Raw genomic sequence first — 105684 nt, forward strand, 5'->3', positions numbered from 1 at the left:
ACACCAACAGCTCTTTCCAAAGAGATTCATTTCAAGATTCTATCTTAAGCTTCACTTTCTTTGTTTGTTTTGTTTTTATTTTTATTCAAGTATACTTAATTTACAATGCTGTGTCAGTTGCAAGTGTACAGCAAAGTGACCCAGCCATATACACACATACATATATTCCCTTTCAGGTCCCCCTTGCTGCATAGGAGGTCCCTGCTTTCTGCCTATTTTGTATATAGTAGTGTGTATATGTTAACCCCAAACTCCTAATTTATCTCTCCCCCCACCCCGTTATCCCCTTTGGTAACTATAAGTTTGTTTTGTATGTCTGTAAGTCTATTTCTGTTTTGTAAATAAGTTCATTTGTATCACTTTTTCAGATTCCACATATAAGTGATACCATACGATATTTGTCTTTCTCTGTTTGACTTCCTTCATTTAGTATGATAAACTCTAGGTCCATCCATGTGACTGCAAGTGGCATTATTTCATTCTTATTTAAGGCTCAGTAGTATCCCATTTTTTGTGTATATGTGTGTGTGTGTGTGTGTGTGTGTGTGTGTATATATATATATATATATATATACCACATCTTCTTTATCCATTCATGAGTTGTATATATATATATATATATATATACACCACATCTTCTTTATCCATTCATGAGTTGATGGACATTTAGGCTGCTTCCATGTCCTGGTTATTGTAAATAGTGCTGCTATGAACACTTGGGTGCATGTATCTCTTCAAATTAGAGTTTTTCTCCAGATATATGCCCAGGAGGGGGACTGCAGGATCATATGTTAACTCTATTTTTACTTTTTTAAAGAAACCTCCATACTGTTCTCCATAGAGCCTACACCAATTTACATCCCCACCAACAGTGTAGGAGGGTTCGCTTTTCTCCACACCCTCTCCATCAAGCTCCGCTTTCTTGATGCTCTTATACTTTCAGTTGCATCAGCTGAAACTTCCAATTTAACTTGGCTCTCAGCAGCCAAATTAAATCAACTTTTGGACATCAGGGGCACATAGGTTAAGGAAGATCCTCTTAAGCAGTTTAAATATATTTGTGTTGTCTTTAGCTTATATTTTCTATCTTTGAAAAGGTTTAGTAGGATTTATTCACAGATAAATTAAGAGATTCACAGAATGTCAGAAGGACTTTAGTAATAGTTCAATTTGCTCATTTTACAGAGAGGAGATCTGAAGTCTTGCAAGAATTATCACAAAATATACAACCAAAGGGGTTAATCACTAAGCATTTACTATATTGATATTAGAGAAGACTATGAATATGTTTAGGTGTTCTAGGAACACAGGACTGGCTTCCATTTCATACCACATAACCCACTGTGCTAGACACTGCTTAGTGACAGTTGGCATATTGACCTTCCCCCAAGGGGCTCCCTCCTGCATCCCAAGGACTGGAAGGCTCAAAACTACATTTCTAAGACTTCCTTGGAGTTAGACCTTGGATACAATTTAGGTTTTTCCATCAAGATAGACATCTGTGAGCTTCCCTGGTGGAGCAGTGGTTGAGAGTCCACCTGCTGATGCAGGGGACACAGGTTCGTGCCCCGGTCCAGGAAGATCCCACATGCCGCGGAGCGGCTGGGCCCGTGAGCCGTGGCCACTGAGCCTGCACGTCCAGAGCCTGTGCTCCGCAATGGGAGAGGCCACAACAGTGAGAGGCCCGCGTACCGCAAAAAAAAAAAAAAAAAAAAAAAAAAAAAAAAAAAAAAAAAAAAAGATAGACATCTGTGCTTGGAAGGCAAATGGAAGCAGAGGCTAAATTTATGTGATGTATTTATGGGCAAACATGTTCCAACAGATGTGTTTATATCAGCCAAACTCCATACCTCACCCTGTGGAGGCATCTGTGGTGGCAGCAGGAGTTTCCTGCCCTTTGGGTGGTTGCTCTAGTGGTCTGACCTTATAAGGCCCATGGCAGCCTCCTGGTTTCTGTTCCTCCAGCCATTCCATCTATTGCAAGCACCTAATTCCCTGTGCTATATCCCTTTCATTGTGAAATAGAATGTTTTCTGCTTCCTGTACTAAATCATGAGTGATATGCATGTAAGCCATAAACATAAAACCTTAAAGATGGAAGGACCTTCTCTGAGGCACCAACTCTATAATCAGTCAGCAAATCCCCAAACATCTACTTCCTAAATATTTTGTATGTCCAGTCTCTATGCTCCTTTCCCCTGACATTGGTCTAATTTAGGTCCTCCATATCTCTGCCTAGACTATTGAAATAACCTCCTGACTACTTGATTGTAGTCATTGTTCATTCTAGTTTCCATGTGAATCAGATCTTTTCTGATCTTATCACTTCCTTGTTCAAAATTCTTGAATGGATCACCATAACCTAAAGAATGGTAGGTATCCAGACGCTTGAGTGTGGCACTTCAATACCCTTCATAATCTGGGCCCTGCCTGTTCAATTCATCTGCTATTCCTGACACCTTATGGTTCAGCAACACTGAGCTAATTGCAGCTCACTCTATCATGTTCTCTTACTTTGTTGTTTATTTGCATATATTTTTCTCTGTGGCTGTTGTATGTTCCTTGCCCATAGTCTACCCAGCAAGCATCTATTCTTCCTTCAAGACTCAGCTCTCTTCTTACTTCCTCTTGAAGTCTCTCTCATTCTTCTCCTGGGTGGACCTAGATGTTCTGGCCTGAGTGCCAGCACTCCAGTGAATTACACTTACATTGTGATTTTGATCATCTCTCTCCATTAGACTGCATGTTTCTAGATGGAAATACTGTGCTTTTTCATCTCTGAACCCCCAACAGACTGCTATAAGGCATAACTTATGGTAGGTACTCAGAGAAGTGGAAGGAAGGGAGGGAGGGAAAAACAGGAAGAAGTTCTACAGAAGCAGAAAAGGTGGGTACAGAAATGAGAGCCAGAGACAAGATTATGTAACTTTGCAATTCTGTCCTTTGAGTTCACTACTTTTACAAACGTATGATCTCCAAGAGTTAGCTCACCTTCTCAAATCAGTCCCTCCTAAATTTCCAGAAAATTGCGCTGTTTTTTTTTTCACTGTTGGCACAACAAAACCTTTCATTATAGTCCAGGTGCATAGCCTTTGTTTATATAGTCTATACTTCCAAAGCAAAAAGAAATAGAAGAACCATTGTTCCTCTGATCTCCCAGGGGCTTCACTTTACAGCTTTACTGACCATATCAGTTATTGTTTTAATTTTTGGAACCAGGACCAGTGATCTCATTGTTTCCCTTACCCCGTTCCTTTCTTCCTCTGTTTCCCACTCCCCCTCCCTATTCTCCTATCCCTACCACACTTAGCCCTTCTCTTCCAGGTTGTACCAGGGCTCAACATCATGAAAAATACAAGGAAAAAAGACATTTTACTTTAAGAAAAATAACTTCTCTCCCTTTCCCAATGTTTACATCAAAAGACGTTGTTAAAAGCCATTCTCTTCTACATTCTGAGAACTGCAAGTTCTCTGGGGAAAGAAGGTGGTTGTTTAAGAGTAAGTCCCCTTAAAGCCAAACATTCAAAATAAGTAGGGGTGATTTGGTACAGTGGTTTTTATGTAAGGCTTGAGTTCTTGTCCCAACTCTTTTACTTGTTAGCTCTGAGACCCTGAAGAAGTAATTTCTAAACTTCTTGGAGTGACAATTGTTTCATTTGCAATTAAGAGGATTAGATTGTTGATTTCTAAGGTCCTTCCTGCTCTGGGGTTCACTGGCTCTGCTATTTTTGGCACTTTAAATAATCAGAAGAAACCAGATTTAGTGTCTTACTAGAGCAAAAGTGGTAAACATAATGAGCATAAACTCTTAACATGCATCTATGTCTTCTTGTGTTAAGGTGAGGATCCTGACATATATGCCTAGCCTGGTTATTTCTACTCAAAAATTTTAAGCATCCAGGGAAACTCTTCTGAAAAAGCTCCTCTAGATCCTCCTGCAGATGACCATGGTGAAGAGAGTGGCCATCATCGCAGCTGGTGTCAGTGGCTTGGCCTCCATATGGTGTTGTCTGGAAGAGAAGCTGGAGCCCACCTGCTTTCAAAGGAGCAATGATGTTGGAGGCCTGTGGCAATTCTTGGTGAGTAGGACAATAGAAGGTAGATGGGACCTACTGTACAGCATAGGGAACTCTGCTCAATATTCTGTATTGACCTAACTGGGAAAAGAATTTGAAAAAGAAGAGATACTTGTATATGTATAACTGAATCACTTTGCTGTACACCTGAAACTAACACAACATTGCTAATCAACTGTACTCCAGTATAAAATAAAAAATTTTTTAAAAGAGAAGAAAAAAATAGAAGGTAGATGGGTTACACTGCAAATCAATCTTGATCAGTTCCAATTCAGACTTGGGAGGTAGGTCACAAATGACCTACCTCATTTTCAGATCTGGAAAATAAAATCTTATCTCTCCCATCCTACTAAAGTCCTATCACTTAAAACTATTTCACACCAGCAAGGCTTATCCCGGAGAGGACTTCTCCAACTCATTAAACATTGTCACCTATGTGGCACAGCCCAAATCTCTAGGCAGTAAAGAGGGTGAAGGGGTCAGTAATTAACAGAAAAACCATACCACTGCCTCCCATGTAACTGAAAGATTCTATTCCTATTGCTCTTAAATCCTGAGAACCTGGGCGTGCTGGTGGGGGGCGGGGGGATGTAAAAAAGAAAAACCTAGACTGCGGTCAGAAGTCTCAACTCAGAATTTTTAAGAAAATAGATTTCAGGAAAGTCACTTTTTCCTTTCTGGACTTCAAATGCTCATTAGTCAAATGCAGAAGATGGAAATTAAGTTACCTCTAATCTGCCTCCCAATTCCAATAGGATATGATTTTATAATTAACTCATGCCTATTGGGTACACATTATGTTATTATAAATGATGATTGTACGTGTGGTGTGTGTGGTTAGTAAATACTCTGTCAGGCCAAATCCAGAGAGAAAAATGATTATCTCTGCCATTCAGGCTCATTGCTGGAGAAATAATATAATCAGGAAATATTCATTATAAACACAATTTTTACATTTCAAAAGCCAGGTTTGGGGAAACTTCCAGCTTTTCTGTCCTGAAGTTCCCAGCAGTTAGGATTGGATGTAGATGATACCTATTTGGCTTGAAGACATTATATCTGCATGATTTATATTGTAACCATAGTCTGTCCTCATATCTGTCACTGCCCAACCTGCAACAACAGGTTGCTCTGGGGGTCATAAAACTCTGAAAATATTACATGAGATATAGATCATTAATTTGTATTTTCCATTACAATAATCAGGAGTTATTTTTTATTAATTCAATTTTTTAATTCACAATTGCTCAGGGAGATACGACCTAAATCAAGAAATGGTTCTTCATTATCTTATTAGCAACAATTAAATGCTGCCTGAGCGTCTATTTTGACAGAGTTTTGTACTAAGTCCTGGGATGACAAATATGTGACATAATCACTATACATAAATGATTTCTACTTCATTTGGTGTAGCAAGTCTTAATGTAGGCCCACAATCCTTGACAGAAAATGATCAAAAACTCATTTAGTAGCAAAACCTGTCCTGAAGTCATATGGTCAAGAAACATGATTGAATTGCACCAGATCTCACTAGGACTATTATGGAGAAAAAACCCAAAATCTACAAATTCTAAAACATATCTGGTCCTAACAGTTCAAACAAAAGAAGTCAAACATTAAAAAGGAGATATTTTAAGATTTCACCTCTAACAAAGTACAAAATTGAAGTTAATCTATGCTCTTAGTAGCCATAATGGTTGTTATCCTTGAAAGGGAATGGCACAGAAATAGGGGCAGGAGACCTAGTAATGCTTTGTTCATTGATTTCGGTGCTGATTACATAGACATGTTTCATTTGTGAAAAATTTATCAACCTATAAACTTATGCACCATATTTAAGAATGCTGTATTTCAAAAAATGTTCAAGTAAGAATATATTCATCTAAAATACAGAAACCACAACGAAAAAAAACTAAAAAAATAAAAATTTAATTTCATGACCGCCCCCCCCCAAAAAAAAAGATTATAGAACTTTACAACAAGACAGCCCTTGGTGACTGTGAACTAAATAAACAAGTGCCTTGAGATTTAGAGGAGGCTGGACTACTAGAATATTAGCAAGTCAAAAGAAACTTCCTACAGGGATAGCACTTAGCTGAGACTTGAAAGATGTTCTCAGACAAGTAGAGAACCATTATGTGACACAACTCCAGAGAGTGGCATTCTCAACAGTGCAGAACACAACAGTGTGCCAGTATCAGGTGGGAAAAAGGGGTTGCTGGTCACCCTTCTAGATAGGGGTGACCAGCAATCCACAGAAGAAGGCAATGAACATGGTGTATCCAGGAATCTGTGAGTCAACCAGTGCAGCCAGATCAGAACATTTATTTGAAGAAGCATTAGATGATAGATCAATAAGATGCAAAGTCAGACTCTGGGTTATCCACAAGAGGGGAATGTCTCTTTTCCATAAGCAGAATTATACTCAAAAGCCCTGTGGGGATGTAAACATATACAAATATTCTAAACGTTAGCCCTCTCCATGCACCCCACCCCTTCCTTATTTTCTAAGCAAAGTTGCTTGGTACGCTGCATGATCAGAGAGGAATTTTTGAAAAATGTGTTACGTAAGTTTTCATCTTGCAAGTCCTGTTAGGCAGAAGGTAATCCAGAAGAGAGAAACCTGATAATTCTGAACTCTTCACAGTGTGCTTTTTCTGTAAAATGAAAACCAAGTGGAGTTTAAATATTAGCACGCTGAATGTGAGCATGTCTTAGGTTTAATGTACTCCAATATAGGACCTCATGACCTCTAAAGATTTTATCGTTGCTGTAACAAGAGGTTGCTCAACCAGCCATGTACAATAGGTCAGTATCACTTTGATGGCAAAGGGGAAAATAATAGAACCAGAACTATCTGAACTTTTGTTTCACTCATTCATTCATTTATTCATTCAGAAAATATTTGAGTTCATTATGCATAGGGTACTATGTTAGGCATAGCTGCATATAAGAAGTACAGCAGGCAGACAGTATTCTAAAAGCAGAGAGAAAAGAAGTATTAGAATGATCATAATATAAATGAATAGGACAGAGTATGATTAGGGCAGTAAAGACAATTAGAGCTTGGTGGAATGACTTCCAATTGGTGGGAGGGAAGACAAGCAAAGACATGAGAAGGGAGACAGCTTTTAAGCTGGACATTGAGGGTATATCTAGACAAGCAAAAATAGGACTTGATAAGCAGAGATGGAATATCAAAGACCACCGAGGCAGACTGCTAAAATGCATGCACAATAGTCTTGAATTAGCCTCTGACCTTGCCCTCAAGTGCCTTATGTTCTAGTGGGGGTGATGGGAGATGGACACAGTTATAACCCAAGACAGACAGTGATAATGTGCCCCAGAGCTGCTTGGCATCTAGGTCTAGGACAAGCTCTCTCATCCAGAGGTAGAGTCTGAGCTTAATTTCCTCCTTACTGGCTCAAACGGCCCACATATTGAAATAATGAAAATGTGAGCTCTCTGGAGCAACTGTCTGTTGTTATATAATACTTCTGTTTTCCTTTGTTTGGAGAACATCCTTTTAGGGAAAATTCCAAGGAGCTGTAGGGCACGTACTCTTCTCTCCTCATGTTACAATTGGCTGGAGTCCAGGAACGAAAGAGCAGGGATTCATCAACATGGAAATAATGTGAGGTCTTATCACCTTTGTTTCCCGGAGCAGAATCTTACATGTTTTTTAACCAGTCCGCAACCCGCAGCTCAGCCCTCCTTTCAGTGGGCACCTGAGAAAGCTCCTTCTCACAACCATCAACAAAAGTTACCAGCTACACGTGAACGGTACAGACTCAAACATGAGAACCTTCCAAGCGTGAGCCTTCACCCTTTTTCTGACCTTAGCAGAAATTTCCAAGTGAGGTTTTAAAAAAATTTTAAATCTCTGAGCTTCGCCATTATGAGAAATACAGCAACCATGAGTAGAGGACGCTTTTGTCATGTAAGAGGAAACAGTGAGGCCTGAGGCAGCCCATCAGAGACACAATCCTTTCATTTGGGGTTGTTGGGCTGGAGGGAAATAGATGTCTTGAATCCAGGAGCAATATAACATTCCGTACTTTTCCTTCATTTCATGAAAGTTCCTTCAGAATATGGGGAAAGAGAGGCTGCCAGCTTTCAGATGTACTTTCAAGGCAGCACATTGTGTGAATTTTTATCCTGTTCTTGAAACAGAGAGGAAATGTTTATTTTGAAGTTAGCCTTCAACTGCTCCTCAAAAGAAACCACTTTTCAGTTACACAGAGGTTTTTGGGTTCTTTTTAGCATCTTTATTGGAGTATAATTGCTTTACAGTGGTGTGTTAGTTTCTGCTGTATCACAAAGTGAATCAGCTATACGTATACATATATCCCCATATCCCCTCTGTCCCACCCTCCCTATCCTACCCCTCTAGGTGGTCACAAAGCACCAAGCTGATCTCCCTGTGCTATGCAGCTGCTTCCCACTAGCTATCTATTGTACATTTGTCCATGCCACTCTTTCACTTCATCCCAGCTTACCCTTCTCCCTCCCTGTGTCCTCAAGTCTATTCTCTACATCTGCGACTGTATTCCTGTCCTGCCCCTAGGTTCTTAAGAACCTTTTTTTTTTTTTTTTTTAGATTCCATATATGTGCATTAGCATACCGTATTTGTTCTCCTCTTTCTGACTTACTTCGCTCTCTATGACAGACTCTAGGTCCATCCACCTCACTACAAATAACTCAATTTCGTTTCTTTTTATGGCTAATATTCCATTGTATATACATACCAAACCTTCTTTATCCATTCATCTGTCGATGGACATTTAGACTGTGTCCATGTCTTGGCTATTGTAAATAGCACTACAATGAACATTGGGGTGCATGTATCCTTTCAAATCATGGTTTTCTCCAGATACGCGTCCAGGAGTGGGATTGCTGGATCATATGGTAACTCTGTTTTTAGTTTTTTAAGGAAACTCCATACTGTTTTCCAGAGTGGCTGTACCAATTTATACTCCCAGCAACAGTATAGAAGGATTCCCTTTTCTCCACACCCTCTCCAGCATTTATTATTTATAGAATTTTTTACTGAAGTATAGTTGATTTACAATGTTTCAGGTATACAGCAAAGTGATTCAGTTAAATATATACATATTCTTTTTCAGATTCTTTTACATTATAGGTTATTACAAAATACTGAATATAGTTCCCTGTGCTACACAGTAGGCCTTTATTGTTTATCTGTTTTATATATAGTAATGTGTATCTGTTAGTCCCAAATTATTATTTGTAGACTTTTTGATGATGGCCATTCTGACTGGTATGAGGGGGTACCTCATTGTAGTTTTGATTTGCATTTCTCTAATAATTAGCAATGCTGAACATCTTTTCATGTGCTTGTTCGCCATCTGGATGTCAGACGGATATTCCTAAGGATTGTTACTAGCAACAGGAAAGGACTTTCCCAAAAGAAGAAAGTTTAGTTGTCTTCATGCTGACGATTAACTGCTTACCCTGAAATTTGTTCAGTGCTATGGACTGTTGCAAATACTTTTTGGAAATGAGGTGCTTTAGAGCAAGGGACTTTTTCTCTTGTTTCTCCATAGCACCCTGAGGAAAGAGCCTGTGTTCAATGACGAACCACCATCCCACATGCTATGTGGCACTGTGTCCATCAAGCCCAGTGTGAAGGAGTTCACAGAGACCTCAGCCATGTTTGAGGATGGGACAATGTTTGAGGCCATTGATGTTGTCATCTTTGCAACAGGTTATGGGTATGCCTACCCCTTCTCCTTGATGACTCCATCATCAAAAGCAGAAACAATGAGGTCACCCTGTTTAAAGGTATCTTCCCCTTGCTGATGGAGAAGCCAACCTTGGCTATGATTGACCTTGTCCGGTCCCTTGGGGCTGCCATCCCCACAGCTGACCTGCAGACCTACTGGACAGTTAAAGTGTTTGCAAGTAAGTGGGCCATTCTGCCTTTCATTCATTTAGTCAACAAATATTTACTGAGCACATACTATACACCAAGCACTGTGCTAGGTGCTAGGGATATAAAGGGAATAAGATAGACATGATGCTTGACCTCACAGAGCTTAAAATAAGGTGGGGGGAATGCTGCAATAGGGAAAGTTCTACAGTGTTCTGGTGAGGGGAGTTGAGTAGTAAATTATTCCACAAAAATGGAACAGCATGAGGAAAGATATAAAGGTAAAGTACAGCATGGAGTGTGTGAGGAACCAGAAACATTTTGGTGTAAGGAAATATAAAGCAGAGGCAGGCAGCAGCAAGAAATAGAGGAAGGAACCAGAGCATGGAGGGCCTTATAACCTGTGTTAAAGAGCTTAGACTTCTCATAGGGGAATTGGTAGGACTTTGCAAGGCTATAAAGGCAAGAGAAGGACAGCAGTGGATCACTGCAATGTCAAGGTACATTGGAAAGGTTGAAAGGACCCTGGTGGGTGTCAGGACATGCTGGAGGCATTACTGGTGTCAACTGTGTCAGAATAACAGTGTTGGGCCACTCCTACTCTGTTGATAATCTTCTCCCCCTTCCTCCCCCTGGACCCCATGGGCTTCAGGGACTACAAGTACGTTTGTGTGGGCAAATCAAGGATATGAGAGAAAGGCAATATCTCAAATATCAATTTAATTTACTTCAATCATATTGATCACCACTATTATTGAAAGTGTCCTTTTACTCAACGGTTTGAGAATCTTGGCCAATATAGGTGTACCTTACCTAACATACCGTCCATAAAAACTTAGACTACAAGTAATGAAGAAAAAGTTAAAATCATAGAGTATATGTGTATGTTTTCTTAAAATGTTGTGGATAAGTAAGCTTCTATTTCAAATGTACCATGAAAGATTGTTATTTTTAAAACCCATTATGCTTTGTTGTAGAGCAGAAACTCACACACCATTGTAAAGCAATTATACCCCAATAAAGATGTTAAAAAATAAATAAATAAATAACCCATTATGAAATCTTTTGTAAGCGTGCTCACTTATAAAATGATTCTATTGTCTTTTTCTCTTGAAAAGCGAAACAGTGCCAAGCATCTGAGGTTTTATGGAAAAATCAGACATAGTTCATAAACCCAAGAAATTTACATAAAACAATGGGCATCATTTATTCATCCAGCAAATATTTACTGAGCACCTGCTATGTGCCAGGCTCCGTCTTGGCACTTAAGATACAACATCAAACAAAATGACCAAAATTCTGGTCCCTTACTTTCCAGCAGGGGCACAGCAAGTATCTGACCACAGGGTACCAGCAGGCTGAGGTGAGATGCTAATAATGACTGGGAAGTATTCATGGGAATGCCATAACTTCTCCTGCCATTATTACAAAGGCAAATGAGCTACAGTTAGCAATTAAAAGAGGCCTCCACTAATATAGTGAAATTTATTAAAAAAATAAAAATTTTCTGCTGCTCCTTAAAACATCTTCCTTGGCTGCAGGCTGATGCTGGAAAACCCAGGTTTCCTTCCATTGTCCCATTTTAATTGCCATAGATCTTAGATTGAATTATTTTACCAGGCTATTTCTTGAGAGAATTCTTAGTAAGAGGATGCAGAAAGAAATGATGAAACTGGTAAGGTATTATATGCATGAGGCATGTTGAGGATTGACCCTCCATAATGTCATCAGAAATGTAAGATAGGGTGACTTGAAGCTAAAAACTTTTCCACTGTCACTATTTCATTGTAGGCCAGCTTTGCCATTCCCAGAGCAGGTTCATTGGCTTCTCAGATCTTTGTTTCTGTGAATTGTTATTCTGCTAAACATACTAAAGATAGCTCCTCTTGATACAAAATCTTTTAGGGACATAGTTCATAAACACTGAATGAAATTAACTATGTATAATTACATATTTCTTAATTTTTTTTGTCTTTCTCAATATTTGTCTTCATTTCTTTTTTAGACTCATGCACCCTGCCAACTACAAATGAAATGATGGATGATATTGATGAGAAAATGGGGAGGAAACTCAAATGGTAAGAGATGGTACTTGCTAATAAACAAATCCTAAAATTTGCCTATATGTGTAGGAAAACATTAATAGATTCTATAATCTTGTCACTAGTCAAAGTTCACATTTTTTACACACTTGCTATAATCAAGCAGTATTCGATGGGCAAATAATTGTCATTACACTTCTCCTGTGTAACTCTAGAGCACAGGTTCTCAGATGGGTGATTCTGTCCCCCAGGGGATATTTGGCAAAATCTGGAAACATTTTTGGTCATTGCAAGTGAAGAGGGCATGCTACTAGCAACTACTGGGTCGAAACCAGGGATGCTGCTAAATATCCTACAGTGCAGAGAACAGTCCACCTAAACAAAGAATTATCCATCTCAAAATGCCAACAGTGCTGAGGATGAGAAATGACTCTGACTCTTTCCCCAACAGCTCCTTTCCCACCAGCCATGGTTCTGTCAGCAAACTAGCTAGCTGGAAACTGAGCAGTGGCAGTGATGTAACAAGAAAACCAAATGAAGAATTAAATTGAGTTCACCTGCCCTTGTATTTTCTACTTATTACCCTTTACGTTACAGGCCAATAGGAATAATGAGGAGGAAAAAGAGCAGCCTCAATGTCAATCTTATTGCTTAAATAAGGGTTTCTAAAAGCAAATGAGATCACACTCCAACTAAACGTATGAAACAATTTATATTAGTAAATTGCAACAATACTAAAACTATACATAAACCCAATTTTAAACACACTGATATAAAAATCTAACATTAGGGGAGATCCTAAGCAATGTCATATAAAAAATAATCATGTATCAAAGAGTAAACTAAGTTAATCAGTCACCTTGAGACCCTAGGGTCAGTTCATTCCAGGTTTCATGGCTAGAGACAAAAGCCCAAAATGATATCACACTTGAATAGAGGTTAGGAAGGAGAGGAAAAAAAACAGCTCACAGTCAAAGAACAAATGATAAATTCTATGCTGTGGAAAAAGGGAGGCATGGGGGTATTACTGGAGGTGCTGACTAAAATGTTACTTTTCTGAGAGTAAAAAGTAAGAAATTTGTGCTTCTGTTTACAACTGTGGCACTCATTCCAATGTGTTCTTTTCTCTCCCCAGGTTTGGCCAGAGCCAGACTTTGCAGTCAGATTACATCACATACATGGATGAGTTGGGCTCCTTCATAAGGGCCAAGCCTAACATACCATGGCTCTTCCTGACTGATCCCCAGCTGGCCCTGGAGGTGCACTTTCATCCTTGTAGCCCATACCAGCTTCGACTGATGGGACCAGAAAAGTGGGATGGAGCCAGAAATGCCATCCTGACCCAATGAGACAGGACAGTAAAGCCAACCAGAACAAGAACTGTCAGTGAATCTAAGAGACCCCAACCGTTTTACAATTTGCTTAAAACACTTTTATTCCCAGTGCTTCTTCTGGCTGTTTTACTTGCATTTTATTAATGGGAAAGTTCTTTGGGTTTCAGAGTTCAGCCCAGAAGTTTGATTGCAAATATGCATATACAGATATTAAATTTCATAGCTGCTCTTTCCCTTCCTGCAGACTTAAAATGAATCCTAGCCCATTTGACTAAAGTCTAAATAAAATGGATAACAGCATCTCTCTTTAGATAAGAATCTAAATTGGCAAGTTTGGAGATACTCAAGATAAGGGTAAAGATGGGGCAATAAATGGGAGTGAGCACAGATTTGCTGGCTGAACAAAGTTTAATCAACTTTTTAACGTGTGTTTTGTCATGGGGAGAATTTACATCACAACAATGTTGAGTCTTCTAACCCATGACACAGTATAGTTCTCCATTTGATTAGATCTCCTTTCTCTCAGCAGTGTTTTGTAGTTTTTAGTGTCTTACCCAGGTTATGTCAGATTTGTCCTAAGTATTACATATTTTTGAATATTATAAATAGTAGTTTAATTTTGTTTAATTTCTTATTGTTTCTTGCTAACAAGTGCACTTATTTGTTCTAGGAACTTTATGTAGATTCCATAATTTCTATATAGACAATCATGTTGTCTGAAAATACAGTTTACTTCTCCCATTAAATTTGAATGTATTATGTTTCTTTTTCTTGCCTTATTGCACTGGCTAGAAACTCCAGTATTTTGGATAGAAATGGGGAGATCAGATATCCCTTCCTGATCTTAGGATTAAGGCATTCAGTCTTTTACCATTAAGTATGATATTAGCTCTAGATTTTTCATAAATTCCCTTCATTAAGTTGAATAACATTCCTTCTATTCCTAGTTTGCTGACAATTTTCATCAGAATGGATGTTGTCTTTTTTCAGCTGCTTTCTTCTGCATCTATTGATATGATCTTATGTTTAATTTTTACTTTATAAATATGGTGAATTCCACTGACTATTAAACCAATCTTGCTTTCCTGAAATAAAACCCACTTTATCATGATATATTATCCATTTTTTATGCAGTAGAATTATATTTGGTAACATTTGTGAGGGATATTAATCTGTCTTTAATTTTTATAATATTTTTGTCTGGTTTTGGTAACAGGGTAAGGATGGCCTCATAGAATGGGTTGGGGAGTATTCTGTCCTCTTTAATTTTCTGGCAGAGTTGTATATAATTGGAATTACTGCTTTCTTAAATATTTGATAGAATTCACCAATGAAGCCATCTTTAACCTGAAGTTCTTTGCAGGAAAAATTTTAAACTACAAATTTGTGTTCTTTAATAGATGTAGTGTTACTCAGGTTATGTGTTTCTTCTTGAGACAGCTTTGGCAGTATATGTATTTCAAGCAATTTGTTCACTTTATCTAAGGTAATTCAATAGCTACAAGACAGTCTTTTCAACAAATGGTACTGGAACAATTGGATATTTACACGATATGAAAAAACAGTGATGTGGAAACTTATACAGACACTTGAGGAGAACAAGAAAAGTGATATTTTGAGTGGAGGTGTCTATGTTTCAGGAACATGTTTCAGGGTGTGAGAGTCTCCTCCCCATCCAGACCCAGTACTGGAGGGTTGTTTTCCCCAACCAAGATTCTGGTGGAAGTGTGGCTAACTATAGTGTTGACTCTTCAGACTTAGAATATTTAAGCCAACTGGAAATTTAGTTGGGAAATTGGAGTCGTTGGTATCTTATTCAATCAAAAGGACAAGATTAATTTTCATCAACCTAAATTTGATGGAATGCTACTTACAACCTCTATGTACTTTGTCCTGTGTAGTAAATAGACATAAGCATGTATCTTCCCAACAGCTTTACCAATTATGCAAAATAAGGTGAGAACAAAGGAACACTGAGAAGCAACAGAGGTCTAGAGAACAAGGTAACTCAAGGGCATTTTATTCTTCTGATTGGGTACTTAGCTGGATTGTCAGTGAAATTTGTGTTTGTGTGTATGTAAATGTGTATATGTAGGCACGTGGATATGTTTGTGACTGAATCCAGTGTAAGGACTATAGCAGGCAAGCTCATTAACAAATTGAATAAACAAAACCATTTTTATCAGTTCATTAGCAATGATAATCACTGATTTTTTACAACAGGGAGAAAGGCTAACAGTTAAGAGACTGCTTGGTTTCGTGTCATCAGATACAAAACAAACTATTTTTTAATGTTCTCCTTACCCCTAAAATTCTAGCATAAAGTAATAAACTAAATTGAGATAATATATTTAGTGCTTCAATCACAGGAACTTTTTAATGTTGATTCTCTTTCATGTTTGAGAGTAGTTCATAATCTTATGGCATTGCCTCTAACTATTATCATCACCTTGCCCTATTTTACAATGAGGATGTAGAAACTTTGAGGTAACATGGGGATTGAGGGCAGAACTAAGGAGTTAAGCCTCTTGCTCCCTATTTCAGAGTTCATTCCAAGAGCTATTTGACTAGTTCCTATCATTTTGTCTAAATAGTACATGAGGGCATTGAGAACAAAAAGGACATATTTATATCACCACCCATGTAATATTCTTCATATATGGTAGTACTCTTCAGGAACATGATTAAATGCATTGTGTACATTTTATATATATACATGTATATACATATGTGTGTGTGTTTGTTTATATAATACATGTGTACATGTATCTATAAATACATATGTATACATATATACATGTGTGTATATGTGTATGTATAAATATGGCATAATGCATTTAATCAGATTTCTGAAGAATATATGAATATTATGAGAATATATTATACGTGTGTTTACATATATATTACATAGTAAAAATGTGATCAAGATTAAAAAGGCAATGTGAAGGAAGTAGTGTAGGAAACAGAAATATTTCCTGGGCATCTCTAGAAAAGCTTCCCAAAGGAGGTGTCATTTGATCTGGACTGTGAATAATATGCAGGAGAAGATGGAAAAGAGTATTCTAATAAGAAGGAATGGAATCATTGAAGCCATGAATAAAACAAATTCAAGTTAAGTGATAGGAGTAAAGGGTATAAAAAGGCAAGTGATAGAAAATAAGGATGAACAGGAAGGTAGGGCCAAATTAGATACAGTCTTACATTTTGTGCTAAGGAGTTTAGAATTTATGACACTGAAGAGTAGCACATTATGCCACCACAAAATATGCCACGATGGCATAAGGATTATCTTGAGAAGAAGCCAATTGAGAATCAGACACAAGAAAAGCTCTCTACCTTCCTCCTATTTGCCTAAAAGCAGGACATAAATTCACAAAGCCCTCATCCTCTCTCTACCAGGAAGAACAAATGTTAATACCTGGAGACAACTTTAGACCCTATCAGCCTGGAAAAGGCACCAGAAGAATCTACATAACAAACTTTACTAAATAGTGTTTACCTTCACCCTTGGAAGCATAAATCTGCTTTATTTTGTCCTGTCCTTTCTCCACAAATTTATTATTCTTTGTCGAAAATGCTATATAAACTGGAATTCCACCCCACCTTGGGGAGTTACTCATTTTTCTCTGGGCATTTCCCATGTACACATGAGGTATACATGTTAACAAACTTCTGTTTTTTTCTCTTGTTAATCTGTGTTTTATTACAAGGGTCTTAGCCAGGAACTCAGAAGGATAGAGGGAAAATTAATTTTCCTCCCCTATAATGTCTACTGCAGAGAGCCAATAGAGGAAAAGGCAGATGATACGATCTGAATTTTTTGAGATATTAGGAGGTCAAAATTAACCTCAATTTATTTATTTTTTCACGTGTACATTATATCTCTACTTCTGTATACTCTACAGCGTGCCCACCACCAAAAATTTCGTTTCCATGCATCACCATACAGTTGATCCCTTTTACCCATTTTGTCCTCCCCCCGCATTCCTCCCCCTCTGACAACCACTGCTCTGTTCTCTGTATCTACATGGTTGGGGCTTTTTTGTTTGGTTTGTTCATTTATTTTGCTATATTTCACATATGAGTGAAATCCTATGGTATTTGCCTTTCTCTGTCTGACTTATTTCACTTAGCATAACACCTTCAAGGTCAATCTGTATTATCACAAATGGCAAGATTTCATCTTTTTATGGCTGAGTAGTATTACATTATATATATATACCACATCTTCTTTATCCATCCATCCACTGATGGCCACTTAAGTTGTTTCCATATCTTGGCTATTGCAAATAATGCTGCAATGAATATAGGGGTGGATATATCTTTTCAATTAGTGCTTTTTTATAGTCTTTGGATAAATACCCAAAAGTGGGATACTTGGATCATATGATAGTTCTGTTCTTAATATTTTGTGGAATCTACATACTGTCTTTCAGAGTGGCTGCACCAATTTCCATTCCCACCAACAGTGTATGATTGTTCCCTTTTCTCTAACCCTCGTTATTTCTTGTCTTTTTGATAATAGCCAATCTAACAAGCATGAATATCTCATTGTGCTTTTGACTTGCATTTCCCTAATAATTAGTAATCTTGAACATCTTTTCACATGCCTGTTGACCATCTGTATGTCTTATTTGGAAAAATGCCTCTTCAGCTCCTCTGCCCATTTTTTCTTTTTTTAGGTCTACCATTTAATTAATTAATTATTTATTTATTTATTTAATTTTAAACATCGTTATTGGAGTATAATTGCTTTACAATGGTGTGTCAGTTTCTGCTTTACAACAAAGTGAATCAGCTATACATATACATATATCCCCATATCTCTTCCCTCTTGCATCTCCCTCCCTCCCACTTTTCCTATCCCACCCCTCTAGGTGGTCACAAAGCACCGAGCTGATCTCCCTGTGCTGTGCAGCTGCTTCCCACTAGCTATCGGTTCTACATTTGTTAGTGTATATATGTCCATGCCACTCTCTCACTTTGTCCCAGCTTACCCTTCCCCCTCCCCATGTCCTCAAGTCCATTCTCTAGTAGGTCTGTGTCTTTATTCCCATCCTCCCTCTAGGTTCCTAATGACCTTTTTTTTTTTTTAGATTCCATATATATGTGTCAGCATACGGTATTTGTTTTTCTCTTTCTGACTTAATTCACTCTGTATGACAGACTCTGAAACTTAAATGCTTTTGCACAGCAAAGGAAACCATAAATAAGACGAAAAGACAACCCTCAGAATGGGAGAAAATATTTGCAAATGAAGCAACTGACAAAGGATTAATCTCCAAAATTTACCAGCAGCTCATACAGCTCAATATCAAAAAAACAAACAACCCAATCCAAAAGTGGGCAGAAGACCTAAATAGACATTTCTCCAAAGAAGATATACAGATTGCCAACAAACACATGAAAGAATGCTCAACATCATTAATCATTAGAGAAATGCAAATCAAAACTACAATGAGACATCATCTCACACCGGTCAGAATGGCCATCAGCAAAAAATCTACAAACAATAAGTGCTGGAGAGAGTGTGGAGAAAAGGGAACCCTCTTGCACTGTTGGTGGGAATGTAAATTGATACAGCCACTATAATAATATGGAGGTTCCTTAAAAAACTAAAAATAGAACTACCATACACCCAGCAATCCCATGACTGGGCATATACCCTGAGAAAACTATAATTCAAAAAGAGTCATGTACCACAGTGTTCATTGCAGCTCTATTTACAATAGCCAGAACACAGAAGTGACCTAAGTGTCCACTGACAGATGAATGGATACAGAAGATGTGGCACATATATACAATGGAATATTACTCTGCCCATTTTTTAATTGCATTCTTTGTTTGTTGTTGAATTGTATTGGTTCTTTATATATTATATATATGACAAAGATATAACTCCTTATCAGATATGTTATTTACAAATATATTCTCCCATTCAGTATGTTGTCTTTTCACTTTATTAATGGTTTCCTTTGCTGTGCAGAAGCTTTTTAGCTTGATATAATCCCATTTGTTTGTTTTTGCTTTTGTTTCCCTTGCCTGAAGAGACATATCTAGAAAGATATTGCTAAGACCAATGTCAAAGAGTACTGCCTATGTTTTCTTCTAAGAGTTTTATGGTTTCAATGACCTGAATTTTTTAGGAAAAGAACATTGGCAGTAGTATGGAGGATGTCCTCACCAAAGAAAATATTGGTAGGAAGGCTCATAGTTAGGAGTCTGTTCAGTTGTCCAAACCAAAGATGGTAATCCCCTAACCTAAACTGATGCAGTGGTGGTGATATTGGAGATGAGAGGCTAAATTCAAAGTGGAACTGTTGGAATTAGTGTCTACCTATATGTGTTGAGTAAATGGAAAGCTACAGTCAGAGATGACATTACAATTTCCACTGGGAACCTAAGGGATATTAACTCTTCCACTTGAACTAAATTAATCCCAAAGGACCAGATCTGGATTAGAAAACAGTGATGATAAGCTAGGGTGAGCTAAATTTGAAATGCTTGGAAAATGTCCCAAAGGCAATTGGAAGTATGGATCTACAAGGCAAAAGTAAGAGGCTTAAGATTAGCATGGATATGTATACATATAGCTGATTTACTTTGCTGTACAGTAGAAACTAATGCAACATTGTAAAGCAACTATACTCCAATCAAAAAAAAAAAAAAAGATTAGCATGGGTAAAAATAGTTGTTGAAGCCAAAGACATGAGTGAAATCAGCCAGGGAAAAGATGTAGAATCAAAAGAAAATAAGAAGACAGCCCTAGTTGGCAAAGTAAAAGAAGGAAACTAAAAAGAAATAATTAGAAAGACAGGAGTGGAAACCAGGAACAAGTAACATGCTGAAATACAAAGAAAGGAGTTTTGAGACGTTTGTAAACCCAACAAATTGCTCATTAATGTGACAATTCCAAAATCAATCTGAAATAATTCATAAAAAAGAACAGTCTAGAAAATTTTGATGAAGACAAATCTGGGAGGGAAATTGCTCCGGCAGGTGTTTAAATATAGTATAAAGATACAATATTATAAGTATATATTATTTCAAATGAATACACAGATTAATGGATCAGAAAAAATGGACCAGGAATACATGAATTCTCAGGAGAAAATTTTTGTTGGCTACAACAAGTCTACCTCAAAGTGCCAAGTCCAGATGGTTTTCAGGGTTATTTTCCTGAATCCCTCAGGGAATAAGATTTATTTTCCAAGGTTTATTAAAGCTCAGGTTGTCACCTCTCCTCCCATGTCTAATTGGCTCTGTAGCTACAAAATGGCAGACCAAGGGACTGAGATCTTAATCACAAGACTCAGATCCAAGACATGGAATTCATGAATATTTCCAACTCCTTGGTGTCCATTCCACAAATTGAGGCAGAACTGCATCCTGTTTCAGCAGGATGTAGCCAGAACAGTCAGCACCCCGTTCCCTCAAAGACTGAGTGAAGGTTGAAACAGGAGTGGGGACTGAAACCAACTCCCCCTAAAACCTAGCTCCTCTGCTGAGTTTATGATTAACCTCCCTATTCAAAACTTTATCCCCTCCTTGTCCTGTTACCCAAAAACTGGATTTGCCTCTGGGTGGGTGCCAAGCCAAAAGACACAACCATGCCAAAGGTCAGGAGAAGGAATGACTTGTTATTACTTACAGCAAGTAAGGAAAACACCAGGGATCTTTCCCAAAGCAGTGTCTCCTCAAACAGCAATACCGGGGAAGTTTTAAGCTAAGGGTACATGCATATTCATGAAGGGGTTTGAGTAGGGGAGAATTCAGCATAGAATTGGGGAAAAGGCAGACAGAGTCCAAGCTTTAGTTGACTGAAGTCAGGAGGGTCAACATCATGATTCCATCCTCCACCTGAGTGGGAGCCTTAGTTCCTACAGTACTGAAAGACTGATCAGATTGTCATGAATATCCTTTGAGGAGGAACTAGGACTCAGTTTTATTGCTGAACTATTGTTTCTTGCCTGCTTTTCCTTTGTTCTGCATTCCCTTACTTCCCTTAAGATCATTAAATACTGAGATCTGTTCAAGGGTAAGCATTGTAGCCAGGCTTAGATCACAAAATGTCTTAGGCCAAAATGGCTTCTCTATGTCAAGAAAGCCATTCCTGGTTTTCTTTCTCTGGGGACCCCCTAACCTATCTGCTTACAGTCCCACACCTGTTAACCCTCAAGATTGAGGAGTATCAAAGAAAAGGGGGGATTGAAAGAGCAGGACCCTGTGGGGCCCTCATGGTTACAAAATCCTTTGTTTTCCCCATTTCCTGTTTATAGGAAAAAGGTTTCAGCCTCCTAAACCATCTCTGAGTTCCAAAAGGCAGATTCAAACTGTCCAATTAGGGAAGTGAGGTGGAGGATGGTAACTTCAGGCTAAACACAAGATTCCAGGAACACCACCCTGTTACCTCACCACCAATCAATCAGAAGAAAGCCATACATCATGCAGCCATCACCCCAAATACTGCCTTTAAAAACTCCCCCCCAAAAACCATCTGGAAATACAAGTCTTTTGAGCATGAACCACCTGTTCTCCTTGCTTGACCCTTGCAATAAAACTTCCTCTGCTTCAAACCCCACTTCTGTTTGTTTGGCCCCACTCTGCATTGGGCACATAAGCTTGGGTTTGACAACAAGTCCAACAAGAAGATATAATAATTGTAAATATATATGCACCCAAGATAAGAGCACATAACACATAAAGCATATATTAACAAACATAAAGGGAAAAATTGACAGCAACACAATAACAGTTGTGGACTTTAACACCTCACTTACATCAACGGGCAGATCATCCAGAAAGAAAATCAGTAAGGAATCACTGGCCTGAAATGACGCATTAAACCATACAGAGTTTATACATATATGTAGAACACTGATCCAAAAGCAGTAGAATACACATTCTTTTGAAGCACACATGAAACATTCTCTGGGATAGATCACTTGTTAAGCCACAAAACAAGTCTCAAGAAATTTAAGAAGACTGAAACAATATCAAGCATGTTTTCCAACTACGCCAGTATGAAATTAGTAATCAACTACAAGAAAAAAACTGCAAAAACCACAGAGGTTAAACAATATGCTACTACACAATCAATGAGTCACTGAGGAAATCAAAGAGGAGATCAAAAAATACCTGAAGACAAATGAAAAAGAAAATACAACAATCCAAAATCTATGTGATGCAGCAAAAACAGTTCTAAGAGGAAAGTTTATAGTGATACAAGTCTGCCTCAGGAAACAAGAAACATCTCAAATAAACACTCTAACCTTACACCTAAAGGAAATAGAAAAAGAAGAACAAACAAAACGCAAAGTTTGTATAATAGAAGGAAAGAAATGATAAAGAGCAGATCAGAAATAAATGAAATAGAGACTAAAAGGACAATTTAAAAGATCAGTGAAACTAAGAGTTGGTTCTTTGAAAAGATAAACAAAATTGATAAAACTTAGGCAGATTCATCAAGAAAAAAAGAGAGAGGGCTCAAATTAAAAAAAAGAAAGAGGAGGAGTCACAACTGACACCACAGAAATACAAAAGATCCTTAAGAGAGTACTACAAACAATTTACGCCAATAAAATGGACAACTTAGAAGAAATGAATAAATTCCTAGAAATGTTCAATCTCCCAAGACTAAATCAGGAAGAAATAGAAGATATAAACAGACCAGTTGCCAGTCTTGAAATTGAATCAGTAATTTAAAAATTCCCAACAAACAACAGTCCAGGACCAGGTGGCTTCAGCTGAATTCTACCAAACATTTCAATAAGAGTTAACAACCGAATTCCCTGGTGGTCCAGTGGTTAGGATGGTTAGGACTCGGTACTTTCACTGCCATGGCCCGGGTTCAATCCCTGATTGGGGAACTGAGATTTCACAAGCTGTATGGCATGGCAAATAAATAAATAAATATAATGAGTTAACACTGATCCTTCTCAATAATTCCAAATTCCAATAAACTGAAGAGGAAAAAATGCAGGCCCAGCACAACCAGATTTTCTAAAACTTTTAGAAAGCTTTGTATTGATATCTATATCTGTTATTTTCTGGATTTTTAATGTTTAGCAACTTTTTTATTAAGATTTTTAAGCCTTGGACAGGTCAGATAAAACTTGAGTGAGCACAGTTTTCAGGGACTTCCAGTTTAAGATCTCTTTCTTGCCTTCCTTGAAACAATGGATATTGTCTTCATATAATCACCATTTTAAAGTTCAAAAGGATTTTATAGATCTCCTAATTCAACCCTCGATAGATGTTTGTGTTTTCTCCACAATACCCAGTCTCCTCTTTCACACCTATTTAGACATATAGTTCATTTGTTACCCTCTGGAGCAGACTTCAGATCACTGACTGCCTCTGGCATATATCCAGTGTGACCACTATTCAATCACAGTGGTGGATACTAGCCCTGTGATAAGTCTGTAAGTGCCAGATTCAAATGCAGGAGTCATGTTCTACTTGCTCAACAACCAAAAATGAAGCACTGAATTCATTCCAAACTATGGTTTTAATAACTTAATTGAATATTGAAAAAGGCAGGACTTCCCATAATCTGTCCTATACAAACGTTTGTATAAATGCCCAAAGATGGATGAACAAGGACATTCAATGCAGCTTTGTCTATAATCATGAAAAACTAGAAACCACTCAAATACCCACCACAGTGTAAAATAATGTACTGTAAAACATATGAAATCAACTGACATGGAACTCTCTGCAAAACATACTGCTTAATGAAAAAAGCTAGTAACAAAATAATACATGCAATATTTTCTCATCTATGTAAATGTATGTAAATGTATGTGTTTTCAATGAGAATATGTTCGTATATGGCTTTTATAAAATTTTTAAGAGGTATCATTTAGCCTAGAAAGCACCTACAAGATGTCTGGTTAACCTCATGAAGACAAGAGGAAATGAAAGATTTTGTATATATGAATTCCAGCCTCAACTGCAAATTAATCTTCCTGCTTTCTCAGTGACACTGCTTTCTCTTGTGTGTCATATTACCATTCCCTGTGTTCAGATGACTGAGTTTTATCCATTATATAACAATGTTTATTGTAATTCTACCTGAGAGGGCTGTAATTAGTGAATTTTGTACTCACTATTGGAATGCACTTCATTGAAGTAAACAGTCATAGATGGGTTAACAAAAGGTTAGGCAAGACTGGGGACAAACTCACAATGCCCAGCCTATGGATAAATACTCTGGGGTCAGAGGATCCCAGGCCAATAGCAATATACTTTGCCCTGTAAATAAGAGAGAGATAAGAAAAATGACATTGTTAAAGTCTCCAGGTAACTGATATAAACGATGCTTCATAATAAATCATCCAGACAAATGGTGAGAGCTGAAAAACAATAGGTGTTGATAAGGCCCTGGTACTCCAATCCATCCTCCACACTGCAACAAGTATGGCATGGCAAGCCCATCCTCAAAACCCTTCCAAAGTTTCCCATCACATTTTGGATAATATCCAAGGTTGATAACATACAAGATCCATTATCTGGCCCTAGTCTACCTTGTTCTTACTTCTCCCTGCTTCCCTTGTTATACTCTGGTGATATTGGACTGGTCATATTTCCTAAACTCATGCCATAATAACTCGCACGCCTTTGCCTCAGTTCATGCTGTTCCCCTTGCTACCCTCCATGACCCCACACTCATCTCCACCACTGCCCCCTTGGATAGCTTCTGCTCTTTTGTTATTTATTCTTTCTCCATAGTGGCTGTTCCTACAGGCCATTGTCCTGACCCTTCCTTTGCCCCCAGTTGGTTCTTAGACTTACCTCTCCTCATAAAAAGTCTTTCAGTTAAAAAAAAGAAATCTGACAAATTAACTTACACTCAGTTTTCAATGACTGACCATCTGCTAACATTGTTGAGCCCTTCCAGAGAAGGTTGCCAGATTTAGCAAATAAAAATACAGAACACCCAGTTAATTTTAAATTTCAGGTAAACAACAAATAATGTTTTACTGTAAGGGCAGCCTATGCACTATTTGTATTTCACCTAGAAACACTAACCCCAGGGTATCTGAATTTTATCAATTTAGCAACTACTTGGTAAGTTATGCTTATGCTGCGGGAAGCAAACAGAAGTATCAAAGGCTTCCTCTGAATGAAATGGATAAAGACCCAAGAGTGGGACTTCAAGCATCAATCAGCAGATAGAGAGGCACTTAGCTGACCAGAGCCTTCCCACCACTCCTGAATCAAGTCCTGAGAGGGCTGTCTCCTAACTCCAACCTTAGAGTGTTCACATGCTCGTTCTTCTGTGAGTTTTCTCCCAACTCTGGTCTTATACCTCCAAGTCTATCTTTAACCCTCACTCTAGCTATTGCTCAGGCCCAGATATTCTGCTACCTCTTAGACATCCTAGCACCACTTCTAAAACTGATTCCAAATAGGCTACACCAGGAAGGCTCTTGTTCCTAATATATGATGGTCTACAAGGCTCAAAATCTTACAAATAATCTTTATTGTCTCTCTCTCCTTTGCTATTTATAGCTAGTAAGCCATCAGGTCCTGAAAATAGAGCCATCCCTGGGAACAGAAAAGGTAAAACCCAACACATCCACATTCTTCCTGCACTCCTCCCTCTACACACACACAAATTGGATTGTGGAGTACATTGTCCTTAAAGTAAATAAATTAATCCTGTTGGCAACCTCTGTTCTTGTTTTCACTATTCCCTTAAATAAATCAAATTCTATGAAATGTTAGAAAACAATTCATACATTTCTGTGGGAAGACAAAGGATACATCTGACACCATAAGGCAAAACTTAATTGAAAAACTCCTTATCAGATGTCTCTGATTTCTCTCAAAGTTTCTCTTTGATATCATGTCATCCCCACAATCTTCTCAAACCTTTCTCCCTACTGCTGCTCCAACCTCCAGTTCCAAATGAACTGCCTCCTCTACCTTCTCCTCACTAATCTTCCACTCCTTTCTTATTACAACAATTCCATTCTCTCTGGCTTCTCCAATCACCTCAGTCAACAAAGGATGCTCCTTTGAAAATGCTGAGAATTATCCATATCAACTACATTTCTGCTTTTTCCCATGTGTCATAATTGTTTGTCCAGTCACAGAAAAATCAAGGCCAGCCTTGAAAGCTTAAAGAAGACACAAAGAAGCATCCTACAACTAGAGGAATAGTATAGAAAGAAGAAAAATGGTAGTGACTTTGCTTTGTCGGGAGTTTAGAGCCAAGACGATGATTATGGATTTTGTTCTAAAATTGGGGGATTTTCTCCACATCTCTTTCTGACTAACAGGTTTGTGCATTTTTTAAAATACTGGCTGTGACAGAGTTCGGTGTTGATTACATTCATCATTTCATTCATATATATTGCAATTTTTTGTTTTGTACATTTGTTACACACAACAAAATGTAACTGGTCTAAAATATCTATAACATACACTAAGACTCAAAAACTTTTTAAATGGGAAACCAAATGAGGTTTTAAGCAGAGAAGTAGCATAAATTAAATTAACAATATAAGAAATTTATCTGGCTTCAGGGTAGAGAATGTATTGTAAGTGGGCAAGGGTAGAAACAAGAAGACTGGTTAGAAGCCCACTGTAACAATCCAGGATTTATTTCAATAATTCAGAAGATGTGATAATTTCAATAATGATGTGGCTAAAGTACCCCTTTATTTAATCTATGAAAGGGAAGTTTCATGAACAGTTAATACTATAAACAAAATTGTAAGAGAAAACTTAAACTATTACAGAGTACAAAATATCTTAAATACATTGGAAGCTATCATGTCCTCATGACTAATGTTCTAGTTTTAAATGATTATTTATTTTTGAAAGTATGTTCCTGAAAGACTTTGACTGGGCAACAATTTGTGCAGTAGTTCAAGTATGTGCAATATTTGGCAAATACTATGTACTCAATAAATATTTACTACATAAATACACATATCCATTATCTCTTTAAAAATACCCCCTTGAACTGCTGAACAATCATCAATAGGAAGACACTGGAACTAACCAAAAAAATACCTCACATCCACAGACAAAGGTGAAGCCACAATGAGATGGTAGGAGGGGCACAGTCACAATAAAATCAAATCCCATAACTGCTGGGTGGGTGACTCAAAAACGGGAGAACACTTCTACCACAGAAGTCCACCCACTGGAGTGAAGGTTCTGAGCCCCACGTCAGGCTTCCCAACCTGGGGGTCCAGCAACGGAAAGAGGTATTCCCAGAGAATCAGACTTTGAAGGCTAGTGAGACTTGATTGCAGGAGTTTGACAGGACTACGGGAAACAGAGACTCCACTCTTGGAAGGAACACGCACAAACTAGTGTGTGCACCAGGACCCAGGGGGAAGGAGCAGTGACCCCACAGGAGACTGAACCAGACCTACCTGCTAGTGTTGGAGGGTTTCCTGCAGAGGTGGAGGGTGGCTGTGGCTCATAGTGGGGACAAGGACACTGGCAGCAGAAGTTCTGGGAAGTTCTCCTTGGCGAGAGCCTTCCTAGAGTCTGCCATTAGTCCCACCAAAGAACCTGTAGGCTCCAATGCTGGGTCTCCTCAGGCAAACAACCAACAAGTAGGGAACTCAGCCCCAACCATCAGCAGACAACTGGATTAAAGTTTTACTGAGCTCTGCCCACCAGAGCAACACCCAGGTCAATCCACCACCAGTCCCTCCCATCAGGAAGGTTGCACAAGCCTCTTAGACAGCTTAACAGAGGGCAGATAGCAGAAACAAGAACTACCATCCTGCAGCCAGTGAAATGAAAACCACATTCACAGAAAGACAGACAAAATGAAAAGGCAGAAGACTGTGTACCAGATAATGGAACAAGATAAAACTCCCAAAAGACAAATAAATGAAGTGGAGATTGGCAACCTTCCAGAAAATGAACTCAGAATAATGATAGTGAAGATGATCCAGGACCTCAGGAAAAGAATGGATGCAAAGATTGAGAAGATGCAAGAGATGTTTAACAAAGACCTAGAAGAATTAAAGAACCTAGAAGACTTAAAGAACAAACTAACAGAGATGAACAATACAATAACTGAAATGAAAACTACACTAGGAGGAATCAATAGCAGAATAACTGAGGCAGAAGAACAGATCAGTGACCTGGAAGACAGAATGGTGGAATTCACCGCTGCAGAACAGAATAAAGAGAAAAGAATGAAAAGAAAAGAAGACAGCCTAAGAGACCTTTGGGACAACATTAAACGCACCAACATACGCATTATACCGGTCCCAGAAAGAGAAGAGAGAAAGGAATGACCAGAGAAAATATTTGAAGAGATTATAGTCAAAAACTTCCCTAACATGGGAAAGGAAATAACCACCCAAGTCCAGGAAGTGCAGAGAGTCCCAGGCAGGATAAACCCAAGGAGAAACACGCCGAGACACATAGTAATCAAATTGACAAAAATTAAAGACAAAGAAAAATTACTAAAAGCAACAAGGGAAAAACAACAAATAACATACAATGGAACTCCCATAAGGTTAACAGCTGATTTCTCAGCAGAAATTCTACAAGCCAGAAGGGAATGGCACAATATATTAAAAGTGATGAAAGAGACGAACCTACAACAAAGATTATTCTACCTGGCAAGGATCTCATTCAGACTTCACAGAGAAATCAAAGTTTTACAGACAAGCAAAAGCTAAGTGAATTCAGCACCACCAAACCAGCTCTACCAAAGATAGTAAAGGAATTTCTCTAAGTGGGAAACACAAGAGAAGAAAACAACCTACAAAAACAAATCCAAAACAATTAAGAAAATGGTAATAGGAAATACATATGGATAATTCCCTTAAAGGTGACTGGATTAAATGCTCCAACCAAAAGACACAGGCTTGTTAAATGAATACAAAAACAAGACCCATATATATGCTGTCTACAACAGACCCACTTCAGACCTAGAGACACTTACAGACTGAAAGGGAGGAGACAGATAAAAGATATTCCATGTAAATGGAAATCAAAAGAAAGCTGGAGTAGCAATTCTCATATCAGACAAAATAGACTTTAAAGACTATTACAAGAGACAAAGAAGGACACTACATAATGATCAAGGGATCAATCCAAGAAGAAGATATAACAATTGTAAATATTTATGCACCCAACACAGGAGCACCTCAATACATAAGGTAAATGCTAACAGCCTTAAAAGGGGAAAACGACAGTAACACAATCATAGTAGGGGACTTTAACACCCAATATTCACCAATGGACAGATCATCCAAAATGAAAATAAATAAGGAAACAAAAGCTTTAAATGATACATTAAACAAAATGGACTTAATTGATATTTATAGGATATTCCATCCAAAAACAACAGAATACACTTCCTTCTCAAGTGTTCATGGAATATTCTCCAAGGCAGATCATATCTTGGGTCATAAATCAAGCCTTGGTAAATCTGAAATTTGAAATCATATCAACTATCTTTTCTGACCACAACGCTATGAGACTAGATATCAATTACAGGAAAAATCTGTAAAAAATACAAACACATGGAGGCTAAACAATACACTGTTAAATTACCAAAGGATCACTGAAGAAATCAAAGATGAAATTAAAAAAAATACCTACAAACAAATGACAATGAAAACATGATTATCCAAAACCCATGGGAGGCAGCAAAAGCAGTTCTAGGAGAGAAGTTTATAGCAGTACAATCCAACCTCAAGAAACAAGAACTGTCTCCAATAAACAACCTAACCTTACACCTAAAGCAAGTTAGCAGAAGGAAAGAAATCATAAAGATCAGATCAAAAATACACAAAAAAGAAATGAAGGAAACGATGGCAAAGATCAATAAAACTAAAAGCTAGTTCTTTGAGAAGATAAACAAAATTGATAAACCATTACCCAGACTCATCAGGAAAAAAAGGGAGAAGATTCAAATCAATACAATTAGAAATGAAAAAGAACTAACAACTGATACTGCAGAAATACAAAGGATCATGAGAGATTACTACAAGCAACTATATGCCAATAAAACGGACAACCTGGAAGAAATGGACAATTTCTTAGAAATGCACAACCTTCGCAGACTGAATGAGGAAGAAATAGAAAGTATAAACAGACCAATCACAAGCACTGAAATTCAGACTGAGATTAAAAATCTTCCAACAAACAAAAGCCCAGGACCAGAAGGTTTCACAGGCAAATTCAATGAAACATTTAGAGAAGAGCTAACACCTATTCTTTTCAAACTCTTCCAAATATAGCAGAGGGAGGAACATTTCCAAACTCATTCTACAAGGCCACCATCACCCTGATACCAAAACCAGACAAAGATGTCACAAAAAAAGAAAACTACAGGCCAATATCACTGATGAACATACATACAAAAATCCTTAACAAAATACTAGCAAACAGAATCCAACAACGCATTAAAAGGATCATAAACGATGATCAACTGGGAAACGTTTATCCCAGGAATGCAAGGATTCTTCAACACACAAAAATCAATCAATGTGATAAACCATATTAACAAACTGAAGGAGAAAAACCATATGATCATCTCAATAGATACAGCTTTCAACAAAATTCAACACCCATTTATGATAAAAACCCTCCAGAAAGTATGCATAGAGAGATGTTTCCTCAACATAATAAAGGCCATATATGACAAGCCCACAGCCAACATCGGTCTCAATGGTGAAAAACTGAAACCATTTCCACTAAGATCAGGAAGAAGACAAGGTTGCCCACTCTTACCTCTCTTATTCAGCATAGTTTTGGAAGTTTTCGGCACAGCAATCAGAGAAGAAAAAGAAGTAAAAAGAATCTAAATTAGAAAAGAAGAAGTAAAAGTGTCACTGTTTTCAGATGACATGATACTATACATAGAGAAACCTAAAGATGCTACCAGAAAACTACAAGACCTAATCAATGAATTTGGTAAAGTAGCAGCATACAAAATTAATGCACAGGAATCTCTTACATTCCTATACTCTAATGATGAAAAATCTGCAAGAGAAATTAAGGAAACACTCCCATTTACCATTGCAACAAAAAGAATAAAATACCTAGGAATATACCTACCTAGGGAGACAAAAAGACCTGTATGCAGAAAACTGTAAGACACTGATGAAAGAAATTAAAGATGATACAAACAGATGGAGAGATATACCATGTTCTTGGGTTGGAAGAAGCAGCATTGTGAAAATGACTATAGTACCCAAAACAATCTACAGATTCAATGCAATCCCTATCAAACTACTAATGGTATTTTTCACAGAACTAGAATAAAAAATTTCAAAATTTGTATGGAAACGCCAAAGATCCTGAATAGCCAAAGAAGTCTTGAGAAAGAAAAACGGAGCTGGAGGCATGAGGCTCCCTGACTTCAGACTATGCTACAAAGCTACAGTAGTCAAGGCAGTATGGTACTGGCACAAAAACAGAAAGATAGATCAATGGAACAAGTTATAAAACCCAGAGATAAGCCCACACACATATGGTCACCTTACCTTTCATAAAGGAGGCAAGAATATACAATGAAGAAAAGACAGCCTCTTCAATAAGTGGTGCTGGGAAAACTGGACAGCTACACATAAAAGAATGAAATTAGAACACTCCCTAACACCGTACACAAAAATAAGCTCAAAATGGATTAAAGACCTAAATGAAAATCCAGACACTATAAAACTGTTAGAGGAAAACATAGGCAGAACACTCCATGACATAAATCACAGCAAGATCCTTTTTGACCCACCTCCTAGAGAAATGGAAATAAAAACAAAAATAAACAAATGGGACCTAATGAAACTTCAAAGCTTTTGCACAGCAAAGGAAACCATAAACAAGATGAAAAGACAACCCTCAGAATGGGAGAAACTATTTGCAAATGAAGCAACTGACAAAGGATTAATCTCCAAAATATACAAGCAGCTCATGCAGCTCAATATCAAAAAAATAAACAACCCAATCCAAAAATGCACAGAAGACCTAAACAGACATTTCTCCAAAGAAGATATACAGATGGCAACAAACACAGGAAAGGATGCTCAACATCACTAATTATTAGAGAAATGCAAATCAAAACTACAATGAGTTATCACCTCACACCAGTCAGAATGGCCATTATCAAAAAATCTACAAACAATACATGCTGGAGAGGGTGAGTAGAAAAGGGAACCCTCTTGCACTGTTGGTGGAAATGTAAATTGATTCAGCCGCTATGGAGAACAGTATGGAGGTTCCTTAAAAAACTAAAAATAGAACTACCATATGACCCAGCAATCCCACTACTGGGCATATTCCCTGAGAAAACCATAATTCAAAAAGCGTCATGTAGCACAATGTTCACTGCAGCTCTATTTACAATAGCCAGGACACTGAAGCAACCTAAGTGTCCATCGACAGATGAATGCATAAAGAAGATGTGGCACATATATTCAATGGAATATTACTCAGCCATAAAAAGAAATGAAATTGAGTTATTTTTAGTGAGGGGGATGGACCTAGAGACTGTCATACAGAGTGAAGTAAGTCAGAAAGAGAAAAACAAATACCATATGCTAACACATATATATGGAATCTAAGAAAAAAAAAGAAAAAATTCTTCTGAAGAACCTAGGGGCAGGAGACAGGAATAAAGACCCAGATGCAGAGAATGGACTTGAGGACAGGGGGAGGAGGAACGGTAAGCTGGGATGAAGTGAGAGAGTGGCATGGACATATATACACTACCAAATATAAAATAGATAGCTAGTGGGAAGCAGCCACATAGCACAGGGAGATTAGTTAGGTGCTTTGTGTCCACCTAGAGGGGTGGGATAAGGAGGGTAGGGGAGAGATGCAAGAGGGAAGAGATAAGGGGATACATGTACATGTATAGCTGTTTCACTTTGTTATAAAGCAGAAACTAACACGCCATTGTAAAGCAATTATACTCCAATAAAGATGTTTTAAAAATCTAATATTAAAAAATAATAATATAAATAAGAAATAATGGCTATAAACTACCCTAACCTGGGGAAGGATACAGACATCTGTCAGAATGTTTATCATTAAACACACACAGACACAGACACACACGCACAAATAACAAATGTTAGCGAGGATGTGGAGAAAAGGGAACCCTCGTACACTGTTAGTGGGAATGTAAATTGGTGCAGCCACTATGAAAAACAGTAGGAATGTTTCTCAAGAAACTAAAACTAGAACTACCATATAATCCAGCAATTCCATTCCCAGGTATTTATCTGAAAAAAATCAAAAACACTAATTCATTAAAGATACATGCACCCCAATGTTCATAGCAGCATTATTTACAATTGCCAAGATATGGAAGCAACCTAAGTATCCACCAACAGATGAATGGATAAAAAAGAAGTGGTATATGTATACAATGGAATACTATTCAGCCATAAAAATAGAATGAAATTTTGCCATTTGCAAAAATATGGATGGACTTGGCGAGTATTGTGCTAAGTGAAATTAGTCAGAGAGAGAAAAACAAATACTGTATTATATCACTTATACATGGAATCTAAAAAACAAAACAAACTAGTGGATATAACAAAAAAGAAATAAGACTCACAGATTTAGAGAACAAACTAGTGGTTACCAGTTCTCTGGCACCCCCTAGTGGCCGCTTTGGAACATGGGAAGGGTGGGTAATTAACATATATTTTAGCACTTTCTCCAGCAATGGGAAGCATTTGCCATGCTTCATCTCAGTTTTCTTCACAATACTCCTAGGACGTAGGTGTTATGATTATCCTCACTTACATATGAAGACAAAACTAACGTTTGGGATAAACAACTTGCACAAGGGAACATAGGTAGTGGAAAAAAGAATAAAAGTGAAGGTCTGTAGGATTTCTGAGCCCTCACAATTAATAACCTTACTGAGGTATTGAGAGAGGAAAGCATGTTCTTCCTTCAGCCTCTAACCTGCTCTGCCTCCTTTACTGTTCCTGGTACCTATGCTCATACAGAACTTACCGATATACATTGTTTTTTCTTTCCTTTTTACATTTGGATATAAATATGTCTTTATCCCAGCTACATATATTCAATTATTTTAATTACTCCTTGTGTAATAGTCTCTAAACGTCTCTTCATCTTGGTTTCCTTCCTCTAGATTCAATCTAAAATATCACTTTCTGTCTTAAAATGTTACTCCCCCAAGATCCAATGTTCCAAGCCAGTTTATCTCCACAACATATACTTTTTTCAGAACCAAAGAGTGTTTAGCAGTGCTTTAGACAATGCAGAGTGAATCAGACATAATCACTGCTCTCAAAAACTTTATAATCAATTCGTTTGACACATTCCCACTATAGTTTATGCTTCCCTTGGTTTGAATGCTACACCTCTACTAAAACAGTTTACTGTTGCACCAGCTTTTTCAGAATCCACAAAATTAAAGCTATCATTTATATAATTATTTTCATATGAATTATCTCATTCTATACTCACAATACTCTCCTACATTAGTTATTATTAATTCCAACTGAAAACTGAGAAAGCCAAAGGTAAGTGGTTTGCCTATAGTGACTAATAAGTGGTAGATGGTAGGTCTTAGAACCAGCCAAAATAGTGAGATTAAACTTATGTTGGTTTACCGTCACGCTTTGTCTCACATAATTCTAATGATTTATACAAAGCTTGGGATCATTTAAAACCCCTTGGTGTTTTTCATTTGAATCACTGATGACTTGGGTCACTATCTTTGTGAAACTAATTCTTTAATCCTATTTGTAGGAATTCACATTTGTGCACGTTAAACATTATTTAGTTGGTTTTATCTTTAGTCAAAGAGTGTTTATTTGAAGTTTCAATCTTCTGTCAAGTTTGCTATGTAAAAGAATTATTAGAACTTCCCTACACCATATTCAAAAATAAACTCAAAATGGATGTAAGACCTGAAACCATAAAAGTCCTAGAAAAAGAACATAAGGCAGAACACTCTTTGACATGAATCACAGCAATATTTTTTTTAGATCTGCCCCCTAAAGCAAAACAAACAAAAGCAAAAATAAACAAATGGGACCTAATAAAATGTAAAAGCTTTTGCACAGCAAAGGAAACCATCAACAAAACAAAAAGACACCTACTGAATGGGAGAAAATACTTGCAAATGATATGACTGATAAGGGGTTAATATCCAAAATATATAAACAGCTCATACAACTCAATAAAACCCAATTAAAAAATGGGCAGAAGACGTGAATAAATATTTTTCCAAAGGAGACACACAGATGGTCAACAGGCACATGAAAAGATGCTTAACATTGCTCATCTACAGAGAAGTGCAAATTAAAACCACAGTGAGATATTACCTCACACCAGTCAGAATGGCTATTATCAAAAAGAACACAAATAACAAATGTTGGCAAGGATGCGGAAAAAAGGGAACCCTTGTATTGAGCTGGTGGGAATGTATACTAGTACAGCCACTGTGGAAAACAGTATGGAGGTTCCTCAAAAAATTAAAAATAAAACTACCATATGATTGAGCAATTACACTCCTGGGTATATATTCAAAAAAACCAAAACCACTAATTCAAATAGATACATGCACCCCAATGTCTATAGCAGCATTATTTACAATAGCCAAAATATGGAAGCAACCAAAGTGCCCATCAAGAGGTGAATGGTTAAAGATGCGGTATATATATATAATGGAATACTATTTGGCCATTAAAAAGAATGAAATTCTGGCATTTGCAACAACCTGGATGGACGTGGGTAGTATTATGCTTAGTGAAATAAATCAGAGAAAGACAAATACTCTGTTATCACTTATATGTGGATTCTGAAAAATAAAACAGACAAATGTATATAACAAAACAGAAACAGACTCACAGATGTAGAGAACAAACTAGTTGTTACCAGTGGGGAGAGGAAGCATGGAAGGACAGGATACGGGTATGGGACTAAGAGACACAAACTACCATGTATAAAATAAATAAGCAACAGGATATACTGTACAGCACAGGGAAACATAGCCATTATTTTGTAATAACTTTAAATGGAGTATAATCTATAAAAATATTCAATCACTATGTTGTACACCAGAAAGTAATATAATATTGCAAATCAACTATACTTCATTTTAAGAGTTTATTTGAAGTTTCAATCCTGTGTCAAGTTTCTATGCCTCCATGCTTTGGGTATATACAAATTTGATCACCTGTATTTGTCTCCATCAAAGTCATTGATTTAAATGTTGATAATAGAAAGATAAGACTGTGAAGCAGGCACATGGGATATCACCAAATAGAATTTCCCATATGGTGCCATTTCCACACTGACTTAACATATAGTTCATCTATTTTTTTCTATGCCTCACAGCCTTTCTTCTGTTTCAACTGGCATGTTCAGTTTAACATCATATAGAACTAGCTTAGAACAAAGAGCCATTTCCTTCCCGGAAAAGATAACTACCTTACCCTTGTTTTACTTTCAGAAGTTCCCTTAGATAAATTTATCCAAAGAATCTATCACAGCATAATTCAATAAGTTTCTGTACACTGCTACCCATTTAATAGAACTAAATTTAACATGTTAGATATTTGTAACTCTCCAGACAATCAAGTATAAAATACCATGGTTCTTAAGCCTCTTCTCCAGCTGTTTAAGATATACTTTGGTTAGTTTTCCCTAGTATTTTTAAAGATGTAATGTTTGCATGAACACAATAAAGTTTATAGCATAATATTAGCAAAATCATAACATTTTCATGCATAAAACAAAACAAAGTTTATAGCATACTATCAGCAAAACCATTTACTTATTCCCATTACACTATTAAACATCCATTTTAGTATCATTAAGTCCTGTTTGCAATGAGGGAAAAAAGCTTCCAGTTAACATTACTTCTTTCACTCATTCAACAAACATATTACCTGATTGCATACTACGCACCAGGCATGTACTAGGTACTAAAAAGACCCAAATGCACCATCCCTGCCATCAATGGGCTCATTTTTCAGTGGGGTGTCGGTGGGGGGCTGGTGGGGTAGAACTAAAGCAAATTTACAGAGTGCAAATGTATAAGGGCTGATACACTAAATGTTATGGAAAGCACGGAATCTCACTCAGCAGAGAATAGGGCAAGCTTCCTAAAGGATGTGATGCTTTTACTTGTCTTGACAATGTTCAGAGATCAGGTACATGAATATGGAGAAAGTGTTCTAGGCAGAGCAAATGGTATGTGCAAAGGTATGGAAGCTTGTGAAACCTGATACACTTACAGAATAGAAAGTCGTGTGATGTGGCTGGAAAGAAGGATGAAAGTGGCTGAGTGATAACTGATGAGGCTGGAGAGAATAGCCAGGGTCTCATTGTGAGGACCTTGTGTCCCATGCCAACGAGTGTACTGTTTACCCTGAAGTCAGTGAAGAAAGTGGGCAATATCTGAGTCAGGGAGTTTAATTAGGGGGCTCTGTCAGTGATCAAGGCCAGAGATCAGGGAAGTACCAGCCTAATGGAGAGATGGCAGAATGCAGTGACACTCTAATAAAGATGGTGTTTCCCAATGTTCATTGTGCGTAAGAATCAGCTGGGCAGCACTTGTAAAATACAGATGCCTGGGCCCAAACCAGACCTACTCACACTTTACATTTTTCAAATCTCCCCTGAATTCTTCTAATGCAACTAGTCCATGGACTAGCATGTGGGAATGACAATTTTGCCTCTAACTGTAGGACAAGGAAGTAAAAAGAGTTTCAGTTACACTTATGACAAACAATGGAGCAGAGAGCTATAAAGTCCACCTGAAAGAGTGAAAATATGGAATGACAGAATATTTTCAAAGAAATAAATTTTATTTCCAAACTGGTTAGAGTAACTAGCCATGAGAACAAACTACTGATTGGTAGAGGTCAATATAATTATGTTTCATAATGAAAAAGACTAGTTTATAAGATTTTGTATTTACATTTATAATAAGTGAATATATTTTTGCTTTGTAAGTTGCTCCCTCTAGTAGATTAAATATTAGCCTTATAGTCTTTCTTAAACTTAATTTAGTTTTTACAGCTTTTTATTTTTATACAGTCAAAGATAAACTTCAGTCCAGCCTATAATCAAAAGATCATAAATTCCAAATCAGTACTGTCTGAACTAACTTGGTTTTGCTATATAGTCTTCTGACCTTCAGAAAAGTTTATATTAAGAAAATGCTTATCATATGACCATTTATCTCAAACAAGCAAATTGTAGCAAATTCTATTTGCTAGGAAATTCAGGCTATTTATCTGTATTTGTGCTTAACTAACATTTTTAGGCAGTGCTTGTAGTTTAAGTAAATATGTGAGTTAAATTTGTTTTGAAAACTGTCTCCTGTCCTTGACTTGGTTGAGCAAAGCCTCTCATCTTATTCTGTCTCCACTTTCCATCTTCAAAGTCCAAATTGATTTTAATTCAATATAACAGTAAGCTCCATAAAGATAGAAGCTGTGTGTCCTGGTTACATCTTATCCCTAACTCCAAGCTCAGGGCCTGAACAGGAGGTATAGTTGATATACATTTGTTTATTAATAAGAATCATCTTCCCTTTATAACCCTGGGCAAACTCAATTTTAGCCAGATTTGTCTAAACATATAGACATCTCCTTCAGCCAACACAGGAAGAAGCACACAGGAGCACAAAGCTTTTTTTTTTCACAGCTGTATACCAATCAACCCAATGATAAAGATTATTACTTGATCTTCAGAAGAATAATTGTGATGTCATCATCAATTGTGTCAAATTACACAAGTAAAATCCCCAAAGGAAAGCCTTGCCCTGGCTCTGAAATTACCGTAGGGGCTGAGACATCAAACCAGTTCTCTTCACTCCCCTTAAGATTGACCTGATAGAGGAGCCAACCACATTTTAAAGCCAATTTAAAGCACTTGAAAAAACTAACATGTTGGCTCTAGTGTAACAGTCGATCTTAGTTTAGCTGTTTTAAAACTATGACGGGTTTAGTAAGACTAACTCTAGTGAGCGGTAATAATGGCAATAGAGGCAAACATGGATGGAGCAGTTATTTAGAGTCAGGCATTGTGCTAAGCACTTTAATCTCATCAAAGCCTCATAATGATTGTTTAATGTTGGAACAACTGAAGAACCCCATTTTACAGGAGAAAATGAGGATTCTGCCTTACATAACTTGCATAGGTGCAAGTACTGCACCATTTTATATAATGGACTTGAGCATCCATGGATGTGGGTATCCACAAGGGGTCCTGGAACTAATCCCCTGTGAATATTAAGGGACAACTGTATTATGCAATTTGAAGCTAGTGTTTGAAAATAAAAATACCATGATTTATTCATCCAGAGTTCAGATCACTGTATCCTTGTATATGAGACAGAAAGCACTTCAGATTCGAATACAAACTCCCTTTGCCTTCGAATATGTACATACAGTTAATAATAACACCACACCAAATTAATCACCCAGAAAGCTGGCGTACCCTAATCTAATTTTTACCAAGCCACTTAAAACTGTAACAAAGTTATCATCTAAGCCCTGATTCTGGACTAGGAAGGTTAAACACCTTGCTCATGGAAAAAAGGCATCTGACTCCTGGCCTACGGTAGACACGAGGGAATGAATGGATGAATGAATGAGGAAGAAAGAGAGAGTGTGAAATGTATGAGGAAGGATCTTTACAAACTTGGACTTTTTATTGCTCTTAAATGGCATGATCTGAGGAGTAAGCATCATCTTAGCTGTGGTAACTCATGTTAGTACGGATAATCTCTGAAATTTGGACACAGTGAAGCCCAATACATATAAAGAGCTTTGCTGATAACAGAAGCAAGATTCCACAGTTTAATCTTTTTTAACTCTTTGAAACTGAGTACAGCCTCTGGCAAAGGAAATATCAGAAAACTCAGATTTGATAGTGAGTGTACTTGTATCACTTCCTTTGGTGTCAGAGCAGCTGCCTGGTTGCCTTTCTTCTACTGTAGTGAACCGTGAGGTATAACTGACAGCTCTGCTGAAGCGTACCGCTTCCTCAGTAACAATAAACAATACTCTTGAGCACCTAGCACCTCCCTAGTTTACAGATGAGAGGACTGAAGCTCAGGGGTACTGACGGGTCCAGGCTCACACAGTTTGAAAGAGATGAACTCAAACCTGTGTCTAACTTCAAAGACCAGGCTCCTTCTGCTAGTCCAGGTTGCCTCTTTCAAGTGTTGCAAAAATGTAAGGAGTCTTGATCTAAAGATTTGGCAGGAAAGTAATGATTTTCTGTGAATAAGGATGAGAGAGCAACATATACAGCTGATTTATTGCAGTGGTGGGATTAGAGTTGAATATTTACTTTCCTTTACTTACTATTCTGTGAAAGAGGCCATAATGCCATTTATATAAGATTAAGGAACTTATTTCAATTAATTTATGAGTTCCTACAGCCTTTCCATTTCTTTATATCCTACCCCAGTACTGAGTCATAACAGCAACTACTGTGTGCCTGGATTATGCTTAGTCCCTGCAATGCAGAAGCATCTGTTGAGGAGTTCTTGGGCGACATTATGTAGATTTCTTATAAAACTTTCTTTGATAACATGCTGATTTCACAGACACTGAATCACCGTACTTGGCTCTTGTACCATTTAACATTAAATCATTACGCAGAGCACTTTTGCAGAGGGAATTATAAACTCAACCATGGCATGTGCTGCCTCCTGATTTACCAAAGCATACTCGATAACATTTAGAATCAAGTTTAAGATTTGATTGGCATTAATACTACTTACCTGTGTCACTTGAGGAAGGTTGATTCACATAAAGCATAAAATAAAGGCGGGGGAGGATTCAAATTAAGATGCAAAAACTTCCTGCCCCCAAAAGTACTCATTTTAATTGAAATTCTCCATTGTAGTCTCTGACCAGTGTCCCAGGGTGTATTGGTTCCTAACGAGGTGGAAGAAATTCCTCCCCAGGGGGAATTTCAGAAGAGGGCTGGTTGTCACAATGATTGACATTAAACAGGTAGAGTTCTGGGATGCTAAATATCCTGCAATGTGTCAGAAGGAGGACTGCCCCCACTCCCGATCCCACCAATGGCAACAGCCCCTCCAGTGAGCAACACTGGAAGGCCCCAGCCAGGTCATATCACATAGGATGATGAAGCACATATGCTGCACCTCATCAGGCAGACATTTCAATCACGCTACAGCAATGAAAGAGGTTCATGTCACGCAGGGGTTAGATTTGGAAGAAGAGTAGGAAACCAAGGGATTTTTTTTTTAATACAGGATTATCGCTCTTTTATTTCACTAGGAAAATACTGAAGATGGCCTAGCGAGTATCTATCAATCTGTCATCACCAACACCAGCAAAGAAATGTCCTGTTCAGTGACCTTCCAATGCCTGAAGATTTTCCAAACTTCCTGCACAATTCTAAGCTCCTGGAATACTTCAGGATTTTTGTCAAAAAGTTTGATCTACTAAAATATATTCAGTTCCAGGTATTGTATTTTGGGGAAAGAATGGTTTTCTCTACATTAGCTCACATTTAAATAGAGAAGTTACTCTGATAATGAAAGAAATTGGGAATAAAACAAAACATTCTAATTCAATTATTTTCTGAAAAACAACAGCACAGTAGAAAACCCAAAAAGTAGTGTCATTACCCCTGATATTATAGATTATATACATTAACAGAAGAAAAAAATGTTAAAATTAATGACTTGAATGATTATATTGACGGTGAAACTGCATTTAATACCTATAACCACTGAGGACTCCTAGCCTCATTTCCTTTGAAAGGATATATGAAAAAAAATACCACATTGTTATTTCATTTTCTTACCGTCTCCATAAAAATGAAATTTCTTAGAAAAATGTACTAAATAAACTCACAGCTCTCCATTCATCTCAGAAGCCTGTAGAAACCATTTTGGCTATTTTTTTGATGCATTCTTTAGCAACAAAAGAATAACCAGACCATTTTGAAATACAATTGTAACTACCTTTCCTGTGTTTCCTTGAGAACAAATAATCAATGAGATAAAAAAACAATATTCTCATTAAACATCCTGAATTTTTATCAGTAACCTACACTTTGAAAACTAGTAACTGTGCCTAGGAAATAAAATTTAAATTATAGCCTTGAATAAATAACTGTTAGTGGAACTTAGTTTTTTTAACACAGCTCATTTTCTCAGTAACTTTAGTTTTGTTCCAGATTTGTAGTATATTAATTTGTAATCGTTGATTTGATAGACATCAATATATGTAAATACCATTAAAATATCACATTCTATCTAATGTAGTTTTTCCCCAGTTTCCATTTCTCTTGTTTATGATTTTACTGAGGTTGTTTTCTGGAGGTTGGAGAGGGCTTAGGAAAACTCACTTCTGTTTATTGGCCTCTGAGTTACTACAGCCATAAGATGATGGAACTAACTCAAACTATAAAAGGAGGTGTCCTCACTGAGTTCTGTATTAATATGGTGACCTCCCAGGAGGGGAAAACCACCAGGTTGCCTGAGGAGGGGTGAACTGGCTCAGGTCAGTCACATTTCTAGTAACTTCCTCAGTGATACTGAAGGTTGGTCCTCAAACCACATTTTAAATAGCAAGAATCCACAGTACTTTAGAGAGTATACTACCCGGAACTTCAAATCTGAATCTTTCAACTGAAAATGCCCAGACATTTTATAGCCTTTTCATAAGCTTTATACTAATATTCCACATACATTTTTTAATTGGAACAGCTTCAAACATTGCCAACCCAGCATTTTGAAAAATATATGAAAATTTGAAATGCATGTATAAGGGACTCAAACACTTGCCAACAAGAGGGGAAGCATGCCATTCCTCTAGAAGTGAGAAAAGCTTTGTTTCCTTTGACACTGCTTCTTAAATACAGCAGACACACATTTATGTACACTTTTAGAAATTCATAAACCTCCAGAGAGCAAAATGGCATTCTAAAAAATCATGAACTGATAAATTATTTCATCCAAATGAGATCATGAAGTAAGTGTATTGCTAGCATGATGTTTTAAAAATAATAAATATGAACTTACCATTCATGGAGTGATGTCACTGTGCCAGGCGCTATGCAAACTGCTTCACATGGAATATCTTCTCTAATAGACAGTCTACACGGAGGTCAACACTTTTAAAGCTTCTTGATAAATACTGATTGTGTAATCACCTGAATGATGAACATGTATTTTGTATCTTGCCCAGACATTGTCTTGCTTTTTCTGGGTCTCTCTCAAGTCCTTATTCAGTTCTTAACACTGGTAACCACTGCTGAGTCAGGCTTCTCACACAAAGCACATCCTTGGTTGCACCTGCCAAGGAAGAAGCAGCAGGGCGCACTTAGCAGTCTTTGCCTTAAGTGGCTTGAAATGGATTCAGACGGGACCTAAATGGAATCAGACATTGCACTCTACCCATCTCCACTCCCAGGGCACTGGACAAGGCCCCTGTTATGCCAGAGTAATTCTCAATGATGCCTTCTCTGTGTTCCGTTCAAGACAACCGTCCTCAGTGTGAAAAAACACCCGGATTTCTCAACCACTAGCCAATGGGTGGTTGTTACCGAGAGCGACAGCAAGGAGCAAAGTGCTGTCTTTGACGCAGTCATGGTCTACAGTGGTCATCACACACTCCCTTACCTCCCACTGGAGTCATTTCCAGGTGAGGCCTGTGGAGATCCCCAGCTTTTCGGAGTAGGTGTCCAGGTACTTTATATTCGGGTTGGATTGTCAGGCAAAATTACCTAGCTACTGCAACTCCGCATAATATTAAGATCAGGATAAAACTAGAAAGATGAGAGACTCCAAACACCATCTCTGATTCTGTTAAGCTCTTTGGGTCTTCATTATCAGCCAGCCTCCCTTAAAGTCACTAAATATTACTCAGTATTTCAGAGAATTCTCACCCAAATTGGTTCTCTGTTGGAGAGGTCCTTTCAGCCATGTGCTTACCTTGTCCTTTTTCTATCCTGCCAAACACCTGTGACTTTGCTACATCTTTGGAGACTTCTGCAGAGCCATGCCCACAGCCAGGGTTACTGGGGAGAGTTTCTGGAAATAAGTGCTGCTACAGGACAGTGATGTTTCAGGGAGCACAGGGGAAGATGGTACCTCCCAGGCCCTTCCCTCAGAGAGCGTATCTCCTTCCCACTGCCTTCACGAAAACATCGGATACGGTGATTCAGTCCAAACCCCACATTATTCAAACCATCTGAGGAGCTTTTAAAGTTCTAAAGACCTTCAAAGATTCAATTGGTCTAGGGTAGGCCTCAGTCAATTAAGGGCTACTCAGGTGATTTCAATATTCAGCTGGGATTGAGGCTTACTGACCTAACGCAGTGGAAATCTCAAACAGAATCACCTGGAGGGCTTTTAAAACCACAACTTGCTAGTTTCCACCCCTAGCATTTCCAACTCTTTAGGTCTAGTATGAGGCTGAGAATTTGCCTCTCTAACAAGTTCCCAGGTGATGCTGAAACTGCTGGCCAAGGGACCACACTTTGAGAACTAATGATCTAAAGGCTCTTTCAAGCAACACACCATCAAACACAAATAGTTTAACAAAGTCATGTTTCCTGGGAAAAGACAAAGAGATGCTGATCTTCAAAAGGGCTTGTCCAGTAAGTTGCTGATTTACTGCAAGGTGGAAACTATCCTTCACCTTATAATGTGCCTTGTTTTTAGCTTATTTTGGTTTTTGTTTGCTTTTGCAAAATAAGAATGATGAATGTTATGCTAATTATTACACAACTGCGATAATAGTACTTCATAATATGCTTAAGAAACATTTAAAAGAATATATGCTAGGGCTTCCCTGGTGGGGCAGTGGTTGAGAGTCCGCCTGCCGATGCAGGGGACACAGGTTCGTGCCCCGGTCTGGGAAGATTCCACATGCCGCGGAGCAGCTGGGCCCGTGAGCCATGGCCGCTGAGCCTGCGCGTCCGGAGCCTGTGCTCCGCAACGGGAGAGGCCACAACAGTGAGAGGCCCGCATACCGCAAAAAAAATAAAAAGAATATATGCTATGTGATAATAAAATATCATTGTACAGTCCAAAATAGGATAATGGGTAGCTGGAAACCAACACCTGACTCTGCTCTATTCATCAAAACCAACTGTTTTCGGATGAGGGGAAGATGGTGGAGGAGTAAGCCGCGGAGATCACCTTCCTCTCCACAGATACACCAGAAATACATCTACACATGGAACAACTCCTACAGAACACCTACTGAACGCTGGCAAAAGACCTCAGACCTCCCAAAAGGCAAGAAACCCCCCACGTACCTGGGTAGGGCAAAAGAGAAAAGAATAAACAGAGACAAAAGAATAGGGACGGGACCTGCACCAGTGGGAGGGAGCTGTGAAGGAGGAAAGGTTTCCACACACTAGGAAGCCCCTTCACGGGCGGAGAATGCGGGTGGCGGAGGGGGGAAGCTTCGGAGCCGCGGAGGAGAGCACAGCAACAGGGGTGCGGAGGGAAAAGCGGGGAAATTCCCGCACAGAGGATCGGTGCTGAGCGGCACTCACTAGACCGACAGGCTTGTCTGCTCACTCACCGGGGCGGGCGGGGCTGGGAGCTGAGGCTCGGGCTTCGGTCGGAGCGCCGGGAGAGGACTGGGGTTGGCGGCGTGAACACAGCCTGCAGAGGGCTAGTGCGCCACGGATAGCCGGGAGAGAGTCCGGGGAAAAGTCTGGATCTGCCGAAGAGGCAAGAGACTTTTTCTTCCCTCTTTGTTTCCTGGTGCACGAGGAGAGGGGACTAAGAGCGCTGCTTAAAGGAGCTCCAGAGACGGGCGCGAGCCACGGCTAAAAGCGCGGACCCCAGAGACGGGCATCAGACGCTAAGGCTGCTGCTGCCGCCACCAGGAAGCCTGTGTGCAAGCACAGGTCACTATCCACAGCCCCCTTCCGGGGGAGCCTCTGCAGCCCGCCACTGCCCGCTTCCCGGGATCCACGGACAACTTACCCGGAAGAACGCACGGCGCGCCTCAGGCTGCTGCAACGTCACGTCGGCCTCTGCCGCCGCAGGCCCGCCCCGCACTCCGTGCCCCGCCCCCCCCCCCCCCCCCCCCCACCGGCCTGAGTGAGCCAGAGTCCCCGAAGCAGCTGCTCCTTTAACCCAGTCCTGTCTGAGCGAAGAACAGACGCCCTCTGGCGACTTAAACGCAGAGGCGGGGCCAAATCCAAAGCTGAACCTGGGGAGCTGTGCGAACAAACAAGAGAAAGGGAAATCTCTCCCAGCAGCCTCAGAAGCAGCGGATTAAAGCTCCAAAATCAACTTGATGTACCCTGCATCTGTGGAATACATGAATAGACAACGAATCATCCCAAATTGAGGAGGTGGACTTTGAGAGCAAGATTTATGATTTTTTCCCCTTTTTCTCTTTTTGTGAGTGTGTATGTGTATGCTTCTGTGTGAGATTTTGTCTGTATAGCTTTGCTTCCACCATTGGTCCTAGGGTTCTATCCGTTTTTGGTTTTTTTTTTGTAATAATTATTTTTTATTCTACTAACTTTATTATATTTTATCTTTATTTTATTTACTTTATCTTCTTTCTTTTCTTACTTCCTTCCCTCCTTACTTCCTTCTTTCCTCCCTCCCTCCCTCCCTTCCTTCTTCCTTTCTTTCTTTCTTTTTCTTTCTTTCTTTCTTTCTACTTCTACTAATTCTTTCTTTCTACTTTTTTTTCTGCCTTTTATTCTGAGCCGTGTGGATGAAAGGCTCTTGGTGCTGCAGCCAAGAGTCAGTGCTGTGCCTCCGAGGGGGGAGAGCCAACTTCAGGACACTGGTCCACAAGAGACCTCCCAGTTTCACATAATATCAAATGGCGAAAATCTCCCAGAGATCTCCATCTCAACACCAACACCCAGCTTCACTCAACGACCAGCAAGCTACAGTGCTGGACACCCTGTGCCAAACAACTAGCAAGACAGGAACACAACCCCACCCATTAGCAGAGAGGCTGCCTAAAATCATGATAAGTCCACAGACACCCCAAAACACACCACCAGACGTGGACCTGCCCACCAGAAAGACAAGATCCAGCCTCATCCACCAGAACACAGGCACTAGTCCCCTCCACCAGGAAGCCTACACAACCCACTGAACCAACCTTAGCAACTGGGGACACACACCAAAAACAACGGGAACTACGAACCTGTAGCCTGCAAAAAGCAGACCCCAAACACAGTAAGATAAGCAAAATGAGAAGACAGAAAAACACACAGCAGATGAAGGAGCAAGATAAAAACCCACCAGACCTAACAAATGAAGAGGAAATAGGCAGTCTACCTGAAAAAGAAATCAGAATAATGATAGTAAAGATGATCCAAAATCCTGGAAATAGAATACACAAAATGCAAGAAACATTTAACAAGGACCTAGAAGAACTAAAGAGGAAACAAACAATGATGAACAACACAATAAATGAAATTAAAAATACTCTAGATGGGATCCATAGCAGAATAACTGAGGCAGAAGAACGGATAAGTGACCTGGATTTAAAATAGTGGAAATAACTACTGCAGAGCAGAATAAAGAAAAAAGAATGAAAAGAACTGAGGACAGTCTCAGAGACCTCTGGGGCAACATTAAACGCACCAACATTCAAATTATAGGGGTTCCAGAAGAAGAAGAGAAAAAGAAAGGGATGGAGAAAATATTTGAAAAGATTATAGTTGAAAACTTCCCTAATATGGGAAAGGAAATAGTTAATCAAGTCCAGGAAGCACAGAGAGTCCCATACAGGATAAATCCAAGGAGAAATACGCCAAGACACATATTAATCAAACAGTCAAAAATTAAATACAAAGAAAACATATTAAAAGCAGCAAGGAAAAAACAACAAATAACACACAAGGGAATCCCCGTAAGGTTAACAGCTGATCTTTCAGCAGAAACCCTGCAAGACAGAAAGGACTGACAGGACATATTTAAAGTGATGAAGGAGAAAAACCTGCCACAAAGTTTACCCTACCCAGCAAGGACTTCATTCAGATTTGATGGAGAAATTAAAACCTTTACAGACAAGCAAAAGCTCAGAGAGTTCAGCACCACCAAATCAGCTTTACAACAAATGCTAAAGGAACTTCTCTAGGCAAGAAACACAAGAGAAGGAAAAGACCTACAATAACAAACACAAAACAATTGAGAAAATGGGAATAGGAACATACATATCGATAATTACGTTAAATGCAAATGGACTAAATGCTCCCACCAAAAGACACAGATTGGCTGAATGGATACAAAAACAAGACCCATATATATGCTGTCTACAAGAGACCCACTTCAGACCTAGAGACACATACAGACTGAAAGTGAGGGGATGGAAAAAGATATTCCATGCAAATGGAAATCAAAAGAAAGCTGAAATAGCAATTCTCATATCAGACAAAAAATAAACTTTAAAATAAAGACTATTAGAAGAGACAAAGAAGGACACTACATAATGATCAAGGGATCGACCCAAGAAGAAGACATAACAATTGTAAATATTTATGCACCCAACATAGGAGCACCTCAATACATAAAGCAAATACTAACAGCCATAAAAGGGGAAATTGACAGTAACACATTCATAGTAGGGGACTTTAACACCCCACGTTCACCAATGGACAGATCATCCAAAATGAAAATAAATAAGGAAACACAAGCTTTAAATGATACATTAAACAAGATGGACTTAATTGATATTTATACGACATTCCATCCAAAAACAACAGAATACACATTTTTCTCAAGTGCTCATGGAACATTCTCCAGGATAGATCATATCTTGGGTCACAAATCAAGCCTTGGTAAATTTAAGAAAATTGAAATTGTATCAAGTATCTTTTCCGACCACAATGCTATGAGACTAGATATCAATTACAGGAAAAAAATCTGTAAAAAATACAAACACATGGAGGCTAAACAATACACTACTTAATAACGAAGTGATCACTGAAGAAAGCAAAGAGGAAATCAAAAAATACCTACAAACAAATGACAATGAAATCACGATGACCTAAAACCTATGGGATGCAGCAAAAGCAGTTCTAAGAGGGAAGTTTATAGCAATACAATCCTACCTTAAGAAACAGGAAACATCTCCAATAAACAACCTAACCTTCCACCTCAAGCAATTAGAGAAAGAAGAACTAAAAAAACCCAAAGTTAGCAGAAGGAAAGAAATCATAAAAATCAGATCACAAATAAATGAAAAAGAAATGAAGAAAACGATAGCAAAGATCAATAAAACTAAAAGCTGGTTCTTTGAGAAGATAAAAAAATTGATAAACCATTAGCCAGACTCATCAAGAAAAAAAGGGAGAAGACTCAAATCAATCGAATTAGAAATGAAAAAGGGGAAGTAACAACTGACACTGCAGAAATACAAAAGATCATGAGAGATTACTACAAGCAACTCTATGCCAATAAAATGGACAACCTGGAAGAAATGGACAAATTCTTAGAAATGCACAACCTGCCAAGACTGAATCAGGAAGAAATAGAAAATATGAACAGACCAATCACAAGCACTGAAATTGAAACTCTGATTAAAAATCTTCCAACAAACAAAAGCCCAGGACCAGATGGCTTCACAGGTGAATTCTATCAAACACTTAGAGAAGAGGTAACACCTATCTTTCTCAAACTCTTCCAAAATATAGCAGAGGGAGGAACACTCCCAAACTCATTCTACGAGGCCACCATCACCTTGATACCAAAACCAGACAAGAATGTCACAAAGAAAGAAAACTACAGGCCAATATCACTGATGAACATAGCTGCAAAAATCCTCAACAAAATACTAGCAAACAGAATCCAACAGCACATTGATCAAGTGGGGTTTATTTCAGGAATGCAAGGATTCTTCAATATACGCAAATCAATCAATATGATACACCATATTAACAAACTGAAGGAGAAAAACCAAATGATCATTTCAATAGATGCAGAGAAAGCATTCAAAAAAATTCAACACCCATTTATGATAAAAACCTTGCAGAAGGTAAGCATAGAGGGAACTTTCCTCAACATAATAAAGGCCATATATGACAAACCCACAGCCAACATCGTCCTCAATGGTGAAAAACTGAAAGCATTTCCAGTAAGATCAGGAACAAGACAAGGTTGCCCACTCTCACCACTCTTATTCAACATAGTTTTGGAAGTTTTAGCCACAGCAATCAGAGAAGAAAAGGAAATAAACGGAATCCAAATCGGAAAAGAAGAAGTAAAGCTGTCACTGTTTGCAGATGACATGACACTATACATAGAGAATCCTAAAGATGCCACCAGAAAACTACTAGAGCTAATCAATGAATTTGGTAAAGTAGCAGGATACAAAATTAATGCACAGAAATCTCTGGCATTCCTATACACTAATGATGAAAAATCTGAAAGTGAATTCAAGAAAACACTCCCATTTACCACTGCAACAAAAAGAATAAAATATCTAGGAATAAACCTACCTAAGGAGACAAAAGACCTGTATGCAGAAAATTATAAGACACTGATGAAAGAAATTAAAGATGATACAAATAGATGGAGAGATATACCATGTTCTTGGATTGGAAGAATCAACATTGTGAAAATGACTCTACTACCCAAAGCCATCTACAGATTCAATGCAATCCCTATCAAACTACCACTGGCATTTTTCACAGAACTAGAACAAAAAATTTCACAATTTGTATGGAAACACAAAAGACCCCGAATAGCCAAAGCAATCTTGAGAACGAAAAATGGAGCTGGAGGAATCAGGCTCCCTGACTTCAGACTATACTACAAGGCTACAGTAATCAAGACAAATTGGTACTGGCACAAAAACAGAAAGGTACATCAATGGAACAGGATAGAAAGCCCAGAGATAAACCCACGCACATATGGTCACCTTATCTTTGATAAAGGAGGCAGGAATGTACAGTGGAGAAAGGACAGCCTCTTCAATAAGTCGTGCTGGGAAAACTGGACAGGTACATGTAAAAGTATGAGATTAGATCACTCCCTAACACCATACACAAAAATAAGCTCAAAATGGATTAAAGACCTAAATGTAAGGCCAGAAATTATCAAACTCTTAGAGGAAAACATAGGCAGAATACTCTATGACATAAATCACAGCAAGATCCTTTTTGACCCACCTCCTACAGAAATGGAAATAAAAACAAAAATCAACAAATGGGACCTAATGAAACTTCAAAGCTTTTGCACAGCAAAGGAAACCATAAACAAGACCAAAAGACAACCCTCAGAATGGGAGAAAATATTTGCAAATGAAGCAACTGACAAAGGATTAATCTCCAAAATTTATAAGCAGCTCATGCAGCTCAATAACAAAAAAACAAACAACCCAATCCAAAAATGGGCAGAAGACCTAAATAGACATTTCTTCAAAGAAGATATACACACTGCCAACAAACACATGAAAGAATGCTCAACATCATTAATCATTAGAGAAATGCAAATCAAAACTACAACGAGATATCATCCCACACCAGTCAGAATGGCCATCATCAAAAAATCTGGAAACAATAATTGCTGGAGAGGATGTGGAGAAAAGGGAACACTCTTGCACTGCTGGTGGGAATGTAAATTGGTACAGCCACTATGGAGAAGAGTATGGAGGTTCGTTAAAAAACTACAAATAGAACTACCATATGACCCAGCAATCCCACTACTTGGCATATACCCTGAGAAAACCATAATTCAAAAACAGTCATGTACCAAAATGTTCATTGCAGCTCTATTTACAATAGCCTGGAGATGGAAACAACCTAAGTGTCCATCATCAGATGACTGGATAAAGAAGATGTGGCACGTATATACAATGGAATATTACTCAGCCATAAAAAGAAATGAAATTGAGCTATTTGTAATGAGGTGGATACACCTAGAGTCTGTCATACAGAGTGAAGTAAGTCAGAAAGAGTAAGACAAATACTGTATGCTAACACATATATATGGAATTTAAGGGAAAAAAAGTCATGATGAACCTAGGGGTAAGATGGGAATAAAGACACAGACCTACTAGAGAATGGACTTGAGGCTATGGGGAGGTGGAAGGGTAAGCTGTGACAAAGTGAGAGAGAGGCATGGACATATATACACTACCAAATGTAAGGTAGATAGCAAGTGGGAAGCAGCCGCATAGCACAGGGAGATCAGCTCGGTGCTTTGTGACCACCTGGAGGGGTGGGATAGGGAGGGTGGGAGGGAGGGAGACGCAAGAGGGAAGAAATATGGGAACATATGTATATGTATAACTGATTCACTTTGTTATAAAGCAGAAACTAAGACACCATTGTAAAGCAATTATACTCTAATAAAGATAAAAAGAAACAAACTATAAAGATGTCTTTGCTGCTAAAATAAAAAAAATTGTTCTCTAATAAATATCTAAGCTGCAGCCTCTGAAATCAACTCTTTTGGTCCTGTACCATATGCTTAACCTAACATTTCTTACGTGGTTCATACTTTGAGTTTGCCAATTGGCCTTGATACTGTAACATACCTAAGAGGGAAAGAGACAAAACAAATGATTTTCCCCAGAAAGGAAAAGCTGATGGTGCAGTTTTATTGAACTTAACTTGACATAGTTCATGGATTTCTCTTTTCTTCCCCCTAAAGGTATTCAGAAGTTCAAAGGCCAGTATTTCCATAGCCACCAATACAAGCACCCAGAGGGATTTGAAAGAAAACGCATTTTGGTGATTGGAATAGGAAACTCAGCCTCAGATATTGCAGTTGAGTTGAGTAAGAAGGCTGCTCAGGTAAGATGTTCCCTGATTACCTTGTACGGTGGAGGAGAGGAAAATCCCAGCCATGTAACTAAGGCTCCATTACTCATTAACTGATTTGTTGTTTGGTTGCCCAGTGTGGTATCATAGAAAATCTGGAAATCAAGAAGCCAGAGTTTATCTCCCACCTTTGCCACTAATCAGCCTTGTAACCTAGAGGCAGTCATTTTACTTCTGTGGGCTATGGTTCCCTCACTTAAGTTTGGATCAGATGACTTTCAGCACAGGAGGCCTTCTTTCTACCCAGGGGGCTTTATGAGTTGACCTGTTCATCTTTGGAGGAGTGCCTTTTAGAAATTTAGTGCATATTTGAATTCTATTTGAAATGTAAATAATCCTTAGCTTCCAAGAATCATTAAAGGAAAGATTAAACAGACAGACTCCCAACCATAATCACAGATATTTAGGTGCTCCCTGAGGCCTTCCAACCACTGTTATCTTTGCACCTGCTCAGGAATGACACAGCTTAGCTTCCAGAGTCAAACATTACAAGGTACAGATAATGCTGACAGAGGTGGTTGGGAATAGCAGAAAATAAAACCCTTTTACAAGGACAGAGCTAGGCAAAGATGGGAAAATAGCTAAGGTTCCTCTCCCCAAAGCATCCCCTCTCAACAGGGCCCTATCACTCTGATGTAGCCCAGCAACTTCTGGCTACACAGGAGTTGCAGTAGCCATGTCTACAACCAGCAAAAATGTCCAGTCCTGAGACTCACACTGTCAGGGCTCAAGATGCCCAGTAGCAAATGTGATAAAAGAACATAGTGCCTCCCCAGCAGGTTGATGAAAGGGGGTTCCACTGGGACCTGTCAGAATTACCACCCTGGGGATGAGCAGGTCACTAACACCAGAAAGAGATTTACTAGACCCAGGAGGTCCTCACCTTTTTTGTGAAAAGAAACCACTTTTCACTTTTCAAAGCTTTTAAGACCTCAGTGTGAGGTGGCTGGACCTAGAGTTGTCATACAGAGTGAAGTAAGTCAGAAAGAGAAAAACAAATACCGTATGCTAACACATATATATAGAATCTAAAAAAAAAAAAAAAACGTGGTTCTGAAGAACCTAGGGGCAGGAGACAGGAATAAAGATGCAGACGTAGAGAATGGACTTGAGGACACGGGGAGTGGGAAGGGTAAGCTGGGACAAAGTGAGAGAGTGGCATGGACATATATACACTACCAAATATGAAACAGATAGCTAGTGGGAAGCAGCTGCATAGCACAGGGAGATCAGCTCAGTGCTTTGTGACCACCTAGAGGGGTGGGTTAGGGAGGGTGAGAGGGAGACACAAGAGGGAGAAGATACAGGGATATATGTATATGTATAGCTGATTCACTTTGTTATACAGCAGAAACTAACGCAACACTGTAAAGCAATTATACTCCAGTAAAGATGTTAAAAAAAAAAAAAAAAAAGACCTCAGTGTGAAGAACAAGTGAGGAGGCAGTAACTGTAAAGTCTTGGAGAAGAGCCAACTCAGGTAGGGAGGCAAAAGGTCCAGTCTCTTTCCTGTTGGGAATGCCTGCCAAGCTTGAGGAAGAGAGTATGATAAAAGGAGCTGACTTAGCTGTCAACCAAGGAAAGCTCTGTACTAGACCACTACATGTTACAGGTCAGTGATTTGGACTTAGAACAGATGATCCAAAGATATCAAATCTTAGATTGCAAGAGTCTATTTCCTTATATGGGCCTTGCCATGTAAAAGCCTGTCAGTCATGCCAGATTCAATATTAAGAAACCACCTTTGCTATATTTGTGTGCCTTTCACCTCATTAATCTTTAAATAGGATGTCTTTTCAATATTTATTGGATTAATAACATAATTGATAATTATGATGAAATGTCTTACACAGAGTAATGCACTCTCAACCCTTCTGTGAGAAGAGATACATAGGAGCTATGTATGTAAGGGATAGAACCAGGTGCATCTGCAAAGCTTAAAATTATAGGCTAAACTCACCTTAGTCCTGAGTGTGCCCTGCTTCTGTTAAAGGAGGTTCATGTTCACAAGTATATGGCATGCTCTACCACAGTCCAAAAGCACCACTCAAAATACTATGGGATGGTGCTGAGCCATCCACACACTTTCTCACCAAAAACCAGATCTCTGACCCTTGGCCTGAAGTATGCATCTCAGGGAAAGAAGCCTGATCCTAAATCCTGAGACATATCACACTGTTGCAGCTAGTACAGCTAGCCAGATTAGACTCCCCGCTGTAAAGATGGTGACAGCAGAAAGAGAATAAATAAAATAGGCAGAGCTTTCAGTATGAAACATGGATTGACCCTAAGGAAGAAGGGCAGACAATAAGTAATGGAAAGAGACATTCATGGAAATATTTGAAGTATATTATCTAATACCTAACCAAAGTAGTGCCAAGTCAACAAAAGGGAAACAGCAGGAGAAAATCAGGATATAAGGGTATTACCACTCACAGACCAACAATTCAACACCATTATACCATTTTATGTAAGTGCTACTTCACAAGCTAAGGAGTTGAGGCCCCAGCAGAACTTGTCTCCAAATTCTGGCTCACTCCAGATATGTGGCACTATATGAAACTCCTCTCCTCCAGGCTACCTTTACAAAATAATAATACCTATCAGTACTTATCACTTGCCAGGCAATATTTTCAGTACTTGACATATATTATCTCATTTAATCTGCACAATAATTCTATGAAGCAGGTACTATTTTAAAGAGAGAGAGAAATGGAGGCACAGAGAGGTTGAAGTAACTCACCCAAGGCAACACAGTTTGTAAGTAGTGGGGCTGAGAGTCAAACCCAGGCAGTCTGGATCCAGAGTCCTAGATCTAGAATCCATGATCTTAAACTCCTAAGTGAATCAGTTTCCTTGTAAGTGAATCTTATGTGTTTATCAAGGACAGCCTTGTACAGCAGAACTCATAGAGTTCTGGCATGTAAAAGTACTGTCATATAAAATTTTAAGACGCAAGTCAAATATGCATTTGGTCAATGGCGGAGTAACAGTAAACAAAGTAAAATATATATTTGAAAAGAGATATAAATGCACACCTTGAAAACTAGGGAAATATAAGTATACAAGGTAAAGAATACATCTGACATATACACACTAGTATATATAAAATAGGTAATCAACAAGGAACTACTGTATAGCACAGGGAACTAACTCCACTCAATACTCTGTAATAACCTATATGGAAAAAGAATCTGAAAAAGAATATATATATATATATATATATGTATAACTGATTACCTCCTATATTAACTTCCATGTAAAGTAATATCTATGAATAGTAAATGTTAGATTTTTAAACTCTGAATTTTTAAAATAAATTCAAAGTTAAAAATCTGGTAACTCAATCAAGATCTAGAAACTGATGGAAGGAATCATAACATATATGCTTTTAGAATTTATGCAGTAGTTAATAAAATAATGCTACATTTTTTTTTAAAAAAAAGAGTACATATGAGAGGGGATTCAGAAGTGCACTTGAAGAGAACGGAAATCACAGTATAAGTTCAGAATTTTTAACTTTTAAAATATATAACAATGTTCTTTCAAGTATGGGAAGAAGCTGATTTCCCTTGTTATTCCCTCTCTGGGGATATACAGATCCATATATTTGTGCCTATCTAGACATTAGGCTGTAATCATACATTTCCTAGGATTATAATTGTATACCTTCCCTATAAAAACAACTTGTGGTGGATGGAAAAGGGAAGAGGAGGGAAGGAGCATTGAACCACAACTTCAAACATGGCAAAAATTTGTGGGTTTTATGATTGGTTTAGCCCAAAGATTTTCTCATATTTCCATGAAGTTCTCAAGACTATGGTAGTCTTCCTCTATCAGCATAAGTACTACTCGTTCCCACATGTATGATAAAGCTGCCCCAGAGCAGTGAAAACTGGAAGGTACTTCACTTTGAGGTCAATCATCTTTAAAACAAAGCATTTCAGCAAATTCTGGGGCCATACATGTCATGTATTATCTACACAGTGGGTTCCTCCCAAAAGAGATGATGCCCTAGTTTGAACTGCATCCTATTTTGCTCACCAGGTGTTTATCAGCACCAGACACGGTTCCTGGGTCATGTGCCGTATCTCTGAAGATGGCTATCCCTGGGACATGGTGTTCCACACCCGTTTTAGCTCCATGCTCCGAAATGTCCTGCCACGAAGAGTTGTAAAATGGGTGATGGAACAACAGATGAATCGGTGATTCAACCATGAAAATTATGGACTTATGCCTCAAAACAAGTAGAGTTACTTTGCTTTTTTATGGTATACTCATTGGTAATCAAGGATGTCAGAGGGGTTTCTTTTTGCAAAGAGCTAAATTGCTAACATGGTAGTTCAAACTACAACCTAACAATATGGGTATCATGTAGCTCCTGGATTTTGAATTCCAAATTTGTTCTGTATGCCTTTTAAAAAGTAAATATTTAAGAAGATGAAGTATAAATATTATGAGCTGCTCCAGAAAGTAGAACTAGGATCATGGGAAGGACTTCCTAATACCCAGAGCTGTCCAACATTGGAAAAGGCTGTTTTAAGAGATTGTGACCTTCCTTTCAGAGGGTGGGTGGGAAAACTGATCCAAATTCTACATCTGTTAATTCATACTTTGCTAACTCTGTACACCACAAGGGTTCTTCCTGTGGGTAGCTTTCGAGAACATACTCACTGCCTGTTAATCTGTTATACATCACTGATCATAAACACAAGCAAAAAATATGGATGTTTATTTTTCTTTATTTGATAACAGGCTCCTTCCCTTAAAAAAAAAAACAGAAGAGGTTTGCAATCTTTCAACAAATGCAACGTGGCTGCTATCTTCTGAGATCTGATACATGTACCATGTATCCTTATTTTTTTAACAAAATGGTTCTCAAATCTACAAAAAAGGAAATTCCAGAAATACAGCCAGACTTTGCTCCACTATTCATGCTATCACATACATACAGAGACTCCACGTATATTTGGGATCAAGAAATATCCCCAAACTTGATTCTATGCATTAATTTTCACACTAATCCCTTAATAAGTTTCAAAACTAATGGGAATTTAACTAAGTTTTCCTTACTTACTTATGATCAGATAGAAATTAAATGGAACATCAAGATAATTAAAGGTAGATAACATAAAACAACAGAAATTACCAATGGGATAATAACAACTGGAATGCTCAGGAACTGACCACAGGCACTGGCATTTTGTCTAAGGCCTTAGGAATGCCTCCTTTTTTGAAATGTGTTTTGCCCACATCATCTACATGTTTTTGCTTATTTGTTGACGGAAGAGATATGTGACATGATAATAAAGTCAGAGAGTAAGGCTTGGGGTAGCCCAACTAGTCAAGTTAGAAAGTTTTATGGATATTTGAAAAACCTCTTTATTCCCAGAGCCAAGCCCATAAAATATCAAGAGAGTTCAAAACCCCTCATTAAATACTCTTTCTGGGGCTTCCCTGGTGGCACAGTGGTTAAGAATCCGCCTGCCAATGCAAGGGACACGGATTCAAGCCCTGGCCCGGGAAGATCCCACATGCCGCGGAGCAACTCAGCCCATGCGCCACAACTACTGAGCCTGAGCTCTAGAGCCCGCAAGCCACAACTACTGAGCCCACGTGCCACAACTACTGAAGCCTGCGCGCCTAGAGCCCGTGCTCTGCAACAAGAGAAGCCACAACAATGAGAAGCCCGTACACTGCAACGAAGAGAAGCCCCGGCTCACCGCAACTAGAGAAGGCCCGCGCACAGCAACGGAGACCCAACACAGCCAAAAATTAAAATTAAAATAAAATAAATAAAAAATTAAGAAAAAAGAAAAGAAATACTCTTTCTGAGTGTTTTCTTCTGCATGTTTCAGATACCTTATGAAATAGCCAATACTAAGTGATGATCTTCCAAGTCATATACTCTATGGAGCCATCAAGGTGAAATCAAGAGTGAAAGAGCTCACAGAAACTTCTGCCATCTTTGAGGATGGAACAATGGAGGAGGACATTGACATCATTGTCTTTGCCATAGGATATACTTTCTCTTTTCCCTTCCTTGAAGATCCACTTGTTAAAGTAGACAATAATATGGTCTTGCTGTACAAATACATGTTCCCTCCTCACCTGGAGAAGTCAACCCTTGCATGCATTGGTCTTATCCAGCCTCTAGGTTCAATTTTCCCAACTGTTGAACTTCAAGCTCGTTGGGTAATAAGAGTTTTCAAAGGTAAGTGAGTGGGCAAGTGAATGGCTGAGTGTTTCACACCTGGTGGATTTTGCTAAATAACAAGTTTAGAAAAGGAGGTTGCCAACAAGAAGGTTGCCAACCTTGGCTGCTCTCACAAAACTGACATCCTAAAAAGTTAGAAAATTCACAAAATAACCAATACTGGGATACGATAATAATAAATATCTGCAATCATTCCTTTAAAATATTAGAAAATTCAGAGAATTTCAGTTGGCATAATGTTAAGTAAATATTATTTTTTCTTGGACTAATGAGAGAACAGAAGGAAGGAAGACATCTATGACTCCTAGTTTTACCTATGTTTATAAATTTCTCAGAATATGTGCAAATCAAGAGACCTAGGGCCTACTCCATACTTAACTCCAAATTAACTCTTAATACCTAAGCAGCTCAACCTCACAGATCCCTACAAAGCTATAAAATTATTAAAATATTTCTCTCTGAGCATTGTGTAGCACTTTGTACTTCTCAGAAGGCTGTTACTATCTCCCTGATCCAGGGCTCAATTCAGCTCAACAAAATCTTATTGAATACTTAGCCCTGTGCTGGAACTTGGTAGGATACAGAGAAATTTAAATGGGTCATTTTAAGATAATAAGACATGTGCTTTGTCAGAGGACTGCATGGAGTGTCTGGAAAAAGAGAAAGGGTGCTTAGCGACAGCAGAGTTTGGATAAAGGAAGGGCATGTGGTCAAGGAAAACTCCCTAGATAACTGGGTTTCCCAGGTGCAGAAAAGGGAATCAGAGCACAGAGGTGTGATGCAGATGAGGAATTATTACAAGATACTTGAAATTCCTAGAACATGAGGTGTGAGGCAGAGAGGGGTGAGAGATTATTCTTAGGGAGGAAGGGACCAAGACACAGGAACCTTTTAAGACATGCTAAGGAGCTTGAATATAAAATGTATATCAGCTCTTCCCAAATTTAGCTACACATAAAAACCATCTGAGGGACTCTTAGGGACCCTGGCCTGAGGACCTAGTGTCTCCATTTAAGAAAGCTCTTCTGCCAGAAGACCCAATGAAAGGTTAAGCAAGGACCAGACATTATCAGATTTTCACTTTTGATAGATTATTTCAACATTAGTGTGAAAGACAGATTTGAAAGGCGAAAGGAATAGAGTCTCAAAGACCAGTGAGAAGGCTACTGTAATCGTCTATACTAAAATGTGATACAACCTCAGCCAGGCAAAGAGACAAAGTGGAGAAGATAGCTAGTTAAGAATCAAACCAGCGGGACGTAATGCTTGGCTCCATGTAGAAAAATTCTAGGAAAAGAGCAGAATCAAGGGTGACTTGATCAAGGTGGACCTCAGGTGGTGGAAACTGGGTGAGGAGCAGTGCTGGGGCTAGAGGGAGCGTGTGGTAGAGGATGCAAGTCTGAGCAGTAGGACTTCAGTGATGAGCTCAGTTTTGGACTCATTGAATCTGAGATGTCTGATGACTAGCCATATCCAGGGAAGCTCACCATTCTTCAGCATGTCTGAAGTTCCAGGGACACCTGTGACAGGGGACGGAATCACAAGCACACAGTGATAACTGACATCAATCTTTCTCTCTCCCCACTGCCCTACCTCAGTTTGTGCCACCCCTTCCCTCACCTGGTTTTCTTCAACAGCCTCTTGTCTTGCTGCCTTTAAACTGACCTGCCGGGAGCCCATTTCCCAGAATTCAGCACCTCAAAGAATCTTTCCAAAAGGCGAATCTCATCTTGTCCCCCATGGCTTCCCACCACTTTCAGAATGGAGCTCAAGCCATCTGGCACGGCTTCCCAACTTCTCAGGCTCACCTTCCCTCTCCACCTTCTTCTCTAACCCCCCACTCCCACCCCAGAGTCCACGCTGTAGCCTGGTGATCCCTGGGCAACATTACATAGAACTCAATGTGTGTGGCGCACCCTGGAGTTCAACAACATAGCAGCGCTGACCGATATCTCATGGGTAAATGGCCAAAATTTAATTGTAGGAATCAATTGATTGTAGGAATCATCAATCATCTAGATAAAGCAATGAAATTGAATCAAACCCACTACTCAACCAACCTTTTATTCTCTAGGCTTGTGTACTTTGCCCTCGGAGAGAACTATGATGGCAGACATTATCAAGAGGAATAAAAAAAGAGTTGACTTGTAAGAATTTTTTAAAATTCTTTACATAGAACAGTGTTTCTCCAAGTATAGGGATCTAACTACTCACAAGAACCACCTAGCTGCTTCTAAAAAAGCAAATTCTTATACATACTACTTTAAGATCCAACTACTTAAAAATAGTAATTTCACCAAACAAGAACATTTATCCTTGACCTAAATTTATTTGTTTTATATATTGCCCATGTTAGATTCTGTATCCTCTCACACTCTGTGGTAAAGAGGAAGTGGGATGGGGGCAGTGGTGGTGACAGTAGCCTAAGTATCTCTGGAAAGTTAGCTGGAGGAACTCCCATCAAAGCAAATTAAAAGGAGTTGGTGTGAAGTGAAGGTCAAGGATTTACATTTTGTGATGAAGTGGAATGGAGTTCAATAGAGATCAAGTACATTGGAAAGTAGACTTGGGGGCCTTATAGTGTAGAGGTTATCTCACATTCAAATTCTAATTCATCTACTATATGCTAGTCAGAGTGCAAGGTACTTTAATAATTTAACAAGCAAATATTGTGTCTCTTCTGGGCAAAACACTGAGCTATGCTTTCATCTGTGTTATCTTGTGAATCTTTGCAGCAATCCTGACTAGTTTTACTTGCCAGGAGACTTGGAGAGTTATTCAAAACTCATTTATTCATTCATTCATTACTTCATTCTTTCAATAGCTAATGAATATCTAATGTTCTTATATAACTTAGAACATTTTGTGAATCTGTCCTTTATTCTTTCTTCATTAAGGTTTGGAGAGAGCAACAACCAGATACTGCAGACCAGTTACATCGACTACTTGGACGAGCTCGCCTTAGAGATAGGTGCAAAGCCAGACCTCCTCTCTCTCTTGCTAAAAGAGCCTAACCTGGCTGTGAAACTTTATTTTGGGACCTGCAACTCCTAAGTATCGCCTGGTTGGACCTGGGCAATGGAATGGAACCAGGAGTGCCATCTTCACCCAGAAACAAAGGATATTGAAGCCTTTAAAGACACGGGCTCTAAAAACTTCATCTAATTTCCCAGTTTCCTTCCTGTTGAAAATCCTGGGGCTTCTTGCTGTTGTGGTGGCCTTTTTTTTTCCAACTTCAGTGGTTCTAATATGTCAGCATAATGCTTTTGGCTTTCATGTCAGTCAGTACCTCTTAAAGAGATAAAAAAAAAAAGACTAAGAAAAAATATTAAATCTAAGGTCTAAATTTTAGAGTTGAGGAAAACAGTGAGAGAGGTAACTGTGGAGAGTTAGCAGACTTAGGTCTATGTGTAAAACTGAAATTGTGTCATGAAATTTCTTTGCCATTTCTACCCTTCCCTCAAGTTCACTAGCCTCTCAAAAAAAGACAATAAAATAACACTGGCTAAACAGTGCTGCCAAGCCCTGGTAAAGAAGAGTCATGTGGAAAAATAGTAGAATTACACAGAACGAAAAGCACCCATGGTTTAAATCACTGGAAAATTTTAAGTGTGGGAAAATATTAAAATTCCTGTGTGTTGTTTTTGATAGTCTTCTTAGCCAGACTCTATATGGTAACAAAGTTCTCAGATGTTAGGTCATGTGCCATTTGCTTCATGGAGAATCACTCAAAAATACTGGAGAAAAAAATGAGAGGATAGACTTAGAACATGGCAATGCTCAGACAGACTTTTAGGGACTCACATCGAAAGCTGAGCAAGTAGCCACATTTCTTATATTTGTCTTATATTTTGACAGAAACACTGCTGTGAAAATAAAAAAAAAATGCCATAAGAGATAGATATATGTGTTTATAATATATAAAGTACTTATCATAGACCAGACAATTTGCACATTACATGTATTATTTCATTTAATTCTCATGACAATTCTGTGAGATGGGTGCAGCTCTTATACCCATTTTACAGATGATGAAACTGAAACTCAGAGAGTTAGGTAACATGCCCTGGACCAGAGAGCTTATCTTGAAATGGAGCTGGAATTGGAGCTCAGGTTTGCTTGACTTTAGAAATGAAGACTTGCCCCATAATATACATTTTTACAAAAACCTCCATTATTAATCAAGTACTTAATAAGAGTTTATTTATGATCACATATATGTTACTTTTGGAGGACCTTTACATAGAATACGGCACTCTTCTTACAAATAAGATCTGATTAGTTTTATTTATAATATTTGGGTTACATTTCAGCTAGATCTAAAATTCGTTTGAAGGAATTTACAATAAAAACACCTATATAATAGCATTTAAGATAATCATTGACATTTTCAAAAAACAAGTGTCGAGGAAGAAAAGTATATCTCCCAAGTAGATGAAAAGTATTGTAATGACTGGACCTTGTATTTAGCTCTAACCATACAAATAACCAAGGCAAAAAGCAAAACAATATTTAATCTTGGTCATCTGATAAAAGAAAGCATGCTGGCTTGTTAGGAGAGACAAACATTTGCTTAAAACTGAACTTTAAAAATGTCACAAGCAATTCAATGTCAATAGACATTGAGCAACATAATAAACACCTGGTTATAAAGCAATCGCTACAGCCATTCTTTGCACAAATTATGCTTTGGGAGATTAAACTGTGCCATAAGCCCAGAACAAGACCTTCAAAGAGAGGGAAAATCTCAGAGACTCAAGATTTAGACAAATTTCTCCTCTTATTCCTCCAAAGCCTTTTGTGGTCATCACTCTTCACATTGGCCTGGATTTCTCTCTCAAGTGCCTAGAACAATGTGATGGCAATCCCTATCAGTGGAAACTCTTTAAAGGCCATTGAAATGACACCAGCATTTAAATACAAGATTTTTTTTTCATTGCTCCTATAAGCAGATTCCTTTGAAAAAAATTGCAGAGGGTATGTATACTTAGTTATTGGTTAAAAACTGATTACTTTTCTAATTATTAAAGATTACTTGCAAGCCATTATATTATTAATAATAATAATAGAATTTATCAAGACTTTATAGCAAAAGTAGGCAAACTACTGCCTATAGGTCAAAACCAGCCCACTACCTATATCTGTAAATAAAGTTTTACTGGAACACATCCACACCTATTCTTTCATTGTCTGTGGCTGCTTTCAAGCTACAATGGCAGCACTGAGTAGTTGCAAAAGAAACAGTATGGCTCAACAAAGCCTAAAATTTTTACTATCTGGCCCTTTACGGAAAGTTTGCCAATCCCTGCTTTCTAATGTACAAAGCATTGTCCTAGTTGTTTTTTCATAACTCATTCATCATTACCACTACCTGGTGAAATAACTATGGTTGCTATCCTATTTCTACAGTGGAAGATTGAAAATCAATTGTCAGGTTGAGGCTGAATCAGTGGGGAAAAAACTAGCACCATTAGGACAAAATGGTTACTAAATTTATATCCTTGAAAAGTTTTAGAAAGGAGATGATCCCTTGAAATCATTCCAAGTATTCTGATATCTTTTTAAAACATAAACAGTTCATTTCCAGAGCCTGAGATTGACTAAGGAAGACTCATTCAAGTCTATTCCTTTGCCTCCATACATCCTGAAACAAGAAATTATCCTAGACTAACCATCTAGGATAGCTTGTTCCAAACTGTGATCCACAGAGATATTCTCTGCATCAGAATATCTCAGGGAGTTCAGAGAAGTGCAGATTCCCGAATAAGATGTAATGATAATTCAGACCTGCTGAATCAGAACCTCTGCTGGAATCTATAGTCTTGATAATTTCCCTGGAGGATTCTTGTGCACATTAAATTTAGGAACCATTGGTTTGAGGCTTCTGGGAAAAAAAAAAAAAAAACCTGCTGCTTTCAGAGATTAGTCCATCACTTTTTCCACATCTCAGGGCCAAATTCCTCCTTAGGTTCAGCCTTAGTGTTTCTTGCTGTACAATGTTTGTTCTTCTCCTGTCAAGGCTCTTAGCTAGCTACCATCTTCTTGCAAAATTTCTCCCTGTGATGGTTCCCTTTCACTAAATTTTATTTTAACTATCCTTTTCTAGATGATAGCTCCTTGATTTTCTATTCCCAAAGCCAAATGTTTCACATTTGTTCTTTGCAGAGAGATAAAGATTTTTTTAAATAAAACTCTTGGACCATGATGTGTAACAAAATTTCAAGTAATAAAGATTTTAAAAGCTTAACTGAGGTAGAATCCAGCATTCACATTATAATGAGGATGGCAAAGGAAGATTCTTCCTTATAAGTAGTCTTTCATCCTGGAAGATGGGGCTACTGACCTGCAACCCCCAGTAAAGAGCGTTTGGCTATTTCCTGGGAGGGAGAATGTGTTTACATAGAACATACCTCACTTTCTTGTCCAATCTGCCTTATGACCAGATCATGGATCAAAGAAGCTAAAACAAAGGCTCCTGAGATTAGATTCTACTTAATTCAGGTTGGATGCCAGAATGAGATTAAACATGCAAGGGTTTTATTAAGGAAAATAACTGTATGAGGGAAAAGAGGGAGAGTGCAGGAAAAGGCTGAAACAGCTATCAAACTACAGTGCAAGTCTGACCCTGAGTGAAGGAGAGAGGGAAGAAGGGTGGATAGAAACATAGAAACATTATAGACTGTTGTGCAGTCTAAAGAAGATTCGGCAGAGCCACTGGGGAGTCCTCAAGCCATCAGAGAAGCCCTAACTCTCCTGTGAATGATCTGCTTCAGTCTCTCTGCCGTGTCATCACTGACTGAAAGCAGCTCATGGGAAAAGGGGCCCGAGCACAAGCATAGCAATGCATCTCAAGTACAGCAGCTAAGACCCTTGGTTAATTATACCCCCTATAGTTAGAGATCCATAAAGCACATTCTCAAGGTTACCAGAGGCTCATAACATCATTTTTATATTCTTTAATTAATTGAATCATAGTTTTTAAATTAGTTTACCTAGTTCGTCATCAGTTGCTTCCATAGCCATCTCTTCCACGCGCCCTCACCTTGCTCCAAAACTTCCAGTCCCTAGAAGCCAGACTTGAAGGCGTTTATGAGAGCACCAACAGAGAGGAGCTACGGAATCCTTTCCTGCTGACACTTGACTCCTTTTCTCAAGAACCTTCAGTGGCTTCCCATCCTTCCTTTGTCATTCAAGATCCTCCATACTGGCTGTAACCTACCTTCCCAGCCTTCCTCCCACTGTGATGCCCTCACACCTGCTCTCCAGCACACTCCACACTGCCTCACTAGCTGCCCTTACTTCATGCTATCTGCTCTTGCTTCCCCAGCCTCTCGTAGTTAAGATCCCATCCTTCCTGCAATGCTAGGTCAAATACTACTCTCCATCAAGCTTTCCTCAGTCCCTCCAGCCCAAATACATCTCCTTCACCTCTGTATTACCAAACCACTTTGTTTTAATCCTGCAATAGTGTTTACACTCTTGCCTTCTATTAGGTTACTTTTGTAGTCCCTAAAGAAGTCACTTCTGCTTTCTGGGATTTAGTTTTCTCATCTGAGCATAAAAGAGGGGGTCAGAAAATCACTAATGCCCATCAGATATAATATTCTATGACTTTATCATAATTCCTTAACTGTCAATTTCTTAATAATGGTTAAATAGGATGTCTTTTGTATCATGTTCACTGGCACTAATGGCAAAGGTGACAGTTTTGTGCCTAGGAGCCACAAAATCCAGCTCCCAGAAAATACAGAGATTAGGATAATTTGGCACTCTTCAGAGTGAAGCAATAACAGGAATTTTACTTTGGAACCAAAAGATCACTGCAAGTCACTGGGTCATTTTAGGGGTGGGAGAGACTAAAGAGAATGCTCTCAGATAAGAAAACAGAGGTTCAAAGAAGTCGGGTTACCATCCAGGGCCACATGGCTAGTCATCTCTCCTGAATACCAGCTGGTATTGCTTCCACTATCAGTTCAAACAACCTGCAGTAAGGATTGGCTGCTTTACCTGGTAGATGAGAAGTATCTAAAACTTGTATTTTTACACCTAGATGTCCATCTACATCTGCTACATATTCTGGGAGAGGAATTTCAATTATAACCATTAAACAGAGTTTTATTGTTAGACATTCCTATACTTTGTGCTACTGGCCAGTAGAAAGTAACTGATTCTCTAAGATCATCAATATCTCTTAATGTTGAACTATTTCAAGTCTAGCAACCTAAGGAAACTGGATAAAATAGTAAAAAGTCATCATTTACTGATCATTATGTTCTAGATATTATAAAGAATTTGACTTTATTTCACCATATTTAATCCTCATAACCCATTTTATGCATCAGGAAATTGAGACAGTGGTAAAATGGCTTTCCCAAGTTATGTGGCTTATAAGTAAGCCCAGCTGGGTTTTACTGCCAGAACTGTCTGACTCTGCAGCCTGTGCTAGATGATGGTGTGCAGGATGATGAATCAATTTTTTAAAAAATAATTTATTATTTCTTCACTTTCCAATGTCTGTCTTATATCCAAAGTAAAATATGTTAATCAATTTTATTCCCTCTCTACACACCAAAAATGGAGCTAATCACCAGGAGAACTAAGAAGGTGATGAAATACAAGTTGTCAAAGAAGGTTCAAAAATGGTTTTAATATGTTTGTGTCTAATACAATAATAAAAAATTGTATGAATGACTACATTACTAAATACATTAATTTAGGTATTAAGGTATCTAAATAAGAATGGGAAACACATTTGTTTGAAAAAAAATATTCTCACAAGTGCCGGGGGGGAAAAGAGAAGAGACTTGAGTTTTGGGCAGAATAGGGTTCTTCAGGAGAAAAGAAAGGTTCAAGTTATTTAAAAGAGGATGGAAGGAAAGAAAATAAGAACAAAAACAAAGAATAGAGCCAGCAGAATCGCAGAATGCTGGGTAGGGTGCAATGCAAACTCTCCTTGTGATTCCTCAGTAAAGTTACTAAACACAAAAAATACTGAGTTGAAGGTGGACATTTTGTGGAATAGAGAAGGAGCCAAGCCCTGCACTTATATTGCTTTGAGACAAAACAACAGCACAGAGGCCAATGCAGATACAGAGAAGACCAGGCTATTCCTAGGAATACCAAGATGAGCAAGAAAAAACAGATGCAAACTTTTAAGATTTAGGTTGAGCTCTGTAGTATTTACAAAGCACTTCCACAATTATTATCTCACCTAATCCTCACCACAACCTCGTGTTTTAGGCAAAACAAGGATGATTATCCTACTCTGCAGAGACAAATACTAAGGAAACCTGACTTCTTGCTAGTGTTCTCTTCCTGCTTCACCCCACCACTGCTATTCTAGATATGTCACCATGTAAGTATTGCCCATTAATTACAAACTCCTTAGGCGGTTACAAAATAGCACCTTAGGGCTTCCCTGGTGGTGCAGTGGTTGAGCGTCCGCCTGCCGATGCAGGGGACGCGGGTTTGTGCCCCAGTCCGGGAGGATCCCACATGCCGCGGAGTGGCTGGGCCCGTGAGCCATGGCCGCTGAGCCTGCGCACCCGGAGCCTGTGCTCCGCAACGGGAAAGGCCACAACAGTGAGAGGCCCGCGTACCGAAAAAAAAAAAAAGCACCTTAAGTAATATGTCAGTTTCTAACTCACTGTTGCAGATTTTCCCACAAAATTCTCATCAAGCTACAAAGACATTTAAGGGAACTTAAAGTCGCTGCTATTTGCTCTAGTCCTTAGATGGTAGAGGTTTGAGTCACTGATTCACCACTGTTGACAGAGAAAAGACCCATTTCAAGCAAAATAATTGGCCTTAAGTAGGTATGGTACTATTTCTACCTCTCCTTTCAGTGCTACTATTCTGCAGGCGTATTCTCACAAAAAGAAAAAGAACAACCTCAACATGCAAGAGACTTAGGGAATTAACCCACTTTAGAAGATGTATATATTTTTTTAAATCTATTGAGAATGGCATAGGGAGCTTCTTGATGCTCTGGGTGGGGGGGGCATGTTTAAGGGTAAGGAGTTGTGGTTGTTTTAACTTTCTTTAGAGGGAGAAAGAAAAAAATTGCACTGGGTAGGTCCAGTTTACAACTGTGACTAAAACGAAGTAAATTCTATGCTCTCTTTCAACTTTAAGATTCTATGGCTCTAAATATGAATCAGAGCAGGGGAAGAAAGGAAGGGAGGTAAGACTTCAGAAGATGATTTAAAGGGACTTCCCTGGTGGCACAGTGGTTACGAATCCACCTGCCAATGCATGGGACACAGGTTCGAGCCCTGGTCAGGGAAGATCCCACACGCCATGGAGCAACTAAGCCCATGTGCCACAACTACTGAGCCTGCACTCTAGACCCTGAAAGCCAAAGCTACTGAAGTCCATATGCCTAGAGCCCGTGCTCCGCAACAAGAGAAGCCACTGCAATGAGAAGCCTGCACACTACAACAGAGTAGCCCCTGCTCACCGCAGCTAGAGAAAGCCCGTGTGCAACAACGAAGACCCAATGCAGCCAAAAATAAATAATAAATAAATTTATTTTTTTAAAAAGGAACTCAACCCAGTAAAATTTTAAAAATAAATAAAAATAAACAATTTCATTAAAAAAAAAAAGATGACTTAGAAATACAATGAAGGAACAAGAAACACCCCTCTAGTGCAACAGTCTTTACAAGATAGGTATGATGCATTAACAACTAATTCTCAAATCTCAAGACATTGAAATAAAACAAAAATTATTTCCCTTTCATGCTATGCATCCATCGGCAGGTAGGCTCTGCTCATCATAGTTACTCAGGCATCCAGGCTAATGGAACAGGCATGCTGAAAGTTGCTGGTTAACACATTGAAGGAAAAGAAAGTGCTATGGGATCTCACACTGACAATTAACTCCTCTGAGCCCAGAAAAGACACTTGTTACTTTGGCTCACAGTTCACTGACCAGAACTAGTCACGTGTTCCCAACAAACCACTAAGGGACCAAGAAGGGACCCTGTGCTCAAAGGACAGAAAGTCCAAATTACTCCCTAAAGGGCATCATTGTCTATCAATTTTATTTCTCAGGGTCTAGGTTCACTTCAAAAAGGGGCCTGGAGAGCTTTCCCCATTCCAGGGCCGCAAGTACAATTGACAATAAACCCTAAAAATAGCAGAAAGTGAAGGTGCCACTGAAGGCCAGTCTTCTCATTTTTAATTACTATAAGTTTCTTGCTAATTATAGAAAATGAGATGCTATGATACATGATCATGTTTATGCTCAGCAAACACTATACAGTTTTTGTTTCCACTTATGTTAGCAGCATGCCTGGCAAGGCCCTGGGACCTCCTTTGTGTGCTCCGAGGGTGCATGTACAAATCAGTGTAAGTGCCTAAGTACTGCAGTTTGGGACACTAATTGTGGCCCTGGCCATCAAGGTATCCATGACTCAATGTCAAACATATTTTGATTTTTAAAAACACTCTTGAACTAATAGTAGTCTTGAAGGCTTAATTTCTGGGTAAAAATTAAGCTTTGAAATCATCCAAATACTATCATCTTCATAGCTACAGGAAGGCAGCTGAGCTCAACAGAACAAACAATGCTGTCTCTGTGCCAAGTCCTTAATAAACGGGAAAGAAGGCAAAGGGTGAGCCTAACGAGCAACCAACAGACACAGTGATACAGAAGGCCCTCTGTATGTAGGGCCAAAGGGTGTAGTGATACGATGTCCAAATTCAGGAAGAAAAAAAAAGATTTATCCTTCTAGAACCTTTCCCCTGCTTGGATCTTACCAATCTGTCTTGGAGTTTACTCTCTGCACCTGTGGGAGTCATTTCAGTATTATGACTCAATAATCAAGACAGCTTATCTGTTCTGGCAATGGCATCACCATCATCATCCTCATCACCGTCATCACCATCACCATCATCGCCATCGCAGCCACTTGCAGAGTGTGTACTATGTACAAGACGCTCTACATAGATTATCTCATCTAGTCCCTACCACAATCATCTGAGGCAAGTATTCTTATGCTTATCTTAAATTGAGGAACTTAAAGCTTTAAAAAGTTACATAATTTTCCCAAGATTAAAAGTAACTGGCGAAAACATTACTTAAACTCAGGTCTTGTGACTCCAAAGGCTATGCTCCTCCCATATATTTGTCATATTTCCCAAGTGCCTGGGCAATCATCTGTGCTCAGGAAGGCTTTAAAAATTGGGAAATTGGGATTGATATGTACATGCTACTATATGCAAAATAGATAACTAATGGGGATCTACTGTATAGCACAAGGAACTCTACTGAATACTCTGTAATGACCTATATGGGAAAAGAATCTTAAAAGGAGTTGATATATGTATATGTATAACTGATTCACTTTGCTGTACAGCAGAAACTAACACAACGTTGTAAATCAACTATACTCCAATAAAAATTAATTTTAAAAAACAATAAGAATAAAAATAAACAGAAAAAATTGAATTTAATAATGTAGGTGATGTATGATTTTAAAATAATAATGATTGTCTCTAAATGAGAAATGGATCAAAACACTTAAAAGTGAATCTTTGGTGTAGCAGTTGTCATGATTGCTTTATTTTATTTATTCCCTCCCCTTTGAAGAATGAAATCTATGAATAATGAAGATGCTGCTGTGACTCCTTAAAATAATTTCTGTTTTGCAGTGAGAAGAGTAAGTCTAAAGTACATATCACCAGTGTTTCTCTTAGCATGTCACTGTTGCAATTAATCAAGTTAAAATATAAACAATGGCTAACCTTAGGTTCCAAATTCTGCATAACATTCCTTATCTCCTAGACAGGGTTCATCCGGTATACTGGGGACTCCTAGGCCAACGCTGGTTCAGGATTATCCATTTAGATTTCTGCAAGCTCGAGTCCTAACTGTGGCCAGGACTTGGCACCAAGAATTTCAAGTACATAAAGTAAATAACAAGATATAATCTCTGATTCCTTTGGATTAGGGAGGTGGGGGCCAGATTTTTCCTGTTTTGTTATTATGTTTCAGGACAGAATCACCTCACCAGAGTGCTACTCTCTCAGTCTGTGGAGGAGCTATAAAGCCACTCCCTGCCCCAAGGTACAAACAGAGTGGTAAATGCTTGAGTACTTGTAACGGGACAGTAAAGTCAGATATTATCAAGTCTTCTGTGTACACTGGTAAGTACATTGCTGGTCAGACTACTAAGTGGTTAATCAAAAGGGAAACTTGGATTCCTAATGCAAAGGGAAATCAGTCATTTTTCTTAAGTGCTTCCACTAATAGCTTCTGACATAGTGTCTGACAATGCTTTGGGGGTTTGTCTACCAAATGATGGCATTTGACACAAACTGGGAGAGAGAGGCAATCCACACTTTCAGATCTGACTACTTTGTGTTGGCATGTTGTCTTCTTTCCTGTTGTTAAAAGTGCTCCATTCTACGCATTATGACAAAATTTCTTGATTCTCGTACTGTTGTCAGTTCTTTTTGCTAATTCTGCTCACAGCTGAATTCACAAGATTATAAACTTTAAGGGTTTCAAAAATCTCTTGTAGATATCCAGTTGAATGCCATCTGATTTACAGATGAAGAAACTAAGTCTGTCCTTTGTTATTTCCTAGTTTCCCCTCCAGCCTAGGGAATATCTATGGCCTTGTAACTGGTATGGTGAATTCAGAGCCGGGCAGAATTTTTCTTATCAGGTGGTGTGTTTAGGAATAGGCTTGAGGAGGTGGGGAACGGCTGCTGGAGGATTGAAATCCCAGAGCATGGCCCTGCTCTAACCTGAGTTTCTTACCAGTTTGTGCTCGTTTGTTCCCAAGGGCTAAGTGGGCACCCTCATTCACCCCTAACTGCATTCAACTAAATCTACTATCTCTGATCACTCCTGAAATGCACAGCCCACTTCAGGATATTGTATCATTGTGCAGTCCGTGCCAGTATCCGTGTGCTAAGAAAGTGGGGGCGGGGGGGAGAGACAGAGAAAGGGAGACACAGAGAACATAGGACAGAGAGACAGAGAGAGAAAGAAAAAGGAAGAGAGAGGGGTGGGTAATGTACAAATAAAGGACTGGATACAAGCCTGACAGCACATCAGTGAAGATGGTTTCCTTTGAAATACATAGATGAGTCACACTAGAAACAGTCAGGAAGCACTGGTTAATCGATACACTGCTGGACTAGATATAGGATAATTTGCATTTCCTGACACCAATAGATAAGGTGTCCTGATCAATTAAAATATACTCAGAAGGAAAGGCTATAACCCAGAGGTTCCCAAACTTCCCAGGTTCAAGGGAATCTTTAGAGTGTGAGTAATTTTTTCTCGGGGCCTCCAAGCTGTAGTTCCTTTTATTAAGTAGTCAGGTCCAAACAACTTACGTGTTTCTGTTCTCTGTATTTGTATTTTTGCTCTTTTTCAAATAACCTTGTAGTTGTTTGAAAAAATAATACACAAATTGAAATGAAAATAGTATTTTTATTTCATTCTTGAATGACCACAATTACTTGATAATGAGGTGTATATGCCTGCTATGCACTGCACTGCTCAACTCTTAGAATCAGATCGCACATCGTCACTTCATTTCCTGTTCTACCGCAACCAATTTTTGTGCACTACTCACTTTTTAACATTGAAATGGTCAAAAACCCAGCTTTGCAAACATGTAGCATCATCAAATAGAACACAGCCTTATCTGATATAAAAATTGTGAACTACGTCCAGCGAATGCTTTGTTTGGTATTCAACAGACATGGAGTATTACTGTGCTTTCCTCAAATTTTTTAAATAACTCAGTTCCTCTACACACAATTTTGGGAATGACAGCCCTAGCCTCATTTTCTAACCCCCTGTATTATCCTAATAAACCAAAGTGGGCACTCAATCTGACTTCAGTACAGTATATATTTGCATCTTACTTCTTTGAAGTAGAGGCAGCAATATAAAATGCCCAGGAAAAGAACAGTAGTTTGTAACCCCATGGTTAAAAATCGGTAACTTTGATGCAACTGACAGTGATTTCTCAACTCATTTAGTAATTTTGTGTTGCTGAAGTTATTTTGCTTGATGTTTTTTATAAACTCACTTTCATCCAGTGACACTTTACCAATTTAGTCATATTTTTTATTTTTATTACTTATTTCTTTCATATTTAGTCAGCTTTGAGGAGGCTTTCTTCATTGAAATAATGATGATGGTGATGATGATGATGTTACACTGCTTTTAAAACCTCCAACAAAGGAATGGCCAAATTTTTTTTGAATATTCACATAAGGAGCAATAGCATTTTTAATATTAGTTTTGCATTAGCATGTGAAATAGCACTCTAATAATCAGTGGCATTAGTGTACTTTTCACCCTAATAAAAGTTCCTACTATGTTTTCAATCACTCTGTCTGAAGTACAGCAGTCACTGACTGGAAATGATTTTTAGTTAAAGGAAATAATAAAAGCAGACAATACTTTTTCTAAAAAGCACTTATCAATTTTTTAATCATTTTGGTTTCATATAATTACCAATACTTGAATGAGTGATTGGAAGCATTAATTTTTATCAGCATTGAAGGCAGTATTTGAGTGTATATGTGCTCATGTATTCTAATGTTTGCTTTTCCAAACATGGGAACAATTCAAATGAGACTATGGTGACACACCAAATAGATCTGAAGCAAAAACTTAAAGAAATAAAGAAAAAGTCCTTAAGCATGACTTTGAAACATATTTTTCTCCTTTTTTCTTTTTCTCTCTTTCCCTTTCACCATCATTCTTACATTTCCCTACTCATTTCCTTCACTTGCTAGAAGACAACCTTTAGCTATACATGTCTAGTTGCCCCGATGACTCTGAGTCCAAGTAAATAAAAAGAAAATTGTCAGGGCAGATAGCCACAAAAATATCAGATTAAAGAAAAATCTCATGAAGATGTAAAAATAACATAGCAACATCTTTTTGGAGATGAGAATGTCCCAAGCACTGTGTTAAATGCTTTTTATACATTAGTTGATTCTTACAACAGGTTCTACTTCTAGCTTCATTTTAGAGAGAAGGAAACTGAGACACAGAAACAAATTACTTGTGTAACATCATACTTCTGGCAATTAGCCAACACTGAACTTCAAACTCAGGTCTCTGACTCGCAGCCACCCCACTGTCCCATGAAAAGCCTCAGGGATGTTTACTTCTCAGAGAAGGCTGGCTGCATCCGGCCCACACTGAGTAACAGTGGTGACCTGGGGAGAGAATTTCTATTTGTTGTACGTTTGATAGAAAGTCATTTTGAGGAAGGACTCTCTGACCCAGGATATTAGCTCCCAGAAGATATTTGCTCAATTATTTTTTTTTAATTAAAAAGACATAAGGTGATTAATTAATTCATTTTACCTAACAGGAAATCAATCCTCTGCCAGATATTTATGCAATTGCTAGTACAGTCCAAGCATGAAGCTAGGAGCTATGAGAAAATGAGAGACAAGTCAAAGAAAATGACCTATTGTGGGGAAACATGTCAGTCATACGATCCAGTGAATCAACACTGTAATGCAGTCCCCTCATGTGGGGAACATGCTATTCTCTGTAGGAGGCAAAAGAATAGCAAGCCCTCTGTGGAGTCAAGCTGTCATGATGCCTCTATGGACCATCTCTGGCCCTTATAAGGGCCCTCTCAGTTTCCTCCTTTTCCAGTGCACTTCCACCACTCCTCTGCCCACTGGAGTTCTTTTCATCCTTCAAACCCTGGAGCAAAGACTTCCCTGGTGGTGCAGTGGTTAAGAATCTGCCTGGCCAGAACACTCTATGACATAAATCACAGCAGGATCCTTTTTGACCCACCTCCTAGAGAAATGGAAATAAAAACAAAAACAAACAAATGGAACCTAATGAAACTTAAAAGCTTTCGCACAGCAAAGGAAACCATAAACAAGATGAAAGACAACCTCAGAATGGGAGAAAATATTTGCAAATGAAGCAACTGACAAAGGATTAATCTCTAAAATTTACAAGCAGCTCATGCAGCTCAATATCAAAAAAACAAACAACCCAATCCAAAAATGGGCAGAAGACCTAAATAGACATTTCTCCAAAGAAGATATACAGATTGCCAACAAACACATGAAAAAATGCTCAACATCATTAATCATTAGAGAAATGCAAATCAAAACTACAATGAGATATGATCTAACACTGGTCAGAATGGCCATCAGCAAAAAATCTACAAACAATAAATGCTGTAGAGGGTGTGGAGAAAAGGGAACCCTCTTGCACTGTTGGTGGGAATGTAAATTGATACAGCCACTACGGAGAACAGTATGGAGGTTCCTTAAAAAACTAAAAATAGAACTACCATACGACCCAGCAATCCCACTACGGGGCGTATACCCTGAGAAAACCATAATTCAAAAAGAGTCATGTACCACAATGTTCATTGCAGCTCTGTTTACAATAACCAGGACATGGAAACAACCTAAGTGTCCCTCGACAGATGAATGGATAAAGAAGATGTGGCACATATATACAATGGAATATTACTCAACCATAAAAAGAAACAAAATTGAGTTATCTGCAGTGAGGTGGATGGACCTAGAGTCTGTCATACAGAGTGATGTAAGTCAGAAAGAGAAAAACAAATACCGTATACTAACACATATATATGGAATCTATAAAAAAAAAAAGTGGTCATGAAGAAACTAGGGGCAGGACGGATATAAAGACGCAGACGTATTACAGAATGGACTTGAGGATATGGGGAGGGGGAAGGGTAAGCTGGGACAAAGTGAGACACTGGCATGGACATATATACACTACCAAACGTAAAATAGATAGCTAGTGGGAAGCAGCCGCACAGCACAGGGAGATCAGCTCGGTGCTTTGTGACCACCTAGAGGGGTGGGATAGGGAGGGTGGGAGGGAGGGAGATGCAAGAGAGAAGAGATATGGGGATATGTGTATATGTATAACTGATTCACTTTGTTATACAGCAGAAACTAACACACCATTGTAAGCAATTATACTCCAATAAAGATGTTTTAAAAAAAAAAAAGAGCAGCCACCTCTCGCCGCAACTAGAGAAAGCCCACACGCAGCAACAAAGACCCAATGCAGCCAAAAATAAAATAATTAATTAATTTAAAATAAATAAATAAATAAAATGAGTGATTTAAAAAAAAAAAAAAACCTGGAGCAAATAGTATACCTCTGTGTTGCCTTCCTACCATCCCAATGTCAGAATTAGCACCTCTTTCTTCATGCTCTTACTGCAAAGTGTACATGAGACATATCTCTGTGTTAGCACTTGACACAGAATATTGTTATCTATTTTCAAATCTTACTTCCCCACTCAAATGATAGCTACCATAAAGAAGGCATCATGCCTAATTCATCTTTTGTTCCCTTGTTACCTTGCCTAGGGCTTAGCAACATAGAAGCCCTTCATTAGGTGTTTGAAGGCTAATTAACCAGAAGATGAATCACAGAATATGGTTTGATAAGACCCTATAGGGCATTTGATTCCCCTTTCTATATAATCTGTTAATTTCCTACTTACAAAATCTCCAAAAAAAATCATCATACAGACTCTGCCTGTAAATATCACAGCTTGAAATGCTGGAAAGTGCTTAAATTGACCTAAAATTTGCCTGAATATAACATCTTCGATTCCATGATTGGCCATAATTCTAATCTTTCTGTCCATGATGATTCTTCAAATGTTTAAAGGCAAATATATACGGTACTGCATCAGGCCTTTGGAGTAAGAGTCAGTACAGATATCCTCTTTTACAAAGGAGCCCAAGGCAATTCTACCAGGATCCAGAGCATAACTTCTCACAAAGGGAGGCTACTAGCTTTTCCCTAGTAAGTAAGATCCAGTTGCCACAGGGAAGCACATGACTCTATAATACCTTTACATGACACCTGAAAAAAACGAACCTTTTCATTTCATTCAAGAAATATTTATGGGTGTTGAGCATCAGTTACATTATGTTCCAAGTGCAGCCCTAGACACTGGGGCCACAGCAGAGAACAAAGCAGATGAAGTCTCTATAGTCAAACTACTTCTCTGTTTCCCAATCCTGAAAATCAAAAGATGTATATTCAGTTTTGTGGAGACAGCTCATCTGTGAAACAAGAAAATGCAAATGTTCAGGGAAAAAATGTCTTTGGGGTAGCTTTTGCATCTACTCTGTGACCCATGTGGTTTAAAAACTTACTAACTTGGGGAGAGAAAATTTTTCACAAAAAAAATATTTGAGAACAACACCTAAAATCACATGGTATAGTGTTAAAGGTGTACATATTGACCTAAGTGCTACAGGAATTAAAAGATCAGAGGCTCAATGATGGGAAAGGCAGAAGAGGAAGCCAATTTGGGGAAATGTTTTTATAGTTAACAATAGCTTCTATTTATTGAGCATTTTCTAAGTGCCAGGAGCACTGCTAAGCCAACTGTCATGTGTTGATTCACTTGATTCTCACAAAACACTGCAAGGAAACTCCTACTATTTTCTCCATTTTTATAATGCACAGAGGAGTTAAATAACTTGCCCAAGATCACAGAGAGGTAACTGACAGAACTGAGCTTTAACCTAGGGAATCTGGTCCAGAGTCTGGTCGCTTAACCAATACACTCTATTGCCTCTCAGCATTCTCACAAATTCATGTTAACTCATGGCCAGGAGCAGACAATCCTCCCTCAATGATGACACAATGGCTTCCTAGAAGTGAATCAGGATCCGATGGAGAGAGGAGGGATGATTCTCCATGCCTACGTTTCCACCACACACCCTCTCTCTTCCACTGGTGACCAGGCATTGGCAGCAGGTAGAAGGATGGACAGCACAGCCGGAGCCCTGGCAGGATGCTAGGGGCTGGGACTGGCCTGGGCAGTGCTGCAGCAGCACCTGTGGTGGTCGTGGTGTCTTCGTTCCTCATCCCAACTCCGCTCCACCAGCTGCTGTGAGGCCTTGTGTCACGACACTACACCGATCTGAGCTTCAGCTTCACATGTTTATGAAACACCATGTTTGACAAGGTGATCATTTCCTGGTCTGCTGCTCTGTTCCACTCTACGGGGAGTGGAGGGAGGCTAGAGGTAGCAGCACAGTCCCGAATGCAAAACTCCATCCACTAAAGGATCCGATTTCAGCCACTCTGCCAAAAGCTATAGTCTTGACAACAGTCGTACTATAATTTAGAACCAGCTCCGAGTGAGGGGGTGGGAACATACCAAGCACAGGGTTAAACCAGTGACCTGGACACTTCTCTTCTCACATTCACAACACCAGAAACCAGCTACAGAGGATTCGAATGGAGCAAATCCCTTAATCTTTCAAATTCTTTTTCCTGATTTGCTAGAGCAGCCAAGGATGGGGTGGGGCTTTCACTTGTGAATAAAAGGTTCTGCTTCATTGTCCCCACGCGGGAGAGCATGGCCAAGCGAGTTGCAACTGTAGGAGCTGGGGTCAGTGGCCTGGCCTCCATCAAGCGCTGTCGGGAAGAAGGACTAGAGCCCACCTGCTTCGAGAGGAGCGACGACCTTGGGGGGCTGTGGAGATTCACCGTAAGTGGGGCTTCGACAGCTTTGTTGTGTGTCCGTTGGAAAAGGGCTGGACTGGCGCAAAAAGAGATTGAATTTCTTCCACAAGGGCTGGCGCCCATAGGCGCCAGAACATCTGCTGAACAGGAGGACAGAAAGGGCCATTGAAAATGATTTAAAAAAATAAGCAGGGAATAGCCTGAATTTGGGTGGGAGGTGCATCAGCCACCTTGCAAACTTCATCCGGGGCCAAGAGGAATAAAGATGCCTATGAAGGGTAGAAGAGGATGGAGTGGCTGGGACAAGCCAGGAAAACTCAGGACAAGCAGGGCAGGAGCAGAACCTGGGGGTCAGAAGCAAGAGACTCGAGTGTTGGGGGCAATGGTATAAACACAGCACAGGAATTTCTGCCTCTGCCTGAAAGTCTGAGCTGCTTATACATGCTTCTTTTTCCAGCTCTGCTCTATCTGAAGTAAAGCGACACAAGACTCAGTGTAGGATGAGTCCTGTACTCAAGGTCTTGTTGTCCAGGCAATTCCAATCCATGTCAAGAACAATCAGAAGTGAAGGATGTGAGGAGTCTGGAGACTTTTTTGTTGCCTGAGCAAAAAAAATAATAATATTCTCAGGACTACAGTATGCATTGGAGAGGGAAAAGGGGTGAGGTAGGAGGAAAGGCAACTATAAAGACCACCCTTGACTGGCCTGGGGTCCAGGGAAACCACAGGGGCCCTGCTGGAGGCCACTGAAACCCTGTGAGCTCCACGGCTCAGCCAGGGGGTCATTTGCATCAGATCTCCCCAAACCTCCTATTTTCCCTTCTTCTCAGGAGAGCAGGAACATATCCCGTGAGCTTTAAATGTGCTAAGGAGAAAGCAGTCAGGAAGAATGAAAAGGAGCAAGGTGTCAGATATCCTGGCCTCAGAGTCCTAAGAGACTGAGAGAAAGCAACACTTAGCATTCCCTTATTATAGAAGGGTAGAACTTGGAACAGGAATAAAGTAATTATTTTCTAAGTCAGTGAGCAAAGCTCCAGAGAGGCCAAGGTTCCTAGTTCAGTCCCAGCATAGACCAGCTTAGCTCACATAAAGAAGAACTGCATATCTTGAAATGTGTCCAACCACCAAATGTGACCGTCAATGCACAGAGTCCTCCCCAAGGGGCCTAGGGAAAAGAGAACATCTGTTCCCATGATTCAAACCACATACATTCCGAAAGGGGAGCAGAAACCTGACACAAATGCCATAACTCTAGCCTCTCATGCCCATTGAAAACATTGCTAATCAAACACTATACCCTTCCCCTAATGAGCCTCAGAATCCTTCTTAACACAGTATTCCAGATAAGTACTACTACTCCATTGGGGTTGAGGGTTAGCTTCCAGGATAAAACTGCCAGAGTAGAGTTACTTGGTTAAAGTAATCTCAATCAAAGCAAAAAGTAAGCCCAGAGACCTTGGCATACCAGACAAAAATGCTCCTAATATAAATCACAGATACCCAATTATTAACACACACACACACACAAAAACTATTAATGTAAGAATCAAGAGAAATGAGTTCTAGATACAGCTGTGCCCAACTGGCTGTGTGATTGGGCAGGTCAAACACCTATGCACAAAGAGCTGTGACGGACACAAAAATGAGAAACAGTCATCCTGCCTCAGGGAGCTGTCAGTCTGATGGGAAAAGGGCAGGATCTTGTAAGTCAGAAACGATGCTATGGGTATTTAAATGAGGTCAGGATTACATTCACTTGAGGGAAGCCAAGAAAGGCTTCATGGAGGAGATGGTGTGTGGTGGACTTTGAAGGATTTCAACAGGCAAATGAGATTGAGTGGCAGATGCCAGGGAAGAAACCGTAAAGAAAAAGTAGTGGGCATGCTTGGAAAATAAAAAGAGCTTATTGGTGTGTGTGGTGCTTGTAAGAGAAATAATGAAAGGGGAGGACAGTGGCTGAATGTTTGGGCAAGGGATTCGTACTCAATTTAGAAAGCAATGGATGATGAGCAGAGTTAAGATGTCTTTCTGTTGTTGTGTTTGTTTTGTTTGCATGATAGGAAGACCCATATATGTTTACAGGTAAAGAGAAAATATCTGGATGATAGGAAATGATTGAATATGTAAGCCCAAATTGAGACAAGATCCTGGCAAAAAAAGGAAGAAGTGGAATTGCAGGCCCAAGTGGAAGGATTTGCCTCAGAAAAGTGGAGAGACACACTTTTCTCAGAGACAGAAGGGGAAGGAAAAAGAAAAATAGAGGCCCTTGTGAGGCACGTGATAGGACATCAAAAGGATGAGAAAGAGGGTGACCCAGCAGTAGCCTAAGTAAAATGGTACCCAGTTAACAACTTGTTTCAGTCCCCATTACCTCATCTGTAAAGTAAGAACGCAGAGTTAGTTTAAAAAATAGATAAGAGCTAAATTACTAGGTCCTGGGAGGTAGGGAAAACCATCGCCACCTTCATTCAGCAGCCCTCTCTTGACACAGCAGCCTCTTTAAGGCACCTCTGTACTACCTTGAGATTCCTCTAAAGCCTGACTGAAAATCTCTAAACTAAGTGACCTTAAAGGGGACTTCCAGATCTAAAATGCTATGACTCTCCTGGGTCTTTCTAGAGACATCCCTTCCCCCTTCTACCCCTGCAGATACACACACACAAACACACACACATGCACGCATGCACACACACACCACGAAAGACTGTTAGAGGTGTCTTTGCAATCAAAGCAAGTGGCCCATTCAAAACCTGCAGAATTACAGAGTCTGCTCGGGCAAGGGCTGTGCTTACCAGAAAATGTACAAGGGGGATCCTTAGTGCCTGTCCTGGGTGAAAGGGGCCATCATGCAAAAATAGACAGGCAAACTGCAGAAACCCAATAAAACACATACAGAGAAGGTTTCCATTTACAAATAGAGAGATTCCCCCAACATTACAGAGATTATAAACTACTGCACTTAATTCGATACTCACACGGGCATAACTCTGGCCTCTTCCAGACCACAGTCTTAAAATGAGAGGAAGCAGACAAAGGTTGCAATGGAAAAGAAAGTCCATCCTTCATTGGGGCGGGGGAGGGGTTGGCATCGTTTAAAAAGAAAAGAGATACATTGATAAAGAACCCACCTGTGACCACCAACTCAAGTGGCAGCAGGAGGTTAAGTGTGGAACATCTGTTCCACAACCAGCTCTCTCAGGCTCTTGAGAGGAAAGGGAGGCTTAGAACAAACAGTAATGATATTGGCTGATTATCTCGATTGTAGAGGAATACTTGAAGAAATAAAATGTCAGGAATTGTTCTGTCACTCATAACTAATATTACTCTTAGAGAATTTTAGTATAGGAAGGAGGCTTGAGAAATAGCCTTAATGTAGAACCACACTGACATCCTCTAGAAGTAATTATACTACGCTGATAGAAACACATTCTGCTTCACCCATCACATCTCTGTAACAATAACCCTCCCTGGAATGACGTGCTTCCTTACGCGCATCGAGGTCTTTTCTTCTGCACATGTAACCTTTCACTTATTCCACATTTATTGAGCACCTACTATGTGCCTCATGCACCACATATTTTTAGATTCAGTGAGGGCAATGATGAAGTGTAATACTTCACCCCCTTAAATCACTAAGGAATTCTTCAGCTATTTCTTCTTTAGGCACGTTAAGCCTGATTCTTACAGGGGCTGAAATGATTTGTTAATTGGGTACCATTTTACTTCTTCTTAAAAGTCTTATTTCTAAAAGTTCAGTAATCTTAGTAGGTTTCCTTTTATTCATATATTAAACAAACATTTATTGAATTCATATTATCTTGGAGGGGATACACCTGACAGGCCCCTAACCTCTTGGGGGTTCCTCAAATCTCCTCTGAGGTTTCCACAGTTCCCCTGTGCTGTAGATCTGAAAACAGATCTACAGACTCTGGACAGATTGTAGACAGTCTGACTCTCCATAGGGAGAGGAAGTGACAAAGTAAAATGTGTTCCGGCTGTTCAAAGGAGAAGAAAAGAAGGAAGTAATTGTTCTTAAGAACAAGAGCTGAACTTCCCTGGTGGCACAGTGGCTAAGAATCCACCTGCCAATGCAGGGGACATGGGTTCGAGCCCTGGTCCAGGAAGATCCCACATGCCACGGAGCAACAAAGCCCGTGCGCCACAACTACTAAGCCCTGCGTGCTGCAACTACTGAAGCCCACGTGCCTAGAGCCCGGGCTCCACAACAAGGGAAGCCACCACAATGAGAAGCCCGTGCACCGCGATGAAAAGTAGTCCCCACTCGCCACAACTAGAGAAAGCCTGCACACAGCAACGAAGACCCAACGCAGCCAAAAAAAAAAGAACAAGAGCTGTGAATGTAGTGCATTGAGAGAATGTCTCTATGTATCTATATAGGAGTGACTTTTATTATCATTTTATATCTATTTTTTAAATGAGAAAGGAGAAACCTCTGACCTGACAAAGGTTTCTTCCCGTTGCCTATAATCCTCTCTGGAGGACACAAAGCTTGAGAAAGTAAATTTCCACGGTAATTTTAGAAGAAGAATATTACAAATAACAGTTAACATTTTTTGAGAGCTTACCAGGCACTATTCTAAATGCATTAGAACTATCATTTCATTTTATCCTAGGGGTTATGTAGTATTGTTATTCCTATTTATAGAAGAGGGAACTGAGACACAGAGAGGTTAAGAAAATTCCCAAGGTCACCCAGCTAAAAATGTAGAGCTTGAATATGAACCCAGGCTGTCTGACTCCGTGGTCTGTGCTGACAAGAACTATACTCCATGCATTTCCAGAGTCTATGCCACAGCTCAGGAATAAAGGCAGGCAAATCCTGGACTGTCCATGGAATCCCATGAAGTATTCTAGTGAATATGACGTCTTTCCCATTGTATTGCAGGACCAAGTGGACCAGGAAGGCAGAAACCCCTCCATTCTTGCCTTTATTATTTTTCCCCTCTGTACAATCCATCTCCCTTCCCCTCTCATTCAGTTTTACCTTCAAGACAAAAACCTTTCCCCTAAGTGCCCCCATCAATTCTCAGGAAAAATGTGCTTCCACATGCAGACTGCCACAGAGAGGGTAATTGGCACACACACAGAGACAATGACAAGAGTGCCTGCAGCCGGGGGTCCCAGCAGGGCCTGAGAATCACTGGGGCAGTTTGTTCACTGAGGCAAACACTGGAGGGGAGGGCTTAGGACCTGCAAACCCCATTCAGGAGTGGCATGGACTCGTACTCTCTGTATATATCTGAAACACTCCAGACCTTGTATTTTACCAGGAGAAACAATCAGTGGGAGGAAAGAGAGACAGAGCAAAGTGCTGTTGGATTCCATCCTAAAGGCCAGGTTTCCATACTAAGCTACAGTTTCTCCTCAGCTGGCATCTGTGATACATTACTTCACATTAGGCTTCAGTGTTTCCTGGAAGGTTTTCTTCTTCCTGCCTTTACAATTATTTTCCAAAATTTTGCACAGCAGAGTTGTTGTTTTCTTTCTTTTCTATTTTTGTTTGTGGGTTCATTTGTTTTAAGGTCCCCATGGTTCCCTGACTTATCCAATTCCAATGAGTCTCTACTACTCTTTGATTTTTAAACATGCCATTATAAAATGTTTTAAATTTTTTTGAACTACTTTTATGGAAATCTTTACAACATGATATTATGCACATCTCTACCCCCCTTCTAACAGTATGTATTCCAAATTTAGCCTTTTATTGTTGTTAACTAGAAATTGGTGCTTTTAACAAAGTATTATTTACAATGTGATGCTCTCAGATGCCAGAGAAAAGTGAGGGAGCTTTGGTCATACACAAACTGACCGGAGAATGTTTGTAACTGATGTTTTTCTCCTTTTACTATAGTTTCTTCCCCTTCTGTTTGCTCTCAACTTCTCAATATTACAGCTCTTTAGAGCTATTCCCATTCTCTTTTTCCTATAACCCAGAGGAAACTTGATCACTTTTAACTACACCAAACCAGCACTAAATTTAGTTCTAATACCTGGCTTCAAGTTTAAGGATGTTCTAAATCTGTGTTGTCCAATAAGGTAGCCACCAGCCACATGTAACTGTGGAATGCAGTTGATATGACTAAGGAACTGAATTTTTTATTTAATTTAGTTTTAATTCATTTTAATTTTAAAACCAATACTTAATTCAGTTATTGGAGAATTTTTAAGTGTATTTGTTAATAATTTGGGTATGTAAATCCACTTTTTCAAGTGAAAATTTAGCATTTGGATTCAGATGTGTAAAATATATACTAGATTTAGAAGACTTAATATAAGAAAAATGTTTTAATACGTCATTAATAATTTTTATATTGATTACACGTTGAAACTATAAAATTTTGGATATATTGAGTAAAATAAAATACACCATTAAAATTAATTTCATCTGTTCCTTTTTACCTTTTTTTTTTTTTTTTTTTTTTTTTTTTTTTTTTGCGGTATGCGGGCGTCTCACTGTTGTGGCCTCTCCCGTTGGCGGAGCACAGGCTCCGGACGCACAGGCTCAGCGGCCATGGCTCACGGGCCCAGCTGCTCCGCGGCATGTGGGATCCTCCCAGACCGGGGCACGAACCTGTGTCCCCTGCATCGGCAGGCGGACTCTCAACCACTGCGCCAGCAGGGAAGCCCCTTTTTACCTTTTTTAATGTGGCTATTGGAAATTTTTAAAGTGCACGTGTGGCCTGCATCACATTCCTATCGGCAAGACAGCTCTAAAGTCTTGTTATTCAAAGCGTGGTCCGTGACCCAGCAGCATCTGCATGGGAGCTTGTGAGAAATACAGAATCTCAGGCTCACCCAGACCTACTAAGTCAGCATCTACATGTTAATAAGATTCTCCGAGCAATTCTTAACAAGATTTAGAAGGACAAATCTAGAGAGCTGTGCTTCTCAAACTGTGGAGAAGAATCAGGTTTGTTTTAATTTCCAAGAAATTACAGACAATCATATTTGTAAAATATAATAAAATGAACTATTAGAAAGGTGAAAATGAAACAAAGAAAAATTTCAAAACATAAATTTAAACTTCTTTGAAAGTGTGCACAAGGCAATTACTATAGAGAATCACTATTACACTCGTAGCTTTTTGCTAAACAAAACCATATGTGTGAAATATCAGTTCTCCATATTAAACACCTGTAGGCACACTTTCACTACACATTGTACATATTAATACGTAAGGTTTATAATGTGATAATTAAGCTTGCTTCTTGTTTGTCATTTTATCTAATCCGGGCTGGCTGGATAAGAGCACTCCTCCCAAGAGATAACATATATCTAAACTGTTTCTAAATTTTGCTTAACAACACACATAGTAGAGAAATGAGGCTCACAGAATATGAGAATGGAATGGAAGAAAAGATTTTAAAGAAACCTCAGCAAGCTCAGGGTATTCATTTTTTTAACTGCTATCCAAAATGAAGCAAGTAATGCTGTATTTTTAAAATTTAACTTCAGTCCTTTAACAGTAGTCAGTTCTGATCATTTATTCTGTAAAATTATAAGCGAATATCAATTATCTTTCAATGAAAGAAAATAATTATAGCTTTTATGAACTTTTGGAAAACAGTTTTCAAACTAACCTTAAAATGTTACACGTTGGGGACTTCCCTGGTGGTGCAGTGGTTAAGAATCCGCCTGCCAATGCAGGGGACATGGGTTTGAGCCCTGGTCCGTAAGATCCCACGTGCCACGGAGCAACTAAGCCCATGTATCACAACTGCTGACCCTGTGCTCTAGAGCCCACGAGCCACAACTACTGAGCCCATGTGCCACAACTACTGAAGCCCATGCACCTAGAGCCCGTGTTCTACAACAAGAGAAACCACCACAATGAGAAGCCCACTCACCGCAACTAGAGAAAGGCCACATGCAGCAACGAAGACCCACACAGCCATAAATAAATAATTTTTTTAAATTAATTTTTTAAAAAAGTCGTACGCTGTAATGTAGTCTTACCCGCATTACTAGTACTCAGTTCAAATCCCACACAACTCATCACATGACTTAGACAAAACCAAGACTGATCTATGTCCCGTTTATCATGAAGGAGTCCACATGCCTGGATAATGAGCGATGTCAAATTATAGCTATAAAAGTTTCTAGATGCTTACTCTCACCTTCTGTACTTATATTGTCATAGACTGGTTCTATAAAAAGTTCATATTTGTCTGGCTCTGCTGACTACATCTTTGCTTTTTTTCTTTTTTTTTAATTTGGTTGTGCTGGGTCTTAGTTGAGACATGTGAACTCTTAGTTGTAGTTGTGGCATGTATGTGGGATCTAGTTCCCTGACCAGGGATCAAACAGAGGCCCCCTGCATGGGGAGCTCAGAGTCTTAACCACTGCGCCACCAGGGAAGTCCCTACATCTTTGAGTAACACTGCTTTAGATCTTCCTACAGAATGAAAGATCAGGATTTAAACAGTCATCTTTCTCAGAAGCCATTTAGATTCCAGTTTTCTAGATTTATTCTGGATAAATGGGACTGTCAGATGTGGAGTCACAAATAAGAAAGATAAGGTGAACTCATCAGTTGATGAGATCGGTATCAATTCAAACTACAAAGGTATGTTTATAATATTATTTTGTTATCACTACATATTTCATGCAGATCTAGACTCAAACCTTTTGAGGGAACAAAGTCCTCTCCATATGTGAGGTTTAAGTTCACGTTTCTACTTGTTCACACAAATAAAATAATTTTTGTTTCACAGGAAAAAAGAACTATACATATACAAGATGGTAAACAATATTAAAATACTAAGGACTTTCCCAATGAAATTAGAACAATTCTTTATAATACATCTAAAAGACAGAGGCAATGTACATACCTAAATGAATAACTAAAACTGCCCACTATTCAACCTTGTAGTAGTTGTCTGAGATGTTGCTATTTGCTAGTTACCCAAGTCAAAACTGGAGTGGGAAATTGTTTAGTGTTTTGCCATGCTCACAGTTGTCCAATCTGGAAACCTTTGACCTGCTTCCTCTCCCAAACCTTAAATCCAAACAATTTCACAATCCTATGCATTCTACCTTTCTGCTACCTAACAAATCCCATCTCTCTCAGTTTCAACTGCCACTGCCTTTGCTCAGGCTCTCATTGGCAATCGCACGGATTTGTGTTTCAGGTTCTTAACTAGCCTCATTTCCTTCCTTTCCAGATCCCTCTAAGTTATCGTTTGTAGAACCAGAATTATCTTTTCAAAATTAAATATGAATCACTTCCATGAATTTCTATGAAATTCAAATTCCTTGACTTCAGATACAAAATCCTTCATAATCTGAACCCCCTTTCTCCATAATCCTTTCAACAATACCTCATGAAACCAAAGCAATCGTTCATCATCTAGATACTACTTCCTGGCTCTGGTGTATTTCCATATTCTCCTGTATTTTGCAGTGATGCTGTGTGAATCCGGACAGGTGAGTTTATCCCAGGTTTGTTAGCATGTAATAAATGAAATTGTAATTCTGATTATGATATTCATAGTGGGGTCCAATATTCATCATCTTTCAAGTAAGGATAGCAAATTCCATTAGAAAGCAGGTAGCATATGTAAATTGTATGGTTCAACGTCTAAAAATTAACATCCATTTCATGTGTGTGCATGCACATGCACACATGCATACACACTCATGTGCATGCACTGTTTGTACAGGAACATGTTGAAGAAGGCAGAGCCAGCCTCTACAAGTCTGTGGTTTCCAACAGCTGCAAGGAGATGTCTTGTTACCCAGACTTTCCATTCCCAGAAAATTATCCAAACTATGTGCCAAATTCTGTATTCCTGGAATATCTCAAAATGTATGCAAACCAGTTCAACCTTCTGAAATGCATTCAATTCAAGGTTAAGAAAGGCACAAAACATCAGTTAGTAGTCAGGAAGTGTTTCCTACCTATTTTCTATTATCTCTCTCTACCCTAGGTTCTGTAGATCAGATAATGAACTGGCAAGATTGCTGACACCAGGCTGGATTCCTTTTCCCCTTTTACTTACAATCACCCTAAGTAAATCTGGAGATGCTTTGTCTAAGGATTCGTATGTATAAACTTTTAGTTTGCAATGCTTACAACCAAGTATCCAAATGGACCTTAAAATTGTCAAACCAGATTTTCAGTTTGGGCCAAATGCCTATACACAGGGACATTGAGAACTTCCTGTCAGCTCCTGGGTACTCTCTTTTTACTATCCCTTTATATGAATGGATGGGTGCACTGGCCTATACACAAAAGAATGTCACTATTTGAAGGAAATCTTTTCTAGGTATCTTAGGGAATAGAAAAATCTTTGATATTTTCTCATTGGCCATACCCACCTCCCTTCCCATTTCAGAGGACAGAGACAGGAGGTAGATAGAAGGACAAAGGCAAAAAAATATATCCTCTTTCTCCTCTTTCTTTCTTCCTTTTTTCCTTCCTCTGCAAGAAACACATGAAAATCCATGTGTTTCCCTTCTATTACCCTCCCTATCAGAGATGGGGATAGTAAGGAATTCTTGGAGAATTACACAGAGAAAGTAACATGAATGGAAAGATTGACCAAAACAAGTACCATATAAGATTCACATTCACAACCTTAAAAGTACTCCTGATCAAAATGAAGTCACTATCTCGAAGAGATATCTGCACCTCCATGTTTATTACAGCATTATTTACAATGGCCAAGCCATGGAAACAACTGATGGATAAATGGATAAAGAAAATGTGATAGATGATGGATAGATAGATAGATAGGACAATGGAATATTATTCAGCCATGGTAAATAAAGAAGAAAATCCTGTCTCTTGCAAACACATGGATGAACCTTGAGGGCATTATGCTAAGTGGAATAAGTCAGACAGAGAAAGGCAAATTCTGTATGATCTCACTTATATGTAGAATCAAAAAAAAAAAACCAAACAAACTCATAGAAACAGAGAACAGATTGATGGCTGCCTGAAGTAGATGGAGGATGGCGAAGGGAAATGGGTGAAGGTAGTCAAAAGTAATAGACTTCCAGTTATAAGATAAATGAATTCTGGGGATGTAATATACACTATAGTAACTATAGTTAACAGTACTGTATTGTATATTTGAAAGTTGCTAAGAGAGTAGATCTTAAACGCTCTTATCACAAAAAATAAAATGATAACTATGTGGAGTGATGAATGTTAACTAAACTTATTGTGGTAATCATTTTACAATATACACATATGTCAAATCATTAGGTTGTACACTTTAAACTTATATGGTGTTATATGTCAGTTATATCTCAATAAAACTGGAGAAAAATAAAAGTACTCCAGTTGTCCAAAGAATATTTCACCCCACTTCCTTATTTTCCAAGGGACAGAATAAAAATAAAACACTACCATAATCAATGGATATAGTCCACAAAAAATATATTTAATGCATCAGAATTTCTGAATCTGAAGCATTTCCTTTACTACCTGTTTCCCAAGCCTGTTTTAAAATAACTTTAAAAAACTAGATGTTCACCAGTCTTAAGAAAGTACACACAAGCAGCTGTCTGTAAGAGGTTTTGTTTTTCCTTCCTCTCTATACATTCCAAATTTTCAATGATGAACACATTATTTTCAAGATAAAAATAAATTTATTTTGAAAGATTTTTTATTTAACTGAAAGTTTATATTTTAAAAAGACAATTGCTAATACAAATGTAGAACCCAAGAAGCACTTCAAATATTATAAACGAGACAGTGAACCATTAGGAGGGACTTGAGAAGTCTGTCTTCTTTGAAAACTGAAGAGGAAAGCAAGGCAGCAAAGTCTCTTGGTCAGTGGCTCATTTATGCTTTTAAACTTGACTTGTAAATTTCTTTTATATATTTTCTGAATCAGAATCTAGTACCCATGGATATACACGTACTCCATGAGAACAAAAATAGACCACAGTTGACCCTGGAGCAACACGGGGGTTTAGAGGCGCCAACTCTGTACAGTGGAAAATTCCCATTTCCTCCATTTCCCAGGTGCCTCTGTATCCACAGTTCCGCATCCACAGATTCAACCAATTACAAATCCTGTTGTATTGTAATATTTACTATTTTTTAAAATCTACATATAAGTGGACCTCCGCAGTTCAAACCCATATTGTTCAAGAATCAACTGTATTTGAAATTTAGACAACTCCCAACAAATTCAGCCATAAAGTTAGCACTTTTCAGTAGTTCTCTAGATCTGGGAAAACTTCAACATCATAGTCTATAAGACCTTTCATAAACTAAGATACTTGGGACCAAATTTATATTTTCAATTATATATTCAATATTATCCATGTTTCTATTAAAGGAGCTGTTGTAAAGGAACTGTTGTATATGAGAACTATACATAACAGAAAAATAATTTTTAAAACATAGAAAGACCTAAGTCATAATCTTGGTTCTATCACTCACTGTGAGAATTTGAGGAAATCACTTAAAAATTCTGGACCACACCACCTCTTAAATACCCCTCTACAACTCAAAGCTTAGAATACTTCCATCCGGGAAATTATGATCAATCTGATAGTCCAATTTGATTTCTAGGGTTATGCTTACTAATTATGTTTCATCTGTTCTCTAGAACACTTGAAATGTCAATTGGCACGTCAGCCAGCGGCCCTTACTGGAACCTTGAAAACTATTAACCATGTCTATGATTCTTTTTTCAGACTAAAGTCTCCAGTGTAACAAAACGCCCAGATTTTTCTGTTACCGGCCAATGGGAGGTAGTCACTCTGCATGAAGGGAAGCAAGAGTCAGCCATCTTTGACGCTGTCATGGTCTGCACTAGTTTTCTTACTAACCCATATTTGCCACTGGACTCCTTTCCAGGTATACGCTTTTCTGCAACTGACCTTAGTTTGTCTCATGAGAGCCATCCTTACACTGGATTGGTCTGGAAATAAATTCCTATTGATTCCTCCATTAAACAGTTAAGTTGTGAGGTAAGAGGGTTTTTTCCCTAACCAGCACTATCTGGCCAGTTTTTGGCTTTCATCTGTTTCAAACAACTTATGAGTACCAAAGAGCAGAATGAATAACTACTAAGCAGTTTTATGCTTCACTAAAGTTCAATGTCCCTCCCTAAGTGACTGGCAGCACTCAGAAAGTCTTCTAAGACTTGGGAGGCCTAGACAAGTTGTGAGCCTCAGCAGTGGTGCATTGACAAAGATGAGTATAGAGGCCGCAGAGATCAATCAGTGAATAAAGGAAAAAGTAACTTAATTTTTGTTTGTTTCTATGAGTCATAGCAATTACCTAGATCAGAGGTTTATGGCACTGGATTAATAGTCAGTAGGGGCATGAGCCTCAGAAGGCAAGTTAAGACATCTTTATGTCTCAGTTTCTTTATCTGGCTTTTGTAACATGATTCATGGTAATCTATGTCAAATTTCTATTGGATTACAACTCAGAGGGAATAGAAAATTCAATGGTTTGGTTTATTTCATCTGCAGTAAAGGATTCAAAAAGTTAAAACTTTAGGAAATTTTTCTCTGAATCATCTAAATATGACTTGTGGTGACCCCAAGGCTTGGTTCACAGTTAACCCACGTACCTCTGATGATCCTTTGTCTGCACCCAGAGGTTACTCAAGTCAGGTCAAGTTAAAATAAAGCATGTCCTGAAAACTGCCATAGACTATAATCATTGAATTGGAATGCAGTTCAGTCTTCTTCCTGGTGCAGAAAACTCTTCACCGTCCCTGAGAAAGACTCAACAGCCTCTTTTTGAACACATTCAACAATGAACTCTTACCACCTGACCCTTTTCTTGCCTACAGAGAAAAATCCCTGAGCAGGCAAGGTACTCCAGACTCCCAGGAAGGAGTACCTGGTACAGGATCACGCCAAGAATCCGGAAACTTTCATGACATAGAGAGTACACCGCATTCATTCGGCACCTACAGTATATTGCACAAGATGCTAAGAATACAGAGGCGGATAAGACAACACATAGCCTGCATGAAAAGAATGAAAAGGGTTTTATAGGAGTCCAGTGAAGGAATCACAGCTACATATGACCTGGAGTGATAGCAATACTCATTTTACAACAAACTCATGTACCTCCAATGATCCTGGATCTGTCCCCCAGATGTTACTCAAGTCAGGTCAGATTAGGATAAAACATACCTTGAAAGCAATGGAGTCAATGTACTCAGTTTAAATAGGATGAGCTTGGGACCCTGGAGGTATACATTCTAGGCTATACAATTAACAAGCTATATAATCTTGGGCTTTCCACTTAACCTTTCTAAGCCTCGGTTTTCTTTCCTAGAAACTGAGGGGTTTGGACCACATTACCCAATAGCATACATCACAAATCAAGCAAAAAGAACTCTACAGTACTTGCCGTCCTTCTCGATATCCATCTTACCAGCCACTAGCAATTGCTCACTTAAAATCCGTGGCTAAATTATTGTTAAGGAGCCTCTGAGCACTAAAATTTCATGACTTTAGACTTGAAATGGAGTCCTCCAAATCTCACCATCTCCCTCTCTGCCCCACAGCAGACTTGCTTGGTCTGTACATACTCCCTAGGGTAGTTGTTAACCATTACAAAAATTAAATTCATTGAAGTTATTCGAAAGTACATGTCATGAGTTCTGGAGGCAATTCCATAAAAGGTGTTCCAAAATGTCTTAGTAAAAATAATAGGTATTACAGCTGGAATAAATATATAACTTCCCAAGGTAACTAATTTTATTAATTCAGATACCATATACATTCAGCTGTGTTTACTAACACAACCACTTCACCTAATAAAAGTTCTTGCTCTGTTCTCCTGTACTATAAGTGGGGAAAGTATTAGCCTGGTAGAAGACTCAGCTACAGAGTCTCATTTTTGTCCATTTGTGGTCCAAAACAGCCTGATCCAGTGAGAATCTAAGATAATCTAACATTCAGGGATAATTCTATTATTCTCATTAAACTTGTCCGGCTCTCCCTTCCTGGCAGTTCTTGGATCCAGATTGGGTCCCTGTGCTGAGTTAATATTTAAACTTGGTTGCGTCATTTATAAATTCTAAATGATCTAGATTGTGGTTGGGTTCTAACTGAGATTCATGTTAGATTTCTAATGATTTAAGATGAAGTAAAGAGCTACTAGGCCTTGGTAAGGCTATGTGCCACAGCATCCATACTCACCCCCTGAGAATCTAGATGTCTTATCACATTTTCTTAAAAAAAAAAAAAAAGTTTCTTTGTACAAGACATATTACTTTTGATTGTGTTACACAACCTTGAGTATTTTCCAAAACTCTCCAAACATCTGATGTTTCAATGAGATTTGGCATCAACTGTTTGAGATATCTAGCTGGAACAGCAGCTCTAATCCCAGTGTAACTAACAGAATCCCTTTTTCTCTGAGCCAACTCTGGCTGACTCAGCAAACCCAGCTTGAGTTACTGTCAGTCACCAAGATGAACCCACAAGGATCTTTTCGAATAGGGACCATATTTTTATTTATTTCCCAGGTCATCTAGCACAGTGACAGGAACATAACAGGTATCCAAGAAAGCTTGCTGAATAGAGTGGAAGCACTGACTCATAGTTCCCTTTAACTTCTCTGCTCTTGCTCCTTGCTTGTGAAAAGTTCTATATAGATCAAATATTAGTAAATAGAATATTTCTGTCCCATTTATTTCTGTCAAACTTTGAAAGGTAATGACTTCTTACACTTTAGCTTAATAAGTCTTTATGCCATGATTTTTTTTTTTTAATTAGAGAAAGGTTTATTGCAGGGCAAAGCAAGGATAATGGGCGGCTTATGCTCCAAAACCTTGAACTCCACAATGGTTTGGGGGGAAAATTTTTTTATAGTGCCATGATATTTTAACTTAGTAATCATCTAGTAAGTAAAACTAGAGGCCTATCTAGTGAGATGAAGTACTTCCTTTAAATAAATAATCACCCATTAATTTCTGTACCTTGTATAATTATGTATTCATGTTTCAGATTTTCTTAAAATTGAGTATGCTATGAAAACAACCTAAATCATCTGTCAAAAGGATGTTATTAACTGAATAACATGTATGTTTCATTCACTAGTCTTATAAATTTTCTATTTGACTTCTTTTTTTTTCTATAGGTATAAATACTGTTAAAGGCCAGTATTTTCTTAGCTGTATAAACATCCAGATATATTTAGAGACAAGAGAGTTCTTGTGATTGGAATGGGGAATTCTGGCACAGACATTGCTATGGAGGCCAGCCACGTGGCAAAGAAGGTATCATTCTTGATGTTACCTAATGAGGAGCTTTATCTTAAGACACATGCCTCAGGCAAACAGTATTTGACACCATGATAACTGATGAAAGGAAAAAAATTCCTAAAACACACACACACATACACTAAACATATTTTTTTAGGTATTTTTTTCTTGAATGTTCATAAATGTTACTGTGAATTCCAGGTGTCATTTTTCTTCCAAATCCAACTTCTCTGACTTCCTATTTTTGTCATTTTCCCAGTCAAAAAGAGCTACAGGGGACATCTGTTTCTTACTCAGTCCCATAGGTCAGAAAATTCTGGCAATTTTTCTTGCTAAGATCTCCCATTTGCTCCTTCCTTTCCTTATTGATTGCCACCACCCTCATCAGGTCCATACCACCTCCCACTGAGTCTATTGCGTTGTCCTCCTAATAATAATTATGGAAATAGTCAATATTTATTGGGCTTGCTTACTCTGTGCCAAAAATGGCACTAAATACTTCACTGCATTACCTCAACCAATTATCAAAACAAGCCACAAAGTAGGTACTAGTATCCTTGACTACAGATGAAGAAACTGAGACTTAGAGAAGTTAAATAACCCGCCTAAAGGCATACTACCAGCAGGTGGCAGAGCCAGTCCTCAAATCCTAGTCTCTTCCATTCAAAGCCCCAGCTCCTAATTCTACCGAGTCCCTGCACTCCTACCCCAGTCCATCCCCCTACACATGACAATCCATCCAGACCCCCCAACCAACACCAAGCAAATCCTCTGAAAAGACTGCTCTCATTATGACACTCATGTTAAAAAAAACTAACTCCCTCTTACCTAAAAAAATAAAAATTACAATTTGCAGATGTATCAGCCCTGCATTATAGGGGTCTCCATAATCTGGTCCAAATCTTCCATTTTAACTTTATCCCACACTATTTTCCCACATGATCATCAACTGCACGCTGACAGGTCTACTCTGTGCCCTTTCCAGTTCCCAAGTCTCTAATTTCCTCCTTGTTCACACCATACCCCTCCCTTCTGCAGTGCCCTTTTCTCTTTTATTACAATTTAATTTACATTCCCAGATACCTCAACCCAAGACAAAATGATCTCTCGCTAGTATGAATTTATGTAATAATTGTAATTTACACTCCTCGGTCAGCACTTTTAATTCTTAGTATTGCTAATTACCTTTTATGGTATGTATTTTCTTTCCAGCTATGCTATAAACTCATTGAGAGCCACTCAGCCAACAAATCAATATTAGTTGTTGAATTCCACTATACCGAATGTTATGCCAGGCATGGGGGATACACTGGAAAACAGAACAATCAAAAAAGATTCCCTCTATCACAGAGCATATACTCATGGGGAAAACAGATATCAAATAAATAAATATAAATCATTAGATCAATAATTGCAAGAGTAGAAATAGCTCTGAAGAAAAAGAATTGGGAGTGTGTTCCCTTCTGGAATTTTCAAAAAGGAACTCGATTGATTGATTGATTGACTAATTGATTGACTTGAAAAGACAGCAATTTGGTGGAGTTATCCTAAAGGAAGTGAAAGGAAGTTCTGAAGCAAAAATTAACACAGGCCTATCCATGATGACCACCACATGTGGGTAACATATTACTATTTCTATTTCTCTAACCACTGGAAATTTCTTCAATCTGAAAACATGCTTCGGCACACATCATTTCTATATCGACAAAGAAACTCCCCTTGCTTCAGGATATAATTCATATCTACCGAAATGCCATATCCGATTCTGCATCATGACAAAGAGAGGAAGGTGCAGATATGTCTAATGTCAGAATCACTGATGTGCTCATAGTTCTTGCCACCATACTGCTCCATCATGTTATAAGGTCAAACAGATGTATAATAAAAACACTAACACTGGGGCTTTGCTGGTGTCGCAGTGGTTGAGAATCCGCCTGCTGATGCAGGGGACACGGGTTCGTGCCCCAGTCCGGGAAGATCCCACATGCCACAGAGCGGCTGGGCCCGTGAGCCATGGCCGCTGAGCCTGTGCGTCCGGAGCCTGTGCTCCGCAATGGGGGAGAGGCCACAACAGTGAGAGGCCCGTGTACCGCAAAAAAACAAACAACAACAACAAAAAAAAAAACACTAACACTGCAGCTGTGGTCACCCCACAGCTGTGGATGCCCCAGTTTGTTGGGAGAAAAACCACATATTAAATCAGTTGTTTTGTATCTGCAAAGCAACAGATTTTTGACTAATTTTTTTTTTATTTTTGAACAGTTATACAGACAACTCCTTATTGTATAGGTACCAGAACTATTAGCTTAGTGAACTCGGTCAGCAGGTAAACTCAAGTAGCCAGATAATCTGTCAAAAGAACAAAAACAAACAAAAAAAAACCACCAAAACTAGTTGTATTACTGAATTTTACTGTCAGTTCTAACAATGGTTTGTGTCAAAACCCTTTGCAGGCAACTTTCAATTCCATCCATGCCCTGTTCTCGTTTACAATTATTAGCATACAAAGTTGTTATCACCTGTTCACTGTCTTCTCACATGAGATTCTAAACTCACTACTGCCAACGTCAATACATAATTCACCATGGTGTCTAGCACTGAGCCTGACAGATAAAAAGTGCTCAATAATATGTTCTAAGGCATTTTAATACCTTAGATATTCAAACCATTATCTCAAAAGAATAACTTTAAAGTGGGGGTTAGAGGAGCAAAAAATGTCTTGTCAGGGATGTATTTTGAGGGTGGCCGACTTTTCGGTGCCTGTCAATTCACAAAACTTCTCGAATCTCTGACAGAGCCAGCCCTGTTCACTGTGTCAAACTGGGTGACCTGTTTGATTGCTTCCAGGTGTTCCTCAGCACCAGGGACCAGTCAGCCAGCCCTCCCTCCTCCTTCCCTTCTTTTCATTCTGGGACTCTCCCCTCCATTAGGGAGGAGGTGCCAGTCTTGGGAGAAGTTACTTCTGTGGGATCATGAATGACCAAGAAGGATGATGGGATATGCTTACCATTTACTAGAGTTACTGAACACCCCTGGGCGTGGGTGATCAGCCAGGTCTTTGACTCAGGCTACCCATGGGACATGGTGCTCGTGATGTGATTTCAGAACATGTTCAGAAATGCTCTCCCAACTCCAGTTGTGAATTGGTTGATAGCAAGAAGGATGAACAGCTGGTTCAATCGTGAAAATTATGGCTTAATACCAGAAGACACGTAAATATGGAGTGTCTGCTGAGAGCTATTAGGGAGAAGGGGCCTCGATCTTTCCAGTGGCATATCCAAACCAGGCAATAATGTGACAACATGACTGAAGGTGAAGGAAAATTTCATACAAATTACTTAATCATAACAGCTAACTGTTTTTGACTGCTTGGTAAGTGAAATTATGTAATACACAATTGTCAACAGCCCTTTAAAGTAAGTAGTATAATCTCCCTTTCATGGTGGGTATGCTAAGGCTTAGGGAAGTTCAGTCACTTGCCGGAGCTCATTTAGTACTAAGTGGGCTCTGTGACCTTGGCAAGTTACATAAACCTCAGCTGCAGCAATCAAAAGGGAATAATTTGTCTATGAATCTTCTGACAAAAGCAAAACACTTGCCTGTGTTGGAAAAATTGAATCCTTCCCCATGTCTCTCTAAGGGCAGTGCCTTCTCCTTGTCAAGATGACCTTGGTTTCAGTCTTGTCCTTTCAGTTACAACCTATGACTTATCCCATTAACAAGAACCAACGGTTTTACTTTCTCATTCATTGAATCTGTACAATGACATTCCATTACCAGGGTGGCACCACAGCCTGGAGATCCTGTCTGATCTTCCTCCAGATTCCACTCTGCACCAGCAGGGATCAGGTGGTACCCAAGCCACAAGTGATATGCAGGCAGCCCCCTTCCTACTACATGTACTTCATTCCTCTGGTTCTCTTCATCTTTCTCTCGTATACCTTGCTCTCTCCCTGCATTTTTTCCTTCCTTTTTTATTTCTACCCTCTTCTATTTCTTAACTCCAGGCCTCTTAGGGGTTTAACTCTTTTCACCAGAGCTTTTTCTACCATAAGTTTTAGAATGACAGCCTGAATGGCAGCTATAAAGAATTTTATTTAATCCCATAAACCCTAGAATATATAAAAGGAGCCTGAGGAATTGTAATCTCTTCTCTCTCAGATTTAGCTAATCTTTTATCATTTCCGAAGTTCTAAAATATATACTATTTCATATGTTCTTCATCCCACCCAATGAACTAAGGATGGCAAATGTTAGTGTCCCTATTTTACAGACGCATAAAAGAAAGCCTACAGGGACCCAATGACTTTCCCAAGCTCTAAGTATAAACATTTGGACACAAGGCCACCCTTACTACCTCCTGCTCCAAAGCTCCTTCCATTTTCTCATATTGTCTCTTTCTGTGCATTCTTCACCATAAGCCAAAAATGGCTCGGCTTACTTAAAATCATCTTGCTAAGTGTTTGTTTTGTGATTCCAAAAGCATAGGCAGAAAAAGATAATTCTGCCCTTATTCCTTTTAAACACATGCATGTTTCCCTTGTATAGTTGCTTCCTAGGAGGAGAGCGTTTCCGGCAGTTCTCAGCAGATATAGAAGTCCCCAGTCTCCCTTGTGGTCCTTCAGCATTCAGCTCTCTCTAAAGTGACAGTGATAGCTGAATGCTGAAATTCAATAAGAGAAGCAGGAGCTAGAGAAAGCTCTGGTCGCTTTCTCCTCAGGCTTCTAAACTCTAATAAATGGTAAGCATATCCCATCATCCTTCTTGGTCATTCATGATCCCACAGAGATAACTTCTCCCAAGACTGGCACCTCCTGCCTAATGGAGGGGAGAGTCCCAGAATGAGAAGAAGGGAAGGAGGAGAGAGGGCTGGCTGACTGGTCCCTGGCAGGTCTCTTCCCCATCCGTGTTTATGTCTAGGACAGAACTAAGAGAGCCTGTGCTAAGTAATGAGCTCCCAGGCCGTATCATCACTGGGAAAGTGCTCATCAAGGCAAGCGTAAAGGAGGTGAAGGAAAACTCTGTTGTATTTAACAACACCCCAAAGGAAGAGCCCATTGATATCACTGTCTTTGCCACTGGATACACCTTTGCTTTCCCCTTCCTCCATGAGACTGTGGTGAAAGTTGAAGACGGCCAAGCATCACTGTACAAGTACAACTTCCCTGCACATCTGCAAAAGCCAACCTTGGCTGTTATTGGCCTCATCAAACCCTTGGGTTCCATGATAACCACAGGGGAAATGCAAGCTCGATGGGCTGTTCAGGTCCTGAAAGGCAAGTGCATGAGCAATAGCAGGATGTATATGTTCAGTTTGCCATATTATTTTGGATACTGGAAATTTCGAGGCCTTCCCCAGGTTCTATCTAAAACAACGCAAAGTCATCTATTGTTCACCAAATTACACTATCACAGTGAATTTGTGTCGTGACCAGCACAAAAGATAAATCATGGATCAAAAAATATCAGCTGTGTCTACCTGTTATTTTGCCTGAATCAACTGGTTCAATTAAAATTAAAAAGTTCAATCAATTGAATGACAAAATCCAGTCAAGCCAGTTGTGAGGGTCTGTCACGTCAAATGAGTAGTGAGATGTTCTGACACTTATCTCTTCAGCTGATGGCTTTATCACCACAGCCATCCACTTAGGCTGCTAGTATTTCTGCCAGAAGAACAGATGACTAGCTGGGTACTAAAAATAAAATATGATCCGTGGTAAAGTATCTTTACCTGCTAAGTAACCACTGAAACCTGAAGTTAAATTGCACTTTTTACTTGTTTTGCTTTACAGGTGTTAATAAATTACCACCATCGAGCGTCATGATAGAGAAAGTTAATGCAAGAAAAAAAAAACAAGCCCAGTGGGTAAGCTAAGTACTATGCATTCTTTTTGAATCATAACGAAAACTGGTAATGCAATAGCAAAGAAAGGTGAGAGTTACATTGGAGAAAAAAGAAGCACCTGAGATTTAGAGAAGAAAAAAAAAAAAAAACTAGGCCTGTTTAAGGAAAGAGAAGAGAAAGGGAAATTGAGGTTTTAATGTCCCAGACTATCACTTTAGACCATGGTCATCTAGCACCACGTGGAGTTTAGATTCTAAACCAAAATATAATTAATCCTCATCTACCAGATACTATTTTATACCTTTATCCATAATCAGCAGGCAAGCTGTTGTGTTTATCCGCTCTGACACCAGAAAGTTCTGCTCATTCATTCATTTCAAAAAATCTGTGTTCAGCTCTATTGTTTTTATTCAGATGACTACTCTAGTGCAGGACCATCTATTTTTCTCGTTTACAATTTTAAATCATTGGAAAGAAGATTTTTTGATATTTTGAAATTATATGAAATTCAAATCACGGTGACATAAGTAAAGTATTATTAGAACACAGCCACACTCATTAATTTACAAATTGTCTAAGGCTGCTTTCGCATTACAACAGCAGAGTTGAATAGTTGAGGTAGAGACCCTAATATGGCCCTCAAAGCCTTAAGTATTTACCATCTAGAACCTTTTGCATAATAAGCTTGTTGACACCTTCTCTAGAGGAGAGGTCTCCACTTGTGCTCTGCTCTTTGGCTACCACCAAGGGCCAGGGATAATGGAAGGGAGATGGCCAGCGAAGAGGGAGACTTGCCCCTTCCCGACTCCTAATCCTAAAACATCTCTGGTTTTATCTGTTTTACCGTTTATCTGTTTCAGACTTTGATATAAATTTTCACTTTAAAAAAAAGGGTCTCTGCGGCAGAATAAAAAAGTTTTAAAATCACTGCATTTAAGAAACATCACTTTTCTCATTCATATGTATTTCCAAATTTCAGTGTTGTTCTACCCTTGTCAAAGTGCTAAATACCAAAAGCACTTTAGGGGTCTCTTCTTCATCCTCAACCTGGGATACGAACTGATATCCATTATGGAATTCCAGTATAACATAAATCATTAATTAGAACTATGTGATGTAAAAGCTTCTGTCACATAGGTCAGTCAATGATATTAGGGATTAATACCAGCATTACAGGGAATTCCACCCTAAGATTTTTGTGGGTTTTCACATTATACAAATCAAGCAATAATTGAGTTCTAGAAAGATTTAGGAATAGTAAAATCATATAAAATCTTTTTTTCTAGAAATTGCTAATCATTTGACAACAGAACTAAAGTAATATGAGATCCATTATCAGCATTTGGAGCACCATATGTACAGAGTATATTTTCAAGGAATCCACCTTGTATTTAAATAATACTGTAAGACCATTAGACAGCTATGGGCATGGCGGGAAGAATATAGAAGCCAGTCCAAATTTTGTACCATCATTGTTTACTTCTGGCACTTTTACTTGCTCTAAGGTTATCGTTATTTAATCTTTTTGTCTTCCCCTTTATCCCAATCTTCCTTTTATAAAGGTTTGGCTTGTGTTACTGCAAAGCTTTACAATCCCATTATATCCCATGCATAGATGAACTCCTGACCTATATCGATGCAAAGCCCAACCTGTTCTCTCTGCTCCTGACAGATCCACTCCTGGCTTTGACCATCTTCTTCGGCCCATGCACACCATACCAGTTCCGTTTGACCGGCTCAGGGAAATGGGAAGGAGCCAGAAATGCTATCATGACCCTGTGGAACCAAACATTCAAGGTCACAAAAACTAGAGTTGTACAAGAATCCCCTTCTCCCTTTATAAGCTTACTTAAACTCTTCAGCTTTCTAGCTTTGCTTTTGGCCATTTTCCTGATTTTCCTATAAATCAAAGATTACCTAAATGGATTGTCAAATGCACAGCGTAGATGGACAGTGCTTTGGTTCCCCCATTGCAACAGCATTGCCTTCACGGCTATAAACCATATCTGAGTAGTGAAGGCCACCCCCTGCCCTTCCCTGGCTGGCTGGAGGGCCACCGCTGGTATTCCTGAGTGTCTCCCAACTCCACCTGCTTCTAATGCTAGAGGAAGATAACCAAGGTTTCTGTGCATTTGAAGGCTGCTGGAAGGTTCAAGTTTCATTTTAGAAGACAGAGTTGTCCCAGACAGCACTCTGAGCATTTAGACCTCTTTTCTATTTTCATAGATCTCAACTAAAACTCCCTATTTCACAAAAGATTTGGTTGTACTAAAATGGTGCTCTTATGATATCAGCTGATTAAAAATAAAAAGAAAGAAACAGCCTAGAATTATTTCAAGTGGTCTTTTATTCTCTTTTTAAGAATTGGGGGAAAGAGAGAAGGGGATAAGGAGCCTATTAATAAAGGCCATAAAAGGATGGGAGGGTTCGATGACTTTGTTGGAGTGTTTGTAAAGGAATGTACTTGCCTGGGAGTGCTCATTCCCCTAGAATGCACTCTGCAACAAAACAAGGCCTCCAGCTGGTGTAATAACAACCACAATCAGATCTACTCCACAGAAAACACCCACCTCCACCTGCTCTTGGAGCCGGCCTCCAGCACCCAAAGGAAAAACACCTCCTGCTCACATACACCTTTACAACTTTGCTTAAAGAGGCAAACAGCTGCCTCTTCTAAGAGTCAATGAAATCCAACTGGAATTCATTACAGAAAAGACACAGCTAAGAAGTCTTTAATAGAGAGATAATAAGAAAGAAAAGACAGAAAATGAAGAGCAAAAGCAAACATCATGTCAGAAGCAGTTTTTGACCAAACTACACCAACCCTGGATTCTCTCTCACAGTTGCACATGTGAGGATGTGACTCAGCCAGAAAAGGTTTTGCCTTCACTTCACCTCACTGCTGGGCTTTGATGGGAAACTTCACCTCACAGAGAGGTCCATGATTTGCATAATGGAGGGGATTCAAAAACTATGGAATCAGGAGAGAGTGAGCTCTATAGGTAAGTAGAGATGCAGGTAACGACTCATCCACTCAGGTCTGTTGAATCAATCACCAATGGCCAATGATTTAATCAATCATGTCTATGTAATGAAACTTCTGTAAAAACAGAAGGAAAGGATGGGGTTCAGAGAGCTTCCCAGTTGGTGAACATATAAAGGCTCAGGAAGAATGGTGCCCTTGGAAAGGACATGGAAACTCCACTCCCTTCCCACCTACCTTGCCCTGTGCATCTCTTCCATCTGGCTCTTCCTGAGTGATATCACCCTTTTATAATAAACTAGTAATCTAGTAAATAAAATGCTTCTCTGAGTTCTGTGAGCCAAATTAGTTCACAAAGCTACTGATTATTTTAGCAAATTAATTGAACCCAAGGAGGGGGAACATTGGAACTTCTGATCTATAGCTGGTTCTCAGAAGCACAGGTGACAAACTGGGCTCACAATTGACAACTGAATTGAGAGGGAAGGCAGTCCTGTAGGACCGAGCCCTTAACTTGTGGAATCTGATGCCATCTCTGGGTAGTTAGTATCAGAATTGAGTTCAACTGTAGGACACCCTGCTGGTCTCCAAGAACTGCTCGACAGTGTGGGGGGAAAGCCCACACACACGCTGGAATTGGGAGAACATTTAACGTAGGAACTCATAAGGAAAAACTGCTCCACTGAATATAATCTGAATGACTTCTTGAAATGCTTTTCTCTCCCGTGAAGCAGAGTTGACACTTTAGCGTTCCTCATGAAGCTGGCTGGGGAGGTTCAGTGCCCAGGGTGGAACATGGCAAGGTAAACTACCCAGGCAG

At 38.9% G+C, this 105684-nt stretch overlaps 3 protein-coding genes across 3 annotated transcripts; all 3 read left to right on the forward strand.

Annotated features, from left to right (window-relative positions):
• Window positions 1–3941: 3941 nt before the first annotated feature.
• Window positions 3942–62564, forward strand: LOC136131774 (dimethylaniline monooxygenase [N-oxide-forming] 2-like). The gene is given in 11 exon segments (XM_065888548.1): window positions 3942–4079; window positions 41603–41672; window positions 41675–41790; window positions 43816–43978; window positions 52930–53072; window positions 57147–57346; window positions 58958–59313; window positions 61391–61463; window positions 62214–62366; window positions 62368–62536; window positions 62538–62564. Coding segments are annotated over 11 exon segments (1608 nt in total).
• LOC136132171 (putative dimethylaniline monooxygenase [N-oxide-forming] 6) lies at window positions 7975–13490 on the forward strand. The gene is given in 5 exon segments (XM_065889060.1): window positions 7975–8016; window positions 9613–9828; window positions 9831–10002; window positions 11976–12048; window positions 13148–13490. Coding segments are annotated over 5 exon segments (846 nt in total).
• A 17142-nt stretch (window positions 62565–79706) lies between the features above and the next one.
• On the forward strand, window positions 79707–103786 carry FMO1 (flavin containing dimethylaniline monoxygenase 1). Its single transcript, XM_065882521.1, is given in 9 exon segments — window positions 79707–79841; window positions 89500–89688; window positions 92495–92657; window positions 95913–95945; window positions 95948–96065; window positions 99054–99248; window positions 100957–101312; window positions 101829–101900; window positions 103443–103786. Coding segments are annotated over 9 exon segments (1602 nt in total). The 5' UTR covers window positions 79707–79709.
• Window positions 103787–105684: the final 1898 nt, after the last annotated feature.

Source organism: Phocoena phocoena, chromosome 1 (genome assembly GCF_963924675.1).
Source record: "Phocoena phocoena chromosome 1, mPhoPho1.1, whole genome shotgun sequence".
Taxonomy (NCBI): Eukaryota; Metazoa; Chordata; class Mammalia; order Artiodactyla; family Phocoenidae; genus Phocoena; species Phocoena phocoena.